Source organism: Melospiza georgiana, chromosome 5 (assembly GCF_028018845.1).
Source record: "Melospiza georgiana isolate bMelGeo1 chromosome 5, bMelGeo1.pri, whole genome shotgun sequence".
Classification (NCBI taxonomy): Eukaryota; Metazoa; Chordata; class Aves; order Passeriformes; family Passerellidae; genus Melospiza; species Melospiza georgiana.
In genome coordinates, this window is record NC_080434.1 from 6,877,463 (window position 1) to 7,021,641 (window position 144,179).

Consider the following 144,179-nt stretch of genomic DNA (forward strand, 5'->3'; position numbering starts at 1 on the left):
CAAATATCTTATATACCCTACTCTGAAAATGAACATTTCTCACTCGATTGTTTTGTAAAGTGAATGCCTGACATCTGCTGGTAAATATACAAACTGCATCTCGTTGAATTAAACTGTCTGTTTTTCAGACTAAGGAAGATGTTTTAGAATATGTAATTGATTAAAATAAATATTAAAATTATTACAATCATGACATAATGAGGCTCAAAACTGAACTGCATCAATATTGCTTTTACACATTAGACTTGAGAGAGGTTCTTAGATTTTCCTACAAAATTTCCTTGCAGGAATGATCAAATCCAGTCCTCAAAAAACCAACATGAAAACCAATCATTTTTCCTCAACACGATTTTTGTTTATGTTGTTTTTACTATACTAAATTATCAAAAGCAATTTTAGTGCAATTACACTGCCATTTTGTTTAGGTTGAACATTCTTCAAAAAGCTATTTCTACACTATTCTGTAATATTTCAGTCATGCTACCAAAAGTGTAATTGCTGGTTAAAACAACTGGAATGTCCATTAAAGCACTGACTTATAAAAGTCTAATCTGTGACAAAGGATACAAAACATTTTTTTTAAGACTTCTCAAGACCCAGGAAAGATATGGGAGAAAATAAAGGATATTTCTCTAGGAAAAGCAGCAGAGAGCACTGTCCCCAGAACTGATCAAATGAAGGCTTTCAATTTTTCTCCCTCTCATGTATTGCACAGTTCTTTTTCTAAAATCTGAGGAATTTTTAGCATGGATAATTAGGACTCAGTTTTTATGATGTACCTTTGTAACACAATGTCTTGCTGAAACACAATTCAGAAATTGATTTTGTGCACAAATGGGTCAGCATATCAGAATTAAAATAATCTTGCTGGATCACAGCAGAGATCAGGAAGGAATGAATATACCCAGGAAAATGAAAAACTAAAATATTGTATGAATTCTTTAATATGGAGTAATATGAAAGTGGTAAAAAGACTGAAGTACTTTTTGACAAAATTTAAAAGGGGAAAAGATTTCCAAAGTTAATGACAAACCTTTGCTTAAATTCTATATGGATATGAAAGAGCAGAACTCCTTTGTCAGCCAGAGAAACTGATCCTTCATTGAAAAAAAAAATTGTTTGACAAGAATTTCTTTTGTAAAGTAAAAAGCTATTGTCTTCATTCAATTTTGGTTATTCATTTTCCCTCTGTACCAACAAAAACAATCAAGTATAATTAAAACTTGGTACAGTTTCTATTGAGCCTCTATATCATAATGTGCATTTCTGGCGTTGAGCAATATAAACACTATACTTGGCTACAATACCACCAAAAAGAGAGCATAAAATAATTACTATAATTGCAAATATAGATCAGTTTTCTGAAAGCAAACCATCCACAATGCTCTTTGACAGAATAAATTAATAAAAAAGGAGAGAGAGCTAAAAATACAAAAATTAATTAAAATCCAAGCCATCAAAAACCTTCACTTTGGATCCAGCAAAAAAGTCATTTACGCCTCATATAGCTCCCTGGGAAAAGGGTTAAATTTGTGTTGCACCCTGTAGGAGTGGCCAGATAAATCTCAGTGTTTGATGCTGGTTCCTCTGAAATACAAGCAGCACTGAAATAAAAATTGCTGAAGTTCCCTGGTGCTGACCAGTTCTTGAAGGATTACACTAAACAACAGATACATATAGCATAAATATTTATTGGATCTCCCAATATAGAAAGGATAGCAGCTTGTTATGTAAAATACAAATGGAAGTTCCCCATTCTTTGTTTTCTTTAACAGTAAAAATTATGAATTTCAGAGTAATGGGAAATTGCCATCCTGGGACGAGGAGAGCATTAAAAGAGACATCACTACCAAACCCATGACATTACTATTATGTGAAGTATCCAGAAAAAAAGAAACAAACAAACCCAGACACCTCTTATCTGAAGACACCCACTGGCTTTGATGAATATTGATGGATTCTTACACAGGTTATCTCACTGTGAGAAGTGGCCTACTGTCCATGCTGAGGATGTCAGCATCTCCTTTACAAATTTCTGATTAATAACTTATTAAAGTGAGAGACAGGGAAAAAAAGATACTCATCTAGTAAAAGGCTCTACCTATACCCTATTAAGTAAAAAAAAAAAAGTTTTATTAACGAAAAAAACAAATCCTAAGGAGATACTCCTTTTTAGGAGAGACACTTGACAATACAGAGAGGTGACAACTAAGCAAAGTTCACTGCTCATGTGGATCAAACCTTGTGAAATGAGGCAGTCTTTACAGTGAGATCAGGAAACATTTTTAATGAGATATATATCATCAAAAGTAAATGCTATTTCATTACAGCATTAAACCATACAGAACATTTTACTTTTTAATTTTAAAATTTGATAATATAAAAATCCCCAAAAAACAGTCTTTAAAAAGAAGAATGTTAATGTTGGTTTTTGCCACATGTGCATTTAGAATGCAGGCATTAGTGCACTACTCTCTTTCTTCCTATACTAATTCCTAAAGCAAAATGCAAATGAACAAGTTATATTTAATGAGCAATGGGGACTAGAAAGGCAGGAAAGAAAAAGATACCCTTGCCTGCTCTTTCTTGCAGAACTAGGAGAGAGAAAGAAAGAAAACATGAAGAAATTTACCTTCTAGAAATAAAAGTAAAGTAAAAAAAACAAAAATCAACCAACCAAATAAACCAAAAAAACAGCAACACCACCAAACAACAAAATGCAAAACCCAGAAAGACTTCAGCAGCCACAATCTGATCACTGTTACTTCCAAATTACAGTTAAACTAGTTTTATCTCAATCTTCAGTTACAATGTCACACAAAACAGACCTCTGTCTACCACTCATAACTACATCTAACACCAACCATTCTTAAGCTTAAACATTTTTACACTTCAGCTCAGAAATCAGTGTTTTGGCTTATCTTCTTTCCCCATGTCATAACTTCTACCACCACACTCTGAAACCTCATCTGTGTATCAAATCCAACAAATTCCCTTCCGCATGAGCACATGGGGCCAGAGCAGTCTCTTGGAAAACCAAAGCAAACCCTGACAGAGCAAGAAGAAACACTGAGCAAGGAGGCAGACTGAATGAATAGCACTGTACCTGCTGTGCACGATTTAACACAGAAGCAAAACTCCACACACAGCATCCAAATCCCAGCTCTGCCAAAGGCCTGCCCAATTAAGAGTTCTCAATTATCCCTTCTGGTTACCAAACACCTGTGCAGCCAGCTGGTGGGACCTGTGGTGGGTTTATCACATGCCACACAGGCAATTCTAGTTATCCCAGGATACTGTTTTGAAGACAGTTGCTTGCAAAAGCACTTCCAGTATGGCTTTAGAATGCCAGGATCTGTCTGGAATTAAATGTGTATTTTTCTTGTAAAGCACTTGGAAATCATTGCATTACAAGTGCAAAGCACATGATGACTGCTGCTAACAAAGTTAGTGGTATAATACAAACATGTCTTCTAATTACAGAAATGCTTGCTCACTGTCATGGTCTTCTAGCACTGGAAATATGTATGCCCTCTAACCCATTTCTGCCAATTTCATAATTTTAAAACGTGCCAGCTATTTCTTCAGAATTTACTAGCAAGGAACAAAAGGGAATACAGCTGGGAAGCAGAAGAAAGTTTCAGATGAGTTTGCCCATGGTTAACCCACAGTTGTTCTTTTTCCACTTTATTTTCTAAATAGTTTATTCACAGAGGATTTAGAATTTCATTATTAGACCATTAATGATTGAAAAAAGCAGTTGTGTTGAAGCTTGGAGTAAACAGGCAGGGGTAGTGAGAAGGAGAGAAGGGTGAGAGGAGGGGAAGAGGAGAAAGTGGAGAGATGGAGAGAAAAATCCTGGCCATGCAGATGATTACAGGGATGGCTGAGAGAACTGGGCAGTTCAACCTGGAGAAAGTTCCAGGAACTTCTAATTGAGGCCTTCCAGCACTTGGGAGGGGCCCTAAAGAAAGATGGGCATTAACAGTTTAGCAGGGCTTGTTGAGAGAGGACAAGGGATAATGGTTTTATACTGAAGAAGGCTGGATTTATAGAAGGAAGACGTTTGAGGGTGGAGAAGCACTGAGCATGCTGCCCAGAGGGGTTAGCTGTCCCATCCCAGGAAACATTCAAGGTCAGGCTGCATGGGGCTCTGGGCAGCCTGATGTGGTTGGAGATGTCCCTGCTCATGCAGAGGGGTTGCATTAGATGGCCTTTAAATGTCCTTTCCAACCAAGCTGTTCTATGACCGTTGTTAATACTGAATACTCGTTTCCATCTGTGCATTTTCAGCTCATTATCTTCAATAACATTGAGAAAATGGTCTGAGGGAAGTGTTGGAGGGCACCAGAAAAAGATCCAGAAATGATTTGGCTTGTTCAAGCTAATTCTTGGATTTATTTTTTTTTTGTTTAATAAAAAGATGCCTGATGTAACTACTGCAATATGAACATTTACCCATGTGTGTAGAATGAGACTTTTCAGGCTAAACAATATCTGTCTGCTGCTTTTGAATGAACAGTTTAAAATTTTATAATTTTTAACTGTTTTAATGAAAAAAAAATTCCAAAATAAAGCAGCCAAATAAACCAGAAAAACTTTTTTTGAAGTCTTGACAGTTATTCTGTATGGATTTTCTAACACAAATTTGGAGCAAGATTGCTTCTCCAGTACCTGAGTTTTCAGCTTAAATAGCTTTCATTTTGCAGAACTGATCTGTAAAACCTACCATCTCGAAGCAATTTTCAGAACAACATTTTCAACAGTTGGAATCCAAAAATTATGCAGGAACTCTATTTAAATCTTGCCAGTAAACAATATAACAGCTAGGTTTAATGTCATTGTTCATAAGAAATATATAAAATAATTAACAACTGATAGAAATAATTTTTCCTAATGTCTATTTTCAATAACTGTAGAGCCACCCATAAATAAGACTGCCTGCTCAGGGGAGCAGAGCTCTAAACACAGATTTGTCAAAGCTATTTTGCCCCTCTGCATAGAGCTGTCAGTGTAGTGCTGCATGTTTTCGATGGCAAATGGAAATGCAGGCTACTTTAAAAATTTCCTTTTTCCAGTCCTTACACAAGAACTCCTGTCTCCAGAACTTCACTTAAAAATTACTATCTGAAATGTATCTTTAGCATTTCAGTTCAGCCTCTCTCCATTGAGTAAATCACTTGCCAAATACAAACCAACCCATCCAGAAAGTCAGCTTCACTCAAAAAACAATTTACACAGAGTTAATAATACCAGGAAATAAAACAACACACCATATACCACCAATGAATATAATAGTGAAGGAAAAAAAAAACCACTACATTTTTTTCTTTTTGTTTTTTAAACTAACTTCTTTTATTAGCTAGAACAAAAGCTTTTGCCAGGACTGTAACAACAACAACAACTTCTTTTTCTTCTTCTCCTTCTAAAATGTCCCTTCTCACTCCCAAATTCCTTTCAACTCCGGAGTTTACATCCAAGCAAAAAGCAAAATTCGTGCACTCGTGCGTTCGCTGCTCCTGTCAGATTCTCTGTTTCCCTCCACATCTTCTTACACTTTCAGTCCTCACGCTGTCCCGCCGTGATGAGTCTGACAGAAGAATTGGCACAAGTTAACAGAGCATTTCCCTCCCTCCCTCTGGTTTCCTCAGCGCATTTCAATCCATCCCAGGCCTGCAACGATGCATCCTCACCCCAAAGCTCACAGCAAGCATGCAGCAGCTCAGGCTCACTCGGCTCCAGGGCTCTGTGCCTTGGATAGCCAAGGAAACTTCTGATGAGCCTCCGTTCCAATAAACTGGAATGCAAACTCACCTCCATCTCTGAGCCTCAGTGACCTCACCCAGCCCCTTCATGACTTGCAGGCACAAGGATGCAAAGCAGGTTTTTGTCTTTTCTCTTGAGTGCCAACAGGTCAAATATGTAGGCTTTGACATAACTAATTACCCTCTCTTTGAACTCTCCCAAGGACACTTTTAAAGAAAAGACAGAAGATTGCTGGTACATCCATGTGGGATCAGGAGGAAAGCAGCAAGGATCCGAGGCCAGCGGCGCGGCCAGGCAGTGTCACGTCCCTGCCACCCTGTGACAAGGCACACGGCTGCAGAGCCCCAGAGCCTGTAGGCCCTGCAGCTGCCACACGGATGGACCTGGTTCCCTCCCCGGGTGCCCAGAGGGAAACCTGAGGGCAGGTGTCCACCCCGAGGGTGCACCTGGAGCCCCGGGCAGGGATGGAGTCACTGGCTGCTCTCTGGGGACGAGACCCTCCCTGCAGGTGACACTGCCTTGTCCTCTCCCTCCCTGTGGGACAGGGACCTCCAGGCTCTATGACCTTCCGTCAGCATCTAGGTGCTATGTCAGAGCCAGAGGGGTCGAGGCTTTCCAGAACCATAGCATCCTTTAGGTTGCAAAAGCCTTCTAAGGCCATCGAGCCCAGCTGTTGCCCCAGCACTGCCAAGCCCCCACCCAAATCAAGTCCCTAAACACCACATCTTGCCATGCTTTAAATGTCTCCAGCAATGGGGACTGCCCTGGGCAGCCCGCTCCTACGCCTGACCACCCTTTCAGTGAACAAATTGGTCCTCAAAGCCAATCTAAGCCTTCCCTGCTGCAACTTGAGGCCATTTTCTTTTGTCACGTCACTTCTTACTGGAGAGATCTCGGCACTTAAACCTTACCTGCTCCTTCCCTAGGAGGTCTCTGGCTTGCCTGGATGAGAGCAGAAACACTCCCACCACAGGAACGGCAGCTCAGCAGGTCCCACACCGAGGCAGGGGAGCAGCTGTCCTCACCAGAGCTCCCGTGTCAGCTCTCAGAGATCGGCTCTGCTCTGCCTCCCGGGCAGCTCTCTGCTCAGTGCTTCAGAATTGGCTGTCTGGAGGAGGGGGAAAAAACAGGTTAGCCAAGATTTTTATCCAGACTTATCTGATGTCTTTGCCTGCTTTGCCTCTTCCTGACTTCCTCCTGCTAAGAAAACAGCTGCCTTTGGACTTCTAGGGGGAACTGCCACGTAATGCTCGAAAAGGAACTACAGAAAAGTGCCTCATTTTTAAAGACTCAGCCAAGAAGACAGATAACTGCAGCTTCTCCATCCCCACTGCCTGCAGAGCTGCCAGGCACCAGGCCAGCTCTGCTGCTGCTTCAAGTTGTTCCCAACTCTGCTGCAAGAACTGAAGGCTGCTTTGGCGTGCCATTGCTCCGCTTCTCCCAAAAAAGATCTTTCAGTGCTGTTACCCCTCCACGGGAAGGGCCTTTCTGTCTCACACACTTGGTGACACGAGGCTGCGCGAAGCTGCAGCAGCCTCTGCTCCAGGTGGGAAGGGCTTTCTTCCTCCTCTGGCACCTGGCTGGCACAGGATGCTCACAGATGCTGGGGCTGCCCCATCCCTGGAAATGTTCGAAGGCCCACTGGTGCTCTGGGATCAGGCTCAGAGCAACCTGGTCCATGGAACCATGTCCCTGCCCACGGCAGCAGGCTTGGAACGAGGTGATCTTTAGAGCCCTTTCCAACCTGAATTATTCCATGATTCTATGAACTCAAAAAACTCGGGGAAGAAATCTGTAAAGGTCACTAAACACATAAAAGCATATCCCCCTCAGCATAATTTTGAATGAAAAGTATATCTACAAACAGGGAGAAATATCCTATGTATTTGCTCTTGCTACCTTTCAGGCATAATTTTAGCTATCGCTAATATACAGTCGCGCTTTACGGCCGTATTTACGACAGTCGCGCTTTACGGCACCTTTTACGACAGTCGCACTTTACGGCCGTATTTACGACAGTCACGCTTTACGGCCGTATTTACGACAGTCGCGCTTTACGACACCTTTTACGACAGTCGCGCTTTACGGCACCTTTTACGACAGTCACGCTTTACGGCCGTATTTACGACAGTCGCGCTTTACGGCACCTTTTACGACAGTCACGCTTTACGGCCGTATTTACGACAGTCGCGCTTTACGGCACCTTTTACGACAGTCGCACTTTACGGCCGTATTTACGACAGTCACGCTTTACGGCCGTATTTACGACAGTCGCGCTTTACGGCACCTTTTACGACAGTCACGCTTTACGGCCGTATTTACGACAGTCGCGCTTTACGGCATCTTTTACGACAGTCGCGCTTTACGGCCGTATTTACGACAGTCGCGCTTTACGGCACCTTTTACGACAGTCGCACTTTACGGTCGTCTTTACGACAGTCGCGCTTTACGGCCGTATTTACGACAGTCGCGCTTTACGGCATCTTTTACGACAGTCACGCTTTACGGCCGTATTTACGACAGTCGCGCTTTACGGCACCTTTTACGACAGTCACGCTTTACGGCACCTTTTACGACAGTCGCGCTTTACGGCCGTATTTACGACAGTCGCGCTTTACGGCACCTTTTACGACAGTCACGCTTTACGGCCGTATTTACGACAGTCGCGCTTTACGGCACCTTTTACGACAGTCGTGCTTTACGGCACCTTTTACGACAGTCGCACTTTACGGCCGTATTTACGACAGTCGCACTTTACGGCCGTATTTACGACAGTCGCGCTTTACGGCACCTTTTACGACAGTCGCGCTTTACGGCCGTCTTTACGACAGTCGCACTTTACGGCCGTATTTACGACAGTCGCGCTTTACGGCCGTATTTACGACAGTCGCGCTTTACGGCACCTTTTACGACAGTCGCGCTTTACGGCACCTTTTACGACAGTCGCACTTTACGGCCGTATTTACGACAGTCGCGCTTTACGGCACCTTTTACGACAGTCACGCTTTACGGCCGTATTTACGACAGTCGCGCTTTACGGCACCTTTTACGACAGTCGCACTTTACGGCCGTATTTACGACAGTCGCGCTTTACGGCACCTTTTACGACAGTCACGCTTTACGGCCGTATTTACGACAGTCGCGCTTTACGGCACCTTTTACGACAGTCGCACTCTACGGCCGTATTTACTACAGTCACGCTTTACGGCCGTATTTACGACAGTCGCGCTTTACGGCCGTCTTTACGACAGTCGCGCTTTACGGCACCTTTTACGACAGTCGCGCTTTACGGCACCTTTTACGACAGTTGCGCTTTACGGCACCTTTTACGACAGTCACACTTTACGGCCGTATTTACGACAGTCGCGCTTTACGGCACCTTTTACGACAGTCGCACTCTACGGCCGTATTTACGACAGTCACGCTTTACGGCCGTATTTACGACAGTCGCGCTTTACGGCACCTTTTACGACAGTCGCACTTTACGGCCGTATTTACGACAGTCACGCTTTACGGCCGTATTTACGACAGTCGCGCTTTACGGCACCTTTTACGACAGTCGCGCTTTACGGCACCTTTTACGACAGTTGCGCTTTACGGCCGTATTTACGACAGTTGCGCTTTACGGCACAATTTACGACAGTCGCGCTTTACATATTACTTCATAAAGCAGCAATATTTGGTCAGCAACACAGCTAAGAGCACACTCAGCTGCCAGCAGTACTAGTACCTCATGAGATGTGTGAGACAAGAGGAAGCCAATGCCATTAGTTCCCACAAAAGCACATTCTTTTTGTAAATGCTTTGAGAATTGTCACAACAAAATACAGTAGCCATTTGACTTTTGGAAAGGCTTTTTACTTTTTTCTAGAGATCAGTTGAGAACTTTGCCTCCTTAAACTCTGAACCAACACCCCGTCTCCGTGGCTCAGGAGCAAAAACCAAGCTATTACAGCATCAAGTGCTCATTTATGCTGGCCTTTTCATCAGGATAAAAACAAGTTCTTCTCTCCAAGAATTTGAACTCCATGATGGTTTCTTCTTCATCCCTCTAAAATGCTTACCTCAAACATAATTTCTGTTCACAGAGAAACACAAGTAAAGCATCAAACATCACATTTGAAAGCTACTGTTTCTGTGTTTTGAAATTCTGCTACTGTCTGCTGGGAGGAATATACCATTTTGTAGGACAGAAAGTAGCTTTCTCCCTGATGCTCTTTGACAGCAGATCCTTGTCTCTGTAGTTAAAGCTTCTCTTTAATAGGCAGACATTATATTCAATGGAAGAGTACTGCCAAAGGAATGCAGGGAAGCGGTTGAATGCCAAGCCACAAGAAATGCTTCAGTAAACAACTCAATAATATAATTTAAGAAAAAACCAACCACTTATTTGGCAATTAGCAAAACAAATCTACAACTCTGCCCAATTATCTCTAAAAATATTTTGTTTTCCTTCTCTATGACAGTTTTAAGTTCTCTGTAACAGTTTTTAGAGCCATATATACAGTTGATATCAAAGCACAGCAAAAATAATGTGTTTCAACGTGCTGATTATACTACTCTGTGGAAAACAGCACAACTTCAGAGAACTGAAATTCATGCAAATATGCTGGATACAAATGACAAATTCTCCTACAACATTTATGTAAAAATTTTTTTTTTTAGTTTTTTTCACTTAAAATTTTGTTTGTACAGACAAAGCACCTTTTGGGAATTTTTTTCAAGACTTTTTTTGATTAATATATCAACATGAAGAATGTATTCAATAGTCACTTAGGAAAAACTCACAAATATTAAAGATCCGTTTTTAAAAGCAAGTTAGTTCCTTCAAAATCTATCAGCTCTTAAATGAACTCAAAACAAAGGGAGATACTCTGCTCCGATCTTTTGCATCTCTTTTTTTATAAGGGTTTTCACAATGCAGTTCTCATCATTTTTCCTATTACTTTTTTTCTGATTTACAGCATTAAAACCTGAGTTTTAGTTTCCTCTTTTTCCAAGTGTCCAGTACATCTACAACATTCCCTGTCTGGCAATGAATTCCCTTTGTCATGCTTTGTGTGAAGATACACATGTAAATCAGGCATTGTGCCAGGAGGGTGACAGCAGAGAGAGGGGGTGCTCCATCTCCTGGCTGTCCCCTGGATGGCCTGAACGCACCAGGCAATCACTGCAAGCCACTGCTGTTGCCTAGAGGCATCCTGGTACCCTGCTCCTTCCCTCCTCCCAACCCCGACAGCACTGCCAGCTGTGGCTGAGGGGAGGAGCACACACAGGGTAATGTGCAGCCACAGGGAGGCTGCTTCTTCTGCAGAGGTTTTGCCTGAAGCTGCTGCATGCTGCTTGCTACCTTTCCTGGCTCATGCAACTCAGCAAGCCTTGCAGGTAGACCCACTGACAATCAGGCTGGGAAATCTGCCTCAATTACTCTATCTTACCATGGGGAAACCCTCTGCTTTGGAAAAGTTTGCCCAGACTGTTTAGGGAACATCTAGCCTATCCCTTGCTGTGGAAGATCCCCTCTGATATCAGTTGTCTCAGCCCCTTCTGGGACAAGCACGTTCATTCTTCCTTGATGAACAGATCCCAGTAAAAATCTAGAGATTCCATTTCAGAAAGCCTTTCTCTACCGAAAGCTTTTACTTTTCTTACTGACTTAGCCTTATGTCTTATGCTTAAAGAAATAAGACTCAGTATATACTGAGTAGATTTCTTTTTATTCTTCCAGTTTGCTGCATTGCAAGCAGTTATTAAAATGATTTGTAACACAGAACTGAATGTGGGCTTCATCAGTGGCACTCAAGACTTGAGGCTGACTGACAGATAATGAACTACTAGTTTTCCAAGTAGCTGCTGACAGTCCTAGAAAGGACCAAGTTTAGCCTACTGTAACATACTGCACATGGATTTAAAAAAATGCCCTAAAATGGAACAGCCATTTCCTTCAGGCACTTCCAGAAACCAACTCCAAAAAGTATATTTGAGTTCTACACAAAATAAATAAGAATCACAGTACTTAAAAAGCCCAAACACAGGAAGACTATCTTCTGGTTTAAAAATATTTATTTAAAAGAAAAGGAGATCTATACTTAAATGGCCAGGAAAAAAAAAATCCTCAGTTCTCCCCCTCAAAACCGTTACTCTGCAATTTAGCTTTCCCCTAAGTTTCAGCTTCAATGTTTTATTAAAAAAAAAAAAAAAACAAACCTGAATTTTCATTTTCTTTTCCTATGCTACTATCCTGAGGAAATTAAGCTCCATTCAGTGAAAAGTTGCATGGGATGCAAGAAGAAACTGCAATAAAATGTATCCACAATATACAAGTATAAAAATATTTTGCTTATGATTCAGTACTATAATTTAATAACTTTTTGTTGTTTCATAGGTATCTGGGAAAGGTACAGACACATGTCCTGATCCTGTTACAAGAGGTAGAATGCCAGCATTTGGTACAACATTCCAGGAGAGAGTCAAGGTGATATTCCTGTTTCCCCTGCAAAAGCAACAAAGACTATCAGCACAAACACTCAAGTTAAGTGATTTAATTAACAGTTACTAGTATTAAATAAATTAGGATACAGATTGTTTATCTGGTCAAGAAACAATAAGCTGTTTAATTTTAGGTAGTTACTGCCTACTTTTTTTTACTTGACTCCTTTGGAGTTAGGTGGATTACAAAACCAATTTTACACAGACTGAAGGCAGAAACCCAGAAGCCTGCTGCTCATAATAGCAGTGCATCTTCCAGTCTACAGAATACATAGGGTATCTGTACCCCAAGGCCATCTTCTACCAGTCAAAGGTGCAATAGAGATGACAGAGTATCACACAGAATACAGGCACCTTACTACACCAATGAACACATGTATTAAATGCAACGTATGTAAGTAAATCAAGATACCATGAATACTAGTAATAAAACAAACATTTACTTACTTGAGACCATTTCCATCATCAAAGAAAAAGTACTTCGACTTCATGTCTTTTAAGGACAGCCTTGGGTTATCTCCTCTCAACATGATCTTGTCCCAAAGGACCACCTGATTTAGGGCCTAAAATCACAATTGTAATTAAGTCAGCAAGGTATCTTACCAGATCACATTCAGACACTGGACCTTCATTGCACTATTCCTCTAAAAACCCCTTTTGCAAGTACATGCTTGCAATCCGTGGCTAATTTAACAAAGTAACACTTCACAGTGGGGTAATGTAATGCTACTACAGAAACAACAAGGAACATTTTAAAACACAAGAAAGACATTTAAAAAGAAGTCATATGCTTTAGAAGAATTACAAAGCATAAAGGGGTTTCCTTCTGAACTGCAAAGGTAAGTCACTTTCAAAGCAGAATTTACACTTTGTTTCAAATAAAGGACCTAAACTGAGTTAGCATGACTCTGCTTATGTCCATAACATTTTTCCAACTTTAATGGAAATCTCTATTTGAATTGCAAGCGTAATCCCAAAAAATTTACTAACAGATGAAAAAGTGAGATCCCAAGTTCTTACATTACAGGAATTTACACTCTGAAGTGTAAATTCTTTTCACTCTAAAGTGTAAAGCTGTCTCAAGTAGATGCTACACAGTCTTGTTTAATAATTTACAGAACACTTTAGAAAAATACATCTCAGTATTTGTGAGAAGTGTTGAGTTACATAAAAGAAAAATATAAAATATAGAACAATACAGTAAAATCACTGTACAATCTAGTACAAACATAATATCCACCATCTTGTTTAATATAACTAAGGTACTTAAAAAAAAAAAAAGTTAAAAAAGAAGGACAGTTTTGTACAGCAAGTTAAGAAAACCCCCAAGTTTCACCATATCCTTGCAATGTGACCACAGCAGCTTTAACTAGAATTCAGTGGTACTATGGCAGCATGCTGTTTCATGAAAGCAATTTTTTAAACAGCTGCTCCACATAGCTTCTATCAGATCAGTAAAAAGGGTTTTCAACTATCCCAAAGGGAAGGCTCAGTAGCAACCAATTTAAAGGAACGAGGCAAATTATTTTGAGAAGTATGACAAGGTAATGTAAATGAATTACGGGGCTACAGTAACTGGTAGGGCCAACTGTGATCCATGAACAAAACACACACCACATCAGGCCAGCCCAGAAGCCACTCCCTCCTGTTTCTAACAGCAGTCAACTGCAGACATTTAGGAAAAAAGTAAAATGGACAGAAAAGGTGAAAAAATTCATTTACAGTATACTATTGTAAGTATACTGCAACACAAGGCATGTGCCATTTTTCTCCCATTCTATTGGGCATATATCAAGTTAGGTTTTATGGAGGTGAGCTTCCCAGCCTATGGTTTAACTGTCAAGAAAATAATCATGAAGGCCAGTGCAGGCTAGTAGGAAATACTGATGGCCTTAACTCTTCTCAGCAGAACTAGAGAATGTTTAAAAATAGCTGCAGTACTAAAATGAGTAATTGCTTCAAACCTCTTTTTAATACTTACATTGTTTTTCGTTGAATATTCTGCAGACAAATATAGAAACAACTGTTTAACATTCCAATCAAATATACTCTGCAGATGTACGCAAGTTAAGAAAAATACCATACAGTACTTACATAACCTTGTTTTATTTTTACTAGATCTAAGTAGTCTATAATCATTACAGTGAGCTCTTACCTTTCAACATACCTCATCTTACTCATAAATCAGAGCACTGCCAGCAGTTTGAACACAAGTTTTAGTCATAATAAAGTGACAGGTTTTCAGGTGGGTATTTCTTTTTACTACTTATGAAATCTAGCAGCTATTTCTCCTCCAATAATTTAAGAGTTCTATAATTGACACTGCAAGCTAGTAACCACAATCCTCTGCTAGACAACCTATTATAAAACCTTAAACATAAAAGTCACAACAGAATTCTTCCACAAATATCCCCAAGGTAATTTTTATAGTATCAGATACAATAATGTTAAACAATATATAAATACAAAATTGGTGAAGACTAGGGAATTCAAAGAGCCTTTAATGCCCATGTTAGAGAAATTAGAATATGGGAAGTATTTCATATTGGAAGGGATCCCAAAAATTAGCAAATTTGATTCTCTACTGACAACAAAGAAAGCTCATTAGACTTGAACAAAAAACTCTGATCAGATTTTTAATCAGCAGTAAAGAACTGATGACTGCCATTTGAGACAGTATAATAATGCTGGGAATCTAAATAGTTGTCTGTTTATTAACAATAATGCGTGACTGCTAAGGAAAACACTTTTTAATTCACAATAGAGATTAGCTGTAATCTTTTATTTCCTAGTCCTCTTTTCTATTCTATTTGCCATTATCTCAAAAGAATAAATAGATTCCATAACCAGCCTCAAAATCTGTTTCTCCTTCTTCCACTCATCCCAAGACACACATGTTTTTCAGCTACTAATTGAAAGGGCAACAAAGGAAAGAATTAAATATTTAACTCCTGTCACTGCAAGAATAGGTAGAAATATTTTACTTGAGGATTTTTTTGTCAACTGGCTCAAAATATCAAACAAGATTTTGAAGATCTCCTTGACAGGATTTCTTATCACTTGCAAAAGTTAACAATGAATTAAATAAGCTTAAAGGAGATTGTCAAAATTCTATGCTCCCTTTCCTTTGCCTAGTTCCTTTTTCTAACTGCCATTTTATTTAACTTCTCCCAGGACTAACAACTTCTTTCTAGTAGTTAAGACAGTCCATGTGCCTGTACCTCTTCACAAATTTTGAACAAAAAACCCTACCAGACTTCAACAGCTCTACGTATTGCAAGCTTTGTTTATGCCATGCATGAGAGATTCAGTCAGAATATTTTTTTTTTTTTTTTAATTTTAGCAGTCATTCAAACATGGAATCCTTATGCTCACATATTGCAGACTAATCCTTTTATAAGAACATTTCTTTTAGCGGTCCTGTCCTGCTTTGCTCTGCTTCTCTCTATACACAATGTGTACAGGTCTGTGCATCTAATTTAGAATTCAGTCTCTGTTTTTAATATGTATAAGCTTTTCGGAGGTAAAACTCAGGAACTTACTTCTCCTGTTTCCAGTTGATAAAAAAAAAAAAAAAATCCTCTTATTCCTGTGCAAACAGGCCTGCAAAAATCTGATTAGCCTGTTTATCCAGCATTTGTATCAGGAGTTGTATTTTGTGTGGTCTGCTCACACAAGACAGTGTTCTTCAAAGGGCGAAACCAAAACACAGAGGTGATCAGTGCCTTGCCTAACAGACAAAAACCAGCAGACAGGGAAAAAATCCCAGGATTCTCAGACCAGCTGCAAAACATGGTTTAGTGTAACCACCTGAACATGCCACCTATTATTTGGTACTGACTTCTGAAGAAAAACTCTTTCAAGAGCCTAAATGCAGACTAGCAGGGAAGCAAAGAAATACAAAAAAAACCCCTGCAAAACTGCAACAGCAATTGAGAAAGAGACCAAAAAACAATGTGATACATCTTTCAGTAAATTGTATGCTTCCCAATGAATTTCATACTATTCAATGCTAAAGATTAGAGTGTTTAACATCTAAGCAAGTAAACTATTACAATGCCTTTTTTATTTTTAGAAAATGATGGGTACTTCGATGCAACTGTTATACAGTCAGGACTTAGAAATCCTCACAACAAATTGAAAGGTGCAGTTCCTACATCAGGTGTGACATTCAAAACAATATCCTATATAAACCCTACCATTAATCCACTCCTCAAACCACTGATACAAACTTCACTTAAAAGTAATAATGTCTAGATGTTAAACTGCATTCCTCATTATTAGATACAGTGCACTTAACAAAAGAGCCTGATTTCAAAAAAAGGCACTAAACAACTTGTCAACTACTAGAGACCAAAGAGCTGGTTTAAGTTCTATTTCACTGCCATAGCTATGCAAAATACTATTTTTAGCTGCTTTAAATTTTTATTTTTAGACAAATTGCTAGTTTTCCCCGTGTCCTGAATATCTGAAATTATAAGGTAACAAAAATAGCATCTAAGTGTTCTCATTCCAAAAAGTCTGCAAACCATATTTTCCATTAAGGATATCTGCAGTAATGTCAAATGTGACGAATCCCAGATCACTTCTTTCTCTAGGTCCAGTGAAATCTTCTACATTTTTTCTAGGAGAAAACAAAACACAAGATTATCCTCTCTCATTATTTATATCTTACACATTACAAAAATTATGGTTTTTATTAGATATTTCCCACATCCATTTTCTGTATTTTGCTTTATATACTTCTGGCTAAAATGCAATCAAAATTACAAACTAACACCCACCTTCCAGAAATTATGGTGTCCCAGTTTTAAATGTCAGGCCTTGACACCACAGTGTCTAAGACATATAAGTAGCCTATTGACATTTTCCTGTTAACAAAAATCTGTATATAAGCTGGACTACATTTCACTTTAGTAAAATATGTTTTAGCATCTCCATATAAGTAAAACTGATTAGGACACCATCAGCATAGCAGTCTGCTGGCAAGCACATTCAATATTATTTCTCAACTGTCCTTGAAGAAACAAAAAAAACCAAAGCCTCTCATGAGGCTTTGACCATTCCAACACAACAGTTTACATGCATAGTTCACACAAGTTTCAAGATTTATTCCTGTGATGTATTTAAGTAACAGCATGAAGAAAATAGTTATTTTCATCTACATTCTGGAAAATGGTATCATTTTGGAAGGCTTTATTATAAGCGTCCATTTGGAAAACTACCTCATGCTGGCACACTAAAACACAATAGAAAGAGTAACTGGAAAATAACAGACACACAGCAGATATTGCCATATGTATTCATAAAGCTTATCAGTTTACCAAACTTACCATCTACAAAGAGGAATACCACAGGCAATTAGCTTGGCCATCAACTATGAACCTCAACTCTTCATTGAACAATTTTTTTTATGTATTATGAACTTCATAGCTATATTTATTCCAGTTCAGAAATTCGTAAATTAAAATATTATTTCATTAAAACCAGGTTTAGTAATCTCAAATAAAAAAAAAAAGTTTACAAGTGAAGAAAACACTTTTGGAGATAGCAGATAAGAAAAACACCACTAAATCTTCACAACTTAAGCCTTGTTATGAATTTTCATCTCTTTGCAAAAAGCAGTATATTTTTAAGTAGAAAACCTTATCAAGCACTTGACTTCCTCTCTTAACCATTGTCAGTCAGATGGAGTAGCAGGCCTGAGCTTGGGGACTCCAGAACTTCTCAGACATTCAAGAGAAGCAGATTAGGTGTAGCACCTCCCAGTAACACCAGATCTGCGTGCATCACACAAGGGACTGGCAACACACATTTCACCCAAATCAGGCATTTGTATGCTGCCCTATATATGCCCTGAGCTCACCATAACAGTCGGGAAGACATGCTTTTATGTCAAGTTTGTGCTTTTGCAATCCTCAGTGTAGCATGAATACAGGTTCTTGGTTTTTTTCCTGTGGTATTAAACCAGTCTGAAAGGTGATGGCAGTCCCTTTATTTGCAATCATGTCTCCTTTCAAGTCCTGCTATTAGGCATCCACAGGTGACACAACTTGGGGTGGTTCCAAAGCTCCACAGAATCATCACCAAATCACAGAATGGCCTGGGTTGGAAGGGACCTTAAAGATCATCAATTTCCAACCTTCCTAACATGGACAGGGACACCTTTCACTAGTCCAAGTAGTGCAGAGCTCCATCCAACCTGGCACTAAACACTTCCAAAGTGTGCTGCTTTAGCTCCCTAATCTGAGCCAAAACCAACCTAACAAAAAAACATGAGCTGAGTTAAAGCAGGTCAGTTAAAATGTCCTATGAGCCAGATTCCCCAGTGTCCTCTGGTAAAGAACCACGTGGCAAAAACGGGAGCAAAGACCTCCACCCATAGGTGGCTGTAACAGCTGCTCAAACGCTTGTGGAACTACTGCCCTCCACATCACACATAAGTAACTAAATGGAAGTTCTCTGTGAGGAAGTCTCCTTTCAGAGAAAAAACCCCACCCCGAACTAACACCAAAACTGGGAAAAAAGGTTCCCCAGCACGAGTTTGCATCAGCCCATTTTATCTGTGTAGGCAATGCGTTTTGATGTGCTATTGTGTCCTACACTTGGTGCACTTCGCAGAAAAGAAGCCATCCCAATCACTTTGCTACCATAGGACAGAAAGTATGCTAGGTTATCAATGGAGGAACCCAAGAGAGCTACTAATCCAAAGCAAAAGGTACTACAATTGGATAAATGTTCACGGGATGAACTCCACGTTCCTGCAATCCCTGTCTCCCCCCAGCCGCGGGCAGGGCAGCAGCTGGCTCGGCTCCGCTCCGCTCCCGGGACCGAGGCGGCCGGGCCGCTCCCCGAGCGCCGCCCCGGCTCCCGCCCGGCCGCGCCGTCGTGGGGCTCCCCCATTGGCCCGCCCGGAGCGCAGGAGGCCGAGCCCGAGCGCCGCGCGAGCCGCCGGCCGCCCCTGCCGGCCGCAGCGTCCCCTCACCCGCCCCTGGCTCTCGGCTCCCGAGCCCTTCGCTCCCCAGCGGGCAGCGCCTGCCGCCCAGCCCGGCCGGGCCCGGCCCTGCCCCGCCGCTCCCTTCCTTCCCTCTCCGCGCCGCACTCACAGCGTGACCCGGGAGACGGCGATGCGGACGGGCACGCTGCGCTCCTTGAAGGCGGTGGTGATGAAGCAGCCGAAGGTGAGCGCCGCCATCACGCTCAGCGAGAAGGCGAAGAGCGAGTTGGCCCGGGACAGCACCGTGTTCATCTCCCCGCTGGGCCCGGCCGGGGCTGCGGCCGCTGCTCGGGCGGGGCGGGCGCGCGGACGCGGCAGGAAGCGGGAGGCGGCGGGCAGGGGGGCCGCGCGCGCGACCGCCGGGAGGGGGCGTGGCCTCGCGCCGGCTGGGCGGGCTCCAGGATGGCCACGCCCCCTCGGCAACCCCCGCCCCGTTCCGCCAGGAGATGGGCGGCGCCGGCGCCGGAGCGCGACATGGCGGCCGTGACATGGCGGCCGTGGTGGGGCGGGCAGGGGCGTGCTCTGTGGGTTCTCTGTCTGCCTCCCCCTCTGCTCCCAGGGCACTCCCTCTCACAGAGCATCTGTCGCTCTCCTGGAGTTTTGCATTCGTGTAGTAAAGCGTAAATGAGTTTTAGGCGGAGGCTTGTATTTTTACTTGATGTCTGTATCTTGCTTTCACTGGTGGTGCTATTTGCCATCTCCTCCCTTGCTTCCTATAGGATGTTCCTGTTCATTTGCCCTTTGTTACACGCGTGCTCAGTGTGTCAATGTTCTTGCCTAGACATTTCCTTTAGTAGCTGGGCGTGTTCCTGGATCTTCTTCTTTGGCGTGGTGATCCCACACCGTCGGCAGGGTGAGGCAGTCTTTCACCTTACCCCACCAATTTGGTTGAAGTTTCAATTTAAATTGGTACCAGCAAAGATCAGTTTGTGTAGTGAGGTGATTCCTTACTCCTCCTGGGGCCCCTCTTTGGTGCCCATTCCTGCTTCCCGGACCTGCAACGTTATCCATGTGAGAGCCCAGGGGAATCAGAACTTTTCAATGCTTTGGTGCCCTTCTTTTCGGTGTTCCCAACCGCTGTATTCGTGTATATTAACTAAACCAGAACGGATAAACCGGGATTTCCGGGGCTGCCAATAGGTGTCAGCAGTGATTCGGTTATGTTTGATTTCCCAGCCCTGAGGTTGCAGCGCTGCAGACACAGGGAGCAGGAGCAGGAGCTCCGAGCCAGGAGTCTGACAGGGTGGGAGCCTCATGGGGACTGAAGGGACAGGGAGAAGAAGGTGGGCACTGCCGGGCCTTTCTGAAATACCTCTGTTCTGTAATGATGGTGCTGTTTCTTTTCCTCCCTGTAGCCAAGAGCCAGGTCTATGAATCAGGGAAATAAACCTTTGCAGATAAAGGTAGGAAATAGAAAAGGAAAAAGATCATACTGAGGCTTTTTGTTTCCTCAGACTGAGTACCTGCAGCACATGTCTGTTTGGCCTCCAGGATGTGAAGGTACCTATGGAGACATTCCTTTGGGAGCCCTGTGTTCCGCTATCTGTGCATTTGCCACATTGAGATCAGTCACAATCCAGAAAAGAGCCTACCCTCTTTCGGATTGCATTTCCTAATTATTGGCCTTTTTGATATTTCATAAGAGTTTCAGCAGCACAGAGAGTTTCTTGTGTAAAGATTTTTGTTGGCTTGTTATTATTTTATGCTATTCAAAATATTAATTATTGTCATGGTGCATGGTCTGGAACTTGTTGTTGCTGAAGCCTTGGATTATTTTTACTGAAAAGTGGGTACTTTTCCCCAAAGTAGTTGAAGACTTAGAAGCATTAAGGAAGCTTTTACTGTAAGCTTCATTTCAGAAGTTATAAAATGTCTGCTGCTTTCAAAAGGATAGTTCAAAAGCGAATGCCGTTTTTTTTGTCATATCTATGAAGAACAGAAGGCTTAATCACCTTTGTTCTTGTTTTTAGTTCATGTAGTTGCTATTTCGAGTTTTTCATACTAAACAACTCTTTAATTAAAAATATGGCTCTTTGGCAGAATTTACAGGAATAAAGTAGTGAAATTTTGAAAGCAGTAGTTAGGTACCGGCAAAAGATCAAAATCAAAAGGCTTAGCCAAATTAATGTGTTTTTAAGGCAGTGCATAAATATGGCTATTGCTTGTGGAGGTTTGGATTTATTTTAGTAGAAACCTTAAATAAGTATCACTTAAAAGCACAGTAAACAGGAGAAGACAGATGGTGTAATTTATTCAAGGACTGATCTATTACTGTTTCAGAATAAAGAAACCTATAGCTTTTTAATGACTGAAATATTGCAAAATCAAAATAGGAAAGTATCTTGAAATAAGGCAGTTGTGGGAGAAAATTATTCACAATAGCTGTTTAGTCGTAAGTTCTAGATTGCTCTTTGAAAGGTATAAAATATGATCTTTTGTGAAGAATGGTGACATAATATTAATATCAAAAGTTGCTGACAGCTAAATAAGTTATGTTACTGGGAATTGAGCAAATACTATAATTATGGAAACAAATTTGAAGGAGCTTGGGGAAGCAGAAAACTTTGGGAGACCATTTCCAAGATGCAGTGGAATGGTATTCATTACACCCAAGCAGCATCCTTAAGCCCAGACCAGCAAAGCACAAGGCCTGTCAGTGTTCAGGCTGGCTGTTACTTAAGAAATGTCATGCTTTTCATTACAAACTCGTTGAAAAAAATGCAGAGATAGGATTGGCAGCAGGTCTGAAATGTAGAATTTGCCATCCTTCTCCAGTCCTCAGCCTAAAATTATCTGACTTTGCAAATGAGTTTTTGTACACTCTTTGATCTATTAAACGTGTTCTTTTTTTATAGTGCCGGCACTTCAGCAGGATTGATCCTTGTCAGCAGCTGATGATAAGTGGTCTTTTGAGAGAGAGTAGCTTGCTTTCTTTGGTTGATATGTTTCTACTCTGATGTTCAAGTTTCGGAGCAATTCCTTTCATCATCTGTAAACAAAATAGCAAGTGTTGACACTGACCATCAACAGAGATTGCTATGAGTTCTTTGTTTTCCCACTGAAGTCATATTGGTTCTAACACATAGATGGAAGCTTTGGGGTGTATGTTGTGAATTTCAGGTGAAAGGGAGGTGTTAACTTCAGCCCAGCACCTGTAGCCTTCTTGGGGCTTAAGTTTCTGAATAATTTTACAGCTGAAAATTTAGGTGCCTGTGGCATCTTTGGCACCTAGATAGATGAGGACCTTTTTTTTGATCTAGGTACATGTATGTATGTCTTGATCTTTTTACCATGAATGTCTAGATAGTTTCTTGTATTTGTCCTTTATTAATTGTTGAAATGTTAATTCTTTAAGAGACAGTAGCAGCACACAGCCTCTTAGACAGCTCTGGGTAGGAAGATAAAGATTAAAATAAATGTGATGCTGTCATGATCAGCTGTCTCTTGCAACAGCCCCCTTTCAGTTAACACCTCTTCTGGATGGCTCATTTTTACAGCTGGCGTGGAAAGGCTGTGACTAAGAGAAGAGGCTTTTTGGACTGCATTTGATTCTAATGTTCTCCTCACCTCCATTTTTTAAACTTTGGATCTACACAGTATGCAGAATAAGAAGATAAGCAAGAAGAAATTTTCACTTGTCTTTGTGGTATTACTGTGAATCCTTCAGCAAGAAAATCTCGGGGAATTTTTAATTTCTGATTTCAGAATGAAGTTGATATTTTACAACATTGTCTCATTTAGTGGCATAATATATGGTAAAATAAAAGCTGCATCACAGAGAGAATCAAATGTTCTTGGCTCCAAAGTCAATATGTTTTGGAGCCTAACATAGTTAAGTTTTGGCTCCTGTGAGGTTTGCCCATTTCATGGCCTATGAAGCCAGGTTAGTAAATTCATTTAAACATTGCTAATTTAGCTTAACCTTTCTGACTTCATTGTGCTTTCCTTTCTGGGCTAGAAACCCGAGTGCTACTGCTCCACCTCAACTGGGGTTTAACCTCATTCACTCAGCCACTTGCAAGACTTCATCACAAGGTATTTTTATGTCTCTTGTGAAAGCACCAAGCAGAGACTTGTCATGCCTCAGCTTGAAGAAAAAGATGTTTTACTGGCTCTGTCATGGTGATATCATTTAGCTGATACCAATTTTAGTGGATGGAAAAAGCCTTTCTGTTACGAGCAGTAACCATGGGAGTCAGCATATAATGACATAAGCTTGCAGAATAAACTTTTAACTCTCATCCCTACTATTGACTGTGTAATTTCCTTTTCTTAACAACATTCTTAGGCACCAAAATACACTTTACAGAGAAAGAAGAAAAATTAAACCACTTAACCGCTTTTACTTAGTCAAGAACAAAACCTGACAAAGTTTGAAGAAAGGGGGAATAAAAGTAAACAAATTATTTCACTGTTTTGAGAAACAAAAAATATTTTTGAAGAAAAATTTAAATGGTTAAAGAAAAATTTACAGACAGCCTGTAAGGAAGAACAAAATTAACAATTTTGAAAGGAATTCAAATTGATGACAAAAGATTCACAGCTTAAGAATTGTTTTTATTTAGAGGCATCTATTTAATAAGAACAGGTGACATTTTTGCTGTTAGTTGAAGAAAAGATTAAAAACTACAAAAATACCAGGTTTACTTAATGAATTTAGATTAATAAGGTGGTTGCCCTGCCTACTAAAGTTAGTTTGTCAATCTAGCTGAAACTAAAGTTAGTTTTTCAATCTAGTTGAAACACCAAAAGCATAGCTCCTGTGGTACCACAATCCTAAGAGGTTGAGTTAGTTGCCACAGAGGGAATCTCTGTTCTGTAGACATGGTTTGCAATGAAAGAAATTGCTTGGACCTGAGAAAGGAACTCTACAAAGGGAAAGAGGTGCAAAATGAGGAGATTCTTCCCAAGATTCACTGATACACCTGTGTCAGTACATAAGGCCATCAAAAATTATGCCTAAGTATCCTTAAGAGGAGGCAGTGCGTATGTGCATTTTGACATTACTCTCCCCTCATAATTTGCTACGAGTTTTTCCAGGGGGTCATTTGCCTTGTCACAGGATGGGTTGTAGGGGGTGGGTGTGAGTGGTTTTTTCATTGTAAAGTCCAACAAGATTGGTTTTAATTTATTACAAGTTGAAATTGCCAGATTTTGAACTGAGGAATGTACCAGCACACATTCCTTCCTGTTGATTTCCAGCAAGGGAGAGAGAGGGGCAGGAACCTTTAGCTGAGGAATGGAATGGGCAGCTGGAGGAGGTAACTTTAATTTAAACTTCTGGGGGGCAAGATTTGCTAGAGTTCGTCTGTCAGCAGGCTGCGTGTGCCTGCTGTCTGACACGTTTCAGGGGTTAGTAATGTCTCTAAGTACACACATGACTTATTTTGGAATCTTCTGTAATACTCTTAATAGTTGAGTTATGTTAGGTATCCAAAGAGGACTGCAACAAATACTGTAAATAAACTTACTATGTTTCTAGCAAAACTCAGATTGAATTTACTTGTAAGCTTGTTGGTCATACCTACTTCCCTTCTGGGTAGAACTTTGCTGTCAGTGATTAGATGGACTGGTTAAGCAGATCAGGCACGTTCATGTGATAATGTGACAGCACAATTGGCTGATGCCAGACTTGTAGCTGAAGGGGAATCTATCCCCATTATAAGAAGCAGCTGTCCAGTGGTGCATAACAAAGGGCTACGAACTTAACATTACTATGTTATTTTTTCAAGGACTGAGAAAGTTAGAAGACTAAAATTTCATGATCACTTAAGTATCTGAGTTACTTTTTATGCTTTTAAATACATGTTATATGGAGAATGTCTGCTGTGTGCAGAGATGCTGATTGATATTTAATCGCTGACCAGTAATCCCATTCTCTGGAAATCCAGACATACAAGTCTGTAGGCTAGAATTATTTTCTAAGATAGGAGTAGTATTTCCAACTACTAGAAAAGGCAAAAAACCTCAATGAAACCATTTTTAATTCATTAAGAGTTAGTAGAATAAACAGTCTTTTTATGATGTTAGAAATGAAATCATTAATGTACTCAAATAACTTGATTTGTATAGAGCCTAAACTGTGTCAGACCAACGATTTCAGTACACCGGACCAAAAAAGTACCACTGTACCACCCAAAAGGATGAATTTGAACTTCTACAGCAGTGCAAGAGCTGTGGAAATAATGTGCTACAGCAAAATATAAAGTATATACATAACAAACCTTTGTAAATTTTTGTGTATTACAGCTCTTTTAAAGGAACTGTTGTGCTTCATTGTTAGAGAAGGCAAATGGTGTCTAAATAAGTAACTGTTAAGTAGAATGGGTGTCAAAAGCCAGAGCTCAACTATGAGGAGAAGTGTTTTAAGACACTTTCATTTTTCCCTGTTGTGCCACTAAAGTTGTCATTGCATTGCATTTTGAAACAGACTTTTGGTTCTAGTCTTTGGTTGGGTTATCAGGCTATTAGCAGGGATTATGAGAACTACAGAAATTGGAATGAAACTAACTTTGGTTATGAGTTGTAACTTCATGTTGTATGGTGTGTGTAGATCCTGGATAGACATGGCATTCAGGAAGAAATCTGTAAATAGGAGAAATGGGTCTTTCATTTCTTTGGTTTACAGTGTTATATCTGTTGTAGTTGGCAACACAACTCTCAGGTTTTTGTGCTGATAGTATGGCTTTGTCATGATGCTCAAGTAATTTTGTAGAATTCTTAAGGATACCAATGAGGTGCAGTGAAAAAGCAGTTCAGATCTAAACCAAGTTTCTTCTTTTCTGGATGAAAAAGTTTGTGTTCTCTCATATTTTGTCTTTTCATTCCCCCAAAGCAGTAGAACACAGTCTGTACTTCAGCCACCTCTTCCCTTCATATTTTATGAAGAGTAGTATTTGTGTTGTACCAATGGGCCTGAGCTCCTGTTTAGAAAAGGACACAGCAGCTGCTTGATGTTTCCCAGTCACTCCAGCTTCTGAATTTCTTCAGGTAAATATGACTTGTTTGGGTTTATTTTCTGTGCCTAAGCATAAATGCACCATATCCTTAACTTAAGAATTATATTAATGAAAAGAACATTTAAGACTTTTTGAAGACTGATTTATGGTATGTATGCCTTTTTTTTGTCTCCAATAAGATGTCAAGGTAACATTTTGAATATTGAGGAAATAAATTTTAAAAAAGTTCCTTTGAGTCTAGATTTCTCCAGTTCAAATGCTTTGAATATAAAATGGTAGAAAAAAATGCTGAACATAGATTAAGAAGTAAATGATATAACATTCAGTAGCTTTAGATAAGTAGGTAAAATATTGAAGATTAGCATCTCATACACTCATTAAAATACAAGTCAGCTGGTCACTAAGCAGATAATTTTTGATGCTGAGTTAGACATTTCCTTTTCAGTAGCTCATGCTTCTCTTTTTTTGAGCCCTTCATGAAGCATTTTATGCTTATATCAGAAACTCAGTACTAAAATTTGATTTCTTACTCGTATTTTATTTTTAACTCTTTGTTTCAAGGGTATTACTTTAAAAATTTCTCCTGACTGGTTGCCTATAATATATAAAATAATAAATTCCTATAAGCACTTAAGAGTTTCTGTTTCTCTGCCTCTTATCCGAAAATCTTCTCTTATCCCTGTTATTGGACAGAAGTGTCAGAATCAGGATGTCTTGTGTATATCTAGATGTCTCTTATATGTGGAGGAAGATATGCTGGTGAAGTGTCATAGAAATAATTCCTTGTATTGTATTTCATCTTTATCTCATTTTTAAAATAAACATTTTCCCTTTCAGGGTTTTATATGCATCTCCAAAATAGAGAAGATAACTGTTAAGACTGACTGTAATGGAATCTGTGTTGTGAATATAATTACTCTTTTACATCTTCTATCATTTAGTTTAAATAGATTACTTTAAAAAAATATAAATAGAAAGAAGTATGTTTTCCAAACGTAACAACACGGCATGTGCTACAAAGAAATCGTATTTCTAAGGGTTTTGTAGTCTTTGATGTTAAAAAAAGTGCCTTCAAAGACTAAATATTCTGTTGGTTGTGTTAATTTTCTTTTGTATCTCAGCTTACTGAAAATTAGACACACCAGTCTTCTAAAGCATAGAAGAAAAATTGTGAGAATAAAATAGTTTATGAATGTGGTTATGCAATTAATCATAGATGATAGAGCACAGGTTTTGTGGTTTTCTTTTTTTTTTTCCCTTTGATTTTTTGTTTGTTTGGTTTGTTTGTTTGTTTGGTTTGTTTTTCTAAAAATTACTTTGTTTGGTTGAGGGTAAATTGTACACTAGATTTTGGACAGTTTGAATTAGCACAAACAGGTGCCAAATGCTGGATACTTTCTTTCTGCACTTGGCTGCTACACAGCAAAGCCTTAAAGGCCAGCGTACTTTGTCTGAGCTCTGGCATTTGAAATGAACCCCTTTATGGTCATTATAAACAGCAGGATTGCTATCTTGATTCTAGAGATTATGTTCTTGAGAAATGATAGCTGACCAAGCTACATTAAAAGGGAACTCTAGGGCCATAAATTCCAGCATTTGAAGTTTCTTAAGTGGCTTTAAAATTAAAATAGTTAATTGTCAGAAGTGGGGAAGAATATCAGAGGAATCATTACATTGTTCTTGTTTTATTTGCTGGAAATGTGCTAGTTTGTCAAGGTAAGGTATCCTCATCTGCCACAGTATTACTATCTTCTTAAACAAAATAAAAATACAAATATTGTTAATCTGCAATGTACCTTGTTGCCATTTTCTTGTGTGCCATGATAAAACCCTAAATGCTAAAATAATTTTACATCTCATCTCTTCTGTTGACATTAAGTGAATGACCCATCAAGATTTTTCATTTTATTTACGTTTGTAATCTGAATTTTGTATTAAAATAAAAGTTATTAAATACATGGTTAGTTATTCTTTTCACCAGGATACTTGAGTGGTTTTTTAACAGCGATGAAGTTATCTTCAGAATACTCCCCATTTTACTAGAGAGGAAATGAGGCCAAGAAATTTCATTCCCAAAAGTCAAAACTACATGGGAAATGCGAATATCCAGATTAAGCCACTGCTCTTTTTAAGTGTTTTGATATCATTATAGTGTTGTACATTTGTTACATATGGTACATTTCCATTTGGAACCTCTCAATATTCTGAAGTGCTGCAAGATACTGCCATGCAACAGAAAATGTGGAACACTTACATCTCACTTTTTTACAGTCCTTCATGTCATCTCATTGACTGCCAGATCCTTCATTTACTTACCTATGTTTCTGTTTTCTGATTTCCATTGCAACAGCTGTAGCTTTCTGTTTCTGGTTTTCCCAGTCTGCACGGGCTTCCTCTCAGCTATTCTGTGTTCAGATCTCGCAGTCGCATTGTTGGTTCTCCCAAAATGCTGTGTGGGCGTTAACTCCTAAGCAGTTGCTCAGTTTTCATGACTGGGTGCCTCATAGCATGGCTTTGCCAGCAAGCTGTAACAGTAATTTCTGTAGCTCTTTAGAACGCTTAGATTAGGATAGACTTGGTTCTGTGCAGCTGGGAGAGTTTCCAGCTAAGATGGCATGTAAGAGTTACAGAGCACTAAAAAAAGAGGAAATATTATAAGACTAATTTTGCCAGCTTCTGATGAGTTTGTGTGAACTGGAATTCTCAAAACTCATGATTTCATGTATATTTTCATCCTTATGTAGTTTATTACTGATGAGGGAAATTTTTGAAAGGACGCGAGGCAAGTTTTGATACAGGAATAACCTTCCTGTTCAATTTTCATCTTGTTCCTAAAAGTGGTTTTACAAATCCATGAGGTTGTTTGAAACATCACTTACAGAATACTAAATGCATATTAGCCTTATTATTGTAGTTTTAAATTTACTTTTTCTTGAACCTCGACAGAAAAAAATTACTTGAAAAAAACAACCTAACAATTGAGAAATTTATTTTGTGATTTATCTACTGCAGTTATAAGAAGCAGGAAACAGTATTGTATGGTGAAGATGAATTCTGAGCACTGTTAACTCCTGCTGTTATTTATGGTAATTGCTATTTGGAGTTTTGCCTCTAAAAAGAAAGATTATTTTGTTTGTTAACAAAATATGGGAGAAGTCCAGATGAGAAAGCAAATACTAGGTGGCATAACATGAAAAAAGGGAAAAGGGGTCAGGTAAAAGACTGTAAGGAAGAAAAAGCTTTCTGTAACATAATTATGACTTTTCCTTGTACTGCGTGGTAAATTTGTGAAACAGGTCCATAAGGTGGCTGGAAAATTCTGTGGATTGATCAAGTCAAGCTTAGTAATACTAGTACAAATATGGGAGAAGTAAGAAATTCCAGTATTGGGTGTGTTACTAAGGAAAATACCATTTCTATTAATGATTGAAACAGAGCTTGGCAGTGGTAGCTCAGATCATAATGCCTTTTATACTTGTGGAAAACATGACGCCTCAATGCAGTGTCGGATAACAATGTGCCAAATATAAAAAGGGATTTTCATTTGGCATTTTAAGTACTCATTCCCGCTTCTAAGAATGGTATGAGGAAAGCAGTTCCTATTCTGGCTGGATGAGAAAATGTCTATAAATGAAATTTGTTAAAAATTTGGGTATTTTTTTTACTAACTAATATAGTTTGCAAGGTAAACTCCTTTTTAATTTCCTTTTCATTTCCTTTTCATTTCCTTTTCATTTCCTTTTCTAGTTATTTTAAGTGGACTAAATGTTTTCAAACAAAAATACCTGTTGCCTCTTTCTCTCAAGATAAGCACAATTCACTTCCTGTCTGTCAAAAATTTTAATAATTTCCAAGAACATTTCCACTTATCATTGTCTTTTCTTCATTTGTATAGGTTTGTTTGCATTTAGTTTCCAGAAAACATTATAGCTTCTTACTCTAATAAATTACTCTGAGAGTCAGATGATAAGAGGTGCCTTATTGTTTCCACTTCCCTTCAGAAGTATGGTTTTGTATTATAGTGCTTTATATCTGCTATTCTGTTCATTGAAGTCAGGGTGATTTGTGGATGCAGTGACATTTGGATCATACCCTTTTATCCTGATGGACTGCTGCCAACATTCTAAAATATCTTTGTTTTTTTCTAATCATCAAATGAGAATCCAGGTTAGAATAGAAAGGTTTAGGATTACTTTGGTTAGAGCATTTTAAGTTATAATTCAAGTCACTGTTTTTTTAATTTAGAAGGAAGTATAAAAGTTTAGGTAGGACCCTTTCTTGTGCTGCCAGGAATTTTTCCTTTAGGATTATAGTTCACTTAGAAATCTGGTTCTGTCATGCAGCTCCTCAGTTTGTATCATGTTGCAACTCAGCAATTTACTGAGCAATTACTCACACTAATGGAACAACTTGTGAGTGACTGCTGATGACTGTGAGTAATAGCTTTATGGTATAAAGGCAAATTAATTCTTAAAAAATTGGAGGAATTTAGATTCCCCTCTCTAAATCTGGCCAACAGATAAAGCCTGTCGTGCCATATGATGCAGCACAATGAAATACATTTCATAACTATTAGAAATTTTCCATGTTGAAATGTTACCATTGCATTTTAATTAATTTAATTTTAGGTGCTCCAGGTCTTATGGATAAAAATATCTAGATGTTTGACTCGTATCACCTACTCTGAATACTGTTTTATGTATAGTGCTAAAGTCTAGATACTTTCATTCAGCCTGAGCAAAATAATGAGACTGTCAAAGCTGATATATATTAAATCTCTGTTTATTTATTAATGTGTACTTCAATTATTTACTGATACGATTCTAGTTTTTTAAGGAAAGAATATTAGTCTGACATAAAATGAAATATCAGAAAAGAGCAATTGTACTTAAGCAGCAGGAGAACATATTTTAGCAAAAACATGTTATCTGAGTTATGTGGTTTAGTACACAAATTTCAGGAGTTTATAATAACACTTTTGAAGATGTATTTTAAACATGTAAATAAATGAATTAGAAACACAGAATTTGTAACGCAACAGACCTTTTAAGTGGAACAAGTACAATCCAGGATCTTGGAACCTGCTGTCCCACATGGATATCACCGGGCTAGCAAGAGCGGTAGTGAACTCAGTACTATGTACAGTATAAATAATCGTCATATTTTGAGCAGCAGGCATCATGACCAGCTGATATTTTCTTTCCTCGGGACCAGTTGTTCCCAAGAGTGCATGGCTGGAGCCATCTGATCTTATCAACACATTTGAGAGCCCGACCCAAACACTGACAGAGGTTTTGCTGCAGCAATGACTGTCATAGAAGAAAGTCGCCCTTTTGCACAGCAGTTATCCAATGTCTACTTTACTATACTTTCACTTTTTTGTTTTAAACTTTTTGTGAAGATCAGCCTTGCTATACTTAGTCATTTCTACATTGTGAAAGGAAACCGTAAGGAAGCAGCAAGGATAGCTGCTGAATTTTATGGAGTTCCTCAAGGGCAAGGTATATTTGTATATACTCTGTTATCTCTACTGTTTGGGGATTTTGTTTTTCAGGTAATTACTTATCTGGTAGCCTCATTTGCATTCAGTTTTTCAAGTGATATGTGTGAGTGAGGTTTTTGTTCTGTACTTGTTGCTGTGTTTTTTATAAACAAAATTATCTGTAGGAGGGTTGTTAGATTATGTGAGCTTTTTTTTTTTTTTTTTTGGTTTTTTTTTTTTTGTTTGTTTGTTTGTTTGTTTTAATTATTTGAGAATAAAATTCAAATACCACAGCTAGTTTTCTGTTTGGAGAGAGGCCTAGATTTAAGATGCCTGTGTATAAATAAGGTTGCCAAATACTTCCCAATCTTGGACTATTTTCCCAGTTGCTCCTAATGTCCCCCAGATTACCATGCATAGTTGAAATTTTCCAAGTTTGGCATATGATTATTTTGCAACGCTCTAGTGAAACTAGTCAAAATATTTCTGAAAGCTATGTCTTGATTAGGGTAAAATTTTCATATAGTAATTTTTTGAGAGATATAGTCCTCATATACCTTGAATAAGTTGACTCTTGGCACAAAGCAGGAGCCTTAATAACAGTTTATGAGGGCCAACTTTTGGGCATGTGTGTGGAAATCCTTCAGATTTTACTGGATCGTAAAGCTCTTGTGAGAAAATTTCTTTTTCTGTTCCCACTAGCAGAACTTTGGCAGAACTGTTGCCCCAAGTTCATCAGTAGTGAGGTACCATTTTCATTCAGTTCTTCTGCATTACAGAGCACTCTTTCTTCTAAATTGTGGCATGCTGGCACATGACTGAGCCCTGATTTTGCTCAGCTTGGGATCCCTGCTACCTCACTTGTCTTCGTTATTTTTCCTTATATTCTGGGATGGCATCAAGCTGAGTTAGGCAATGGAAGAGAAAGACTTGTCTTTCCTTTTGCTGCCTTTATCACTCATCCCTAGGTACCACAAATGTGAAGACAAAGCCCAAGTTAAACATGAGGGAGAAACTATTGAAATGAGCCAGCAACAGTTTCAAACTCAAAAGATTTTTTCAATCTTCAATGTTGGGACTAAAGCTAGACATTTTGTGTAGGGGTGTTAAAATTTGCAATCCAGAAAGAAAGGCTTAAATCCTAAAGCAGGAATTAGCTTACTTTGCAGAAGATTTACTTGAGATGGATTTCATCGTGTGTTTTCTGCACAAGCTCTGAAACCCAGGGTTTTTACATCTGAGCCTGTTAATGGCACCACTTGAACTGCTGTGCATGTGCGTGTTTGTGTGTGAGTGTATGTGCAGATACAGGTGTGGGAGGGTGTGGGTGTGCATGTATATGTTCACTACAGTAGGGTAGGAAGGGCACAGGCAGGAATACTTGCAGAGAATGGCAAAGGCCTTACTTGAAGTCAAGAATTTTTTGCCAGAAGCTGCTCGCTAGCTCTAGGGCAGCTCTTTATAGGGAGACCAACACACGAGCTGGGCACAGAAGGACAGAGACTTGGGAGGAACTGGAGTGAAAGGAATAACATGCATCAGGCTGGAGAGTAAAATAGTGTTTATGGTGTTACCTGTTGCTGAACTCAGGAATCTGTAATTCAGGCATTTTTCAAAAGTCTCATACCTAAAGAAATTTTAAGCATTAAGTATTACTAAGCATTATAGTAGCTGGCCAATGCAAAAGGTGAAAATCTATCACTTTTGCAGATTATTGTTTTGGTCAGGTAGCAGAGGTTTTTATTGATTTTAGGGTCAAACATATGGTAGATTTTCTACTTTTCTGCTTGTTTTATTAAAAGAAAATAGGTAATGCAACTATTTTGTGCTTAAGTTGGACTTTTGACAGTTCAACATCAGTGTGCCACTGTCCAGCTTGCAGTGGTTGGTTCTGGATTTGTAACAGTTGTAAGCACATGCCCAGCTAGTGTTACAGAATCTGCTATTCATCCATTAGTTGGGACTAACAGCAGCAATCCTTGCTCTTTGGGATGCAAATAATTCTCCTCAGAATCGATATTTTATCTTTTCTGTATTTATTTCTATATCTGTGGAAAGAGGCATGCTAATGTCTGAAGTCACAATGTGTTGTGGGATTTGATTTTTTGGTGTTGGTGAAACAGAGAGATGCCTCAGTAGACTTCATGTAATACATGTAACAAAATATCCCGTTAAAAGTGGTATCTAAAAGATGCACAACAGGTAACATGAATCATGAAAGTGCTTGAAACATTACATTGTAAAATTAAATACTGAGTATCCTCCTAATTAATGATCCATTCTGTGTTTTTTTCTCAAGTAGCAGAGAAACCTTGGCAGAAAAAAACACAGCACAAAGAACCACCAAGACGGATAATTAGCCTAGCATCTGTCATTAGCTAATTGAAGTTTATAGTGTTTCGATAAGTAATTCAAATTAGAGGAAATGTTTCTTTTTATTTTCCAGTTTTAACCTGATTACATCCTCTCAAAATTCTGTTAGGAATGGTATTTTAGGTTTGCTGTTAATAACAAAAGATTACTTATTGCTGTTATAATGGCTTGTCTAGGATAGAGTGCTATAATTTTGAAGAAAAAAGAACCTTTGTAAATGTGCTACTAGGCACAGGCATTATTTCATATTTTCTAAATTGACCCCTTGAGTTAAAATAAGTCTTTCTTTTATGAAGTCTGTGTAATTGAGGGTGTTGCAGGTGCAGAGAGGTAGTTTTTGATGGAACTCCTTTTGTCAAACTGAAGGTATAGAGGTCAGTTCAGGAGCTGAGGCCCAGGGATCATGCATTTCAAGGCTGACTTGCTTTATTTTGTCACTTTTTCTTTATTAAATATAAAGAGACAGCTTTGCCTGTGTCATCTGCTTTGTGTGGTCTTGTTGCTAAATGGGTTGTACTTTGTTCCTTAATATTTCAGGAATATTTTCAGTTTCAGTAGTCAGCAATTTACACTCCATTTATCCTTTGGATCTCAGGTGTACATGAATGGCTGGATAATGTCACAGTCATTAATTAGAAATTATTATACTGTTTATGTGACATGGAAATAAAGGAACTAGATCAGTGTTCAGCATCAGCTAAGAACAAAAAAGTGTATGTAAAGGCTCTACTAATTATAGGACACTTTCATTTGTTTATGGAAATGATGTCCGAGTAAAACATTTCCTGTGTATAGCTCAAAGGTACCTTCAGAGGTAAATTGAGTGCTCTAGGATCAAATATACATGAGTTATCTGGTGAATGCTGGGCTAATCTGTTTTTAAAATGCTTAGTAATAGAGATTTCTGCAGCATCCTTATGCAACCAATATCAGGTTTTCTGTTCTCATCACTAAACTGCTTCCCACTTCCCCCAAGGGTGACCTAAATCTGTGTCTCTGCTAACTAAATTCATTAAATATGATTGTTTCTCCCTGTGTATGAGAAGTAATCAATTTAATGACTATTATAATGCATTTTCTTACTTCTGCTGGGTTTTTTTTTCTTTTCTAGAATAAAGTAAAAAGCATTTAATTTAGTCTGTCCTCCTAAGTCTTATTTTCTAGCACCTGGAGTTACTGCAGTTGCTCTCCCTTGGACTTGTGCCAGTTCATATATAGTTTACAGACATCTTTACTCATGTATAATTTCCCATATTAAACAGAGTGCTCCAGCTGAGACTTTATGAGTGTAACCAGGGAACTATTAGTTGTATACAAGTGGAACACTTATGTCATGTGCCATGTATATGGCACCCTGTGTAATGCCTCCTGGAATGGTGCTGCCCCTCAGCAGTAAATTATTATGGATAGAGGCTGTAGCCTGCAAGCCACATGTTAAAACAAAGTCACTGTATTGTGCATTTGCTTCTTCCTCTCTATGTACAGTACTTTGTACTGGCCTTCAACTAATTTCATGCTGTCTTGGTATCAGACAATTTCTCTGTTTTACTTTTCTGTTTTGAATTGCTTCTCTCTGAGCAGTTGTAGCATCTACAGTTCAGTGTCATCTAGTGCCTGCATAAAAATAAATACATTATTCTATCATTCACAATATTAAAAGCCTGAATAGCACCAAATGCAGGACAGAACTTCACAGTCTTTTTTACATTTGCTTAAAGTGAATTGAAGACCTGGGTCCTAATAAGCTATTAGAGTTGAATTATTTTTTTCAGTGAAGTCAGTGTTATTGGTACCATAAAAAATCAAATGAAAAAGGGATCCATTCTATTATAAAGGTGCCATTTGCTGAGTTATTTTTAACTCTGGCACTAATTTTGTAAACACTTACTCATATACACTTGCCCCACTGACTTGAAAGGGACTGATTAGTTGTTTGGAGCCAAGTGCTTTCCAATCGGGCACTAGAGCTGTGTTAGAAATAGCTTGTGGTGCCTAGTGTTTCTTTATTTATTGTGTTGAAGTGAACATTTATATATTCATTGCATTTGAAATTTTGCAAAAGTCAACATGTTATTGATTTCTTTCTTAATGGGTAAAGACGTAACAAGTGTATATGCTTGCTCCATTTTAAAATCCTGTGCCCTACAAACTGATGCACAAGAATAAACTAACCTGAAAATTAACTTGGGTATATTTAGCTCCTTAGCAGACTATGTGTAATGACAGTGACCTGCACATTAACATTTCTTCTTTCATGGTATTTCCAGATCTGTGAAGAGTTAATAAATCAGCCTTTTGTACAGCTGTTGCTGGATGAACACTGGAGGGTCAAAAGCAGCTTTTAGACTCTTCCTACTATAGCAACTAACAAGTCATATCATGACAGTGCTCTGTGTATAGGAGCACTGGGTTAGAGCTTCAGATGAGTTTTATAGTATAGTTGCTTTAAGATGTGGTAGTAGTGCTGTAGTATGAAGTGATTTCAAAGTTTGTGGATCAAATCTAAAGAATTAATAAATTATCAGATGTTTTGGGTCTGTAAGATATAAATTCTGCCAAAAAATACTGGTAAGATCTTGGTTTGTATGAAAGAGCCTATACTTTGTTACTAAAGATAACCTTACAGAAGGAGGCATAGTTCCCACTCATAAACATTTTTATAAGGCAGAAGGTGTCTATTTTATCAAAAGTAAACCTGATACTCAGTAATTGTCTAAATTATCTACAAGCAGAAAGTGATAGAGAGGAACCTTCTTACGAAGAAATATGCAGAGGTTAACATAGCATAAACAGCAAAGAGTCATGTACATATACAGATATCTGGGGTCTGATAGACAAGCTAAGTTGTTCTGAGAATGTAAAATGATTTCTCTTAAATATCATATTTTTTAATTATGTCACCTATCTTCACAAAAATTTGTATAAAATTTCACTTTATCCATAAGTGTGTGCGTTAAAGTTACTTGAAAGCAGAAATTGTGTTTCTGGTATGCTTCTTAAAATACATTTTGATTTTGCAGAACAGGAGAGGTGAATATGGCCTGGTTTCTTCTAAGGTTAAGAAAGGCTACTCTTGAGTGACTGTAGCAAATTCTAAGCTACCCAACTTTGCTGTATGTGTCTTGATCAGGCATGGTAGGAAAGCTCAGTACACTGGTTAGGCTAAATTAAGCCATCCACGGGATTGTGGTAGTTCAGTCTGCTGAGTCTCCATCTTCTCACAGAGACTGGTAAATACTATGAAGTTTTCTGTTTCCTTTTTTCTTGTACACTGAGAACTACTTGGGTAGTCCCAAGAATATGGTCCTTAAAGTACAGCTCATAAATGGACAATAATGTTGTGTTTCAGTGTCAGAGATCTACTGTTTGGATGGCTTGTAGTGAATGATTCGAGCAAAGTTTTCATATTTATTTTATCCTAACAAGTTGCAATTGATAATGCCACTCAGCAACAGTTGTTAGGTAGGGAAGATAGGCATGAGGCATTTTCTCAACTTGCATTCCACAGAGATCACAGTTCTATTAATAAAAGCCATGCAAGACCTCTCTTAGCTTCCTGGATACAATGGAGATTCATTCAGCAATGATAGGAATATTGTATGGCATACCTATTCACCATACCACTTGGTGTAAGCAACCACATTTAGCATTTGTTTTTCATTTGCAGCACGTAAGCTAATGGTGTAAAAATGCTTAAGATAGTGTGAATTTTCTTTTTTGAAATTTTAGAAGGGATTTTTTTTTGATGGAGCTCATCACTTTCTCTTGTATGCCAAATAACTTTGCCTACTATGACAAATGACTGCCAAAGAAGAGTCATACTGCAGAATAACACCAAAAAGGCACCTTCTTTGAAGGAAGGAAATGACACCACATATTAGACAAATACCAGAACATTCTTTCTTGAAGAACATATTCTGTCTTAAAGAGGTTTTGCTCAGAGTTATATGATGCAACTAAATTGACATGGCCTTAGCCCTGACTTATTTGCAGCAACAAAGAGCAAGAACATCTGTTGGCAAGCATGTTACTTTTAATTCAAATTTTTCATTTTTTACATCCCTCATCTGAAAGAAAATTTCTGCGGCCACAGAAAAATCTAGTGAATATGTATGCCTGTTTGCATGCTTGCCTCTTGAAAAGAAACTGATATAGCCTGTCATGTGGATTTGTTTGTGGGGTTTGTTTTTTACTCTTCTGTAAATGTGAGGACCTCCTTGAGGTCCGCCAGCTGCATTTTTTGGTTGGTTTCATTCAGGTGTGCCTCCTTGAAATGTATTTTTTTTCTGAATGTGGACCTTAACTTTTCACCAGCCTAGGTCCCATTGGCTTGCTTGGAGTGTACACTCTAAACTCACATGGAAATGCCCTTCATCAATAAATTTCTCTATTTTTCTGTGTGAAATGAAGAGTAAGCTTATGGAATAATAAAAGCACAAAGTGAACATTATGAACTCTGATGTATCTTAAAACCTGGGGTTTTAAAGGTGCATAGCAATAAGACTGAAAGGCAATCCTGGATCAATCTGTCTGCGAGGCTTTAAAGAGAACTGGTGTTAAAGAAAATAGGCAGAAAACTGCAGTATTGGCTTGGGGCAAGCTCAGCTGTACCATCTGCACTAGTCTTTCTTGCATTGGTGGGGCATAAGGCAACAGGGGAAGACCAAAATAGCAAAGCTCCCTGAAGGTGATGTTCCTTCCTCCAGCCACTGGATTTTTATGGGCAGGGTATTGCTATTCACATTCCTCTCTTGTAGGGGATGTTCTCAAACACTTGCAATGCAGGCAAACTGAGTGAACTTTTGCCAGTTAGAGGATGATGGCTTGGGGGGAATTGCACGGCATGCCTGAGTACTGAGCTCTGCTCAGGACTGCAGCAATCCTGGCTGGCCATAAATCCTTTGTGGCATGCTGCATCTGTTGCACCAGTGGATGTTACTCTCTGTGCCATGTCTGGAGCCTTCCTGGCAATAGATATGCTCTCTCTCTTTATGGCTGTTCTTTCACTGTTATTGACTCACGATTCTCTCTGGGGTGTCCTTTACCACTCCTATGCTGACTACAGGTTTCATGCCTGTGTCTGTCTTGCTGTCAATATCTGGAGCTCAGGCCTGCTTGGTAACTGATTTGCTTAGGTTCTGCCCCATGACTTCTGTAATTTAGTTTAGTTTACATATTAGCAATTTTTCTATGTTACTACATGAAAAGTCTGACAGGTACACATTGCAAACAAGCCAAAAAATATAATAAATGTGTCACTGTTCTGTATTGGACTTCTGGGAGACCTGAGACAAAGCCTTTATCGTATCAGAAGTTTAAATATTTTTTCAACCTTTAGTTATGATTCCAGCATCCAAGAACATAAGGTGTAACAACTGTAGAAATCTCAGGAGAAGAGGTAGGGAAATTATTGGCTAGACAGCCAGGCTGTTGCCATCATCATCATAATCTTCTTCTTCTACTACTACTACTACTGATTTGGATTTCCAGCTAAGAGACAGTGATGAAATTGTATTAAGAGTATGTTATAGATTTTTTTAGAGCTTATAACGGTGTAAAGAAATGTCATTTTATGCTTAAGTAACTAGTGACCATTAAAGCATTCTCTACCTATCTGCTGGTATTTGTTAAGAGGACTGGTTGGTGACCTGGATAATGCCTAAGCTTCTTGTTGCCTGCTAATGACTTTATGTCACCATCATACTTGCCATGAAGAATGGCTTGATGCAAGAATCTATTTAACAAACAAATAAAAAGTTGTTCAGGCCTTTCCCTGTTCCCCTCCTAGAGCTTTATCCCTGTACTTTCATGGCACATTTATGTTCCTTGGCATTGAGTTGGCACTGTAAAATGTAACAGTGGCACCACTGTGGCCTTGTAGGATGCTGTTTTTGTCAGAAACCACAGTTCCTCAATCTTTCCTAAAATTTGCTTCATCCTGGCATCTCCTACAGGGAGGAATGTTCAAGATTTCTTCTGGTTTGTTTTTGGCAATGTCAAATAGCAGGCCACTGCTGAGGTACTGGCACTGAGCCACAGGGAGCCTGTTTGTCATTTCAGCTTCTTGGTTGCAGGGTGTGGATCACATGAGCAGGAAGAATCAGTTTCTAGTCCTGTTCCAGAACTTAGTGTGGCACGTTCCATGCAGTCACTGTGACCCCATAGTAATCCTGGTCATGAAAACAGAGTAACCTGAAAGTTCAGAACAGTTTGGGAAGCAAAGTGGGTCATCAGTTTGCTGTTTTGAGATGGTTGCACACAAAATACTGATCTGTGACATTTGAAAATGGTGCAATTTTGTGCAATTTTTCCAAAGATAAATTACTGTTATAGGAGTTTGGACTGTATTGCATTGGACTGCATCATATTTTGAAAAGTCAAGGGGGTTTGGGGTATTGTTGGTTTTATCAACACATTTTTTGTGTGTTACCACAATTGCACCTCTGTTGCCTTAAAAATAGTCTTGAAAATAAAATGAGTTCCCTGCTGAAAGGGAGGAACAAAAATTTACTTCTATTTTCATTCCCACCTGTTAAGAACTGTTGCCCCTTTAAACTCAGAGCTATGTGCTGACATGGAAATGTTGAAACTTTACTCATATTTCCTTTTATAGAAACCTGGAATAAAAAGATTTTGAGAGTTTCCTTCAACACTTTTTCCTCTGCATTATGAATTTGAACAGAACTAATTATTAATGAAATTTAACATAGTGCTTTATTTAAAGCTTGTATGCTAATTTAGGCCAGAATTCCAAACCTATCAGTAAAGTCCTCTGGTTTCCTTACTGTCAGACTGTAGCATCTGTCCCTTCCCCTGGCTGCTTTTTTGAAGGTAACTGCATTGCTTCCACGAGTGACTGTAATCTAAATGCTGTGCCTAACTGCTTCTTTGCCAAGTCAGGAAAAACAATAGTCAGCTGTGTTTTTCACATGCTTGGACATCTCCTTAGACTTGTGTTAAAGGTTTTCTGGCAGATTTTGGAAGTGTTTGAATGTCTTCTACAGAGAAAAATCTGAAGAACGTAATCTCAGGACTAAGCCTAAGTGGTTTTGTGGTTTTGTAGTTTTGAATGTTAATAGTTTTATTGCCTAATGAAGTTGAAAGATACTGATTTTTATTTTGTAGCTGATGTAGTCCAGGGCATAAATGAGAACGAACACGTAGCAAATCCGTGTCAGAGGTGGAACTGAAGTAGCACAGTCTTCAGCCTTACTCCATGGTTTTAGCCATGTTTATTCCCTCACCTCAACTATATTTTTAAAATAATTTTGGATTATTTTTTATGCCATTTTAGCTTTTTCTTTTTTATTCTTGTATTTATGAACTGTTTTAATAAGACTTTTAAATGTTTTTTGCCTGGAGGTTGAATGGTTGGGCCTAGCAGAATTTAGTGAGAAGTTCCTTCTGCAGTCCTGAACTGGATAAGCTTTGCCTTTTTTAAAGCACAAAAATGCATATTGTTTTATTGTTCTCTAGAGTATTCAAAGTAACTCTATGATTGGCAAGCATCTATGGAATATCTCTGTGTATTGCAGATACTTTGCGTGCAAGCCATGCTTTGGAGGTGGAGGGTTTTGGGGGTGCTCTAAGTGCATGGGGAGCTCCTTGTTTGCTGGCAGCTGTCTGCACAGGAGGGCAGGTGATGCTGGCTCCTGTGGGGCTCTGCCTCGTTGAAGCCATGGCAGCTGCCTCTGTTCCTGCTGCGCTCCTGGCTCCTGCCAGCCACACCTCCCCGACAAGTCAGAGAGAGCAGAGGCTGGAATCAGTGTGGGAAGCGTCTGTATGAAGTGCTTCCAGGTTTGTACCACTCCTGTAGAAAGATGCAGATTCATTCTCAGCTGACAACCTCACCCACAAAACTCCTACAAAAAAATGTAGATTTTTTTCTTGCCAGACCGCTGTCAATTCCTGATCTGCAGTCCCAGATGCATTGCTTGATCCTGGTCCTCACCACATTCTCCTGAGTGTCCTGGAATTCCATTCCAAATGGAAATTTAAAACTGAGATGAGCCTCAGAGCCATGGCAAATACAAAAACTGTCAGTTTATTTCTCACAGGAGAATAATGCTGGTATCTTCCTGCACAGGCACATGCTACATGTCCCTAGTATGCTCTCCTGTTAATTGCCCTTCCAATACTTATTTACTTGGAAGAAAACATAATTCTAGTATTTAAGTGATATATTTATAATGTCCTGTTTATAATGAGCCATTTTGTGAAAGCTCTGTTTCAGATTTACATGCAGAGATTTGATATGTTGAAGTGTTTATTTCAGTCTGGGAGATATTCTGGTTTGTTCAGCTAGATAAAACCCAAGGAAAACAGTTGTCTGAAGGCAGCCCAATGTCTGTGAGAGTGCTGTTTTGTTCTGTCTTGTGAGAAGAGCAGTAGCCCACCTGCTTCTGTTCTGTAAAGGGTGTAGCACTATTCCAAGTGAGACAGTTCTCATGTGCTGCAATTTCAAGGTGAAATTTGCAGCTGCTCCTTCTTCTTCCCCTCGCCCTATCTACCTATAATCTTGCCTCTGATTTTCTCCTAAAGAAAACCAAGAGGGATATAGAAAATTTCATTAAATATCTGAGCATTATTTCAGAATTTTAGGGATTAAGTTTTGTCAGGTACCTGAAAAAATAGTATTAGTGAAACTCAGTAATGTTGAGTTGCTTGTTAAAAATTTACAAGTGTCTACTTTATATATCTGTAGAGGAGAATAATGAGGAAATACTACAAGGAAATGCTGGGGAGGTAAAGGCGACATTTTAACATATTTTTATTAGAGAGAAATCACTGTCTTTTACTCTGATGCAATTTCATCATGGATTGCTTCTCTTTGCAGATTTCTGTTGTATAAAATCAGTCTGATACATAGTAATGAACAAAAAATTCTAGCACTCTTTGGTTGGTTTTGTTGCTGTTTCTAAAAAATATTGATCTGTGCTTCTTCTGGGAAGACTACAGCCTTACTTTCACAATGGGATCAGACTTTCAAAATAATTTTTTTTTAGTCAAAACATGCCTTTATTCAGGATTTAGTTTCATTGACATTTGTAGGATAACTTGCCCCCTATTTAAAAAAAAAACAAAACCAAGAAACAAACCACAGAAAATCAGGACTGTTTCAAAATTTCATGGATTCTCCGGAATTCTAAAATCACTCTTCACTGCACATTACATATCAGTAAAACCTGATGCAGTAATAATTGTTGTTACTATTATTAAAAGATAAAATAATTTTGGGTTTCTGTTTTAGGCTGCTTAGTATTCAAGCAGCAAAACCTTTGAACACTTATGCTTTAGGAATCTGTTTCTTTTTTGTGTTAAATGATTAAAAAATTAACACCTTCTTTCCATTTAAATCATGTAAATAGTTAAGACTCATGCTGTAGCTAAGCTGATTCTTTCTCTGTTTTAAAAATAGAAAATGCTGGAGCAGTCCTTCCCTTCCCCCACTCTGTAGTCACTAGTCCAAGCTAGTAAATGTTACTGAATGGATTTCAGTGTTGTGGCCATTCTACAGTAAGTACAGCAAGATCCTTTGTGAGAAAGCGAAAGGAGGAAAAAAGGTGCTGGAGATCATTTGTGGATGTTCGTCAGAGCAGAGCACCTGCACCAATGACAGACAGGCTTTCCTGGAGAAGCAGATCATGACAACAAACCCTGCTGTGCAGAGGAGCCAGAATCTCCCCAAAAGACGCCTAGAAAGTGTAGGGGAGTGCCCTGCAAAACGGAAAGCTGGCTGGGGCATTCTGACCAGCCAAGGTTAGTACAGCAGCCATTTCACAAACCGGTACTGAAATATGCTCAGCTGACCCAGTTTATGATGGTCTAGCTATAAAACTGATTTTTTGGTTTTTTAGTTTTTTTTTTTTCTAGCTGTAATGTAAATGCATGCTTTTGTTAGTGGGACTTTATTGTCTTGCATGGGTTAACACGAGGGTACTGAGGCTATTTTCGTTCTTTCTGCTCTCTTATCAGCTGATCTAAAATACCATTTCTTGTTTATCTGCCCTATTTGTTTTATGCAAGTGTTTAAGGCTTGACTTACCCTGACTTTTGGTGTCCTGTCACAAGGTAACTGGATACTAAAGGTTAATTGTTTACTATAGGGAACCAGGGAATGAAAGGAGGGGGAGGAGTAAACTTTACATATAACTTTATGTGTAAGGAGTCTAAAGATATCTGAAATAGAAGGCAATAGAGGAACAGAGGTGACTGAATTATTGTCCTGTACTAAGATACTAAGGACAAAATATAATTGTAAGGCTTTCCATAGAGAAGTACTTAGGAGGTTTTTAAGTTGCTGAACACTGACATTTTCAACAATGAGGAATAAACTCTGTTAGAAGTGTTTAGGACTCCTATTGCCTGTGCCATATTTTCCTCTAATTTTTTTTCCATAGTCCAAGTGTGTAAAAGGGAGCTTTGAATAATTGCAAGAGTGTTAAGAGGAATTTTTTTTGAAAGAGTGATCATAATTCCATGATTTAATGTTGATGATATCGTAAGGTTTAGAGTGAAACAAAATAAGAAATTAAGGAAGTCAACCTTGAAATTCATGATCATATGATATAAAATAAAAAGATGGAAATGTTAAAATAGTCAATGAAAGTAGTAGACAGGAGTGAGTTCATATGTTTTACATAAAGGAACTGTGAATTTACCATGTAAAATATGGTTTAGCTGTATGTTAGCTAGATTCTTAAAATATATTCTTATTCTTAAAATAGCTTTGATGATTTCCAGTATTGACAGTTTTAGAATGAAGCAATATTCAAGAATTTAAGCATGTTTCCTTATCTTCCAAGTAACCATTTGAATGCAATGATACTGTATGATTGCATTTATTCATCAGTTTTAAGATGCAGAGCACCTTTTACCCTCATGTTTTTCACTGTTTGGGCTAAGATTTCCTGACCTAAAGAAACTTTTATTTATGGTCATTTTAGCTCGTTAGGTCAGTATTTTCAAAAAAAACTTGGACAATATCCCTCAGCTGAAAAGAAATATCACAAGAGTTTATCAGTGTTAGTACTAGCCACTCCATTGTATGGTTGAAGGTTAGGCTCTCTTGTTACTCTTACAAAGAAATAGCCACAATTACTCTAGTTTTGAAATTCTCAGAATCTAAGTAAAATATGGAAACTAAAATTTTCTGTAGAATCCATCTTAACAGGGTCTAGCTACTTAGACCCTCTTTTTAGTTGCCATGCTGGGAATATACATTTCTTGGTAGGCATCCTGAAGTACTGAGAGACCTCTGTTGCATTTAAAGCTTCTGATTGTTGCAGTGCACTTGAATAGCAAATATATCTTTTATAAACGCTGAAGGATGCTTTTTTTCCTTCCTCTCTATTTCATCCATGCAGGTATCCAAACCTGACTTGGCTCTACAGGCACCCTTGCAGAGCAAAGGGAGAGAAAGTCATACTGCAATGCAGTCTGTAATTAAATAGGCAGATTGGAAAATGGACTGCAAGTGATGCAGAGGGTGGAATATATCATAAGATTGGATAGAAGGGTGAAAGGATAGAGTCAAAATGGGAAAAGGCCTTCAGCCTGCTGGCTTGAGGGGCTACAACTCCAGAATCTCATGGATGTGACAAAAATTACACACGGCACAGATTTGCTGCACAAATGCTTTCTGTTTATAAGGTTTAGGATTAGGCCCTGGGCTGCATTCACACTCAGGCAGGCTGGGAAAATGCAGAGAATTCTCAGCAGTTTGGGGAAAATTGTTTGTACTCTCGATTAAGACTGGGACTGTGTTTGAGGAGCAAAATTATTCCAGACTTTAATCTTCAGAGTCTGAACTCAGTTCAGAATGTCCATAGGCCTTTTCTGTCACCTTCTAGTTGGGAAGGGGACTGAAAAACCCTTACTTTGTTTTAGTGACTTGTCCAAGGAAATAATAACAGCCAAAGAATATTACCAGCTGCTCCTCCTACTCAAGTCATATCTGATGAGGATCTAATAGATTACTGAATTTGGAGATTTATGTGATTTTACATCTTGGCATTCTAGCTAGGGCATACAGACTTTGCAAGCTACTTTAGGTTAGAAAAACATCCAGACAGTTGTTGATGCTTCAAGAAGATGGAAACACAACCTGTGCATGAGCAGTGGATGTGGAGCTGTGGCTGTGCTTTCATGTGACACGAGAAGGGGCCTGACACACTCCTTCCCACACATGCAAGGCTGAGCACAGCCAGCAGTGACTGCTGCTGCTCTCACCATTGCCATTGCCATCATCTTCACATGGCTTAATGTTAATTCTGTTGGGAACCAAGCCAGCTGTGTTTGGAAATTGCTGTTGTGTCATTCTAGGCTTTTTTGTAGAGTTCAGTGGCTTGTGTTTCTGTGGGAAAAGTATGGAAAAGTGCAATGCCAAACACTCAAAATGTTACCTGTGCCACCCTGATTTGACCATTCAGTGCATTATAGCCCAGTACTTGACAGCCCAGTCACATGCTGTACTCTTCCACAAAGCCCCAGCCTCCTTAGCTGTGCTCCTCCTCCAACATGAATGATGTTCTGAAAATGCATTAGTTTTATACTCAGAAAAACCATGCCCTATGTTCTGCTGTTTGATGCAAAGGTGAGAATCATGCGGTGAATGGTAGGGAGAAAGGGTTAGTGTTTTAATGCCCTTAAAAGTAAATTCCATTCTTGTCTTTGGAACCTATGTGTTTTAAGACCAGTCACCTAATGTAAAAGCTTTTTGGCTGATCATGGTTATTATTATCTAAAACTGAAATTTCAGATGCTCAGAGCTCTCATAACCATAATTAAACTGTGCTTTTAGTGTGTAATGTAATGTTTAAGAACTCAAAAAAAAAAAAAAAAAAGCTGTTAGAATGGTTTTATAATTGAAGCATCAAAACTCTGTCTTTTAGTTCTTTAGTTATAAAATAGTATGAATGGATGATCTGATATAGCTTCAGCAGAGGAGTTAAAGTATTCTTTTATCATTGGGACAATACCATGAAAAAGGCAGTAGAAAATCAAGAACGTTACAGTGAGTTTGTAGTTTGGATGACATGTCTTAAAGAGATCCTGCTAGACATGGAGATAAAAAAAAAATTTGAATACCAACTCATTCACTGAATGCAACACTGGAATGGCAAAACTAATGTGTCACGTGGTGCAGGTGCTGTTAGACAGATAACTGTGTGAGAAAGCTTTGTATGGCTTTTAGGAGTAGGCAATTGCTAGCATTTACCTTTGGAATGAAGCCCCCAGTTTGTAGATTTAAAGTCTACATTATGATAAACAATAGAAAGTTTATCATAATGTTGTATACTGGTTTGAATCAATCAAGTTTTCATTGTTTGTATACATATATGCAAATATATATATATATGTACACTGTTATATAGTTATATTGTTAGAGAATTTTCCTATTACTTGAAACATTGAAATGACATATGTAAATACCACTTTAATGACATCTTCTCTTTCATACATATTTTAATGCTCTCTAGCCTAAATTCTAATTCTCTTGGAGTTCTTCATTGTTGACTATTTAAACTTCATTTATTAAAAAAAAAGTGACTTTTGTTTTTCTGGTCATATCTAATCATGATAGTTAAGCATCATAGATATATTTCTTAAAGTTTAAATCCTTCACTGAAGATTTTTTAAAATAGTTTTCACCATAAAATATCACTTGAGTAGTTGACATGCTTCTTTATCCTACAAGGGATTTAGACAAATGAGTAATTTTATAGTTCCACAATAAAAATCTTTTCTAACCTAATTAGATATACAAAATATCAGACACTTTCAACAACTGGAGTGAAGTGATTCTGTTGATCTTGGGACTCTGACGTTCCAGGTTTTTCTCTTTAGTTATTGATCCTGTATGTTGCTTCAGTTGCCAGAAGCTGAAGCACTCAGAATGCATCTTAAAAAATAAAAGGTAACAGTGCTTGTGTAAATACATAGCTTTTGTTGGTTTTGCAGAAATAAATATTAGCTACAATGTTTTCCAAATACTCTGTGTTTTTCATCTCCCTGTAATGAGCTGTGTCAGGCTTCTATTTTCAGTTCTTCTTTGATGATAGTGCTTCTTCTGATGACTGGTACTCCATCTGTTTAGCCATAGACCAGTAATTTTTTTAAGTGCTGAGCCCTGGTATAAATACTCTCCCAAAAAGAACTTATTCATTACAGTTCTCCTTTTGAAAATCTAACCTTTAATTTACTTTTTATACTGAGTTGGGGGTTGTTGTTTTGTTCGTTTTTTGGTTGGTTTTTTTTGAGACTTCACAAATTTTTAGAAATGAATACAAAAGGAATTATATGACTGGAGGTAAAGACTGTTGTGAAAATATTTTTACTTATTATTTTACTACTATAATTATAATTTCAGGAATGACTTATAGATAATTGCAGGTAAAGGATGTAAAGGAGTGAAGTCTGTAGGGAAATGTGAGGAAAAGAACATTAATGACTTAGAAATGAATCAAAGTCAAGAACTGCAAACCCCCTATTTTTGGATGTTTTCACTGCTGAGAATAGCTATCAATGCCCCAGTTCAAAAACCAAAGAATATTTTAGAACATAATTGAAGGAATAGCGAACTACTAAAAGAAAAACACAGTTCAGGTACAGCTCAAACAGCTTTTGAAACATGTTCAGAATATCTTTGCTTTTCTTTCTAGATGTATTATGAGTAAGTAGTAAAATAACATAGGGACATTTGGCAGTGCTTCCCTTAAAATCTATGTACTGTTACTGATTTTTGAGGACACAAAACTATGTCTTTGCACGAGGTTAAAATAGAAGGAGTTTTTCCTGCAGTTTATTCATGTCAAGGTTTTCTTGATTTCACTGTGAGTTTCTCTTGTGCTGAAATTCCGGTTAATCTGTCTTGGAAAGCCAATGCAGATACTGGCACTTTGCGAAGTTGATATGTTAAAGAAAGAAATGTAAAAAAGTGACAAAAAAGGGCAGCAGTCCTTTGCCATAAGAAACTGACAGCTTGTACGCGCTCACATATTCAAAGCTGTGTTTACTGAAGGCTGGAAGTTCATATTACAGGGAGCTGCTGATCTTCCAAACATAGCCAGGGTGTTTTAGGAACAGGTCCAACTAGCAAGAGCAGGGTTTTTTTATTATTATTTTAATTTTTTTTTATTTTCCAGATTGAAAGAAATGAGTAGGATTTATAATTGCAATTGGCTGGAAGTGCCATGGGGAGATGGAGATTTAGGTATTGTATAATAATTTGCAATTTTTTTTAACTTCACCTGTTAATGCAGTGAATCTATTTCTTCTTTCTTGTTAATGCTTACAAAGCAATGATGCTTTGTAATAGTTTGCCTTTCTGGTAAACTATACATCAGAGAAATTGAAACTAATGTGGCTTCTGTATATAGTTAAAGAGACTTTGTATTCAGCATTGTCAGGGGCCATAGGGAATTAATGCATTATCAATTTTGGAATAGATTATTTTTGCTATTACTGCTATTACAAACACAATGAATGAAAGTGTTTATGTTTCTGCTAATGACTTCTAAGTGAGAGACACTGTAATTTATAGATTAGCAGAAGGCAGTAATCTAGGCAAAGAGTTCAAGAACACCTTTGATGTTTATTTATGGTAAATATTTATGTTGAACATATTCTTGTCCCTGTGGTATTTAATGATGAATTACTATGTATATCAACAAGTCATTTGGAATGTGAATTTTATTTTTCCAGACTTGGTTGGCACAAAATTGTTTTGCAACTTTTTGCTTTTAGATTTTATTTGTAGTAGAGATGATACAAGCACTTTGCTTGTATCCATCATTTTATGGATTTATCAGAAACAGCTGGCTGCTGAATATCTCTGCCTGAAAATAGGGATATAAGGTGGGTCTAGGTGCAAACCAGAGCTTATAACAGGATCTGGCATAATTTGATTATCAAATGTCATTGGAGTAATTAAGAGGCATTCTTCTGATCAATCCAAGATGGAAGGAGTTGAAGGAAATAAAAGCAGAAAATTGTTGCTTTCAGATCCTACCTGCATCTTTGTTGTGTTTATACATGGCTAAAAGAATGTCTGAAATGTAAGTGTATTGAATGAGCATAAAAGCCTCATAACTCTTATGATTTTATAAGATGTTTTTCCATAGAATCAGTTCTTTTTTTTTTTCTTTCCATTGAGCAGGATAAACTGAGAAAGAGATGTTCTCATCTATAGAGACAGAAGGCCAAAATTACCAAAAGCAACCTCTAAATACAGATTTAAATTTGAGGAATTTTTTGCAGCAGCCAGCAGGATAACTTAATGGATCTAATTTATTTGAATTAGAACAACTTGAATGCTCCTTCAGATACTACTTCAGAAGAAGAAAAATACTGATCGAAATACTCATAGTGATTACACACATCCAAACCACAGTACAATAAATCTATCTGAGCTTGTTGGTATGACAAATAAAATACTGATGATTTGTCAAAATTGGGTCACTTGAAGGTTTCTGAGCTCAAGGGTTTTTTAATGTATAATAGCCCTTAAAATCCCAATCACTTTGTGTGTGTGGGGGGGTTAAGTTTGTTTCTTTTTGGTGGTGGTTTTTTTTTGTTTTATTTGTTTGTTTTGTTTTGTGGGTTTAGCTTGTTTTAATCTTTTTCTTTTTTTGGTTTGATTTTTTTTTTTGACTATCAATAAGAATTTCAAAACTTTACATTAAATAAACCTGAAGTAAAAAGTACAGGGAGTAATGTGTGTGCATGTATATGTACATGCACACACAGATGACCAGAGCTTAGTGCAAATAATTCTGACCGAGGATTGGAAACTGGATCTTGCCAATAGTCCATCTACTGCCACAGATGAAAGAGTTCAAGGAGCTTCACACATATAGGATACTCTGACATGATAGAAATCTCACTGCGTTTTTAAAATCAGGTTTATAAAACCTTACTGTCATATTTTAAAATTTCTGCAATCAGCTCTGTGTAGTCTTATGATAATTTAAATAATCATCTGTGCTTTTGTTTTGCCAAGTTTTTGATCTCAGTAGTATTCAGTAGTGCTGAGTCACAAAGTGCACCATGTTCTCCAAGATGCAGTCATACTTCTGTGTAGGTTTTAGTCTCATTCACTAACACCAGTAGGAAAATGGAGGTTTTATCTACGGTTTCCTATTGAGCACTATTCCATATGATTTAACTAGGCCCTGATTTCTTTTCATGTTGAATAGCCTTAAACTTTCTGTCATTCTTGATGTGATTTGAGGGGGTTGTTTATAGTAAACAAAAGTGTACTTTCTGAAACAGGCTAGTGGACAGGAGTCCAATAGGAAACAGAAACAGGGTCTATTTCTGGGGTGTAGTTATCTTAGAGCTTAGGCTGGTGACTGCCAGTGATTGAGCAACAGCCTTTGCATTTCAGACTCATTGCTTTGCCAGTAAATGCAGTGGCTGGCTCTGTAGGCAGTCCCTGCCCATGGCAGAGTCAAACCTGCGTGCTTGGAAAAGTCACCTGCCAGTGTTAGCAATTCATCATGCCAGGCTGATTCTCTCTGCGTTTCTTCAGGAATTTTGGGCAGCTTGATATAACTCACACAAGTTATTGTATTGGTATTTTACAGTTCTAGTGATTTTGTTCTTAGAGGAACAAATACTGATAATTCATAGTACATTTTGAAGATGTTTTTTTCCTTGCACAGCCTCTCAAAACTGAATTTTCGTAATTCCTGCCATAAATCGGTTTCAGCTCTGGCTGCAGCCTTGGCTGGCTAGAAGGGAGCTGTGAGTGTGCAGTCTTGCAGAGGAAAGGGCAGGTCCTTCAGCAGGAGCTTCAGGATTGCTCTGGAAGCTGGGCTGGGAGTTACGGAGGGTTATGTGTGTGAATGCAGGATTGTTGTTGGGTTACTATTCTTTTTTACCTTTCTCTTTTGAGGATGATAAATAAATGAAAATTAAGGCCAAAACTTTACAGTAGACATATCTAATTATTTTTAAGCCTAATAGTTAATGGAATGAGAACTTAGACTTTATATCTTCTTTGTACTTTTGTAATTTTTTTACTGTGATTCTCACTGTATTGCTCTCCTTGCACTTATGAGCAGCTTCAGATTAATCTGACCATACATAAAGATTCCCACATTGCTTTTCATATAAACCAACTTCTTTGTGACTTCTTCAGGCAGCTTTATGTCTGGTTTAAGTTCAAATAATGCCTGTATTCCAGCTACAAAGTTTTATTATGTGTATTAAAAATGAACAATGCAAAAATAGAAGTGGAATATGGTAATTTATTACATTTATTAAATATATTGAATAGATGACTGGTATCAATATCGCCATATTTTGTTCTGTGGACTGCATAATAATTTATTAGAGATGTGTTACAATTAATAATAGAGCACTATTTCACTGCTTAGAAACTGATGATTTGAGTCTCTAAAGAGGAAAAATTAATTTCATAAGACATTTGACTTCATTCTGTGTATCATATTTTCTGCTTTGCTCTGTGCATTCCAAACCCTTTCTAATTCATATGGCTTATTCAATAAGTGTTGTTGTTATACAGGTTCTTGGGCAGATCGCTCACCTCTGCATGAGGCAGCCAGCCAAGGACGTCTTCTTTCTCTGAAGACTTTATTGTCACAGGTGAAGGCTCTGTTTTTACAATTGCTTTCATTTTTAATGTCATTTAATTTCTCAGCATAGATTATTAATGCAGATTTAGTATGCTTTGTTATGCTTTTTTCACTTGAATTTTTCAGAGCAATACATATTTAGGAATTTTTCATATGATAAGATTTAAGCTAGTATTTAAAATATTTCCTCTGTATGTTTCAACTCCCATCCACCCCTGCCCCCCCCCCCAAAAAAAAATCCCAAACCAAAATTGTGTCTAAATTTATGTCAGTCATCCCCTCTTGCCTGGTATAAATCAATATAAAGCAGTTTCACTGCTTTAAGCCTTTGGGTAAATAGAGCAAGTCAGGAAAATACTAGTTAACAGGAAGAATCACTGAAAGATTCTGGGTTTTGCATTGTTGTCATTTAAAAAAATTGCTAATATCAAAGGGAGAGACTGTAAAGGCTAAATTTTAATATTAAAATATTGTCCTATTAGCTATTTTCAATATTAAAAATTTTCAATATTGAAAAATTGTACTATAGAACACATTTGATGAAAGCAGGTAGACAAAATTGTTAGTTCTTAAGAATCAAACAACATCTACTGCAAAAAATGAGAAGGCTTGGTGATTTTACCAATTCAATAAATGTTTTCTTTGCTAAAAATTCATAGCTTTGGATATTTCACCTGTTAAGTCACAGGTTGGAAGAGTCATAGGAGAGTGTAGACTCAGGACTTTGTGGGGTTTTAAAGATTAACAAGAGTGGAGATGCACCACCCTTCCTCTCATCTGTTTCAGGGTTTCACTGCCCCCCAGTTAAATTTTTTTCCACATAGCTACTTGGAATTTGCCATGTTCTGACTTGGGTCTGTTGCCTTTTGCCCTGTCACTGTTGATCTAAACAGTCTGCATATTTTATGCCTATTTCTGATCAAAAATAAATGCTCACTGAGGATTAATTTATTGCGAGTTGAATTTTAAGCCTATTTGGAGTATTGTAAACTATTCATTTGAACAGTAGTGTGAGGAAATTATTCTTAATAGGTTTTGTATGATCTTTAAATACCATTCACATCTATTTTAGGGGTACAATGTAGACACACTAACAATTGACCAAGTAACTCCACTCCATGAAGCCTGCCTGGGAGACCATGTAGGATGTGCAAGAATCCTCCTTGAAGCGGGAGCAAACGTAAGGCTTTGGTTTTGTTTTCTTTTATATGAAGTCCAATTCTAACCTTTGCTTAACTAAGAAGGAGATATTGCTTGATTTTAATGTAACTGGTCTCTACTTACCCTGTTCATCTCATGTAATTACAGCTGCCATCTGAATGCTAGCAAATGAGTGATGGGCAGCCACTGAGGCAGTACTGAGTGGGAGTGAGTCTGTCAGCAGTCTTCATTATGATATTTCACTTCAAAAATATGAAATGGATTCCTCTACTGGGTTCCTCTTGTTTGAGGTGGCTTTCAGGAAGCTTTTCTTTTAATCTTCCGAATGTCTGCTGTCACACTGCACCTCTGTGCTCTTAAAATTCTTTGGTATGAGTAGAAAAAAGCACAGTCTCTTTTCTGTGCTCCTGGCATAGGTGGTCTTATCTTTTATCCCAAAATGAAAATGGGACTTCATGGAACACTTTCAGTGCAATGTCTGCTGACATCAGAGTTCAAGTGCATAGCTTCCTAGGTCTCTGATCTTTGTAATGGAAATATTTACTGTTCTTAAAATTCAGTTTGCAGAATCATGTGGAAAATGTCTGTGTTATTATAGAAAAATAAAAAAGATACATAGATATTTCCAAAGCAAATTTCTCCCTACTTCATCTAGCGCAAGGAGTCTAAAGATACAAAACTATAAGGAAAAAAAAATTCCCACCTGGTTTATTTTTAGTGTTTGTAATTGTTTTGGTGGGTTTAGGGGGTACATGGAAGAAGATGGGCCAGAGTCCTGGAAGAAGCCTTCTCCTCATACCTGTTTTCCTTCCTTTGGTATTATTAGGCCTCACAAACTTGTCTTCTTTGTCTCCTTTCTTTCTCACACTGGAAATATTCAGTTTAAGAGTGAGGTTGGTATTAAAGCAGTGAGCCTGTGCTATTAGTTTTGTCTCCATGCTGAGAAATATCACTTGAATCTGGAGACTAAAACTACAGAAGAAAATGGCAAATAATCCTCAATTCCTGCCAGAGCTGTGGAGAGAAGATCCCTTTATCCCATTAGTATGCAAAGTGTAAATTTTCTGTATCATTGAAACAAGCTCAGTGAAATGACTTTTGAAAATTATTTACTGCCCAGATGTCAATATATGCTCTTTAGTATTCCAGGTGTTTTTATCCAACATACTTTAACAAGAATAACAGTAAACTAATTCCAACTGAGAAGCATCGTAAGAGAAAGACAGTTTCACAGAGACTGGTCATTTAACTTGTTATTTTAATGAGTACTTTTTTTTCTTTTTGTATTTTATGCAATTTCTAACTATTTCCTGTTTAAAAATATACCTTTCTTTTAATTCTTTTTGTAAATAGATTTTATATATTCTAGGTAAATGCTACAACAATTGATGGAGTGACACCTTTATTTAATGCCTGTTCGAGAGGCAGTGCAGCATGTGCCGAGCTCCTGTTACAGTACGGTGCCAAAGCTCAGTGGGAGTCCTGTCTGCCATCACCAACACATGAAGCAGCCAGCAGAGGTAAGAAATTAGCTCCTCAATAAACATGGAGCAGCTGAGCAATGTCTCAGTAAGAGGGTTAAGAAATGTGTGTGGTTTTGTCCATGAGGCAGCATACTGAAGTCCAGCAAACTGTCGTGCTTTGTACTGACAGGTCACAGTGAATGTCTGGAGGTACTCATATCCTGGGGTATAGATGTTGACCAAGATCTTCCTCATTTAGGAACACCTCTGTATGTAGCTTGTGTTTCACAGCAGATCCATTGCATTCGAAAGCTTCTTTATGCAGGTATGTAATGATTTAAATAAAGTATTACTGGTCTGCAAAATAAGCATATTGTACTCACCTTTCAACTCAGCTGTGCTCAGCCAATTGAACTGGAACCCTTGCTTGCAGGGTTCTACTTCAAAGTTTATGCTGAATAATATTTTCTTATAATTTACTTTTTTGTTTTTTGGTGTCACAGTAAGCTTAAAACAAAAAAAGGAAGCAAAACTAGTAAGAATTGAATGTTCAAAATTTCAGCACATAGTGCAGCTTTGTAGATATTAATTTTCTGTAGGAAAAAGAAGGGTAAAAAATGAGCTTTGAGAAATTTCATATAGTAATCATTGAGATTTCAGTCAAACTACTTTAGCAATGAAGTCCTCCTTGCTTTCATTCTTCAGCAAGTTCTGACTGATCTTTGCACAAGGCATAGAGGCTGAGTTGCAGAGGGAAGGGGTGAGGTAAAAGGCATCTGATCCTAAATTTCAGATTATTTTTTTAATCAATGGATTAGAGATGTTGAAGGCTGTCTCTGTTTCAGCACAAGGCCAGGGACACAACTGGCATAGCTGAAAGACAGTTTGGTGCATTTCACGTATTTACATACAGGGCTTTTACATCCTGCAGAACAAGGAATTAAAATGCATATATGAATAATTCAGTCTTGCTATCATTGCACCAGAATAGTTTTTCTAGTTGATTGCATGCTATATTTAGAACTTAAACAAGCAGTTAAAGTGTTTCTCATTGAGTCCATCTTCTCGGATGATTAATTATTCTATGTCATGATTTTTTATGTTTAAGAACAGCAAAAGTATAATTAGCATACTTTGGGATTCAAATACTACTATACAGAAAAAACAGTAACAGAAGGGCATATTCTGCATTTGTTGGTGCCCTGAAGTAGAAAAGGGTATGTAAATGGAGAATTTAAGTAACTACTTATGTAAATTAAATTTTTTCATGTTTTATCAGTTTGTGACAATGTACTAGAAGTTGAAAAGCAGGTAGACTATGAAATAAGCAAGAGAAGGCAGAAGCATGCTCCAGTTGTTAATATAAGAACAGGGAATTATTCAGATTTCAGATCCAATTACTATAGACCTGTGACATTAGTATTTTACTCAAATGGACATTTAAAATGCAAAAAGTGTTGAATCAGGGAGTAAAGTTGGTACAGAAGGCAATTATTGGTCTCACAAAGTCAGTAAGAAGTCTGAAGAAGGCTGGGTTTTAGATGAACCAACAGCTTCCATGTGTAAGGGAGATTCTTCCATACTAGCTAGTTTAGTTTAACTCTTGTATGGGTTTTTTTTCTTGAATATGAATGCATTATAGCAAATTAATTTAGTCCATTTTAATTTAAAACATGTTAAAAATTACATATTAATATAAAATTGTACTAATTAGAACCCATGGATTAGAGAATTATTGGTTTGGGATTTTTTTTCCTATTAGCTTTCTTGACCATGTATCTCACCTTAACTAAAATTAAAACTAATTTATAGATTAATAAATAAAGGTTGGATGGGATGGGAGTTTATTTCAAACCCACTGCCAGCTTCAACATGTGAAAAATTATAAGGTATTCAAGATTCTTTCTTGAGTTGGTGTATTCACAAAAATATACATACAAAACTTCAGTTTAGTGATATTTTTTTAAGACTTAAATAAGGAAAATATGTTTTTTATGTAGTGCAAATTTTCTTAAATATGAACAAAAAGTGCAAAAATATACATACAAAACTTCAGTTTAGTGATATTTTTTTAAGACTTAAATAAGGAAAATATGTTTTTTATGTAGTGCAAATTTTCTTAAATATGAACAAAAAGTGCTTTTTATGATTAGGCAACGGTGATGCTTCTGTTATCTGATTGGTACCTGATGCTTTTTTAGCTGGTTGTACTTGGATAATAAAACCTAGGCTAAAAAACTAAAACCCAAACAAAACACTGATGTGATTAGTTATAGTTCTATGCAATAAAATAATAATAAAGTGGCTAAATGCACTATGGCATTCCAGACCAGTGGTGGTTTTTATTTGCTTTGTAGCCTCATCTTTCTTACTCAATGGCAAATTTAATTAATCTCTTCTTACGTCTCTTTATGTGCATCTGCCCACCAGGTGCCAACGTGCAGAAGGGAAAGCATTTGCAAACCCCACTCCATGCTGCTGCCCAGCATTCTAGTACAGAGATTGTAAACTTACTCCTTGAATTTGGGGCAGACATAAATGCCAAAAATTCAGATTTTGAGAGGCCTGTTGATTTAGCTGCCCCAAGCAGTTTAGTGGAGAGACTGCTGCTCTTCCACGAAGGTAAGTTTTAGATGTTTATATTTGAAACTGCAACTTGTGTTATCAAAATAACCAAACCTACCTAGAAAAAACCCCAATTTAACAGTCAAAAAAACCCATGTTATAGAAGGTAACACTAGGCTGTATGAAATGATTATATGAGCATTCAGGTAATTTCCTTTCTAATTATAAACATACTCAGCAATATTGAGCCTCAGGCCAGAGCCCATTGACCAAGCAGCATCAGAATTTATACAAGCTGAAAAAGTATCGTCATATATTTATTGGGTGTTTACTTAAGTAGATATTTAAGCTACATTTTTATTGGTTTTTACAGACCTTTTTGAAAAGAAACAGAGTATTTAAATTTCAGGTTAAAAATATATTTCATTTTGTTCAGCTCTCATAATATTTTAAATATGTATTTTATGAGCATATAAAGCAAATTATTTTGATTATGGGCAAAAAAAAAAAGAGTAAGAATTTTAATTTTCTAAATTTTCTTTACAAAATTTTCAAAACCTGAGAAACAGAAGACTAAAGTGTCTATAGTTCCTCAAACCTCTTAAAGGTCTATCTGCCTTGTCAAGAGAGAATATTGCAAAGGGAACTGGACTTGTTTAGACTGAACTATGTGTAATGTAAAAATAAGCCACAAGAGAATGCAACTATTTCAATAACCATGGGCGTCTCTTTAGAGGTGAACTGACAAGTAACACTGATTCATGTTTACCTCCAAAAAAAACCACCCTGTAGTCTGAATGCTGCTAACAAAACCCCTCTAAAAACTGTATGTTTTCACAAATTTACCAAGACTAGTAATGTTTTTAAAAGTTAGAGCAAAGAATAATATTACATTGCATGAAGCATATCCAGGTTTATTGTCCAGAGAAAATAGCATTTTTAAGGAACGGGGGGCAGAATGATAAAGACATTACGATTAAGTAATAAGACCACTAAATATGGTGCAGGATCTTGGGGTATTTTTCCTGCTTATTCTTGTTGCAGTGATGCATTGGTAGTGCATCTGGTAGTGCTGTAGCAGGTATGGAAGCTGTGCTGTGAATTAAAAAAACCAAAACAACAAGTCTGCAGTTTTTAAAAGTTATTGACATCAGATATTTTCTGGGAATTGGTTTTTAATTTTAAAAAAACTGACCTTGTCTTGCTTTCTTTAGTATTTCCCTAACTGTTTATTAAGGTTTAAGCAGCCCCAGTCTTTGTCTTTGAGGGGAGAAAGACAGTGAAGGAAACGGAATGAAGAAAAAGGTCAAATTTTCAAAATATGAATTTTTTTTCTTTTTTTAGAAATCTATTATTGTGTGAGGCAGTTGTAAAACAAAGTGCTGGCTTTTATAATTGTACAATTAAACTTCTTTCTTTATTTGCAGCCACACCATCTTCTCTTTGTCAGCTCTGCCGACTATGTATCCGAAATTACATAGGAAGAGCTAGACTGCATCTTGTTCCACAACTCCAGTTGCCAACAATACTTAAGAATTTCTTACAGTACAGATAACATAGTAATTAATTGTTAGAAACTTAAATATAGCAAGTACATTTTTTTTCTGTTTATTGTACATTTTATCTAAAGAACTGCTGGGCGGAAAAAAAAAGCCTTTTGCATATTGCTTAAAAAAATGGTATCTTTGACACCTGGTGTTGGAAATGTAATAGTAATTGGGAGCCATTCAGCAACTAGTGCCAAGGTGCTAATCCAGCTGAATTGAATAAGTGTGCTGATACTCTGGGACATGATTGTATAACTTTACCTTAACCCTTTATAGCTTTAGTGCTGTTAACTTCAATTGTGTTTATGTTTTTAAAATCTGTTTGACACACCTCAACCACAAGGAGTTTCTTCATTATTATTTGTTAAGTTTGTCCATTTAGAGTCAATATTTTATGTATTTTCAAATCTCTGTTGTTTGTGTACCTAAAAATACTTGGTCATGGGTGCACTATATGAATTGATAAAAATAAAACAATTAAACATCAATTCTTTTTCTTTTTCTAGACAGTTCATTAATCACAGTGAGAAACTTCCTTTACTCTTCCTCACTGCCTGTGCTGTGGATTGTAATTAAACTGATGTTAACATAACTTCAGTTTTTTATAGAATTCTGTTTACTGGTACAATTAGGAACTTACTTCTCAAAATCCTTAACATGGAGATACTTTTGGTATCCTCTTATAAAAAAGAATTTTATGGGCACTTCTGTTATCTTTTCATAACAGTGCTGTATCACAAGAATTTAATGGGCATATTAAATAATTACTTGCCTCAGAGAAAGATATATTTTAATATGTAGTGTCTGTGAGATTTCTGAAGGCATATAGTGGAGATGTGGATACTGAATCTTCAAGCTCAAATTCAGGAGGTGAATACAAGGTTTCAAAAATGTCAGTTTTCTGTATTAAGATGGGTACAGCTCATGAAAGGACATTACTTCTCTTACTACATGTTTTGTAAACATTTACCCAGCTCCAAAAATCCTATTGCAAATTCCCAGAATACTCCAGCAGGCATTTCTGTGAAAAGGTATTGTTCAACTCTAGCCAGAGATAGAATGGTGACACCCCCAAGGGACATTAGAAAACCCTGAGGCTTTGCTTATGCCCTTGAATTTTTGATGATTGTGATCTGAATAGATTAAGATGCAGGAGTCCTCCTTTCCCTCTTCTCATTTGCTGTTCTTTTGAGAACAGATTACTTTCTCAGTGACTGATGCTCAGTTCCTGCAAACCAAAGCACGGGACATCTGAAAACTTGCCATTTGCCCTTGGTGATTCACCCTCTTCCATTCCTTTTCAGTGACTCCTTTCAGTATTTATGTTTCTACTGGAAAGATGATAAGTGAGGAACTAACTATAGAGGAAGCTTTCACAAAGAGGAATGCTTACTCAGTTGCTAAATAATATGCTCCTAATAAAAAATGTAGCTGTCTTGACACTGTTTAATAACCTTAATTTGCTTCTGTTTATTGCAAAAGCTCTAGTTAGGGGGCTTTTCTGGAGTCCTTGGAAAGTCAAATGCAGATATGAGGAGCTGCTTAGGAGTCCATCATATCCTGAGTCTGTACTGGGGTGTGTGTAGTGGTTTTTATTTTCACCCAGAAAGTAGCAATTTGTGGTTTTAGGTACAACACCATTAGTGTGTATTACTCCCACAAACAAGCCAACTTTGAAGTGCCAAGCCAACCACAGCACTGCTGAACTTCTCCACATAGAATGAGCTCATTTAGAACCTCACCTTCAGGTGTACATACATTGCTTTTCAAGTTTCATTCAGACAAAGTGGCAAAAAAAGCTCTCATGTTCTAGACACCTGTATCAGATTGGAGCAAACACAGCTATTCTGCAAAACACCTATTTGGAACACAACTAGATAAGGTTAAAAGTTCTGCTGAGTGTCACACCAGAGTCCAGGCCATCTCACTGCAAATAGGTGTGTTCACGCTCTTGTGGCATTTACAAAATTTATTCCCACTATTCTCCATGATCCCTGCCACCATCCAAAGAGTGAACAAAGACCATCTTGGTAGTTTACAGGTATTTGGTAGTATTTTTGTGTGTAATTATACAGAATAGGGCACTAATCAGAATAAACTGGCTTGTGGTAATACCATTACTTTGATGTCAGGCAAGAGGCACTTTTCAACATAAACTTCCATCTTTTGCTAAGAGATAATTGTGTGAAAATTGAGTTCATTTTGTCAAGCTGAGCTGAGTTGGATTGGGCATTGCTTCTGTTACTATGTGACAGGGACAAACAAATGAGGGAATGGATGTTGTTGGCCTGGCAGGACTATGCACTGGGACATGTCTCTGGCAGATCAGAGCCCTGTGCTACTGTCACATACCAAAACCACAGGGCAATAAAATACTTGGTGTTAGTGCTTGGTAAAATCCCTTCCAAAAATGATCCCTTGTTTAGCCAGAAATTAGAGATTTGTTGCTGTTCTCATGTTGTCAGGGCCCTATTCAATGTGGCTTGGATGGGTTGAATTCTTAGTATGAAATAAATGTTATGTATTAAAATGTTAGAATCTGAAGCGAAGAGTGACCCAGGTCAGAGCACTGTTTTAGTGCCCTATTACAATAAAGCTCTTACTTAAAGAGTTAAAAAGTGTTCTAAGGCATTTTCAGAGGAAAAGAAAAAAAAAGTATTCCAGAGACCCACAGGAGGGTGAGAAAGCACGTGGAATACAAGGTTACAAGGCTCTCCCTGTGCTTCTCCTGGGCCTGCCCTGGGGCTGGGGGCTGCTTGGCTCCAGCCATGGCCAGGGCAGCATCACTGCCCAGCCTGAGCAGGGTGGAACAGACAGGGCATCATTCCACACATCATGGCTTTAAAGTGCCAAATCTCCCATCTCAGACTGCAGCTGCCAGTGAAGCTGTCTCTGAAGATAATAAACGTGTCAGTACTGTTGGGACAGATTATTTCCAAAAAAAACAATGGATTTGGTTTTGCACGGATGTTGAACATAACAGAGATTTAATAGTAATTGGAAAGCACTAGCTGTGTAGCTTCGTATGTTTTTTCATTTAAATGGAAATAAGACTTTTACAGAGGAGTCAAACAGTCTTTTGAAGACAAAGTATTCTTTAATATTAAGGGGGAGATATCTGTATTTGACTTGCTATACTAGACAGTGAAGCTACACATTAGCAAACAATCTGAAATTATTTTTGAAACTGATGAAGCAGTTGACAGTTGCAACCACAGCTGTAACAGCAGACACAAATACAACCTTTTCTGCATATTGCCCTCACTCACCACTGTACAAACAACTTCAAGGAAAATACAACCTCGTGTTATTCACAAAGACTGTTACCTGATGGATCCCCAATATAAAAAATGCCCTTTGACTTAATTTTTGTATTTTAGCAAGGAATGAATCCCTAACCCTCACTCTGTAATTTAGAGGGAGTAGATTTGCCCAATATTCCATGTTAAGTCATAATTTATGTGCAACACATTGATGCAGTTATTCTACATATTCAATATATTTCAACTGTGAAATATTAATAAAAATTTTTATGATACAACAAAAGATTTTAAATATAGTAGAATAGCAGTTGAGTTAATACTTCAGATCCCAATCCTCAGTCATGGGGCTTCATGATCAGTTCTTTTTTTGCTCTCCACCTCTGTACCAAGAACTTTTACATACAAGGTTGTAAGATTTATGTGCTAAAAGACAGATAGTCTTTCATTTGACAGAAGCAAGATCAGATACTGACTGATGGAAAATTCTTTCAAAAACTATGAATTTTAACTTCTGAAACTGAATTCTTCTTCTGCAAGTACCATGGAGTAAACAAAGGAAAAATATTTTCAGAGAATACTTGCAGGAAGTAAAAGATTTGTTTCCAGCACCCATGTATAAAAATGGGGGTTTTAGGGTACAAAACAGCTGTGTTCCTCACCCAATATATTCTTACACCAGAAACCCTGTAATAATACTCTAGAACATTGACAGAGGATTTTAAAGAGGGAGGGCAAAAATCCAACCCAGGATTTTCTTTTATTTCTAATCTCCATCCCAACATTCCAGCATGGTGGCATTGTTATTTCTATAGTTAAATAAGGGCAAGGCTTGCCTCTAAATTGAGGCTTTTTTGATAGGATCTACTAAATAGAGACCCAATACTATTTCCAGTTTTAGAACAGTTGCTTTAGAAATAATTCTGCCATTTTTTGATTGTAACCTCTTTATATTTAATGTAACTATCAGGAATTTAAATAAATTTCAAAATTTATTTTAAAGTAGCAGCAAAAAAACCCAGATGAAATAGATTTCTGCTTATGTACTAAGCTAACAAATGCTTAGCTTATTAAGCTAACAAAAAGTATTGCAACCAAGGCATCTTTTCTAAAAGTGAGCAATTCTGCTTATAAGAATTATTAATAAGAATAATGAGTATAATATTTGCCTTATAATAAATTCCATACTATACACAGCTTTTAATATTTTTAGTATTCTATTGCCATGACTGCTTTTCCATTTGAGTGCAGATGTAGTAAATAAAAATATAAATGCACAAGTACTTACTTCTGGTCTGTCATATTATATGCATGTTTATAACTAATACAAAATGTAAAGAGAAAACAAGCTTTTTAAATGTACATAGCATAGTTAAATAACTTCAATAAATATGCTGCTTTTTCTATACAAAGCCTTTGTTAAAAAAAACCAAGAAAATTTATAAAGAGTTTTAGCCTCCAGTGAAAGCATAACGGAGAATGTTGCCAAATATGATCCTATTAGAAAATACAATTTTGTAATCGAGATAATCTAAATAAATAAATAAAAAATAGATAATCTAAAGAAAACATAGATAATCTACACAAAACATAAGTGACCTTCTATTTGTACTGCTATTAAAGCACAATAACAGGTGGATGAAAAAAAAACCTACTCTTGAAATTTTACTTTTTCTATGGAACCCTGTGTTTAAAAATTAGTTCAAATTAAAAAGGGGGACAGTGTGAAACAGCCAAAATATTCCAGTCATTCTAAAAAAGTTTGGAGTTGCTGTGAATAAAGTAGTTATTTCTATGATTATATATTTGGAAGGGTGTTTATGGGTTTCACAGTTTATTATCAATATTTTGGTAATATGTAGATAGTTACTTACTTTACAAAGCATCTATTCACACAAAGTTGACAAAAATAATTGTCTGATGACAATATTCTTACAAAAAAAATGACATGGCTATATATGAAATTAGGACTTTTTCTTTGGATTATCAAATAACTCTTTTCTTTGGATTCTCAACAAACATTTGTATAGAAATCCTTTTGTTCTCATGTTAAAATTTTCAAAGTTCAAGTAATTGACCTGCAGGAGGAATCAACTACCACCTCTCTGTCCTTTGACAATCAAGGTTAAATCAGCATTAACTCCCAGAGTGTTATTTTAAGCACTATAAAGTACAGAGGAAACACCTCATCAAAATGGGTTAAGTCGTATTCCTGTTCCTAATGGTGAAAAAGGATTCACTTTGGCCCACATCAAAGCATCATTCAGTGAAATAGTAGATTTTCCATCTTCGAGGAAGAACACAGGACCCTGTGAAGCAAAAATGTTTGGGAAGGAAGAGAAAATGAAATTATATACAGATTGTGTAAAGGCCACAACAAAAAGCATATTTTCTCTCAGAAGAACATAAATGCCTTGTTTAGACCTATCCACTATGTTCATACAGGTATTTTTCCCCACTCACTTAAAACTCTGGTAACAGTGACACGTTATGAATTGAGGGCACTTATGTTCCCAAATCTGTGTCAACCCAACCTTTCACAATATTGAAATTTTTAGTTTGATGTGTTTTATTGTTATTTTATATATGCTTGTCAATTATTCCAGAGTTAAATTTAGCTTGAATTAGAAACTGAGGTAACAAGCATTTTTCTTCAGAATACTGTCCCTATTTCATCATGGATATGATTATTGTTTCTGCTGATCCTTGCTTTTCCTATCCACAAAAATCCTCTTGATATAATGTCTCCATGAATTGTTTGAAAAGAGAGTCTATATGCAGTCTACAGAATAATTTGAATTATTCACTATGAAAAGGACAAAGTACTCATTCATGTGATGGAAAAAGAGCTATTTGCTAATTTATTGATTTGACAAAATGTGCTCTGAAAGCTGCATTTCAATTTCAGTGCTTTCTTAAAGAATTATGCTCTCCAAACTTGCTACATAAAACTTGTAAACCCACACAAGTAGGCTGCCCTGCTTTAGTATTAACTGATTTTGATTGTTGAGCCGATCTGCATGCCCAAAGACACCACTCCTAATGTATGCTAATCCAGAAATACGGATCCTGTCGATGAGAAGCTGGGGACACCATATTTGCTATTCTTGTTGAATGGACTGTAACATTGGCAGCTTTACATGTCTGTTAGAAAATGTTGAGAGTACAGCCACGGACAGAGACTACTCATCTATTCTGGAAGTGTTGAGAGCAAGTTATTTTAGATTGAAGGTGAGTAGTTGAGAATTTTTTTACCTCAAAAATCCCACTAGCATTTTGTAAACTCTAATTTTCATCAGAAAACTATCCATCCCTCTTAGTCTTTAAACCACCCTGTTACTCTTTGGGCTGACATTTTACACGGGACAAAGGAAACAGATTCAGTATCACCTAGGAAAGTAAATTCATACTGAGGCATTTTCTGGAGTCAGGAGTAGTGTTTTCAAAATCTTTCAATTTTCTCTTTATTAAAATAACAAGATATGCTAAATAGGTGTTATAAGGACTAATATGTATTAATCATAAAACTCAATGTGAGTGATGAATAAATATATTTGAATATTTAGTCTTCTAATGTCTGGATTTAATTAGTCATGAATTCCAAGTTTTATAGTATGCATTTCCACAGAGATAAAAACCAAAACGAGAAAAATATTAGTATGTGGTTGAAGACAAATAATCTCCTGGTTTTTATTCTAGCTGTGGTGAGGGATTAGCCAAAAGATACATGCACTTTAGATACAATGTTTGGCAAAGGAAATCTTTCATGTGTAAATTAAAAGGTTTTGGATTTTGGAAATGACAATTATTTGACTGGAGAATTCTTTATAAAGTCTTTCTTATATAGCAGATGTCACTTCCTGCCAATTTAAGTCTGCTTCTGTGATAATAGGGTAAACCTTTTTCCAGCCAAATGGTGGGAGAGACCTTTGATTTATGGCAACCTCACAAGTAGTCATTGCTATCAGCAAGAAAGAGCACTTCAGCTCTCTGAAAGCGTACCTGGATCTTTAGCCCTGTCAAACAGGAGGTGTGAACATCTGAATGACTGGGAAGGTTTGATCCAGTGACACAGTCTGGCCCAACCATTCCTTTCAGAGGCTCCCCCTGAATTCGTGAGACAAGTACTGAGTACAGAGCTCTCTGTGATTCAGAGGGCGGGGAGCATGGCAACTCATCCGTGGGCCTAGGAACATAAAAGAAATTTGGTTTTCAACTTGGCTTCCTAATTTGTGTGAGAAGTTAAGATCTGCAAAGCAGTTACATTCAGACTTTACAAAGGGAATATATTTGCAGCTAAACAGTTAAATACTACTAGTCTCACTCATGGTAATTTTATACTTTTCCACCTACTTGTTTGATTGTGTGCAAGCTCTCCATGCATCTAATTCCTCAGAAAGCTGTTCAATTTTCAAAGGTACAGAAACTTCCCGTCTTTTTAAAAGCTGACTGAAAAGGAATGCAAGTAATTAAAGTCCTAATTAATCCTAATAATGACAATTTTCTTAGAAACAAGACATGATAGACAGTAGTAAAATAAAACTATTTCCGATTGGATATGGAATAACTATGGAAATAAATTGATCCTTCACACTATACACTATATTAAGCTTCAGTAATACTCATACAAGTTATAGAAGTATAGCTTTATATTTAAATTTTATTTTAATTATCCCTATTTACACTTTATTTCATTTGCTGTATTTTTTTAACTTGAGGCCACTCTATATTTCAAGGCTATATGTGGTTTTATTTCTTAATATTGTCAACTTTACTAAAATTAAGGATCCATTTTGCCTGCATGTATCATATATGATAAAAATGCAATTAGAGAAACATGGTTCAACACATACATTGGGACAGCCTTGTTTCACTTGCACAAAGCAGTTTCAAAGCCCTTGCAGTGGGTGCATTTTTTTATTTATCAAAATATAATATAGGTGGCAGTTACTACCTGACCTAACTCTGTCATCTTTCATTTGTTTTAGGATCCCTTAAAAACGTCCTGCTTAAGCATATAAATTGTCTACCTTAAGCAGGTAAGTGTCCAGTTTAAGATGGGCCAGAACTAAAAACCAGTGAGTCTTGAAGATATTGGGCAATCCAAGAACAAAGCTTTGAGCGGTGTTGTTTTGTGGTTCTTTACATAATAAATAATTGAAAGCTTTACAGCCGTAAGTAAAAGTGTCACAAACTGAGTCTCAAAGACTGCTTTTTACTAGTCTAATAATATCCATATCAGAATAGCCCTTCTGTAAAAGCTTGTATTTGATCTTGTTATTTCTTTAGGTTCAGAAAAGAAAAAACCAAACCAACAATAAACAAATGCTCCTTTTCCTTTTCTCCAATCCTCTCACCAAGTTTCAGACATGAGGATAGCTAAGAGGAAAGACATGTTTTCATTTTTTTGGGATGTGATGTAAAGAAGTGGGATGTATGGCATATGTCATAATAAAGACTGAGATTGCCCAGAGTTAATGAAAACACAGTATTACCTTGTATACTCATATAGTGCAGGTACAATGCTGTTGTACTCTCTTCTGATAGCAAGTAAAGCACCAATGTAACCACACAAAATCAGTAACTCATTCCGAAACCTATAAATGAACAAGTCTCAATCATGCAAAAAAACAAGCATTTGGAAAAACATTAAACAAACTCATATTCCATCCACCTTTTGTGGAGAATATATGTTCACTGATTATGCTTACTTTCTGTGTCATGGACTCGTTTAAACAGACTGCATCTGCTTCATATTCATTTCCATCATTAAATTTTAAATGACATTTATAAGACAATTTTTAAGCACAATTAAATAGAGTTACAAAAACAACATCACTCAGACCTTTTAATGTGATAGAATGTAAATGTAAATAAATGTCAATAAAACTGCCCCAAATATTAGTGTAGATTTCAGTTTCACCAAGTTTCCCCAACTTTTTCTCCTTTTTGTTCTTCACACATATACTCGTGTAGGCACCTAGGCCTAGCTGCAACCATCCATCATAAAGGTGAACCAGTGCTATCCATCTATTTTAGAGTTAATTCTGAGTTAATTCTGACAGCTCAACGTTCCTTAATGCTTTGACATAAAAGCCCACATGATTTGTGATATCACTTCAGCAAACTGAAACCAGAGCTGATCAAGGTGAAGCTCCTCACATAAGACCAATATTGATTCACAGATTGTAAATGCTCCACAGAGAAAGCAGCAATAAAATATCTTTTTTTTTTCTTGCTAAACCTTCATAGTTTGGGAGAGTCCATATTCTGTTCTCCAGACTGGAAAAAAGCATGCTTGCTGGATTTTTTTTTTGTGTCCCTCCTCTGTTAAACAAAAAAATGATACTAACAGTGTGCACCTATATATATACAATCTGAAAGATTCCTTAAAGGATCTTTAAGGAATCTTTCAGTCCCACTTTTCTAAGTCAGGGAAAATATACTCACTCACTACACTTAGGCAACATTAACTGCTCAGTCCGTATGTAACTTAAAAGATCAAGATATGGAAAGACTGAATCTAAAGTCCAATCTGAGCCACAGAGTTGTTCTGTTGAAAAATAAAAAGAAAAATATCTCATAAGGAAAGTTATACAGACAACTTTTGCTTCAAAATTGTTCTTCATCCAACTACGTACCTTTCACATACTGAATGCCAACAGGGAGAGCCTTTTCAGGTTCTGTGCTTAACAGATAGAACTTCATTGTTTCAAATACATCCCCATCCACCTGAATTGTCTCTGCCACTCGCATACATTCTTCCACATCAGGAAGATTACACTGGAAAACAAACATTTTGCCAGAAAATTACTGAAATGTTCAAACGCTTTTCTAAGATGCAGAGAAATACTGATGTTTGCACACAACAAGAAAAAATTCTCTCTGAAGGAGTCATTGAAAGACATACCTGCATATATTGCGCATTAAGAAAGTCATCTACATCAAAGCAGCAATGGAAAAGGCTCTGTAACTTTAATTTAAGCAGTACCAGTTTTCATTGCTAATGTTTTTGTGAAGCTTTTACTACTGTTTAATAAATATGCAGTCTGAGTCACACCCTAAGGGAGAGCAACCAAAGCAGACCCTTCTGCTGCTGAAGAGGAAAGGGGACATTTATGGACATAACAGGCGTAAAATATAAAACAATTCAGACTACAGAAAGTTGATCTGTCGAAACATGATTAGGCTGCACATCTAGTAGGTTATAAATTGTACTGACAGGTAATTCTGAAGATCATAAGCTACTTCAGAAAGTAACGTGTCAGGGAAAGAGTGCACTAAAGGATAGAAATTAAGAACTAAATTTATTGTACAGTACTGAAGATAAAGTCAACAAAGATTAATAGAGGAGAAAAGACTATGTTACATATAAGATGTGAAAGTCAAATTCATCCTGTGGTTTTATATGGCCTTATGTTTTTTGAAATTAGTAAATGAATCAATACAAAACCTTATTAGATTCAGGTAAATTCTTTTACATTGTACCTTTTCATGCAGGTCATTTATTTCTGCTGTGCATCCAGGATAAAAAGCACATAGTTTCACTAACTGCAGTTTATTATCAGGAATCATCATAAGAAGATCAACTGCTAAATCCCTGCACAAACAAAAGATGACATATAGTTACTCTTGATGGTTTTTAATAGAGGGAAGCTATTTTCCCTTTACATTCCTAATAAAAGAAGAGATTGCTGGAAAAATACTATTTCCAGAGAAGTGCAGAAGCAAGCTCAGTATCTAAGAATATTTTTGTTCAATAAATGAGGCTTAATTATTCATCTTACTGGGAAGGTCATTCATTAATGTTCTGTTGCTTTAGTTGGTTGAATTAAATAGTTGTGCAATTCTTAAGCCTCAGAACCATCTCAAAGTGAAATGGAAGAATTTGTGAGCAGGGATGGGAAAGGAGAATAGGAACACTCCAATGTGAGATAAGAAAAGATGATAATGTGGTTCCGTGTCATGAAGCCATCCTCAAAATTCCAGGCTTCTAAAGCTTCATGACATCAACACAGGACATCTCTCAGTCATCCAGAATGGCCTGGTGCTCATGCGACACAGAAATAGAGAGATTATACGGGAAAAAATGTGATACCTAATTTTATCCTTCTCAAAGGAATACTGTTTGAGCAAACTGACATTTCTTACGTTTTCCTAAACTTTTTACCATTTGTTACCCTATCCTTCACACAACAAATAGATGAAGGGAATGTATAATATTAGGAAATTATTTGGAAATTGTTCTGTTTAAGTTTTAAGAACTGCTTATTCTCTGACTCTTCTATTCAAGCAGACATCATTTCTCCTGTGAACCTCAAGACTGACTTGCCCCTTTGTAAGGCAAAAAGTGCCACTGATCACCTCTGGACTTTCAGAATGTGGTCCTTAGCTTAAAAATGTTCAAGTAAGCTATTATCCAATATTTGCAACTGCTTTCTATCTCACTTTCAAGTGTTAATAGCAATTAAAAATTAGGACACTTAGAGAAATTTGAAAAGCTTGTGACTTTATTAAGGGAAAAAAATAAGCTTAAACTTTCTCCAAAAAGGTGAAATACCTGTATCCAAGTGATGGGAAGCTAAAAGGAAGACATTGAAACAGTATTGAAAAAAATTTTGCAATAATTTACAGAGAAAATATCTGATAGAAAATAATTAAACTGCAGCAGCAAATCTATGGGTCAGGGCAACTGACTTCAACAGCAACAACAAAAAAAACAGCTTTCTATTTTATGCCTTTTGACAACATAAAGAAACTCATGCCAAAAGGTCTTTAGAAAATCTGTCATAGTATTACTGTGCAACAGCTACTTTTCCAAGTTACAGAAGCATTCTTCCAGAATCTAGGATATTTCACAAGTTCTTAAGCTATATTCAGGATCACTTACTTATACGTACTAATCTTCATAAGCAATTTAAACATTTTTTAAGTTATTAGAAATTTTCTTGTCAAAAAACTGAAATCAAATATTCATTTGTAAAAAAGTACTTCAAAGAAGATAATGGCCTACAAGTTGTGCTACCTGGAATGATTTTTAAGAACCTAGAGATTCTAAGAAACTGGAATGATTTTTAAGAATTAAACTGAAAATACTGTTGGTATAAAGATCAAAACAAGGTGGCTAAGTTTGCATATGCAGAATTCAGTATCTCAGGTAAAATATGACTAGCTTTTTGAATAGTAGAAAGTTGCTTTTGACAATATTTAGGTGTTAAATACAAACAAAAATGTGTCCTTAGACATTCACTCATTTTCTTAAGGCTTTAGATTTGGGAAAGTGCATGAATGTTTAGGGGGGTTTAGTTTGTTTTTTTTTTTTGTTTTTTTTTTTTTTGCTTGATTTTATATTTTAGAGCATTTCTAAAAACAACCAACCAAAACCCAAGAAACATTCCACCATTCAGTAACTGATTTCTTTATTAATTCATCAGGATCCTTCTGGTATTCCTTTTGCTGTCTACAATAAAGTGCTTCACTACAGTGAAATGTTTCCAACTGATATATCCCTAAGCATAACTACCAGTAAATTTAAGAAGGGAGCCCTTCAAATATCCAAAAATCCAAGGAGACCCTTGAATTCCACCTTCCCTATACATGATCTTATGAGTGCAGTTAACTAAAGGGATTATGCTGTGTGAAAATCCCTTTATTACAAAACAAAGAGATTCATGAATCTCTGATCTTTTCCTACAGAATATAAAAAATATGCTGCAAGGCTGAAAATCAGAATCCACGATTGCAGTGTTCAGCACAGTGTGTGAAACCCATTGAAAAGTCCAGATATATACTTGGGCAATATGCAGTACATCACTTTAAAATTTTATCACGTACAGACTTTATCACCATGTAGACTTCAGTGTACACATGCTATAAGCTTACAGCACCTTTATGGACATAAACATAGATGCCATACCATTATAAGCAGTAATTACAGCCCTGAGATGAGAACAAGCTTTTGTTATGGAACTGGAAAAAATATGCACTGTTTCTTTAACTCCAGTACTTCCTATTGGAGGCTACATAAAAATCACCCTTAACAATCAAAGAGCTTCAGAAACCTTAAAAGCTGCAGATGGAGTTGCCAAAACAACCCTATTAAGACTGGTGCAATGCAGACATGCTAAACCACTGCAAAATGAAAGCAGCAAGTCACTAGTTTCTTATTTTATCTTTTTCTACAATGCTTCATTGTCTAATGAAAGCTAAATATTCTAATGTTCTAATCTTCTCTCTAATGTAGAGGAGTTCCACTATGTTTCTCTCAGACTACCTCTAAATACATTAGCAAATACTAACTGTAGAGGAAAAACTGATCTTAAACAGTTTAAGTACATACTTTTTGTGAAATGTTAATTACAAGCCAGTTATACAGCTGCCAAATACACCTCAGAAAGGTTTTCTGCTTTTTCATTGTTAGACAGAAAAACAAGAAGCTGATTTTTTCAAAGTAAAACCTCTACAATGAGGAAAAGAAAATTTGCCACAGAAGGCTTCCCCTATATGCAAGAGAGAAGTTACTCCTGCGGAACTAAATAACAATCTTGTTTCATCCTTAAATCATTGCATGAGTCTTGTGTTCCTAATACCAACAGAAGATAATTCCTCAGACTAATAGTTTTATATTTTTATATAATATAAAAAAACATATTCTTATATAATATTTATATTATATATATAAATATAATTTATAATATATAATTTATATTATATATAATATAAAATTATTTATTTTTATATAATATAATAAAACCTAATAGTTTTATTTATTTATATAATCAAGTACTTAAAAATCACTTCACATATCCTACTTGAGCTGTTCCTTTTGACTTTTTAACTCAGTTCCAGCCTTACTTTTTTTGAAGCAGTTCTTTTTACTTAGTAAAAACTAGGACTTCATAAGCTACCTATTGCCCAAGTATCAAGGGTGTTTTTTTCAGTGGGTTTCATACTTTGACAATGACTCCTTTCTCATTTACAATGCATACAGAATATATTTTGAGAATATTTGCATGCCCTGTACTTCAAAGGTCTAATACAGCAATCCTTATTCAAGCATCAATTTTTATTCTCCCTTCCCATTGTGGTTTGATCTCTACAAAAGTTTCACAACGACGCAACTTGATTGCTTTGTCAGGCAGAAAATTTTAAAAAATCTTGTTTGGATTAAGAAATTCTTACCATGTTATTACTGCCATACATTTTCTTGCTAGTAATTCTAGGGCATAATGTGTTGCTGGTGCTGCACTTTCTCCCAGCACAGTACCCACACTGATTGCCAGCTCCAGTTCATTTCCACGAATCAGGTTTGCCATTGCAAGCTTGCTCAATGAAAAAATTATATCATTAAAGGACAGAAGCAGTTTTGGCCATTCATCATGCTGAGCATACGACATTCACCTATGACACTTTTTACAGACAGACAAAATATGCAATAGTTAAACCCAATTTTATATATTTTGGGTCTCTCGAATGAGTAAATAATTGTGCACCATTTGTTAATGTGCTTTTAAACAACCAAATAGATTTCCTTTAGCAGTATCTTCCTTTATTCAGCTGAAGAGATCACATAAATACAATACCTAAAATGCATGCTAGGAATTCGATCTAAACTTAAGGACACTAGCATTCAGAGATGATATTTCCCCCTCTCTTTCAATGAAAGGAGACTCAAAACCCCCAGAAAACAGGAAGGATTGCTCTTACTCTCTCTGAGCACAGTTACTGACAGGCATAGCAGAATGTCAAACCCTATGAGACTACACAATAACTTCAAATATGCCTGTTTAGAAATATAAGAATTTACTGATTCTCAATTTCTCTTTGGGAAGAAATTATATTTTTTGGGGGGGATAGAGGAGGAAAAACATGTTAAGCTAACAACAACAAAATTCAGCTAAAATGAGGAAAAGAAACCATTTGTAAAACTACAAGCAAATAAAAAACATAATAAAATGTTTCCTACATGTCAGTTCTATTTTTTGTACTGAGGCGTGGGGTTTTCTTTTCCTATTTACTTCTTCATTTAGACTGCAAATTCTTCAAGGTGGATTATTGCATCTTCTTTAGCACAATAACTTCTAGTTTTGAATGGGTATTTTGGGTCACCATAAACAGTAACACTTAGATGTATATATCCAGGGTAGTTAAGTATCTTACCTTGTCTAATATAACAGGATATTGTAAATAAAATTCAGCAGCAACATGCTACCTTCTGTGCATGAGAGAGACCTTGAATTTAACAGAATCAAGGGAGTTCTGCTACTAACTTTAATACTATAACTACCTAACTTTGCATAAGTATAGAAAAATCAAATGCCAAATACCATTTTAGAATATGATACATACATTTTAAAACGTGTAGAGATGTAAAAAGGAAGTAAATATTGGCTTTTTCATTTTTAAAGAAAAAAAAATTACCTCTATATTTTCGACAGCCAAATGACAACACGCTGCAAGCACTGCACGACCATCCTGGAAATACCAATCTGCCAGTTCTTTACTGACCTTCTGCAGGAGACTGCAAGAACAAAAAAGAAATTCTACAAGGTCACTTTAAAGTTGGAGTGCCTTGGGTCTTAATTTATGTAATTCACCACATTTGCTTCTGTACCCTAAAAGTTGCTATATTTGGCTCACAGATAATGACACTACTAGCTTGAAAAATGCAATCTGTTTGAGGTTCATCCACTGCTTATGTTGGTACATACTAAGGTGGGTCAGTTTCCCAAAGTTTATATCAGTAGGAAATTTCTCTTCAGATTGACAGAAGGAAAATCAAATACCTGGATATCCAATCTGTACCTGTAAACTCTGCACTAGTACTTCTCTAATTGCTCAAAAACTGCTTATGTAAATGAAGTAACTACACAGCCTCCAAACTGTTTTTCTTTAACTACAACTATAACTTGATAATGTAATTCAGGTTTTTGAGTGCTGTTCTAGACAATGCAAGGTGCATATTTGGTTTTTTTTATGGACATGGACAATGAGAATCATGAAATTGCTCGTGTTGGAAGGAACCTTAAAGATCATTCTGTTCCAAGCCCCCTGCGATGGGCAGGGATGTCTTCCCCTAGACTGGCTTACTCAGGGCCTCATCCAACCTGATCTTGAACACTTCCAGAGATGGGGCAGCCACAGCTTCTCTGGGCAACCTGCTGCAGTGCCTCAGAGTAAAGAATTTTTTCCTAATATCTAATCTAAACCTACTCTCTCAGTTTGTTTTTTATTTTACATTATCAAAACCTTCACTTATGACAAAGAGCAAAGCTTCAGGAGGAGGTTGTGTGTAATAACAAGGGATCACAGATACTTGTTAATGCTAAATCTTACTCACCAGAAGTTCTCAGTTAATATGCTATATATTTTAGTGCACAGGAATGCAACTTACATATTGAGCAAGAGAAAAGGACATTTATAATTATAATGCACACATATGAAAAATCCATTTTGTGCCAGGAGGCACAATAGGGAAATAAGTGTAGCATCAGGTAGTTAGTAACTCCACTAACTAAGTACTACAAGATGCAATATTTTGTTGAACACTATATTGCTGATGCCAAATTAAACCACTCTGCTTTATCACTGTTAATGACTTTACACTCTGCAGTAAAATGAGTTTTATAGTTATAAACTAGAACAACTTACTCATTATAATCATCTGTATTGTTTCCAGCAGAATTTGAAGTTCCACTTGTTGTGGAGAGCGTCAACATCTGTATATTTCCTTCACAAGCTGCCTGGAAGTGAATGAAATATAGATTAATTAATGCAGAATTCAAACCGAAGATGAAATGAAATTTTTCAATAACAATAAAAATAATTTAAGATATATAAAAATCATTCTAAAGCCCAGTTATATAAAAGAAAATATTTTAATGTATAAACTAATTAACTTATTCATAGCTAAATCTTAGTCTAGTTTTATCTAGCCATACAAGAATTCTACTGAAGCAAGAGACTTCTTCCTTCCTATGCATTGGTGCAGGATTCTTCAGCATTTGGATATAATGGATGGTGAAGGCTACAATTGATTTTTACACCCCAAGTAGCAAGCAGTTCTGAGGGAAGGATGAAGTCCATAGATACTGCTCAGCAGGTAAACCAGCAAATCTGGAAAGATTTGGCATATAGTGGCTTAAGGTGAACTTTTCTTTGTATCTTACAAAAATTTATTTCTAACATTAAATACAAAGAGATCAGTGTGGGTTAAAATGAAATCAGTTGACAAAGTGGTGGTTGGTAAAGGGATGGACTCAGTGATCTCAGAGATCTTTTGCAACCTAATTGATTCTGTGAATTTTTTAAAATTCTTTCACATGCTTGAAGATGTAGCTGGGATAACAGCATTAAACCTCAAGGCTCAGTTACAAAGGAAGGTAAATCCTGGCATTTTGTTACTCATTATTATCTTATTAAACCTTTCAGACAGACTATTCTATGAATTGTAGTAGCTCTGCAATACCTCTCTTCCAAGAAAAATTAAGATCTTTCTGAAACTTTAACTTGCTTTAAAGTTCAAACACTATAGTTTGAACTATAGTTCAAAACAATCTAAGCATGTGTCAAGTTACATTCTGTACATTATTTAGCTAAAACCTACAGATGATTTCTCAGTAGAAATTAATGAGAAAGCAAATCCTACATGAATTTGATGTTAAGGACAATACCAGCTGTTGAAAATCAGCTTCCATTTAAATTGAAATTGAACACATTGGTTTACATTATGGTCATTTGTTTCAGTTTAGAAGAATCAGGCTTTAAATCTGTAAATGTGAGGTACCTCCTTCTTGTGATTTCTGTATAAAAACTGGTCAATACCATATGGAACTAAAGACTAGGGCATCATTATTCAGCTATTTTGCCTTTTAAATGTGCATGTCACATTCTGACTTAAAAGCTAAGAGCTAAATACATCTCCCACACTGGTATATATGTATAGTAATACCTGTGCAACAAGTAGAGCCTCTTTAAGCTGACCTCTTGAAGTAAAGAATGAAACCAGTTTCTTCACATCTCCAATAGCTATACAGTATGGGATGACATCATCATTTTCTTCCTGAATTAACTGATCAGCTCTCCTAATTAAACAAATGAATAAATAAAAAAGAAGGAACCATATATGAGCAATCACCAAAGTCAACTACATGGTGTAGGTGTTAGATGAAGCCAAATAAAGTTCACTGAAACCCATCTGCCTTTCCAGACTTACAAAGTGTGAATACTGCACTTAAAGAGTTTGTAAAGTTGCAATTTATTTTCAACCCTTTGATTCTTGTACACAAAGTTATTGTTGAAATGCTCCACAGTTCTATCCCAAAGCTTACTGAACAAAAAGTAACATCACTAGAATGCTGTAACAAAAGACAAGTGTATCTAGTAATAGTACCCATCCTTCCTACTTGTCTGTGTCCTTTTATGAACTGAAGCTACAATCTGCCATCCTATTTTAGTTAACTTACCTTTGCATTAACTTCCTCCAATATTTCATTGATACACCAGGTGCAACTGAGAGAGCTTTGTCCCACTAGAAGAAAGCAATAATACATTTAATGTGGTAATTTCCATTTGAGAAGCAGCCATATTTTAAACTAGTGTAACTTTTCTTCCATTAAAAATATATTTGTCAAAGTGAAATAAGGAATGAGTTATGCTTTAGACTGCATATGTTAAAAATAAGTGGAACAAGATTATTGTTTTGGGGACTTGTGACCCATTCATTGCTTCCCCATCTTTGCTAGGGTAGCTGGTTTTCAGAAACTTCAATAAGTTTTATTCTTCAATAGTGTTCTGATATTTTACCTCTCCAAGTTCTACCATTAGCTCACAATATCGCTGAATTTGTCCTAATCTTAAATGTATTTCTGCAGCTTCTTTGAGTCTTTCCTCTTTGCTGGGTGCACCAATACCACCTCCAAATTTAGACATCTTTACTGTTGTCAGTTCTTGTGCCTTGGACTGAGGGAAAAAAAAAAAAGATTTAGAAGTTTTCTGTGATGAAAAAAAGTTTCCTTAAGAATGAACTATTGGTAAATATTACAGCAGAATATAATGGTTATAATTTATGAAAAACATTAGAAAAAAGGCTAATTAAAAGAGATTTCAATGAGATTACAGTAAACTATATTTATGTTGTTAAAGTAAATGTGTTAGTGTTTTATTATGCATATACATTTTCATTTATTATCTTCCTATAATAGCTTATTTTTTATTCTCATATATAATGGTAATTCATCCAGATGTCTCTCATAAAAGTCTTGATATTTTGAAACTTAAAAAAAAAACTATTTGTGTACATAAAGCATAGAGAGCTGAAAATTGTACGTATTACCATTATAATGATGTCCACACAAAGAAATAACAAAGACAGTAGGCTTAACTGGTAGACAACAAGTTCTGTGATCTGATCTGTCATGCCCCATTAACCTTATAGCCAAGAAATTATTTATATTCCCAACTTCTGCAATTTTTATATTAGTTGCGAAGACAAGGCTTAATTTCTTCATCTGGCAGAGCCTGAGAAACAAGCTGCAACAGAATTATATGTACAGGGAAAAAACAAAACAAAACAAAGGGAGATTCCCATTTCAAGAATTCTCAGTTGAATTCTATCTTCAATGCACAATGATGGCATTGGGCTATTCATGACTTTGCAGAACTGTATATGGAAGATGGAGAATGAATTTTGAACATTCTTCCTCAAACTAAACTGCCACAAAGACCAATGGCAGCTCCCAAGAATCTGGCTTTTTTAAAAAAACATACTACATTTTTTTATCTCAGCACCTCTATATATTTTATTATTTCCATGCTAAAGTCATCAATGCATCCTCTCTGTTTACTAAGACCAGAAAAACCAGAGCTGCTATACATCCTTACTTCATCCTGAAATGTATAGGTGCTGCAGTGCCATTATTTAGTTTCCTAAGGAAAAGAGAATATTAGCAGTCCTTAATAAGCAGGCAGCATTACCCTACCCCATACTTTCTCTTAAAGATTTCAAACACCGATTTTGAGTCAGCAAGAAGGGGAAAAATGCTTTTAATTAATGTGAACACTTAATTCAGGTCCACAGAATGACCAGCAATTACTGTAGTTACTCTAGGTCACTGGAGTTATAAATGCATGAAATAATTTTGCAGGGGTAAACAGACTGCCGGCACTGCACAAGTCAAGATTTAATGTCTTCTCAGGCCAACTGGCTGAGAAAATTGGTTTTTTGGACACATGGACACACAAACAGAGCTTCATAGGATTTGCAGAGCAGCTGCTATTATTACAGTTAACAACACTACTAAACTTAATCACTTGAGAGTCTCAAGGAACATAGGACACTAAAAAAGCCTGTGATCTTACAGCAAACAACAGGTGATACCTGGCAAGTATTAGCCCTGAGGATGGCAAGCGCATTTCCTCATCCATATCAGCAGATCATCTTTCCTCTATTTACAATCCAGTCATTGGAGTATGGGATTCTTTAGTACTCATCCAAGTCACTCTTAAGCTGTGTATCTGTATTAAGGACAGTCTCTTGCCATTCCTTCTTACAGAGAGCTACAGAACACATTTCTGATGACTCTCCCCCATTTTCAGACATGAATTCCCCTGTCTTTACATCTGAACATAGCTACACACTTCATGTTTATACAAATAAGGAATTTGACTTTACTGAACATAAAAGTACAGTGTATATAATAATAGGCAAGACAAATCACTTCATAGCTGAAACTGTAGTGATGATTGTTTGCAATTGATTTTGTTTTGAAATTGCTTTTCTAGTTAATAACTGTAACCTAGCATTTTAACACTTAGTATGCATGAAGTCACACAGACTCAGCTAGATGCTATTGTAACAGACAAGTATTGCAGTGAAGAACCAATATTGCACAAATATCTTTGGATATGAAGTTGTGACTCTTTGTAAAGCACTGAGTGTTATTTTTAAATAGTGAAACACTACATGGACTAACAACCATTTTCACATACTGTTTGTGCTTCACTTACCAGTCTAAATCTAATGAGGTGTTTCATATGCATAATTCCTTTGCAGTAGTTTTGTGGAAGCAAACTGTCATCCTGTCCCTTTATTACAGCAACCAAATCCCATAAATTTTTGCTGCCTCCTGGAGGCTAAAATTGTTAGGGAAGAAGAGTTTTATTACAGTTATGTTCATGAGAGAAACTTGAACTTATAAAGATATTGGAAAACATTTGTCAGTCAACTCCAAGAAATACAATTTCAGACAATTCCAATATTAGAACCTTTATTATGAAAACATGAGTTAGTTCAAGAGACTACAAGTCCTTCGGTCTTCTTGAAGGCTGTAAAGATACAGTGAGATCCATGAACCTATTTGGTTATGTGTGGACATAGCTGAGGGCTCACCATTAGTTTTCCCTTTTGCTCTCAAATAAATGCAAGCTATCTTGTGTCTACTGCTGGCACAAACCAACAGTCAGCTGCTGCCATGCAGGAGCTGACCCAGGACTTCCTTACTACTTTCTGTAAAGCAAAGGCATGGGCCAGGTAGAAAAGAATTTCAAGGCTTGACTGTCACAACCTGGTTTACTATCCTAATATTAAATCTTAAAATAGACACGTGTAGTATAACGGTATATGCACAAAATATTGTTTTAAAATAAATTTTAAGCATTTCTATTGGTCTAGCCTTTGAATCAATCCTTCTCTAGAAACAGGACACAATCCTTCTCTAGAAACAGGACAACAGTTTAACACTGAATGAAGTCTGGAAGAGAGTGAGTATTCAAAAGCTTAAAAAAGTCATTAAACCTTTGACCTAAAGAAGCTTTTCTAAGAATAACAGGATCACAAGTTTAGAAGTCAAATTATTTCTGAGCTGGTAAAAAGTATAAAATCCTACTAGGGAAACCTCACCCATCCAACCTCCCTCCCCGCTTCCCCCCCTGCCCCCCCCACCAAAAAAAATAATAAAAGAGTCTACTCTCTCTTTTTTCTCTCCCCTAAAACTCTTATCAGATTCCTCATAGTTTAGCACAATACCTCCTTTTCTGGAGTCAAAACCACTGCCCATACCTGATCAAAACAGCTTTTGTTCTTGGAAAATTCTAGTATTCTTAAAACAGTTTTACTGTCAAATCAACAAGGGAAATCAAAATTTATAACTTATATAAAACTAAGAATTCCATAAATATATTTTTAACAAAAGAGAAAATGTCCCATTTTGAAATTGAGAAAGATTGTTTCATCATTTATCTGTTATCCACTTCAATTTAGGTAGAACTCAAACCAAATACTTTGGATGAACTAGGTCTTTTTAGAACAGTGTTATGACTTAAATTACAACAGTATTGGACACAAGTTTCAGTAGTAGTAGAACCTGTAGTTCCAAGTAATTTTGTCTTTACTGTACCTCAAGTACAGCTTCTATTCAGGTAAGTACTCAAAGGAACCCATATTTTTTAACTCATTTGCACTGAGAAGCTGCAGCAATTTATAAAAAATATTACTATGCAATGAAGAAAAGGCAGTAGATGGATACTGAGGCACAGGTCATCTGAATCTTTAGTTCCTAAAACATAAAAAGCAGTTTGGGCACAGACACAGGGCAGTTAAAAACTTGTCAGTAATGAAGGTGTTCTTTTAATAAAAACTCTAATGCAGCTTGATTAAGCACATAATTTCATTTTCTTCAATAGCAAATTGCTGTCAAATTAACCTTTCCTATAGAAAATTATATTATTTCACTAATTTAACTTTGCAAAAACCTGATTTGTTTTTTGCAAAGCTAAATTAGTGAAATTTGTTTTTCACAACTGACAAACAATGAAATCATGGACACTTTTATATGCTGACCTGGTTAGAAATAAACTTATTTCTGTCTATTTTCTAAGCTCCCTTCAAGAAAGAGAGAAAAAAAATGGTAGAGAAAAAAGAAATCTCAATTTTAGATTCTGACTTCAGAAAAGAAAGTCATGTGCATTAACAACATCCCTAATTTGGCAGAATACTTACTGAAAAAAATTCTGAAAACCACCTTAGTTTTTTTCCTTGAAGACTTCCAGACAATTTTTCCAATTCTTGTTTAATATCCCTGGAAACTTTACCACACAGCAAAGGAGGAGCTCCAGACTCCACAGCGCGATCTAACACACACAAAGATTTATATATGAAATTAAAATACAAAACAACCAAAGGAATAGGAATATTAACATAAAGAAAATTAAAACAATGGCTTATACAATTTGCTTACCTGTATTGCCGATAATATCATCCCAACATCTGTCTGTTATGATATTTATTTGTAGAGGGTTTATAAGAGGTGTCAATGACCAGAGTCTCACAGTGGAATCACGAGAGCAAGATGCCATCGTAAATGGACGACTAGGATGACACGTTAATCCTAGCAGAGGGAATATTTTAAAATGTAGTGAAATAAGTTTATGTAATAACCTGTTTGATTAAATTACTTTATAAATTTCAAACCCTATTAGAATGCATTTCAATACAGAAATAAAACAAAATTTAAAAGATATTACCATACACATCTGCACCATGATCATAAACTGTGTCCAAACATGTTCCATCTCTTGTGTCCCAGACTCGAATTGTATAGTCCCAACTGCCAGATATTAGAAGGTAAGGAATTTCAGGATTCCACATCAGTCCCCGTACTGGAGCTGTATGTCCACTAAGAACATTTATACAAGCATCTTGTGTATAATCCCATATCCGAACGGTACTGAAACAGGATAAAAGAGAACAATTTACATCAGATCACCTAATGAAATATAATTATCTCTCTACTAAATCAATATTTTAAACTTCAAATTTATCAGAATATTTATTTGCATGACAACAAGGCTCAAAGAGTTGTAGTGAAAGGGGCTACATCTGGCTGGCAACTGGTCAGCAGCAATGCTCATCATGGTTCGATTCTAGGGCCGGTCCTCTTCAATGTATTTTATTGTCAAGAAATTTGCTATCAGGTTGTCTTTTGTCATGAATCATTGCACTATGAACTAATACATTTTGCTTCAAACATAAACCTGTAATGAATGATAATGGGAAAGCAATAGAAGCCAACACTCCAAACTTTACAAAAATATCTTGTATATTCTGCAGGGAAGTGGCTTAAAATCATAGAAAAATGCTTCCTTCTGCTTACCATGGACTGATGTGCCCTCCCTCAAAAGCAATGGCATCAAACAAAAAACCAGAAAGATACAATACTCATTAAAATTCTCTGCAGATTCTACTCAAGTACACTTTTGAAAAATATCAAATAAGGGCAGGTCTTGCACCTGTTTCTTTAGATGTAATGTAAGCATGTGGCATCCTCCTTGTGCCATTCCTCACACTAACAGTATCAAGCACTGAGCCTACTTTTGGGAAAGCATATGGAAACTTGCACTACTGCAGCAGTTGTGACTATTTTAGATAATGATCCTGCAGTCCAAATACTACATAAAGCTAAGAGCAGAGCTAAAACCTGTATCTGAACAAGACAGAGATTTCGATTATTAAGTATTGACAACACCATTACAAGCAAAGATGTAAGTTTCTCCAATAGTCCTGCTTGAGTTTTAAGTTTTCTAACCATTCAGAAATACTCACCCATCATCAGAGCCACTGCAGAGGATTCCTTCTCTGAGAGGAGACCACCGTACATGAAACACCTTTGCAGTATGCCCAGTAAAAACTTTCAATGGTTGATCAGAGCTGGTTGCCAAGTAGTAAACACGAACATTTTTATCCTCACAACCAGTAGCTATCATATCTCTGCAAAATAAAAACAGCAAAATCCTTGGTCACAGAGATGATAAATGCTTCTTTAAATTTAAACAAAATAGATGTGCAATTTGCAATTATTTTTTTTAAATAGCAATTTTTTGCTTCTCCTTCATCTCTTCAAGATGTAACTATTGATAATCTGATTAAAAAAACTAAATCAGAATAAGCCTGATAAAGATCCTTTAGTTGCAATGGGGAATATATTTCCACTCGCCTCTGACTATGCACACAATACACAACTATTGATTAAATCAAATTACTAGAATTTTTTTTGCAAAAAGTTCTCATTCATTATTAGGAATTATCTACAAAATTTACATGTAATCACAAAAGTCTAGAGGTGTAGATTGGTGTCCTTGAAATGACTGCTACATTTTCACCTTAGCAGTCATTTCAAGGACAACAATCTACACCTCTAGACCTCTCTTTCCTGGTATTGAATGTCTTCCCCCCATTATATATTCAGCTAGATAATTTTTTTTCTCATCAATATGAAATGATCCTCCTTTGAAAGTTAAGAAAGTTCATGGTAGTCAATGAAATATACTACTGGGAAGAGAGAGCTGCAATAGGCATAACCTACTTTGGAATAGATATTTTCAGTGTTTAACTATCACAGTGAATATCACATTCTACATAAATTTGTGTTACTTTACTGGTAATCAATTTAAATAGTAAATGTTGTCAATTCTTTGGGTTAATTTTTACTTACTTGTTGTTTTGACTCCAATCACAGCCAAACACTGCAGCTGGATGTTTGTACTTGTGAAGAACATTGCCATCAATGGTTCGAATAATACTGAAAACAATTACAATGTGATATTATAAGGAAAAATACATTCTGGGTAGGCTATCAAAAATTAGGTTTTATTCTGTGCAAATAAACCAGAGAGCAAAAATGTGTACACAAAGAATCGGAGAAACAGTCACAAACAATATCAGCCCCTCAATCACAACATTTAACTGGATGTTGATTCTACAACATCTAACTTCACTTCAGTTATCTATGTTTCTTCAGAGGGGCTTTAAAGATGTTCACTGTGGTACATATTTCTTGAAAGGATCTCATAGCCCAGAATCAAAGCTGTAGTCATGGCTTTAAGGTACAAATAGATCTTTATGAATTAAAAAGAAAGTTAATTATTTTCTAAAATTTCTGCCCATTATGTTCAAGCTGGAATGACACAGGTAGCAGAGGAAACAAATGAAGAAAGATTTTTAAGATGTACTGAAAACAATATTTGCAAAATTGGTTTCAATGGACATTCATGCATTTTTAGAAAGAGGGTATTATACTCCTGTGATAGTGCACTTGTGGTTATTTAATTCTAAAATAAAACTTTTTAGTCCTTGAAACAACAAACTAGATAAAATTTTAAAATTAAGACAAGTAAAGTTGGATATCTTTTGAAAAGTGTCCTCTACAGATAAGAAACCTAGAAGGATATTCTTGTCCAAATAAAAATCTCTATTTAATTTCACTATCAGTGTGTCTTAGACACTATTCCTATTGAAAACATTTCCTTTATTTTTTTTTAAATCATGAAAAATGTACCCTAACAAGTACAGAAGAGTAATATAATTTAAGTTTTGTCCAGTAAGAAAAGTTTTTAAATTAATTGAGAGCATTGTCAAAATTTATGGACTTGAGAAGTGCATTTAGCCATTTGTTTTCTTCCAATAACACTCACCAAAATCCATCACTGCTGCAGGTTGCTATTCTTTTGGAATCTTTATGACTCCAGGCAATGCAGAAGATTCCATTCTTTCCATGCTTCAAAAAATGCAAAATACCTATCAATAAGAAATAATTCACCCCTTTTTCTCTCATCTACTGACTCATCTTTTTTACTTTATTCTCCTATGGTCTTCAGTCCTTTTCTCCCAGTATAGTACACTGTACAAAACCACATGATAATGAGCACCCAATATAAGCTGGATGTTTGAGAATCCAAGTCCAAAACATTGGGACTATGGAGATATGTAGTAAAACCATTATAGCCTCCAGGATCTAAGAGACAATACCGGGTCAAGATGAAGAATGAGCAATCGGTAACTATATAAACCTGAAAGTTAAACAAACAACATTGTGGACAATCAAGAGAGGCCTTTGGGCCTTGAGGCAACAACTTGAGGGATGTGAAGCACAAGTTGTGTTCTCTTCTGTCCTGCCAGTTGCAGGGAATGACGTGGCAAGAAACAGGGAGATCATGCAGATGAACAACTGGACTTGATGCCGGTGTTACCAGCATGGTTTTGGGGGTTTTGATCATAGGTCAGTTTATACAATACCAAGCCTGGTGGCAACAAATGGGGTTCAGCTGTCTCCAAAGACAAAAAGGATCTTAGTTCAGGAGTTCACAGGGCTCACTGCAAGAGCTTTAAACTAGTTTGGAAAGAGACCAAGGTCAGGCTCGCCAGAGAGAATGTGTAGGGAAGGAGAGAACCATAGAAACCACTCTAGTAGCATTAGGAGGCTTAAGAGACAGTACCTGGAGCAAGCACAAGCAGCCAAAGAAGTAATCATTAGACAGAACTACAGGGAATCCCTTTGCACCTCCACTGGGATATGGACAGAATCAAATACTTCTGTTAGATGCCTGTACCCCAACAGATGCAGTATGGGGAACAAACTGGATGAACTAGATATCTGTGTGCAGTCACAAGCCTTTGACTGCACTGTGATTACAGAGACACAGTGGGATACCTTGCATGACTTGAATGTTGCCACAAAAGGCTACATAATGTTTAGGAAAGACAGGCCAGAAAGTCACATTGGTGGAATTTTCCCCTGTGTGAGGCAACACTTAGGATGTATCAAGCTCTGTCTTGGACTGGATAATGGGCAAGTTGACAGCTTATGGTTTGGATAAAAGACACTGTTGTGGGTGTTTGCTATAGGCTGCTTTATAGGTAAAAAGAAGTGGATGAAGCCATCTACAGCCAGCTAGAAGCAGCCCCAAAGTCACAGTCACTAGTCATTGTGGGGCACTTTAACTACCCTCACATCTGCTGGAGAAGCAGCACAGTGAAGTAGAGAGTCCAAGAGGTTCCTGGAAAGTGTTAATAACAACTTCCTGTCATAGGTAGTGTAAGATCCCACAAGGAATCTTGTGCTGCTTGAATCTCATACTAACAAACAGGGAAAGCCTTGTGAGAGATATAAAGGTTGGGGGAAACCTTGGCTGTAATGACTATTGAGACTGTGGAGTTCGGTATCAAGCAAGGTGGAAGCAGGGCAGTAAGTAAGACAGTCATGGACTTGAGCAGAGCTACCTTTAGTCTCTTCAGGGATTTTCTTTGAACAGTTCCATGGAAACACACCTTGCAGGGAAAAAGGTCCAAGAGAACCAGATGATATTCAAGGATCGTTTCCTCCAGGCTCAAAACAATGCACCCCGATGAGCAAGAAATTGGAGAAAGGGGGCAAGAGATCTTCATGGATGATCAAAGAACTTCAGTCATTAAGCACATGTAGGAAATGCACAGGAGATAGAAGCAGGGTCAGGCCCCTTGGAATTAATACAGAGAGGCTGGCAGAATAAATAGAAAGGAGATAAGGAACACAAAGGCTCATCTGGAATTAAGTCTGGCCAAGGATGTAAAGGAGAAGAAGTAGTCCTTCTTCAGCTCTATTAATAACAAAAGGAAAACCAAGGATAATGTAGGCCCATTACTAAATGGAGGGGGGACTCTGGTAGCAGAGGATGAAGAAAAGGCAGAGTTATTGAACAATTTCTTTACAACAGTCTACACTGACTGAACCAGCTCTCAAGAGTCTCTGACTCAAGGGACCACCATAGAAGAATGCTGGAAGCAAGACTTTCCCTTGATCAAGATAAACTGGGTTAGAGAACACACAGAAAAACTTGATATCCAAGGTCCATGGGCCCTGACAGGATGCATCCAAAAATGCTGAAAGAGTATCACCACAGCGAGGCTGCTCATGGCCATCTTTGAAAGGAAGGCTGTGGCAATCTGGAGAGGTGTCTGAGGTGAGAACTGTAGAAAGCAAATGTCACTCCAGTCTCCAAAAAGAAAGAGGAAGACCCAGGGAACTACTAACCAATTAGCCTCACCTCAAGGGATGATGAGGGGAGAGCAGTGTGTATTGCTCACCTTGACTTCATCAAGAATTTCAATACTGTCTCTGACAAAGTCCTCATAGTCAAACTCAGAAAGTGTGGAGCGGATGAGTGGACAGTGAGGTGGATGGAGAACTGGCTGAACAGCAGATCCCAGGGGGTCGTAATCAGTGGCACAGGCTCTAGTTGGAAGCCTATCACTAGCGATGGCCCCCAAAATTCAATACCAGTCCCAGAATTGTATAGGTTGCTCATCAATGACTTGATAAAGGGGCAGATGCATCCTCAGCAAGCTGACTGACAACAGAAAGCTGGGAGGAGTGGCCAATACCCCAGGGTACTGTGCAGCCCTCCAGAAGGACCTTGGCAGGTTGGAGAGGTGGGCAGAGAGGAACCAGCTGAAATTCAGCAAAGGCAACTGCAGGGTCCTGTACCTGGGGAAAAATAAACTCATGTACCAGCACAGGCGGGGCTGATCCACTGGAAAGCAGCTCTGTGGAGAAGGAGGGTGGAGTGGGAGTTCTGGTGGACACCAAGCTGTCCATGAGCAGCAGTGTGACCTTGTGGCCAAGGGGCCAATGGTGTCCTGGGGCGCATTAGGAAGAGCATTCCAGCAGGGCAACAGAGGTGATCCTGCTCTTCTATTCTGCCCTGGTGAGGACAGAATTGTGCCCAGTTTTGTCCTCAGTTAAAGAGAGATAAGGAACTTGTGGAGAGGGTTCAATAGGGGTCAACAAAAATTATTTTTCTCAGAAGAAAAGGTTGAGAGAGCTGGGCCTATTCAGTCTTGAGAAGTCACAACTGAGAGTTGATCATCAATGTCTGTCAGTATCTGATGGGAGTGCGCCAAGAGGATGGAGCCAGGCTCTGCTTAGTAGTGCCAATCAAGGGGCAATGGGCAGAAACTGATGCACAGGAAGTTCCAATTGAACATGAGGAAGAACTTCTCTATTGTGTAAGTGACCAAGCACTGGAACAAACTGTCCTGAGAGGTTGGGGAGTCTCCCTCTCGGGAGATATTCCAGAACCATCTGGATGCAATCCTGTTCAAAGTATTCTAGGATGACCCTGCTTGAGCAGGGAGGTTGGACCAAATGACTCCCTGTTGTCCCTTCCAATGTTAATCATCCAGTGATTCTGAATAAAGGTTAGTTACTTGTTGGAATAATGAAGTATATGGGCATGAAAAATTGTGGTATACGAAAACTTAATTGGGATGTGTATCAGGACCAGTATTACAGAAAAGATATTTATTAGCACAAATGCCAATATCAGTATTAGAATGCCAGAACTCCTGAAGGTAGGTATATTTGTTTTCTGCTCGTGCCTCTCCTCACTCCCCCACCTCTCTTCTTAAAGAGCATCCCTTGTACATTGATGTGGATCCTATACTTAAATGATGATGTCTGTATAATCTGAAGATCACAGCTATATACCAGGAATACACAAAATAGTGTAAAATACAACAGCATAATATTACACAACTCCTTCTGCCAATAAACATTATGCTACTATTTCAGGACTTAAAAATGCCTGGATAAATTTCAGGTAATACAAGGCAAGCCACTGAATGAGTCATATTGCTTAGTGTGCTGCAAAATGGAGCTTTACTGATCTAGGCTTCAGGTAATTCAAGTTTTTTCTGGCCCTTATGTTTAAAAATATTGATGCTGAGTCTGTATGTCCATATATGTTTACACAGTTAAGGAATTAGCAATGCTTTTGCCATGTATCCCTACAAGACCAATTTTAAGATAATGGAGTCCATCTGGTGCTTCACCACTCTCATATTACTCTCACATTTTACTTCTGAGGAAATAAAAATACTTCTGCCACACATGTAAACTGGCACCTAGATAACTCCATAGACTTTTATTCTATAGCACCTTTTAAAAATATATGTACTTTGGCCATCTCTACTTATGGACACTAGAGGGAATGACTCACTTGCATTTCATATAGACAAAAAAAGTAGCAATCCCATCTTACCTCACTGAATCTGGTTATTATTTTGCCTTTTCGAATATCCCAGATAAAGGCACCATTTCTGGATGTTCCACCTGCTATGCAGTTCAGATTTCCTTTAAAAAGAGATGTTTATAAAATATTACAATAAGTATAAAATCACAAGATTGTTTAACAATGGTTTTGCTTTAAATTGAATAAATGTAATATGAACATAAGCCATTAATGGTACATGAACGTGAGGCTAGCATTTGCTACTAAGTCACAAACATCAATTTCAGTGAAAGCCTGACCTGTTTTTCTACATTCCTGTTTTGAGGAATGGTCAAATAAAAATTGTATTCCTGTAAAAAGTGTCTTAATGCCTGCTAAAAGTCTTGCATGTAAGAAATTAATGATCATGATGCATATGACTAAACCTGAAAGAGAGGCAACCTCAATGTTTCAAGCCTAAAGTTGTAGCAACTAGAGCATTTCCCTTTAAAGTTCACTACATATAAAGACAAATCCTAAAAATGAGACAGAACACTTAACAGTATTTTGTTTCCTTAATCTTGCACCACTGCTGCACCTAAGACCATCAAGAATGTACCTGAATCTGTAACCACACTCTACAGGATGGAAAATCTGAGTACAAAATTCCACAGTGAGAACTGGAAAATTCATTTCAGGTCTAACCCAAAAACCACCAAAGTCTCCTCACTACAGTGACTCTCTATCCCCATATAGCTACACTTTTCATTAAATAACAGATTTATAGGAAACTTTTGACTGTTATTTTATTGCAAGCTTCAGAGGCAGAAAAGACAATCTATGCAGGAGGAGTCTAGCAAGGTAAATATACAAAATGGGAGTAAACTCAGGTAGGAGAATGATGGGGAGAAAAAAGAAAAAAGGAGTAATCACTTTTTTCAAAGGTCTGAGACCAAACAAATTGGGGCATGCATTAGATTACACATTAGGAACAAAGTACAAGGCGGGAACTGTCTGGGAGTAAGCACCAAAAGTTCTGGCTGGGAGGGACAGGAGCTTCTGGACAGGATACTAAGGAACAAAATTGGAGCATGTACTTCCAATTTATCTAAAAAAACAAACAAAAAAAACCAAACAAAAAACAAAAGAAAAAAACAAACAAACAAACAAAAAAAAACACAAGAAAAAAACAAAAACCAAAAACAAAAGCAACAAACCTACACCCCTCCTGCAGCAAATAAACTATTGAATCAATGTGAGATACAACTAAACACTGAATTTAAACTTCAAAATTAAATAGCCAAGAACAAGCACTGTATTTCATATTGCCATGATTTCCATATAGCAAGAAAAATTATTTGTGAAGATATATATATATACAGTGCAAGAGACTCTCTGAAATGAAAAAGTGCAAATTTATTTAACATATGCAGACTATATTAAGCTTCCCACCACAATATTTTTCTTCTGTCAGTTGTTATTTTTTAAGAGTTTGAAAGTGCAGGTGAGTAGAGAAAGGTGAATTATTTAGATTTAAAAAAATACATCTGCTATCCAAAGAAATAAAACATGACAGGGAAGTCAACTTATTGTAAACTATTGACAACTATCAGATGTGTATTTTTATGTATACCAAAGGGGGTTACAGAATAGCTTTGAAAACAAAATTTCCTAGTGAGTCCAGTGATTTGTCTAAGAAAAAGTAGATGCTTTCCCCAAAAGACACTTCCTATTCTAATAAGGTCAAAGCAGAGTTATTCAGTGATTAGACTCGTACACAAAGAAGGAAGAAAAAGAGCTAAATACATATCTTCCACTATTTCAGCAAAAATATAATCTGAATTCCTTTAAGTAGCTGCTTCTTGTGCAAAGCAGGACAGTTTGTCATCTGCATAATGCCATGTTAGAAGTGTTCCAGAGATTTTCATCCCTCCATTCTGAGTATGAAATACTGTGAGCATTACTCAGAAGGGGAAGTTTCAGCAAGGTCTGAAGAATTGAATTCTACTGGTTTCACAGGTAATTAAGTTTTGTTTAAACCTTAGAAGATGCCTTTCTATTTAAAACTAATACTTTTATATGACAAACTCTGCAGTTAATGCTAATTGAAAGAACACTTAGACATACAGCAAAATATTCTTACCTGGAGCCCAAGAAATGGAATAAATAACCCCCTCATTACCAGGAGATGTATAAACCGCTGATAAAGTATTTATGTCCCAAACTTTTATTGTGCCATCAAATGAAGCTGTAGCAAGAAGATCAGGGTTATCAGGTTTGAATTTGCAATCAAAGATGGTCTCAACATGTCCCTTAAATGAAACAAATATTTAATCCATTTTTATTACATTTGATTTTCTTCATAAGTCCAACTCTAGATCAACCTCTAAAATACATTGCATTTAATTTAATTGTCAGGTCAATTAAGAGTTCCAAAACCCTTTTATATTTAGGCTTATCAGTCAAAATAAAAGGCATAAAATAACTTAGACTACAACATGCTCTTTCATAGGTTATAATTAAAACCAGAAAAAATTCTTTCCTGAAACCATAGAGTAATGCAATGCCAGGAACTTGTTAGCATTTTCTGTTGAAAATATGTTGCTAAAATATTGAATTAAAAAATTAAGCAAAACAAAAAAATTAATTTTTTAAAACAGGAACAGTTTTTCCCTTTTGGTTAAAAGTACCTGATTGGGAAAATAAAGTTCTGTATGATGAACATGTTCTACAAGTTGTCTAGTGCCCCACTGAATATTCTGTGTTTCTATATACAGTCTATGCTCTATTGCAGCTTAAACTTCAATCCATCAGAGTTTTAATGTATCAATTGGTTGTTTACCAAGACATGCCTTTGTAGAATTTAAGTTTATAAATATATGAAACACAAGTATTTTGTAAGAATTTTTTTAAGCCTCAGTTGCTTTACAGGATGAAATCCAATAAAAATGGAAAGAGAAAACCAACCAGCAGCCTCTATTCAAATGCATATGGGAATACAGCTGAAAATTGTTTGGGGTTTTTTTGAGTGAAAAGGGAACTTGGAAAGAGGAAAAGAGACATATCCTCAAGAACCTCAGTAACTAAAAGCCTGGTGAAGAAAAGGGTCATCTAATATATGTTAAACCTGTTTCTGAATTTCAGGTTCAAAGTAAATTTAATAATTCTTTGTAATGTTAAACTGAGTGCATTCACCATATAACTCTCTGATTTGACTCAAACTTTTATTCTGAATTATAGAAAACCCATTAGAGAAAATTTCTGAGAACTAAAATTTCAAACTAAAATTTCAGTTAAAAATAAACAAACGAAAAACAAGTCTGTAATTCTTTATTTCTGTTTTTAAAAAAGTTGTCAGAATACTTCCAACAGAATTCAGTAACTTCCAATTAAAAATTACTTTTAACTTCAGAACTGTGACTTTATTTCCTAGAAATTTGGGCTCTTTTTAACAATAGAAACTGCTTTACAGTACTGCAAAGCCTTCATTCTCCATTTTCTTGCTGTTAGAAAAAAGTGCATAAGCCAAATAAACTCTCTATTCAAAAACAGAGATGAACCATACCAAATCTCTAAGGAAATCCCACTTTTTGGCTCCCATGTCATAAAGCCCCACTCCACCATCCATGAAGCAACAGACGGTATGACCAGGAGGAAGAGAAAATGCTTGGTTTTGGGTTAAAGTTGGAGGAGGAACAGCCTCACTTGTTGAAGATGTATGGTGATTTTTAGGAGGATACTGTGACGAACATGCTTAACAATATAAAGCAAAAGACAAAGGGAGAAGATTATTTCTTATTACAATAATAAGCGAAATTATAAAGAGTAAAATGCTTGTATTCTAATAAGATTTAAAACAAAAGAAATGGAGAATTCCTGTATGAAGCCTGGTCTACTAAAGAAGGACCTTATAAAGTACTTGTCATTTATGCATTTGTCTAACCCACTAGCAGCAGAAGATACTTTAATTAAGAACTAAATAGCTGACCAACACTACAGAGATCTATCTGGACTCATAAATAAGATTTTCTTAATTTGCAACCATTTAACTAATAACAACCAAAATCACACTTACACTTTTGTTTTGGAGGAGAACTTAGAACATGCAAGCCATGGAAACCAGTTTGCTTCAATTTAAAATTCTCTATAGGTGTTGTACGTGAAACATTCCAAACACGTAACACACCAACCTGAGAATCTGAGGTTTAAAAAAACAAAACAAAACACAGAGGTATGTGGTTTGAGGACTGATTTATACAAAAATACAGCAGTGAATTAAACTTCAAGTCCTAAGAATAATTTTATAAGCAGGCACTGTCAACTCCATAGAATCATAGAATAGTTAGGGCTGGAGGGAACCTCTGGAGATCATCTAGTGTAACATCCATGGCATCCTACTTGTTCTCCATTCACCGCAATGAACATATCACTATTAACAACAATCATTATTAATATTGGCTATTTAAACACAGATAAATTCTTCCTCTATTTTTATAAAATATTCTGCCAGTCTTAATTTCTTTATTCATTAGTTCAACCTGAGCCATAATGTCTATGGTGTAGAAAAGAGGCAGGAAATAGATTACTTTCTTCTTTTAATCTTTTAAATCTCTGAAGTGGCATCAATTACTACAATGCATTTCTATTCCTATTCCCAAAGGAATTAATATATTTTTTTCTAAAGGGTGCATGAGGAAAATATTATTTAGCAAATTGTAGAAAGTCACATTATTTATGTAGCTAAAACTTTTAAAACACGAAAAAACCGCTCAGTGTAGTTCTATTATTTTCTGGTTTTGTGTTATGGTCTTTTTTATGTACAATTCATGTATGCTTCTACTTTTAAAAATATTATGAAACATAAAAATCAAACTTGGAGTATCAATTTTTGAAGACTCAGTCCTGTATTTGTTATCTTTGTATAAATCAGGAAATAAAAGCCTTACCTCCAGTTATAAACATTCCAGGTGCACTAGAAACCCAGGCTAAACACTGAACAGATGCTGCTGCACTGGGAAAACTAAAAGTTGTGATACAGGACAGAGATTCAGAATCAACTAGTCGAATACCATTATGTAAATTAGCAACAAGAAGGTAATCAGTTGACAAAGGGTCCCACTCCAGAGCAGTAACTGGATCCTCTTCATCTGTTCCTTCAAGAGACTCTGGTCTTAAGACATGTTTCTGATTTTTAGAACCTTTAAAGTGCACAAGAAAACAGGTTATTTAAAAATTAAATCAAATACATACTTTCAATAGTTACAAGATTGGCAAACATAATTTTTTCCTCTCTCCCTGAAATTTTCACTAGCCTGCTCTCTTGTCTGCAGCAGTGAAATTATGAAGCTTTCTTGGCAATATTTGACTTAAGAGTATTACTTTTTCTATTAGATTTGACTTTATGTTTAATACAGCAGAAAACAGAAACAGCTATCAGATTTATAAACATAATTTTATAGGAAACGAAAGTATGTTAAATCACATACATTGTTCTAAGAATTTCTGTGAGTACAGCTCTGCAGCACAGCATAAAATACAAGCCATTTGAATGCAAATAAATCTTCACACCACAGCATATACAGGCAAAATAAAGGCAGTAAGAACCAGAAAAACACTGTGGCAGTAAAGGCTTATTCTGAAGAAATGCCTTTAGACTTTTTTTCTTCTTAAAAACTGTGTGTGCAACTATGAAGTGCTTATAGATTCTGTAGCCAAAACAGACCATTCATATCTAGTCGGACACCCACAAAAAAGATTATATGTTTCACTTGATGATCCATATTATTGAAACCCACATTTTTAATATTATATTTATCTCCCACTTTTTTATTTTTTCAGAGAGATTAATCTTAGTTGTATAAGACAGAGTACAGTCCAAATGAAATAGATCTGTATTTTTGAAGTTGTGATCTTATAACAAAAAAAATTACTGCTTTTCTAGAAATAAGGAATTGACACCTTCCATTATTCATAGATAGACTTCATGAAAAGTATCAGTCTGATAAATACTTAGATGTTATCATATTAAAATTGATTTCCTTTTCCCAGTGCCAGTGCTAACTCAGTCAGCACTACAGAAGCAAGGGCATCTATTATCTGTGACATCCTGTGTGACAACTTAGTAGAGTGAACTGAAAGAAAATAAATTTTGCATGGTGTCACAGACATCTTTTCATAAAAATCCTTTCTTTAGGACTTTTCCCCTTTCTGAGAAGCTGTGGCCTCAGCAATAAAATGTAAACAATGGTTATCTGCTGCTGTGGAATGCAACAGGTGGATCCGTGATTGCTCTTGGGTGAATGTTTGGATTTACTGACCACTCACAGGAGAGCTGTTCTTGCTTTCTGCCAGGACACAGAACTTTGTTGATTCATTCCTTTTCTATTCTTAGCTTAGCAAGCTTCTGAGAATTTTTCTCTCTATTCCTATTAGCATAGTAATAATGTAATATATAGCATAAAATAATAAATCAAGCCTTCTGAACATGAGGTCAAGATTCTCGTCTCTCTCTTCACCCTGAAAAACCCTTACAAGCTCTGTAACAGCATGGCTGTTGGAGAATAATTCTATGTAAAATTAACACATTATTAAAGAACAGTTTTTCTCACAAAGTTGAAAATCAATTTTTATACAAGGAAGAAGCAGTCGGGAAAAAATTCAAATAGTCAACCTAATACAGATTTCTGCCTTTGAAGGAAGCTATGAAAACAAGTGGAATTTTACCTTGAAATGAGCATATCAACGTGACACCTTCTTAGGAGAGAGCTAGATTATTTCTAAAGTATGCACAAATGTGTGTGGTGGATTTCAGACAAAAAGAGATAAATATTTTCCCATCTATCCTTTGACAGAACAGAACCATGAAGACAATATTAAGTATGAGGTGAGATTCTACCAATAAAATTGCAGAGGATTCTAGAATATGAAACAGATGACTCCAGAAAAAATGCAAAAATAGGAAAGTAAACAAAAGATTCAAGTCCTTCCATTTAGAAAAATAAAATTGCAGAAAAATATAGTTCAGTAGAAGATCATGGCTGTTATCATTTGCAAAAAAAAAGTTTACTGCAGTTGTGAAAAAAATGCAGTCTTATCTTGGTCTCAAAAGGCAGGAGACATAAAGAAAATGCTCTGAATTCTGTATCTAAGAAAGAATATTTTTGTGATATGGAAGGAATAGGAATATTGTGAATCAAGAAAAATGTTGTGTATGTACCTGCATTATAGAATCTAATTTTAAAAAGTGAAGAATTACATATGGAGAAACAAGAGATACATATATAAAACTAAATATTTTGTCATATGAGTTTTTTACCTGATTGAAAAATAGAGAGGCTTCCATCAGTATGTCCAAATACCACCTTTCCTTTTTTCTTTGGATGCCATCTAAACAGACTGATATCTGACAAGAAACTATGTGCCTCTCTATGCACAGTTACCCCGCTGTCAGGTCCTGAGATAGTCCAAATGTACAGTGGACCTCTGTGCGACACAAATGCAACTGCGTCGCCTGCATTCCAGCACCAGCCAAGGGATGCAGGAATTCCTGAAACATACAGGTACACCTTATAAGAACCAGGACACAAAATTCAGGTAGTACTCCTCGACCCAGTATCAGCAATGGCCGTGAAAAACAGTAGAAATAATTTTTCTACATAGAAACTGCTAGACTGAAATTTAGAGAAGTGTGTGAATATCTTACAGTGTAAAAGTAAGCTAGACTTCCAGAGGCAGGAAGTAAAATAATTTCCCAAATTATGTTTATGCTACTTTGATGGGCTGTATTTCATGATATCTACACTTCATCAGTGCCAAAGACAATCACACATTTGAAAGAAGATAAGCCTGATCCTGCAAACAATACTTTCAGAATTTCATTCACTACTTTGCTTTGCTCTAAGTTATTTACCACTAAGATAGTAAAATACCAAGAATTTCAAAATGCCTGTTTTAGCAAAATACAATGAAATTTAGAGAGAAATCTAACTGAAGCAGATATTTTTGACAAGATCAGATATTTTAGTTCTGTAATAAAAGGGAACTCTTGATAGCTTTCTTCTGGATACATGACAGTTTTAATTCCGTTGTCCAATACCTAACTGTAGGCAGTCCTATTTAAGAATTTTGTTCTTAATGTCTCCAACCCTCATAATCCTCATAACTTAATAATATGTGCCTGAAGGAATAAATGACAGTAAGACAAATTTCTGAAGCTGAAAAATTAAAACTGTATTTAGACACTTTTATGTGGCAGTGTAAAAGGGACTAAAAGAGAAAGCCATAAAAGGTTTAAACATATTATCTTAATTCTAAAAATATTAAAATAGTAATAACACTTCATCATGTGTAGTCATTGGCTTAAGTAGATTTTTAAACAAGCCATGTATTGAAAAAAAGTACCAGCAATTATATTTATGCATATTATTCTTTTGGAATAGATTAAATCACTGTGGAATTTTCTTTCGCATTATATGGAAGACATAAAAGATTTCCAGAGGTATCCCTAAATTCTCTGGAGAAAAATAGAAAAATTTTGGGAGTCCCAAAATAGCTTATTAGATCCTGAGATTCTAACTGTTCTTGGTTTGCACCCACTTTCCGACAATGAAAATGTAGGAGTCAAGGACACCTGATGAGACTGACTGTAAGAATCAATCTCAATTTGAAATACAGGTACTGGTATTGAAATACAGGTACAGATTTTGACTGGCATAAATCAGCACTGGACATGGAAATGTAACTGTAACAGATGCCTGACCCCCCTAGACTTGTAATACAAGCTCCAGCAGTTTCAAGGCCTGAAAGTTTCAAGGCCGAGACAAGATTCAGGTGGACAAGCATTAGGGTATTTAAACAAAAGCTGTTGTTCAAATTCACTGATGATTTATACTTCAATCTGTTCAGGCCAGCTTTTGTTTGCTTTCACTTAGCTAAGTCATTGTGAAATATTTTATTTTAAAATTTAATTGTTTATCCTTTATACAGTGATGAAAATAATGTTGGTTTTGGGATTTTTTTTCTCCCCTACTCAACAAGAAATCACTAGCAAAGTTAATTCTTGAACTGGTTAAGTTCTTTAGAGAAAAAGAATAATGTCTTTCTTTACCAAATGCAAGATGGTTGAAGGCAATTTACTCACACTACCATTATTTTCTAGAATGAACTGCAACAAATCTGACAAGAATATTGTAAGATTGTGTTAGGCAATTGTTACTGTGCCAGGCAATTGTTAAATCTCCACCCTAACACCTATAGAGTTTACACTATATCAAGTATTTTTTATACCCATGGATAAAACAGATCTCCATGTTTAAAATACCTTTTGTATTGTCCAGCTTGGCCACAACTTTCTGTTCATTCACATTCCATATGATCACTAAACTATCTGCACTGGCACTTGCAAACACGTCAGGGTTGTGGGGACACCAAGATATGGCTGTGATTGTCTTCTTGTGCTCAGACATAATTGCATGGAGCTTGAATTCATTGTATCGGTGATCCAGCTAGACAAATAGTAAAATTCATTTTAGAAACACATTTTTTGCAAACTTGCTTTAAATCCCTCTGTGTTGGAGAATACTTCATATAACAGTATTAGACTTATGGATGAATTTATAGTGCATTGAACTATTGCCAGTACCTCACATCTCAATAAAATAAATTCGCATATATTTAACTTGGAAAGAAAGGTTGCCTGATATACAACTATGCAAAAAACAGTTTTATACCTATCTTCCTGTCACTTAAAAATTATTATATTTCATTTAGAAGTGTACTCAAACAATCCTAAAATGTTTTATTTATAGGCATGGTAGCAATAATTTAGTAATCTCCAAGGGGGTAAACAGGAAAGAATATAAAAAATGAGTTTGAAATCCTTCTCACTTTATAAATTACTTAGTACAGTTAAAAATACATATTAAAATAAAGCCCAAATATTACACAGTAAATTTTGTTCATTTTAATCCTACAACCTGTATAACTCTTAAAATTAAAGTACATCCTTTATTTCCTCACATATTTCTCAATCTGAAAATTCTATGTCACAGCATTTCTGGTTTTTTAGTTAGATGTTAATATACAACAACTGCAAACTTCAGAAGACTACAGTGCTGAGCTGTTTGGCTCCAAATTAAATAAAGGTAGGTCACTGAATCCTCAACTTTGGACCATGAAACCCCTATGCAAAAGACTATTTTATACTACAGCTTCAAATGGAATTGTGGAATTACTTCATTTCTCCCTCAGAACCCAGTCTTCTATCACTGAGTTTCACACATCTCAAATGTTTGCTGCACTGTAAGCATGTCTTCTAAAAATAACTCTTGACACACACAACTTCAAGGGTATCCTGAATGTAATATTGAGCTTTGCAAAAGATTTTGTTGAAAGGGTTCAAATTGAGATCAACAACAATATAAAAGCGTAACTAATCAGATAAACAAGAATAATCTTACCTGATAAATATAAACAGCAAGGGTAGCACAGTAGGCAAATCTGTCACCACTAGCGGCACATATATCCTTATTCCATGGCTGACATCCAGCAGCTAAAAGTCCCACTTGTTTCACATGTGACATTTTTGCCTTTAAAAGAGAAATTCATTAGACCCCAAGATGACAGAATATTAAAGATTAAAATAATGCATTTTTGTTCCCATAAATAATTTAAAAATGTATACTTTAAAAATACAACTTTCCTAAGATACAAATGAATGTATCTGAAATAAAGACAAGCAGATGTTCAGAGGCTTCAGTGCTACACAAGAAAGGGTGCCTAACACCATTCACAAAAAATTCAGTTGGAAGAAAAGGAGGGTGCAGGGGATCCCGCCCCTAAAAACTTGAATACTTCTTGATTTGTACTAGCTGCAACTGTTCATCATGTCCATTTTCTTCTGTAGTTCAATACTTTCTCTATTACAGTTTACTGCCTTCCTCTGCTCTCCCATTCATCTCCCACTGACAGCCAGACAAAATAAACCATATACTAATAGTTTCAAGGAAAACCAACACGTAGAAAGGTCTTCAAATCACTTGCATAGAACAGCTCTTTATCACATTATCCTCATTATCATCCTTTCCATTTAGAAGCTTTCTAAATTTTCTTCATAATTACTGCCTAACAAAAAACTTTGAAGTGAGCTGTGAAAAATCAAAGGCAAAGCTTAGGGTAACATTATTGTACAGCAAACTATGCTTTCTCTGTCCAAAACAAGTCTCACAGTACCAGCTGTGCTCAGAGTGATAAAAATGAATTCAACATAAAAATGCAAGAAATGCTTTGCTGGGCCAGACCAATTATTTACCTAGCCCCCATTTCATTCACGATAACGTCAACATGTTACCTAGTAACAGAATGTCTCAGGGTCACATTTATGCTGTGGACAGATTAATGGACTGAGGGACATCAGGTGGAAAAATATTACATGGAATATGGAGGATGACATCTTTAGGTCAAAGAGCTAAGACTATAATCCTGAAAGAGCAGGACAGCCACGTTAAATTTATCAAGTGTTAGGTACCGTATCAAGTTTCACAAAGAAAAGGGAATTAATGAGAAATGAGACTTCAAATGCAATAAAGCATTTTGAGGGAGCAACTGTTGATGAAGTACAAGGGTTGGTTCCTCAATGCACTGCTGTGTAACAGTTTAGCACAGATATGTTGCTGTAGATCAGTCTTGACCTACCTGATGTAGAGGGGAATGTATAGAGGGGGAAATATTTTTCTGGATGACAGTAGTATTAAGACACTTACAGAACAAACTTTATACAGGTGTTGCAGTAGTGATCTACAGTACCCAAAGAAACCAATTGGTCACTATCAACTAAAAATTGGTTGTCTAAATATTATCAAAATTTTATTTTAATGCATTTATACTAGGGATAAAAATAAACTTGAATTATTAATTTTATTTTTAATTTTTCTCCTCTGCTTGGTATATCTGCTTAGCAGGTAAACAGTAATTAATAATTATAGGGAACAAATTTCATATGTTTCTCTCACTTTGGAAAGTGAAAAAAAAAAATTGAGAGTGACTTATTTTGGGGGCTTCTTTAGCAGAAGATCAGGATCAGCTGAATATTTGAGATTGATATCTCTCAAAGATATCACTGACGCTAGTTACAGTGCTTAAACATTCTGAGTGAGTACCAAATGACTGAAGGAAATGAAATGCTCACATGTAACCTTTGAAAATCTGGTGAAAGAGACTGCAACAGCAGAACAGAAATATACAGAAAATCAAGTTACAAGATATAGCTTTGTTCCAGACTAGGGCTTTGGCTATTAGACTTCCTTTCTATCTGTCAATAATTTTTATTCTTCCGACCTTTGCAGTAAATTAGAGATTCCAGAGAAAACATTTCTATAAATTGCATAATCTTGTAACTTCTTTGCAATCCATCTCATGTTCTAAATGGTGAGTTCTAAATGACATGAGAGAGAAATTCATCTAATTATTTAAAGAATCAACATCATCAAGTGGCAAAAATAGCCTCCAAACTTCTTATTTTTCCATTTAATGCTCTTTTACTGCTTAGTAAAATTACAAATTCCAGAGGTCCCTTCTATGCAATTAAAATGTAAATCACATATGCAGAGAAATAATTTGATTTGGGGCATTCAAAACAGACTTCTAGTTCCCACGAAAAAAAAATAACTGGCACCATTAGCAACCACTTTTACTGAAATTACCGTCCCCCAGCTGATCCTCCAGCTGATTAGATAATTATTTTAGGAAAGCACAGAATACCTGGAACTAGAAATTTTGGGTTCTGCTCTTGATTCCAGGGAAAACAATGGTTAAAACTGTAGGTGTGTCAGCAAATTGATAAGGGACGTTAAAAAAAGACATGGTGAAGTAGGAGAGAATGAGCTGTAAAATATTAGATTATCATAGGTTTAGTTTGCAGGTTTACTGCCTGAAAACCATCAATGTAAGACTGATAAAAAGTTGACAACTATATAGAACCAAAGACTACACAAGCCTTTACTTCATAATAATAAAAGATTTTTCTCACTTTGTACAGATACTCTTTTTTACCTTCTCATATGGGAGCTAAGAATTCTTGATTTGATGAAGTTTTAATCTGTAAGAAAAAATGGTTTAAGACTTGTTTAATTTGCAGTTTGATTCCATGTAAAATTAATTGCAAAGTCAAGATCTCTTACAGATGCTAAAACAGAATTCTACAGATTTTTCTTTTAGAGTAACAACAGATTTGTCTTGTAGGATTCTGCAGTAATCTCTTTAAAAATACTGCTAATAGGTGAAATTTTTCAATTTTAGATGAAAAATGTTGGTCTGTAATATAGTGTTATTTCACTGAGTTAAGAATTCATGCTTAATAAGTATTCTTAAACTTTGATTAGATTTTCCCCATTTAAATATATGTAAAAAAGTTATATATATAAAATATTCTAAACTTTATTACAGAAAAGAATTTGCATTTAAATAACTAATATTTATTGTTTAAAACTTGTTCTTATTTCCTCCTCTTTGTAATGATATACAACTTGACAAGAGGAAGCATTTGCCTTGAAATTCAAAATGACAGTATCTAGAAGAAGAAATGACAGTTGCGTGTGGAATACTGACTTGCTCTCTCGTAGGTGTCATGCCTTAAAGCAATTTCCTGCACATCTTTTCAAAAATTATAGATTTCTGTTAAGCATAATTAACCGAATAAGCAGATATAAAAGAGAAAGATGTATTCATCAAAACAGCCTGAGCAAAAGGACAAAAACGTAGGAATGCAGCATAACTGAACATATGTATGATTTCACACTTGGTGCATTTTCATACAATGGAGATGTTTTATACTTTGTAAAGAAGTACTTTATTTTTAAGTAATTATATTTGACTCTTAAGTATACAATGAAAAAACCTCTGTGTGTGTAAAAAAAGCATACCACATTGGGAAAGCTAGCAGTGTGTGCTCACAGTTTCCAAGGAGATGAAGGAAAGAGGGAGGACAACAAAACCCTTTATTTTCAATTGGCAGAAACAGCAACATTCTAGGTCCTTCCTTGTTGCTTAATATAGAAAAAACCCCAACAACCAACCACATTAAACAGAAAATTGGTATATCATAAGTATTATTTAAAAATAGCAACTGAATTGACTAGATACATATCATGGCTTTATATCAATAACTTAAAGATAAATGCCTAATAATCCCTACCTTAGCATAGGTATCAATTTTTGGAAAGCATTTTAGAATTTCCATGTTCATTCCAATACCTTGCTGGTCCCAAAAATGGAAAATATTGTTCTCATTGTAGAATGAAATCACTTTACTTGACAGATGGAGGAACTAAATCTTGATGTTCCCGAATAATGCAGTTACTACAGGATGCAGGAGAAAAGACTGAGTGTTGTGTCACACCACACACAAAACTGCAGTGCCAGTAGCCTGGCAACTGCAGCTCTTTAACAGGCACCATTTTAATTTTAATCTAACTCCTTTTTCTCTGCTTCAGCTACTCAGTGTATTTCATTGCTCATTGTATTTCCCGATTGCACTATGATAACACTTGTAGAATAACAATAGCTCTTTAAACCCATCACTTAACACTTTCATTATCAATACGGTGCAGGCATGTCATCAGTATCCATAAATATCTAACCATCAAGCACAAGCCACAACAGATGCTCACATGTGCTTTGATTGTGGTCCATGTGCTGTAAAACCTATCCAAATATGCAATATGGCATGCATACAAAAGTGGATATAGAGTAGCCTTATGTTAATCAATATGCTTCTGTGTATACAAAGTGTAGTTTCTTAACAGCTACAAGCAGTAAAGTGCTAGTGTCCTCTGCTTCTGTTCACTCTATTGTCATTATTTTCCATCAGGTTTGTCTCTTTTCTTATGTGGAAAGCTTGCTGTCACTCCTGTATGTCAGACATATAAAACTCTCATATATCTCATCCACACTACTGTCCCAAGGCACCAATATTTTTGTCAGCAAATCAATGATAACATAATAATTAGTAAGATCTTTAGTGATATTATAATATTATATCATGTTATTTCTCCTTGAAAACATCGGGTGTATTTACCCATCCTTGGAGATGAAAATGTCACCTGTGAACCAGTTTCAAATTCATTACCCTATCCAGTGGGACCAGTTAGAAGCACTGGATAGTGGACAATCATTTTATCTTGCTAAAAGCATGAAGGTGTTCAAACTTATGAAGAAATGTTGGCATGTGTGCAAGACAGAGCAGAAAATGACTTCTGACTGAATGTCTGCCTCAACAGCACCGAGATGCATGGAAAAACACAAACATAATTAGCACTGGTGTTCTTCCATTGGAACTGGGAAACACCAAGCACATTGTAGCCATGTTAGGAAATTAAAATCTCAGTAATTCTTCCTGACCCATGAAATGAGAGTAATTGGAAATACTCTGGTATATATGGAAATATTCTGGTATACATACAGCTTAAAAGACAATAGATAACTTACAATATGAAAACTTTGACAAAACAAACAAAAGTTCTTCCTGCTTTGGAATACTGCAAAATGCTAACCAATCTGTAGTCTTGACGTGGTTTAACAAACTGCAGTTACTACTGCAGGTGTCTGAATAGTCTGAGGCAATGAACACTACTCAAGCAACTCCTCTGGGCAGTGATAACCAAGCCAATATCTGCAGAGTATTGCTTAATCATAGTTTGCAGATAATGTGTGCAATACACAGAGATATGTACACAACCATGTCTGATCACATAATGAAGCATCTAAGAGTCTGCATAAGATTCTGTTCTCAACTTCCAACACAGAGTTACAACAATCACCAGAAGACTGCTTTTCTGCTGGCAAATTGCCAAGACTGCTCTGATTTCAGATAAAGTTACCTCTTGACACATCTCACACCCGAATCCCTGATGACAGCTGTTAAAAGGTAATTCTACATCTGAAGCACCCATATCATGAGTGACATGTAAAACGAGAACAGTGGAACAGTATTAATATCTGCCAGTTTTTTTATACTTATGAGCATATAGCTGGCATTATCAAGTAATACACATTAATCCAATGAAAGCAGCTGTTTTCATTAGCATCTCCTGCATTCTAATTAGCTGACTATATACTCTGAAAACAGAAAAAGAAATCACAGAAATGTAAGGTACCATAAAAGAGCTTAATACAGTGAGAGAAATGTGACTTATATCCATTTCCCACCATAAATCTATGAAAGCAGCTGTAGACATGCAGCTAATACATACTAAAAATAAATCCAAGTAATCCTGCAAATGTTGCTATAGTAACAACTCCTCCTCAGAAAAATGGTAATAAAAACATAAAGCTATCCAAGATACAACTTGGAAATGACCCTTTGTGAATTTAATCTCTCCCAGATATTTGTGGTTTACCCTATTACTGACTATAATTATTTCATTTTACTCCATGCATGGTATATTAATTCCTTCTAATACAACAAAGTGTAATGTTTGCTTTTCATCTCATTGCATATTAAAAAAATTACTACTTGTTAAATTATGCAACCTAAAAGATGCAAGTAGGTGGCTGTCATACTTTCAGTACCTTTTATGCAGCTAGCAACATTAATTTTCAAAAAAGTCATTTTGTCTCAAACCACGACAACTACTTTTGATATAATCAATATAATAATAAAGAGCAGCTTAAAGAAGAAAAATATAAAAATAGTAAAAGAGAAAATATCACTTTAAGCAATTCTTACTCTTTGTTGTCCTTCATACCAATCATCTTCATCAAACCAGTGGGAAATATAAGTCATCCAAGCCATGAAAGAAGGCACAGTTGAAATAAAAAATACAGAACCTGAAGACATATAAGTACAATAAATCCTGTGCTAAAATTTATTCAACAGTATAATAAGCTATTCAAAGATCAGATCTGAAGTCTGTGATATGATTTGAGATTAATAAGTTTTAAACTAGTAAATATGTAATCTGAAATACTTTTAACAGCAATTTAAATGTTCTACCTATTTGATTTTCTAATGGAAATCGGAATTCAATACTACAGCAATTATTAGATTATATATTCCAGTATTTAAAATTGAAGCAGGTTAGTGCTTCAAGATTGATTTTGCCGTGCTTCTGAGCTCCAAAAATGAGGTGCTGTTTGAGTCAATCTTATCTGTCTTCTAAAAAATTATTTTCATTTTTTAAAAATGTACTATCTACAAAATGTAGTTCAGTGCACAAAAGCTTGTACTGAAATGTAAAATATGCTCAGAATCATGGGGAATGATTTGTTTTGGTTTTGTAGGGAGTGGTTTCAATTGGCACAGTAGGAGGGGCCAAAATTATCGCAAATACCAAGCGTCGTTTTAACTTTTTTTTTTTTTGTAAGAGGAAAAAGAAAAACCTGCAAGTCCATTGTTCACAGCCAGCAGAGCCTAAAGGGCTCAGCTGCAGCCACCAGCGTTGGCTGAAAAATGTAAAAAGCCTAATTTAACCAATTCATCAGAATGGATCTGCTTCTTTTCTCTTCCTTAGAAGAGTTTCACATATCTGACAACATTTATGCCTTACACAGGTAGTATCCTTTTCTGGTATGCCTCCAAGTTTCACATTAGGTTTCACAGTGCATTATGTCAGTGAAAATGAAGGGTAAAAATGAATAAAAGCTGTACTACCACATTTCCATGCTGCAGCAATATACTTCTTCAGCTGTGCTATGTAGGAGACATTATCATACAAATCTTCCTGACTGCATGGTTACAGCAGCTCAAATCCTCAATAGACATTGTGCAGACCTAAAAAAAACCAGTTTCTTAAGAAACCTAGGATCCAGATATGCTCTGCCTTTCTACGCTGACTTAACAAGCTGTTCCTCAGTTTGTAATATAATAAATGTAAAAACTAAACAGAGAATTCTATTGCTTAATCAAGAAAAAAACAAAGCAAAGTCAGAAAAGTAGCTGGAAGTACCAGCTCCTAACTGGTTGACATTACATGCCAATTCCACAGAGCAATTCTGTGTTATTACCTGTCCTACCCCAGAATGTGTAGTTTCCATTAAGGGTACTGTATAGGCAGGTGACATTCTCCAGGGGAATAAAGAAAAACAGCAATATTTTTGGTTCAAATCTCTTATTCAGAAATTCTGACAACCAAGGTGAAAAAAAGAAAACAAACCCAAAACAAACCACACACGCAAAACCATAAATATTTAAGTCAAGGCACCCAGTAATAGGAAGTAGCATTCCAAGATTATCAGATTTTTTGTAGTTATATAGTCATCCATGTAAATGGATACAGACACAAGAATATACAGAACTTCCTACAATACTGCTGAAATTTTTCAAATTAATTGCCCTTTGAGATTTCAGCTCAAACATAAGCATAAGCATAGTGCACAGAATTGCATGGTCTCATAAACTATATGAGAAACATAGCACCAATTCAGTCACCTCAAATGACAGCACTGAAGACACTCCTGACCATAACCATGGTCTATGAGCAATCAAGAAAAACATTACTGATGTACCGCTTCCATGAACAAAATTTTAAAAATCGTGAAAACGTATCCACATTATTACTGCTTGTTACACATGAAAATCATGGTTTCAATTCAATAAATACTTGCCCATTATGGAAAGTCTTTGCTTTCAGGGTGTTGTGTCTTTCTTATAAGGGCACATAGTATCACTGAGAATCTTGATCAAACAATGACAAGTAGTTCAGTAGTATCAAACTTGTTTCTCTTTTATGCCTGTAGCAGTTCCACCATCTCTGAAAACGTGTTTCTTTTGTATGCCTATGTATTGGTTTTGCACCCTCTGGCTTTTGGTAGTTAGGGAAGCCACAGAGGCGGCTCCTGTGAGAAGTTGCTGGAAGCTTCCACCATGCCTGGCAGAGCCAACTCCTGGTGGCTCCTGAAGATGGACATGCTGCTGGCCAAAGCTGGGCCAATGAGAGATATCAGAGAGATCTCTCTGATAACATATTTTAATAAGGAAATCAAAACAAAGTGCAGGTGGTTTTTTTTGTCAGACAAGAGGAGGAGGTGAGAACATGCGAGGGAAACAACAGAAGCACCCAGATCAGTGGAGAAGGAGGGGAGGAGCTGTTCCAGGTGCCACAGCCACGATTCCTCTGCAGGCCGTGGTGAGACCAAGGTGAAGCAGCTGTGCCCCTCAGCCCTTGGGGATCCACGGGGAATGCAGAGATCCACCCACAGCCCACGGGGAGGTGTTCATGCTGGAGAGGGTGGATGCCTGGAGGAGGCTGTGATCCAGTGGGAGCCCTGGTGGAGAGAGACAGGGCCCTGCTTCCCGGCTGGAGCCGCCTGCCCTTGGAGCACTGCGCCCCGTGAAGAGGGACCCACACCACAGCAGCTCCAGGAGGACTCTGTGCCCGTGGAAGGGGCTCACACTGCAGCACTTTGGGGAGGACTCCTGCTGGTAAGAGTGCACCCACTCTGGAGAGGTTCGTGGAGAACTGTTTCCTGTGGGAGGGACCCCATGGTGTAGCAGGGGGAGGACTCCTCTCCCTGTGCAGGGGAAGAATGCCTGGGGTGATGAACTGAGCAAACCTCCATGCCCTGTCTCCCCGCACTGTCGGTGGGAAGGAGAAAGGGGTTGGGGAAAAAAAGGTGTTTTTAAGGGCTTATGTTACTTATTATCTTTCTCTAATTTAGTTAGCAATAAATTCACTTTGTACCTTTAAGTTGAGCCTGTTTTGCCCTTGGACTTTTTTTTCTCTCAATCCTTACCTCAACTCATGAACACTTCATTAATTTTTCTCCCCTCGGCCCAGCTGTAGCAGGGGAGGGTGAGCAAGTGGCTTCTGTGGGCGCCTGAAGTTTGGCCACTGTCAAACCACAACAGCCTGTACCTGCTCCACCATCTATGTGATCTGAGTTTTCCAGTCTCAATACCAACCTGTCAGAAGAATGAGTCTCTCAAGACAGACAAACACTGTGACTCACATTTAGTTTCAGCATCATCAGGGAAGCATGGGCTAAAATGGATATGGATACTGTATTATCCTTTCAATAAATTGGTAAATATCTTCAACTGAAAAGTACAGATATAATTAAAATCATCTCAGGATAGCAGATGGGAACTTAAACTGCTTAAAAATATCTGTTACAATTACCTGTGAATAAATTAAGAAGTTTGGTGCTAAATTATACGTGAAAAATTAAAGACAAGAAAGACTGCAAATGCATTATAAGGCAATTATATGTTTTTGCCTACTTCATCATTCATCTCCAGGTGCTGGGAAAACTATTATATTATAGTGTGCTGGTTTTGGCTAGGGTAGAGTTATCTTTCTTCCCAGTGGCTGGTATGGGGATGTGTTTGGGTTTGTGCTGAACAGAACTGACAACACAGAGAATATAATTCATAGAGATTACAAAGAGCCAAGGCATTTTCTGGGAGTGCATATGAAGCTGTAAGGAAATTCAGGCTGGGACAGTTGACCCCAATTGACCAAAGCAATATTCCAGACTATGCTACATCATGCCAAGTACATAAAGTGAGGGGAAGAAGGAGCAAGGGGAGACATTCAGAGTGATGGTGTTTGTTTTCCCAAGTAACCACTGATGGGGCCCAGCTCTCCTGGAGATGGCAGAGCACCTACCTGCCCATGCGAAGCAGTGAAAGATTCCTTGTTTAGCTTTGCTTGTGTGCTTGGGTTTTGATTTCCTCCTTAAACTGTCTTTATCTCAACCCACAAGTTCTCTGGCTTTTACCTTGCAGTTTCTCTCCCTGATCCTGCTGGTGGGGGAGTGAGAGAGTAGGTGAGTGGGTGAGTGGGGCTTGGCTGCTGGTTGGGGTTAAACCATGACATTCAGGTATAACAAAACTTATGTGTAGGATGAATAAAACTATGTGTACTAAATAGTGTAATAAAAATATAAAAAACCTCAAAATGTTCAATCCTTTAAATTGTTGTAATTAATCTTATTAAATGTTTTATAAGTAACTTTGTATGCTCTTAACCTAAAGTCCAGCTGGTACCTCCAGTTAAGTGTTCATTGATCTCAATTTAAGGACAACAAAATGTACTATAATAGATCAGACCAAAAGAGACATCTTCAAGGCATATACAGTCTTGTATATAATATATTGCCCAATAAATTTGTTTTAAATATTCTAGAAGGAATAAAACCAGACAAAACATCCTATTGATTTGATGCAGAAACAATTGTTTAATTCTTGAGCTGACACAAGAAAATGGCATGAAACTGTGTCAGGACATGTTCAGGTTAGACATTATGAAAAGATTCTTCACTGAGAGGGTGGTCAGTCACTGGGACAGATTCCTCCTGAAGCTTTCATGACATCAAACCATTCAGATTTCACTGAGCATCTGGACAATGCTCTTAGTCATGTGGTTTAGCGAGGAGCAGGATGTCGGACTCAATGAGCCTTAAAGACCCTTTCAAACTCATAATTCTATGATCAAACTTGTGCTGCAGACATTTCACAGTCCTCCCTTTGGAACAAGGTACTCTTATTTTAGCTCATTTCAGATTGAGTAGGCCGAAATACAAAAAACTTATAACTGTCAGAAGGAAAAAGTGGAAGGGATGTTGAAAATAATAATGATTTACCATATAAACATCACAATGTGTTTTTAAAGTTCAGAACTACAATGGTCAAGAATTACAAGAAACCAAATGCAACCAACCACCCCACCTCCCAAAGGAAACTCATTAAAAAAAAAAACCAAAACAAAAACCCCACTCGTGGTTATCTTCTCTTTGTATTTCATACCAAAGCTGATCTTCTGGACATTCCAGTGCAGATATCTGTTTAGCATGAGAGCAAGCTGCTACCTTACAAAAGACATGACCTTAACAATCTGGAAGAATATGCTGGAGAGTATAGTGGCCTCAATCTCTACCCACTGAAAAAAACTGTACCTAAATATAACATACATGTATAATTTGCCTAGAAAACAGACGATGAAAGATTACATCTGAAAATAATATCCTATATTGCATCAGAATGAGCAAACTGATGCTACTCTCCCATGTTTTCTGGCAATACAGAAATCAGCAATGCACTTTAGTTATGAATACAGATTTTTCAGAAATGGATGATGAGAGGTAAGAAACCTCTATTTTGATCTTCCACGTACACCATGAAATTTGCTCTTATTAAATAATTTGAAGTTGATATACTGTGACAAATCAACCATGTACTTTTTCTCAAATACATCTTTAACCACTGTTTCTGTTTCTGCTTAACTATTATGTACAGAAATATTTAGACATTTTCTGTTAAACCTCTATAAAAAGTTATGTTGGATATATTCTTGTCATAAATTAGTAGCATTATATGTTTTTCAAAATTAAGAATTATTTTAAATTAATCCAATTTTTACCTCAGACGTTTTTATTTTTGCTATACTTGGTTCTCTGAGAAAGCTTCCTGCCAATCTATATAGACATAATTTCATACTATGTCCCACCAAAACTCTAAAAATTATCTGTCTTAACTACTGAATTACTAAAGATTAATACGCTGTGACTTTGCACTGAAGACACAAAACTCATTAGAAGAATGTCTTAATAACAAAAACGCACAACAAATAACCCAAGAACAAAATACTTTAAAATTTCCTTAAATTAAAAAAGCCTAGAATTACTTTCATAATTTATATGCCATTATGCAAATTCATTACACCAACATATACAGTACAGAAGTCAGTTAAATCCTCAAGTTTTATTTATTAACAAGCACTTTAAGAATCTTTACACTGAGAACACAAAGCATGTAATAATGCCAAGTATCCTAAAATAAATCCTAAAATACAATGTTTAGGGTAAAGCTGTGCAAGAATCAATCATATAACGACACAGCAAACTTACACCTCAGCAATCTTATGCCATACAAGGTCAGGCAACAATTAGATTTCCCTAGACTTCCCCAACTCCTATCAAGCTACTAATGGCTCAAACATAGCATGGCTCTAGATAGGTGTCCTTTTTATTTTTTTCTCTCACTTGCTCTTTCCCAGCAAGCTATATGGATTTATCAGGACAAGATGACACACAGAACAATCAGGCCACCTCACAGTGATTGGAATAAGCTTTCAGTAACAGATGTACAACACTATCATCACCACCAGACCTACACTGGGCTGAGACTTTCACACAACCTTCTCACAAGCTACTTTTAAGATTGAGCTTTATCAGGAGATTAAGCTTTAGCTACCAACAATAGCAGTGGATTGGACTTGATCATGTATCTTCTTAAGGATGTTCTATAACTGGATTTTAAAAATAAATTCGATGAAGCTTTATAGTCTTTTTCCAAGAAAATAAATTACCATCTCTTCAGAAAAAAATTATAAGTTTATATATATTTATAATACCACTTTTACTATGGCTTAGCAGATACCATTCTAATGCTGTGAAGAATACATATAAAAAAATGACAATTTTAAATATCTCCAATTGTGTCCTTGGTCAAAAAAGACAAAAAGGAATATATTTACAGAGAAAAATTACAACCTCGTTCATAAAACCATGTGTATATTGAAATATTTGTATCAGTTCCGTAATCACTACTGGTATAAAATTTGAATGCAGCCAACATTAAAGTACCCCAGTTATGATTTAACCAGGCAGGTAGCTAACTGCCCATGGCCACTTGGCGATTTTTTGGTCTGTCAGCAAACAGTTCACATGCCAAGAAACACTGCATGTATTTTTTGATATTATGATCACAAGATTTTATTTATGTCGAGTTAAGTCATTCCATTGTAACATATTCTTCAGAGACAGATTCTAATAAATTTAGACTATAATAGTGCAAATCCCTGTCTGCAGTTATAATTCACACATTCATTATAAAGTAAATATTTTAATTACATCAACTTTTTATACTATAGTTGGCTGATTCGGATGTTAAGATAAATATAAATTAAATAATTACTATAAAGTACATTTCTAAGGCAGACATAAGAAACAACATAAGCACTCTCTCATGTACCAAAAACTTATCTATCAAGAAAAAAAAAGTCAGCATCTGCAGGACAAAAAAGACCACAAAGAAAATAAAATGAAAGTAGGAAAATAATTTAATGAAATAAAACAAATTCTTTCTAGCTGTGAAACTCAAAGTAAGATTTAAAATCAACTGTATTTGTTAATGGATTTGCTGAGATAAGAAAGGTTGAACAGTCAAAGTGGGGATGACATGCAGTTGTATATCAACTTACTAATTTTCCAAATTTGAATTGGTAGTTAAAGCTGGACATGGGCAAGAAAAACTTGTTTTTATTAGAAAAAGAGGTCAACTCTTGAAAAGTTTACCTCCAATACAATGTTCTAAAACATGAGATTTTCTGCCCTAGGAATTTTTACAGAGCAGTCAGTTTAACAGGTTTTTTCAGACACTTCAGAGCCACTTGTGCCCAAACATCCATAAAGGCAAAAGAAACCTCAAAATATCCATAAAGGCAAAAGAAACCTCAAAAAGCAAACATCATAATAAACCCCAAAATAAGAAACCCTTTAACTGCAAAAAGATTGCCCTTGATTCTCTGGGAAACCAGTATGGGATACAACTACATAACCTGATGACAGCCAGCAGTTAGCAGTAAAAGATGTGCTTAGGTTAGCAACAAATGATTAGTGTTGAGAAGAGCTCTTCTCAACACTAACCTCACACTTGACAAGAACACAGAGAATGTTGGAACTGAGGAAGAAGCCTGTAGATATCTTATCAAGGAGAATAATTAATAAATGAAAAAAAAAACAGTAAGTAAAACAATAGCCCCATGATATTTTTAAAATTTTGCATTATCTGTATTCTTCCATGCATACTCCATATTACCTCTCTAAGTTCTTTATACCACCATGTCTCCATGTGGGTTACAACAATTTGTTGAAGATGACTACAGTCTTAACTGAAGCTTTTGAACAGTTTTCAAATACAAAATATAAAAATGATATCACTAAGTCATCTAGCCTGATTCACGCAAGGCACTTATTCTCAAACAGAAACCTTGAAATGTATCAGTATCTTACACAGTTGTGCCTGTAATTAGGAAAGAAACACCACAACAGAAGTGTATTTTCTCTATTTTAGGACTACAAAAAAACTAGGAAGTGCAAGGATTAGAACCTTGAACTTATTTTATTATTTTTATTTTACTTTACTATTATTTATTTTACTTTATTATTTTAAAACAGTGGGAAACATGTCCTTCCAGAAATAACTTAAAGCAAAATAACTGTACTAAAGTTTGAAGAACATCTTACTGTTACGTGTTTCTTACCAGAATTCTTCCCCTGTTCTTATGAATAGCAGTAGCTGCATATTGTCAGGGCAAAAATTTTTAAACAAGGTACAAAACCACAAGGCTCAACACTCCTATAAAAACCCTCTAAAATTAGTTAGAAAGAGAGGCAATGATCTTCCTAGCCCATTGAAATTTTGAAAGACTAAGTGCATAGCAATCAGAAAGAGGCTCTTGAACCAATAGGGTTTAGCCCTCAAAATGGACATTTCCAAGTATTTATTTTCTATATCATTCCATGGTTAAGTCCATTATTAAGAACAGTATGGTCTTTGTCAAGTCTAAAATCCAGGATTATGTTCTTCACTGCAGCATTACCAGTAATTAAAGATCTTGCTCAACAGTAGCAAGATGAGCAAGCTTCCAACGCAGTTTCTCAAACTGTTGAATGACAATGTCTATGTAAAGCAACATCTTTAAGATACTAGAAGAATTTACTGTACAGAAAAAAAACCCTTAAACTTATTTCTTCATTTACAGAGTCTGCTGTCTTAAATTCACTCTCATAAGCTTTTCTTGTAGTTTGCTTTTGTACTTGAATGATTTTTTTTAACTCTCTAAGCTTGATTTTGCTTCCCCCTCCCACCCTCGTCCCAGCTGGGAAAAGCATTTATAGTATAAACAAGCGCAAAGCTCTCCCTCCCTGCGGAGGGCAAGCGTTCGCTTGCTTCTTTTAGAGATTGCTGCCCCCGCCTTTACTCGATCTTAAGTTCGCGTTTCCGCACAAGCACGTTTGTAAAGAGACGCACACAGAGTAGGACAGTCCCCAGAACAGTGTAAAATCCCGACAGTACCGTCAGACGGCTCCTGGATGCTTCAGACACCGCCCGCAGCCCCAAGCGCTCCCAGGGGCCGCTCCGTCCCCGGAGCGCAGGTGGGCGCAGGGCGGCGCGGCCGAGCCCCGCGCAACCTCCCGGGCCGTGCCGCACCCCGAGGGGCAAGAAACGCGCGGCAAGAACGCAGGGCAAGAAACGCAGGGCAAGAAACGCCGCACCCGCCCTGGCCTGCCGGGCCGAGCTCCGGCCGCTCGCGGGGGCGGCCGCCGGCGCCGCTCCCTCACCTGCCGGCCCGCAGCGCCCACAGCGCGGCCGCGGCAGCGCCGTCTCCGGGCAACCCGCGCGCCCGCCCCCGCCGCGTTGCCGGGCAACGCGCGCGCGCCCCGAGCGCGGCCCCGGCACCGCCGCTGGGAGCGGGGCGCGCGGGCCGTGAGGGGACAGCGGCCCCGGCCCGGCTCCGCTGACACCCGTGTCCGGCTGCGCCGTGCGGACCGTGGGTTAGCGGCTACGTGGCCTCGAAGGTCTCTTCCGACCTTAGTGATGCTGTCATTGTGTGACTGTTCCGTGCGGCCCCGGCTGGGGCGGCGGCTGGGAAGGGCAGGTTTCAGGGCCCTCAAGCCGCATTCCCCGTTACTGGGAGGGCACCCGAAACCAGCGCCAGGCGGGAAGGGCGGATTTTGCGCTCCCCGAAGATCTCCGGGGGTGCTGGTCCGTCCCCAGACGCCCCGGTTGTCAAGCCAAGCACTTGGAAAGTGACATGAAATTGACTCGGTTTGATAAAGTGACATGAATATTGACTCATTTAGCTGTAGCTGCCCTTCGTTCGCAGGGACCGTGGTTACATGCTGAAGGGCTGAAGGGAACTGCAGCTAACGCACTAATCCCATGAAACAGGAGTCACAAAATGCATCCCACCAGATCCCACTCCGCCTAGAGTTATCATGTACATATGTGGGTTTATGATTCACAGACACTTATTGGGCAACATCCACCTGTTTTTCTCTTCTACTTTTTCCCTCCTCCAACTGTTTGTGCAGCTGGGTGGTGGCTTGCAGTGTGGAACGTGTTTAGTGAAAAGTATTTTGCCTTGAATTATATTTCAGATAGAAGAATTTCCTGGTCCAACTCAGTTTATCACCATTGCTGTGTTTGTGTCAAAGTGATGCAAACAGTGGGAAAGTACCCAATAGAGTGTGAAACTACAGTCCCAAAGACAGTTCTTGATTTCTTTCAATAAAGCTGACACAATCCACTGTACCTGACATGTATGCAAATAAGAAAAAATGTCTTGTTACCCTGTTCTCTGCAATAAAGCAATGTGTTGTTTGAGAAGATTTGTTGTACTGTGTAATTCCTGACAAATTCTTCTTTAGGAGAAGGAACTGAGAAGAGGTGGATAAAGAATCACCTTGTCTAAGATTTACTGGGCAGAAAATATACAATATACATCAACTGTCAGTGAAACATTTCTTTAATTTGCTTCCTTCCTTAGAAGACTATGCTATGTTTCAGCCTAAAGGATCTTGAAGATCATAGCACCCATACTTGGTCATAGTCTCAAGCACTATCTATTTTCCAAATCCAACAAGAAGTTGGATAGTACAAGAAGTCAGTACAAGAAGTGGGAGCAGACAGAGAATGGAACAAAAGGCCCTTAAGCACTATACTTCAAGAAAGGCTTCTGGCAGAGGTAAATGCAAAAAATTGAAGGAAAAATAAATGTATTCTTTCACTCTTAATATTTTATGTTTTGGCAAAAATAAACTATGAGATTTTTATACTAAATGTTGCATTTGAGGTCATGGTTATGTACCCTGTACATTTGTCCGTCATCCTAGACTTTTGATCTCCAAAACATCCCACAACACTGAACACTATTTTTAAAGTCAGCATTGGCATTTGTTATTTTTAAAACATCCATCTGGAAATCCATGTGGTCCCTTTTTAATAATAGACAGCGAATAATTTTCTGTTCAGTTTTTGTCTGGTCATGCTTCCCTAGCTCTTTTCAGCCAAACCTTCCACCAGCTGAAGAGATCCAGCCAACTTTCACTCTTAGACAAGATCTAACTGATAAGTGCAAATTACCACATACGTTGCCTTTATCTTTTCTAGTTAAATTGGATGGCCTAGGGTGACTGGAACTGCCTTGAGCTTATTCCTAGAAAAGTGTCGGTCTGTGGATCAAAGGACTGATTCACAGGACCATAATATAGTAAAAGAGGATGACTCAGATTAGAGGGACCTTCTGAGACAAGCTAGTCAAAGCTCCTGTTCAAAGCAGGGTGAGCTACGAGGACAGGACAGATCGCTCGTGGTTTTATTTTGGCAGTCCTCCACTGAACCTACTCCCTTTTGTTGATGCCTTTCTTGTGTTGGGGGCCCAAAACTGGAAGCAGGTGAAAAGATGTGGCCTAAGGAGTGCTTAGGAGAGGGAAATAATCTTTTAACACTTTCTCTTTTACATGCTAAGGATAGAAATATTTTCTTTAAATAGAACTAATCACATTTAAGTGCATAAAGTAATTTTCTCTGTATTCTGAGATTATATTTAGCACTGCAATCTTTGCTATGCTGTGTTTTATTTTAGTTACTTAGAAAAGAAATATAATTTTTACTATTAGGAGTCTTGATTAACATAGGCATACCTAGTAAATGCAAGGTGTCTAACTCTACCACACTACTAAGAATAAATCCTACTTTTTCTAGCTTCTCTGTGACTCTCAGCTCAAGAAGTAAAGGTATCAAGGTGAAATGCAGTCGTTTATTGTCATCCATATCCACCATACACTGTCTTATCTACACCATTAGTTATCGTTACTAGAGCCTTAAGTTTTTGCAGAAGTTTTTCTTGTTTTTCCTCAGTCACTAAAAGTTAAGCAGTTTATTCAGCTAGTTGTTTCTTATTCTTACCAGAGCTCTGTATTTTCTCCTGCACTCCTGTTATTAAAGAAGGATACATTTATCCCAATAATGAACATTCAATAAAATCAGTAGAAATAGAAATTTAAAGATATTGAAAATGCAATTTCAATTTCCATCATATTTCGAATCAACAAGTACTTAGAATTTTGGTTACTTTCATTTTATTCCTATGATATGAGTGACCTCTGGTGGGAATATGTAAATATTGTTTTAATTTCTCACTAAGAATATTTTTTCCCACTAATGATCCTATTCACTTGCTGTCTGGCTGGAAACATATGCCTTTCTACCTCATGTTAACTGAGGTAGAAATTATATCCAGCAAATGATTTCATGGGGGACTCAGGCTGGTGGTTATCTTCTCCCATTTTTTCTAAGAAGTCCTTAATGAAAGGTGTCAAAATGAGAAAATACTTGAAAGAAGCCTAATTAATTGCGTTCATGCAGTTTTTTTATTAGGTGCATATCCTCTCTGCTGTGACTAAAATCAGTAACATTTTATAAACTATTTTAAGCAGAGGAATTACCACCTTGGTGCTGGTGTTGATGTTTGTTGGTACTTACAGCATTGGGATTGCCTAGAATTCATTCCAGGAAATGAAATGCAGTGAGTCCAACATTTGCAAATGAGATCAGGCCAAATCAGAAAGTCCCACTTGTCCTTAGTGACTTGCACAATGTAGACTTTGAACAGCCACTGCAGGGCGTGAGGAAGAAGAAGGTGACAGACCCTTCCTGGCTGATGATTAGCGATAGTTTTCAAAAAGCAGTAACCAGGGATAATCACTACTCTGAACAGGCTCTGGTTAACAAGCTCTTAGCAACAGTACATACAAACGTTTTTGTTAAAGGCAGTGCCTGCTAATGTAGTGCTCAGGCCCTACAGCAGTAACTCATGTCTGTGTATGGGTCTCTACAACCAAGATTTATGATTAAACCATCAAGATTCTATTTGAAATCATTATTTCCTTGTTACAATGTGTTCTGTAGCAGCCCACTATAACATTTTCATAGAATAACAGAATCATCAGGGTGGGAAGACACCTTCAAGATCATCAAGTCCAACCATCAATTTTGCATCATTAAATATCGAATGCATAAACCTAAAATTATAAACCCAAGAATTAACATTTTAGCTCTGCTGGATATTATAGGATGTGCTCAATGGACCCTTTGAGGTAGAAGTACAGTGTGTTCTCCCTCTCGATTGCTTCCTTCTTCTACTGCATATCCTTCTTCAGAGATAAGAAAGAAAGGGAGAGAGTAGGATGGGTATAAATTGTTTACTCATTCCACCCCACCAACAACACCTCTTATTTCACGGGCAGCAATCATATTTTGTCTCAAATATTTTATTTAATGCACTTCTCATTAAACTTTCCCATCTCACATTTAGCCTGTGAGCACATCTCGTATTAAATCCTGGGAACTAGGTTCCTTTCTTTTTCTTCTGAATATCTTGACATTATTTTGAACTAAGAGATTACATATGAGAAGCTATGTGTTATCAATTCTGTTTTATAGCAACTAGGCAGTCATTTTTTTTTTAGGTTTAGATAATTGCAAAATCTGGGGTAATATCGGGTCTTTAATGATGGACAACTTTTCTACTCATTATTAGTAAGTCTTCTGGTAGAAAAGAAGAAGCTGTGCAACTGTTTCAGTAGCAACAATAATTCAAAAGCAACAATAGATGCCAGCTGTACCAATTTGTGTTGTTTTAAATCTGTTGTTACTCATGCTGCAAGCTCTTAACACTTCCAATGAACTTTGATATTGTGGAACTGCTAAGGCCCAGATCTGTCAGCAGAAGAAACAGATCTATCATCAGGCACAAAGACTGAAATCACTCTTTGGCTAGGAAAGTCTGTCATGCTCAAACAGCAGCGTCTGGATGGAGACGAGATGGGATTAGGTGATTTCAAAGACAGTGCTGTGTCCAGTGCCAGCAGGTGTGTGGGCCATGGAGCTCCCTGGGGCGCACCGCAAAACAGGGATATGTGGTAGAGCTGTGTGCTCTGGGCAGGGGCCGTGCAATGTTGCTGTAGGATGACACTACAAAGCACCTGGCAAGCATGGGCCAGACATCACATCTTCAGGAGGTGGACACTGGAAATTGGTTGAAGTCAGGGTTTTCTGGTTTTGCTGAAACTTCTTCATTGTCAGCACATTAAATTGTATAAATACAATCTGATCTCTTCCCTCATGGGTTTATGAAATAATTTCTTTAGAGTTCTTACCATATCCTCCGCCTTCTGTTCTGCCTGCTTCTTACTTCCTTCAGTCCCTCATCATTAATCCTTGAGAAGCCTTTCAATGACCAGGTACCTAGTTAGTTTTCTTCTTAGCCCTCTTCTTACTGTGCTTTTCAGAGTGTTTAAATCTACCTCAATGTAGCCTCCCCTTACAGGAGTTCTCTCTGCTTTTCTTTTATCTTCTTCTACCATTATCTCATGATTATAAGTAAAATCTGACAGCTTAAATAACGGATGGTAATATAGTCAATGTATAGTAAAATTATGTCAGACTATGACAGTTCTGCTGAAGAATTAAAAAGTTAGAGTTCACACAGTCTTTTTTTTTCTGTAGAAAGAAATGATGAACATTAATCCTTCATATGCAAAAAATGGAAGATTAAAGAACAATTCTACTTATTTAGGTTTTCTTTTGATCTTTTTTCCTAGTCCTTCCCTCCTGCTTGCTCCCTGATGCCATTCAAACTCTTCAGTTTCCATTCAATAAAGTAGGATATTATGTTTCTTGTCAAGTGCTTTCAGGCAAATATAATTTCTTAATGCTTTCTTATTCATCTCTGGAGGCTAAATCAGTCATTTGCAAGAAAGCAACACAGCAGATGTAACGGGAACAGGACTAAGTTCCAGAACTGAGATCTTGTTGCTTTCAAATTTGGAGCATCATGGCATCTACATAAAATAAGGCTAATACTATAGCTGCTTTTATAGAACCAATGCAGTTTTTTAGAGAACTTTATAGTAGTAAGATCCAAGAGTAATGAATCTCACCTTTCATTGTATCAGACAAAAGTTTTGTCCCTTACAACAGAGGCAAGGTTGTGCTTGGACATGCTAGAAACAGAACGATAAGGTCTGTTTTCAGCTCATTTTCAACATGATAGAATTTTCTAAAACATCAAACATAGCATTAGGAAAGTACAGCAGAATTACTATAGCAGATTAATGTGTTGTATGATTCATAAAATATAATGCAACACTGAAAAAGGGTCAAACCCAATATTTTTTGTAGTCTGCCACACTTGTTAAGTAATGGCAAATATGTGCTTGACTTGCCTAAATGAACTAAACATAAGAGTAACGTACCCTTCAACAAAATAGCTAATTTTTTCCTTTCATAATGCTGAACATTTCATAATCCAGTGTCAGTGGATACACCAGTACATTCAGTAGAGGCAAAATCTAGTACTTATTCTGTACCAGATGATTTACAAACTTATGATTGTAATAACTTTTAATGTCCCCTTTTGCTGCATAACTGAAGCTTAAAAGCAGGTACAGCATTATAATTTTCCCTTTTATCTTGAAGTAGTTAAGGATATTTTTCAATTCCCTGCTGTTTTACTCTTCCCCCCTACCCACTCTCTTTTTTCACTTTTTTCTTTATGTTCTTATTCTGTGCTATTTTTACCTGTAGATCTGGAAAAAAAATAAGTGTTTCCTCTCTGACTGCAACTTTCAGAGCACTTTTCTCCCATAAGCATCTCAATGCTTTTGCCTTGTTGCTGAGAAACCCCATCTCCTGACCCTGCAAGCTCTGCTTGAGGAACTTGACTGTTTCATTCAACACTGCTGAGAAATGCAGCAAATAGCAAGGTTGGCTTTGTGGATGGTGGAGGTGTGCTTTTTCAGGAGTTTGTGTATTTGACTGGGGGATCTGGAAGAGTAATGTTATCCTCTTTGGAGAGGAATCAACCCACCACAGAGAGTGGTGGGCTGCTTTTTAGGGTTTTGTTTGTTCATTTTCTGCGCTTTTTTTGTTGTTGTTTGGCTATGTTTGGTTTTGGCCTCGGGTTTTTCTTTTTATAGTGGGGGGAAGGATGTTCTATAAATTGCTCATGTTACCTGCACGGCAGGATGTTGTGCTTTTTTCTGAGCAACCGTGCTTGGCCCTGTAAACAGGGGAGTGGCAATAATGCTGCCTGCCTCACCAGCTCTGCACCTCACTTAGGCTTGTTTATTTATTGCACAACAGAAAGGTACATTTGGTTTGCAGCGTATGCCAGTGACATCACCGATTTGGCTCTGCTGAATAGCCTGAGCCGGTGTCTGTCCAGTGCGACGCGTTTCTTTAAGGCTTCCTTTACAATCCGGTCACGTTCCGACACCAAAAATTTTCAGACCAGCTATTTAAAAGACGTACCAAAAAAAGAAAAGAGAGGAAAGAAAAGGAAAAAAATAAACCGGAGCAAGAGCAGGGTGAAAACCTGCGGCAACATTTGCCCGCGGTGCCGGCGGGTGGCGGGCGGAGCGCAGCCGCTGCAGCGGTGACGTCATGCGGAGGGCGCTGGTGCGGAGCGCGGCCGGCAGGGGGCGCCGCTCTGGGCCCGCCGGCGGCGAGCGCGGTCCCCGCCGTGCCGGGCGTGTGGGGAGCGGGGCTCGGCTGGAACCGGGGCTCGGCTGGAACCGGGCCTCGGCTGGAACCGGGGTTCGGCTGGAACCGGGGCTCGGCGGGCACCGGCCCTCGGCTGGAACCGGGCCTCGGCGGGCACCGGGCCTCTCGGCGGGCACCGGGGCTCGGCTGGATCCGGGCCTCGGCGGGCACCGGGAGCTGCTCTCAAACCGCGTGCTCATCATCTCTGCTCCATGCAAAAACAAAACAAAACAGCGCCCCACCTCCCCCCCCCCCCCCGCGCCCACCCCCTCCTCCCAAAAAAAAAAAAAAAAAAAGGGAAAAGCAGGGATTACGTCATTTGTTTTTAAAGCAAGTGGAAATCCTTTTTCCTTGAGGAGTGAAGGGAGACTGTTTTTCCCGCAGCCTCCTGCAGGTGGAGAGCTGGAGGATTATTTCAGGTTTGATGCGGACGCAGAAGACAACGCAGTTACTAATCTCAGACAGGAATTTCTTGTAGTCAGAATGGTCGATCTTGATTCAAGTCGCCGCCCCATCATAAAAACAACCTTTTTTTTTTTTTTTTCTTTTCCTGATTGATTAGAGCTGTTTCGGTTCACAGAGGAATACAGTTCGAATGAAAAACAGTGCTTCCATTGGACAAAGCCGAAGCTTCCATGAGCTTCTCAGAGAAGTCTCCCTGTAGTCCCCATCCCCTGTTACAAAACCTCTCCGCATAACCCCAATACAGCTGCCAAAACACATAGTCCTGGAAGGTGATTGCTTCTGTCTTCATAAGCACGTGAAACAGTCCAGTGTTTGCTTCAGAGCTGGGTAGACAGTGGCTCCACAAAGTTCCAGTAATCAGTTTTCTGCCAAAGAAAATAAAATATACAGGCAGTAAGGAGGGTGAACGGAGCATGTTGAAGAAGGCTTATTCCAAATTGTTGCTTGTGAAATATGCACTATTTCGGTGATCTTTGAAAAGAAGAATGCTCTCCACTGTGAAAAAAACCCCCAAACCCTCTTTGTAATCTCATCCTGAGTAATTTTGTGTTCTGTGAGAATCCTGTTGCTGGTAGTGAAACCGTTTAGAGTATTGTCAGATGCACTTTGATACTGTATGAGAAAGCTAGTGCAATCATTGAAATTATTAGCATGGGAAAAAAGAGGATGATAGTAGCATAAATGAATGAAGGGACTGGAATAGGAAAAAATACTGATAATACTGAAAACACTTTGCTGATGACTTGTGTTGAGAACTCCTGGCTTTTATTAACAAAACAGATAAAATATTAGAGGTATCCTAGGTAGACATTATTTCTTTATCCTGAATACTAATTCGTTTTACTGAAGCCTTTTTGATTTGTTCTTCTCCCCCAAATCACTTAGATTCATTGACAGAATCCCAGTATTCTGAGAGGAAAAATTTTCCAGCTGACTTTAAAAACTATAATTATTTCAATAACATGGTAAAGATAGTAATTAGAGATTTTCCTCATCTTTCAGTGTAAAAGTTGTATAGGTCATGGGACATGGCTAGTCAGAATATTTTTGTAGGCATAGACTTTTGCATTCTCTTCTCTTCCAGCTGTGAAAATACAGTTGCAAAACTAAATCCAGTTTATGTTGGTAACCTTTTTTTTGCAAAGTTCCAAAGAAATTATTACCTCTCTGATGAAGGTCTCTACTGAGGAAGGTGTGATTTCAAATGCAGCAAAAATTGGTGAATATAGGCACCATGCAGGACTCAGATGTTAAATTTAAAGATGATTATAATGACAGTTTTTATCACCCAAGTGATGCTAGTATGATGAGTGTTGATGAGATCCTGTTGCTATTCTTCCTTTAGAAGATGTTGGAGCCTATGCAGTAGAGGAAATAAAATAGTTGGAAGCACATTTTGAAGCAAAAACTCCAGGCAGAAGTAGCAGGGGAAAAAAGGTCTCTGTCCTTCAAAGTGTTGCTCTTCATATTTTGTTACGTGAATATTTGTGCTGGTGTTGAGAAGCAGCAGAAGGAGTAGGCCAGGAAAACACTTAACTGAGAATGATGAAACTGAACTTATTAGATCAAGTGTTTTCTTGAAAAGAGAGTTAGAAGTGTAAGATTTATCTGCTTTTGTGTTATTTGGGCAATGGGGAGAAAAGGTTTCCGTTTGATCTATAGTAGTTTTCCATTTCAAAGCATGATTCTGATCAACGATTAAGTACTTTGTGACCAAGTCAATGTCAGGTTTTACATACGAGGAAACTGTTTAATAAATCTGTCTGAAAGTACTGATATTAAGCATGATATCTGTAATGTTTATTCATCCTTTGCCATAGCCCAGAGAATGGCTTGGACCAGATGCCCTTCCGCAGTCATCTTCTGAGAAAAGTTACTTTTTGAACAGTTCTCTTACAATATTGGCCCAATAATATACCAAATATTGACACTGAGTTCATAAATTGTGCCTGTCTGAAGGCAGGTGCAGTTTGCTCATCTGTAATATAGCTAATACACTGACTGTTTTTCCATTTTAAGATTTGAAAATCTTAAGGTGATATCTTTGGGCCTCTGGTCACTAGCCTCCCAGACCTCTGTGCCTCCTGGGAAAGTCTGGGGGGCAGGAATGCTGACTATGTGAGAGGAAGACTGAGTTAAGTGTTCATATTAGCAGACTGAGACTGCAGGATGTGCATCCAATATTGCTATTTCTTGTCTTTCTTTAAAGATTGTGGTGATTATGAGAGGTCTTCAGTAACTGGAGAAAGCTAATTAATAGCTTTCAAAAGGGAAAGGAAAGATATTTAAAGAGCTGTACACAGCACAGTCTCATCTCAGTTCCTGGGAAGATTATGAAAGAAATCTTTCTGGAAGCCATTATTAGGCACAGCAAGGTAAATGATGTGATTCATAAAGCCATCCTAGCTTTACTGAGGACAAACCATGTCTGACTAACCTGATTACATTCTGTAATGAGGCACCTGTCTCTAGACAAGAGTACAAGAGATAAACAATGTTGTTTACCTTGACTAAACCAGGTATTTCGACATGGTTTCTTAAAGCATTAGGGACTAGTGGCCAGAACACAGGTGAGAAAGCAGCTCCACTGTATGTCTCAAAGGACAGAGGTGTACAGCATGATGTCTAAGGAGTGGCTGCACTTTAGAGGCTGATACTGGTGCAAACATTACATAACAATTTCATCATTGGCCTGGATGATGGCAGGGAAAGTGCCCTTTTCTTTGTGAATGACAGCAAAATGGGTGGCAGAGCGAGTCAGCCTGTACACTGGGCTATACACAGGGATAGCATTCAAAGGGACCTCAGCTAATCTGATTATAAGGTACCTGGTGGAATTTGTTAAGAACAGACTTACCTGGGCTGGCATAGCCCCATGCAACAGCATTGGCTGGTGAGTGACTTGCCAGGAATCAGCTCTTTCAGAAAAGGCCTGAGGCTGAGTGAGGATTTAAACATGAGTCAGCACTGTGTCACAAAGGCTGTCTGCCTGCTTGGTGGCCACAGTATGTGCAGCCTGCATAGCAAGGGAAGTGATTCTTCCCCCTCAGTCAGTACTCAGATTGCATCAGGTGAGTACAGGAGATGCATCCATCCTTCCCCCACACCCGTCAGGAGGCTGCTAAACTGGAACATGCTCAGAGGATGGCTATCAGAACAGCTAAGGGGATAGGGCACCATGGAGATTTTCAGCTGTTGAAAACATGGAGTTCTCATTTCAATAAAGGATAAATAGATACAATTATTTAATACAGAATGGTTCTTTAAAAATGGTGTGCTTTTAACACCTAAGACTGTGTGGGTAGAGAAGTTCTGGAGTGAAAAAATCTAATACTTAGGAAGTAGTTTGGAAAGAATACTGTTCTTTCCAAACATACAAAGGTTAAAAAAGAGTAAGAAAGTAGTATTGACCCTTAGTATTCCACTTTGCACTATGAGAAAGATTAAAAATAAACAGATTAAAGGAGTTTTATGATTGGCTTCTTTGCTATTCTCCTTTTACACTTATTCTAGTCTGCTTTGGTTTCCATAGCTACTAGTTTAATCATGATGCACACAGCTATTTCTAATTACAGTATATGCCAGCATAAAATTAATTCTTTGAGTATCTCAAGCAAAAAAAAAAAAAAACAAAAAAAAAAAAAAACAGCCTGCAGCTTGTTCTTTGACATTTTATTATTGCAAATCCTGAAGTAGCACACTAGCAGATCATATTCAGTCTGTTCAATTTTATTTTAAAAAAAAGAAGCTTTAAATATATACCTGCTTAGATCTGTGTCAAGGGAGACAGGTTACAAAAGGACTGTATTATACCCAAGTCTGATGCATTAATTTCAAATTATATAGCACTCCTAAATGATCAGTGGCTATTACAGAAAAAACTTGTCATACTGAACATCCAATGTCATCTATTTCTATTCTCTGTCTTTTATCAATGTGAAGTTTCTGTGACATCTTTAAATTCCTCTTAGGCAAATATATGTTTTTTCCTTCCAGAACAAAGCCAGTGAATTAGATGTATCTTCTGTCTTGAAGAACTTGCAAGGACTCCGGTTCTACAACAGAGTACAGGTGAACCAGACATGTAGTTCAGTGAGAAGTTATTCAAGTGCCTTGATTGCAGGCTAGGTCAAATATTAATCTTCCTTCTAATTCAGTAAAAGTCTTTCTGTGAGTAAAGAATGTGAATTCAGATCTGAATAAATTTATAAATAAGACCTAGAATTTTAAACTTCTAAAATGATACACTGCCTCTGCTTGATTGATGAGTTTTAACAATGTTTAATTAGTTGGAAAAGCTTATGCGCATATTTCCCTTCAACAGAATTTGGATCATGTGTCTCCCATTTGCTTCTTCCATAAACATCCTTGCTATATTGTATAGTGAACTCTGTGTTTTTATATAATGTACATCATATATTTCTATTTCTTAAAAAACTTTGCCAACTTTGCCAACTTTATTGATTCAATCACTTTAGATGAGTTTTCACGTGTACATCAAAAGATGCTGCACTCATTGTAAGATAATCATTTGTGTCTCATTGCTTGAAAAATTATCTATAGACTGAGGGTTTTAATTAGTTTTTTTATGTTAAATCCATCTTGCCTCATCTTTACCCTTCATCCCCAAACTTTCTAAGTTTTTTTTATGTAGAATTTTACCTGTATGATATGGCTGGTCTACTAGACTTTAAAGGTATCTTTTATCTTTATTTATGTATATGCTTTTTTCAGGTACCTTAATTCTGGACTTGCATTGTACCAAATTAGAATATGATTTTACTGAAAAATGTGTGACTATGTCACTTTGTCATCTGTAAAGTTTTTTTTTTGAGGGTAAATATTAGTGTAGTTAAAATACCCTTCTGTGAGCACTTTGTAAAAACTTGTCTGTTCCTCCAGTACTGGTAGAGCTACCAATTTAAATTGACCTGGCAAAAAATAAAAAAAAATTTAAAAAACTAAACCAACCAGCCAACCAGAGAAACCTAATAAATAATAAAAGTAGACTTGCTAAGTTTGATGCAGAATGCTTGGAATGTTTCTTTTTATGCTCTCTTAGCAATTGGGCCTTCTCATCCTGTTGTGATAAAAAAGTGCTGTCTGAGTAATTTAGAAAGAGTAATCAATAGAAATTGGCCTATAGAACAGCACACTCAAACAAAATCCAATCTAAAAACTCTCAGAATTCATTATATTCTTATATATTCCCATAAACACTGCTTTAAAGTTGATAGGTATATATTTGTTTCAGAAACTATGGGGCTGTACTGATATACAAAATGGAATTAACTGTGAAATTCCTTGTAGAGTTTCCATAAGGCAAATGCTGGCTTCAAAATCTATTGACATACTCAAGTATATTGGTATGTTATTTGAGCAGAATGATTGGCCATCATTTATTATTGGCAGATGGAATTGATAGCTCTGTGTTACAGATTACAATCAATTCAAACCTGGTTCTGTCCTGATTCTTCAAGCCTAATAGATACAGCATAGGGTAGGGCTTACATCCATCAGTTTTAAATGTCTTGAAAATTCACTTTGTTATTTCCCTTTTTGAATGGTCTTATAGCTCTCCTATTGTGTTTAAATAACCAAATAATTGCTAAATATTTCTCTGGTAAACTGATGAGGGAGAAAAATAACATGGAAGATATACAAGAACAAATGGATCATATGATCATCTAATTTCATTTTTCCTCATATTAAGTGGTAGAGGAAGTATGAATTGATCCCACAAAATTAAAGAAGTTAGTGTTAGCCAGTTCAGAGTTAAAATAATATGGCTTGTTTTGATGGTGGCTGAATCCAGTGAACCTTGGTAGATGCAAGGTGGCAGCTTCTCTGTGTTTGCAGGCAGTCTCGAGCCAGGCCACTTCCCAGTGGGCACACACGTACACAGCCCCAGCCACACGTACTGCAGGGACAGCCAGCCATGCAGACACCTGCAAAAACACACAGAGCATTCATCAGCATGAACAAGATGAGCCAGAAAAACCTAATGACCAGTAGCTTGTCTACATGTGTCAGGTCTCTCTTATTTCCTGACTTCTCTCCATTTTGCTGGTCTTATTTCTTGTTGATTCATCTTGATCCCCCCTCATCTCCATCCTTGTCTTCCCGAAATAAACAATTTTTATGGAATTACTTCTACCCAATGGGTCACCATTGTACCTAGACACCACTGGCTTTGCAATCTCTACTTGGTAAAATCAGACAATTTTTTTCAACTAACTGAGCAAGCGATTCATATTGCTTTGTCTAAAATGATGTGTGAGGTTGTTATTGTTGCTAGTTGGAGGAAATAGGGCATTGCCTTAACAATGGAAACAAACTTGGGTAACAACAGGATTGTTCATGTTATAGTTAAGTTTTATCAGCCCTTTAAGTGAAAGATTGGTTAAAAAACTTATTCTAAAAGGCTTTAAAAATATTCTGCATGACTCATTTAGAGTTTGGGGCTTTGTTCTCAATTTACACTGCAGTAGTGTGATTTTTGTTTTTAATATATAATGGCTTTGAAATACAGTGTATTCTTTATAAGCAAAAAAATTTACTGTTTAAAAAGCATGAAATGCAGATGTTTAAAATTATGCAAAGTGCTTATTTTGACTCAATGAGTGTTCCAATGAATGATGATGCACACATTTAAATTTCATAAATGGTTGCTTTTCAGAATCACTGTTAGTGGAACTGAAAAAATATCAGGATCTCTCTATTTTAGCCTTGAGCAGTACACAAGGTCTAGTTTGAGATGCAGTTAGGAAAAGGGTTCTATGAGGAGTTATATATATGTTAATAGTAACACATTTACATTCAAAATCTTTGTAGAAATAATCCACCCATTCAGTTTAGTAGTGGTTATGTAGGGATTAAATTTTTTAAAGTGGGAATTAGAAGGGCCCAATAAATAGATAATATGCTTGTATATAACAGGGAACTTTTTAGAATGTGAATAGAAATAAGTTGAGCATTCCTAAGCAAGTTCCTGTCGAAAGTAAAAGGATAGTATTTTTGAAAGTGAAAAGTCTAAACACATGAAATAGGAAAAGCTCAGACAGAATATTGCAGTAATATGTTTGATTAAAATGAAAAGAGTTTGAGGCTTACAATGTGCACAATGTCCCCCCTCTCCTCCAAGTTGTTTAAGTCATATAGATGACTCCAGGAGGGAACTTGGAGATCACTGAGGTGTAAAATTTGAACTCAACAAAAATGGAGCTTATAGTTGGCAATGGCACTTGAGAGTCTCTAGGTAAGAATTAAGGGACAGACAAGTAATGCAGATGTCATTGATGGGGGTCAGTTATAGAACACCTAGTCAGGATGATGACACCAAGGAGTTTCTCTTCAAGGAACTAAGAGACACCTCCAAATCAAGTGCCCTTATCCTTATGGAAGACTTCAACTTGCCAGAAATTAACTGGGAGCATCACACAGCTAGCATAAAAAGGTCTGGAATATTCCTAAGGCATTTGGATGATAACTTCATGGTCCAGGTACCAAGGGAGCAAACTAGGAACAATGCCCTCATTGATTTGTTGATGTTAACAGAGTGGGTCTGATGAGTGAAATGGAGATTGGTGGCTGTCTTGTCCACAGTCACCACAAAGCAATCAAATTTAAAAGCTTTGTTGACAGAAGGAAAAGTTTCAGTGCCTACAAAACTTCAACGCTGAGTATGAGAGCAGACTTGAGGCTTCTCAGGGTACTAGGGAGTGAGGTTCCCTGGGAAGGTGCTTCTGAAGATGCTTGGGATCCATCAGTGCTGGTCAGTTTTTCAGCACCGCCTTCTGAAGGCATGGGACCTGGCAATTCCAAATTGTCGGGAGTCAAGCAGGTGAGGTGCAGAAGGCCAGTTTGGCTGACCAGGAATCTTATTTTGGAGATAAGGCAAAAAAGGAAAGAATATGGCCAGTTGAAGCAAATGCAGGTAACATGCAAGGGACACAAAGATCCTGCTTGACAGTCTAGGGAGAAAATTTGTGTGGCCACAGCTCAACTGGAGTTGAAGCTGACAAGAACTATGGGGGACAATAAAAGAGTTTTTAAAATATATTAATGTCAAAAGGCAGTGCAGAAATTACACCAAACGATCACAGCCAGGGACATTGACGAGGCAGATGTGTTTAATGCTCTCTTTTCCTCTGTCTTCAACATCATTCCTGGGCTATGGGGATCCCAGCATCCTGAGCAGGAGGATCATACCTGTGAGATTAATAAACTCCCAGTTGACCCTGAACTTGTGTGGGATTTTCTGCTCCAGCCGGATCTCTGTAAATCTATGGGGCCTGATAGGATTCATCTGAGAATACTCAAAGAGCTTGCTGTCATTACAAGGCCTCTCTGGATGATTTTTGAATGATCTTGGGAATCTGGAGAAGTCCCAGTTCACTGGAAACTTAAAACAGATGTCCCAGTTTTCAAGAAGGGCAAGAAAAATCACCCTGGAAATTTCAGGCCTGTCAGTCTCATTTCAGTGACTGGTAAAATTACAGAGAAGATTATTCTGGAGGATATTGGAAATCACCTAAAAGACAACAGTCGTTGGTCACAGCCAATATGGCTTCATTAAAGTCCTGTTTTTCAGACCTGACTTCCTTTAATGAAAATGTAACCCATGCAGCTGACCAGAGGAAGCCAGCAGATGTGATCTTTTGGCATTCCACTAAAGCCTTCGTACTGGCATTCCACTAAAGCCTGTACTGTCTCTCATACTATTCCTCTGAACAAAATTATTCAGCTGGGTAAACACATCATGTGATGGGTGAGCAGCTGGCTCATGGGTTGGGCACAAAGGGGGTTACTGTGATGTGATAACATCAGGTCAGTGACCGGTTGCTGCAGGACTCCACTGTAGGGCCAGTGCTCTTCAGCATCTTCAGAAACAATTTGGATGCAGGACTTGAAGGAATGCTAAGTAAGTTTGCAGATGATAGCAAATTTGGAGGAATTGTTGACTCCCTTGAAGGCAGGGAGGCCCTGAAGAGGACCTGGATAAAACAGAGGGCTGGAAAATCACCAATTGTATGAAGTTTAACAAGGTCAAGTGGTGGATTCTGCACCTGAGAAGGGGCAACCCTGGGTGTACAGATAGACTTGAGAACAAGAGGCTGGAGAGCAGCACTGCAGAAAGAGATCTGGGGGTCCTGATCAATGGCAAGTTGAGTCTCTGCCCTGGCTGCCAGGTGGGCCACCCATGTCCTGGGGAACATCAGACATGGCATGGCCAACCAGGCAAGGGAGGGAGCTGTCCTGCTGTGTCCTGCACTCTCCTGCACGAGGGGTGGCCTCGTCTTGAGTCCTGAGTGCCATTTTGGGCACCACAACATAAGAAAGATATTAAGCTATTAGAGAGTGTCCAGAGGAGGGCAACAAAAATGATGAAAGGTCTTGGGGGAAAAAAAAAGAGGAGCAGCTGAGATCACTTGGTCTGTTCAGCCTGGAGAGAAGACGACTGAGGAGGAGACCTCATCATCATCTATAGGTTTCTCACAATAGGAAACTAAAGGCAGATTCTCATCTCTTCTTCCTGGTGATAAGCGACCCTAGGGAATGGTATGAAGATGTGTCAGGGAAGGTTTACACTGGCTATTAAGAAAAGTTTTTTCCCCCAGAGGATGGTCAGGCACTGGAATAGGCTCCATGGGGAAGTGGTCACAGCACCAAATGTGACAGAGTTTGAGAAGTGTTTAGACATTATCCGGCACATAGTGGTGTTTTTAGGGCTCTGCAGGGTCAGGACTAGACTTGGATGATCCTTGTGGGTCTCTTGTAGCTCAGGATATTTTATGATATAATAAGACACAGCCATAACACACAGAGCTAAAACGTTGTGGTCATTGCTAACTCCATTGTTCCTTAATCTACAGGAGCAAGATTCCACTCAGTGAGGAACAAACCTAAAGCATTGCGTCAAATAACATCTAATAAGTCTTTAATAGTGAAGATAGTAACCAACTGTGACAATCACAGAACTAGTCTGACACTGCTGGAACCTGAAATTGTTTAACTGGTAACGATTTGTTAAAACAATTGCTTAACTGGTAACTGTTCAATCAACAATTGAAGCCAGCCTTCATGGTACTAGGTAAGTGGCAGATATCAAAGGAGTGTTTGGGTTTTTTTTCCTTAAAAGGGGGCTCCCAGAAATTTTTTAGAGTGCTACAGATTAAATTTGTTTGAAAACTCAGGCTATAGTGAGGTATATTCCTCATTTTACTTCTAGAGGAGTCTATTAATGAACTCTTTTTTGAAAGGTGAGTATTGGGCTATTAAGATGTCTTCATTTGATACACTAAGAATATATTGAGTGGGTTTGTGGTTTATTATCTTGATTGAATTTTGATTAAACTTTTCTGTTTAATGGTTGAAAGGTATTTTATTGATTGAAAGAGCCTATAAAATTTAGACTAACAAGGATATGTCTAATTTTCCATAAAATGTGTCATCCACTAACATCTAATGAATTAATATTTTGCATAGTTCTCAACATGTGTATCTTTATAGTCTTTTAGGAAGTTCCTTATAGCCTGTATATTGAGCTTAGTAGCAGTTGTGAAAGAATTTAAAAATCTGTAAGGAAGAAAAGTTTAGGTTCTTAAATACTTGAAGTAGCAAAAGGAGATTGAGGTTCCAAACTGTCACTTTACTATCCACTGGATTGTAAGAAAAATGTAAAAAAACCCCTTTGGATTAACTTGGCCATGGGAAGTGTAAGAGAGGATCATTGAGTTCAGGTTGTCTGAAAGCATAGCAGCTGAGACAATGATCTTCTTGGGGAAAAGTCAGAAGACAGAGATCAAAATACAGTCTGAATAGTTGATAGGGTTTGGGATGTGGGTGGGGTATCTGTTTTTTTCTGAGCATCAGCTGGGAGGAATGAGGAATGTCCCACCCAGAGAATGCTACAATTTGGTAGTGGGAATGCATCATTAAAACAGTATTTAAATTGCCTCAAGCAGAAAAGGAAAATGAATTAGCATCTTCCATTTCACAGGTGAGTGTTCTTGGATTGTACTGTGGTCTAAAATATGTTTTCTTTTTTCTCCATCTGCATTTTATCTCTGAATTATTGAAAGAGAAGCAGTTGGCATTTACCCTCCTTCTGATGCCTATTTTACTGAAGGTATGCCAGAAAAGGGATAGATTTTTTTATCTATTCTTCATTTCTTAGCCTCCCTCTTGGTTAATCCTAGACATTCCTCTGATTGATGAACGTTATATTATTTATATCCTTTAAAATATAAAGCTTTGTTTCTGGAGTCTTCTCATAGGATCCTAACTTTCAGACTTGTGACCAAACAGATAAAATTAAGATAACTTGTAAATGCCTAAATATTTTTTATATCTAATTCTTATCAAAGTATTGAAGAGATCTGAAAGCATATATGAAAATTTAACTGCACTCTGATATCAAATCAGCAAGAAGCAGGAGACATGGGAGTTACTTGTGTAAATAGTTTTTTCTTATTCTAGTGCTGTTCTCTGGGAAAGTATTCAAGCCTCAAAGAAAGAACTATTTAATAAGAATCCTTGCTATTGCCAGGGAGCACACACACTTCCATGAATTAACTGACTAACTAGGCCAATTTCTCCTTTTCTTGTTATTTTTTTTAATACATTGTTTTCATCAGATTTTTTTTTAGGTATTATAATATGGTGTTATAATATGATATTGATCTATCATCACCTATTACTCTATTACATGCATCAGTTCTAGATGGATGTATTGAGCCTCGCCCAAATGCTAGTGATTTTAATTACTTGTTGTGTCCCTTGCTGGGATTGACAAATGTGTAACTTGCTTCTGAGTCATTTCTGCACAGAGCATGCAGGGACCGTCCTGCTGAACACATCCCCAGTCATGTGACTGAAAAGTCGGATGCATGATTTATCTTGAATCATACCCTGTATTTTTCTGGAGCAAACAAGATATATTTGCAACCGCCGGGAGCATAGCAAACCTCACTGGTTTTCTAAACAGACATTGCAGTAAGCTCTTTAAAAGAGTAGAATAGTTAAAGCTTATCCAAGCTTGTGCCAAGAGATTTAGACTGCATTCCCAGTTCTCTTTTCTGTCTTTTTACTTTATGTGCAGGGACAACTTAGCCTCCTTGATTGTTTCACACACATTTTCTTTGCCAGGTATGACTGTGGTTTTGACTGCATAATCCAGATATTGCTTATGTATTAGGTAATCTGTGAATTTGAGCCACAGAAGACACAAAATACAGTTTTATGGTGCAAAGCCTGCCTTGAGTTTCTGAGGAGTTTTTTATTTCCCAGACCCATGGGAAAAAGCAGGCCCTCATATCCACTGTTTCTGTAGGCAAGTTCTGGATTGTTACCTGATTCTGACATGCTTTAGGAAAGGAATTTAGGTATTTAAATGGGAGAATATTCTGTAGCTATTACTATAACTATGTAGCATTAAAACAAAGTCTGCAGCAACAGCTCTCAGGTGACTTTAGAAATCTTTTTGTATGGATGCTTTCTGGTTTTTTTCGTTTTATTTAAAGGCTAACAAATTTGTAGAATCTTAAATGCTTTGTTCTTTAAATAGAGGTTTTTGAAAATTAATATTCCTGTCACTAGAGCAGTACTGCAAACAGAAAGCAGTCATACTGCCAAGTGACAGTGAATGCAACAGTTGCTTTTGGAACTGAATAGAGTTCTTTTGATGTGGTTTGTACTGTGAAACATCCAAAAATGTTATGTACTTTTCCAAACTATATAAGTAGTAGTAAGAGTATGTCAAAATATATAGCTTTAACATAAGTAGGGTGTTTACTTGCCGATTTTACTTTGTCTGCCCCAGAGTGTAAAGATTACTTTTTTCACTAGTGAAATTCAGTAAATTTTGGGTTTGAACATTTATTTCAGAAACTACTTGGCTCAAAAGATTAGGCATGTTAATTTTAACTAGTCACAGTCAGCTAAGTTTATTCCTAAAGTAAATTTTTTTTTTGTTTATTACTGTACTATTTGCTGCCTTCTAGGCAAACTAAAATAATTTTGTTCCTTCCAGTTTTGAATTACCACTACCATTGCATTCTGAATCCTAAGAAAATCTACAGAGATTTACTCTAAGATTGATTCATCCACTATTTGAAAATACTGATACATATTTTTTGCTATTTTAAGAAAGGATGATGAAATGGCTTTAGCATGTGGTAATTCATACTATGGTATCTGTATATATGTATGCTATGGCTTTGCCTGTATTGAATTGTATTTGATTGGAAATATGCAACAGCTTATTTTCTTTTTAATTATATAGCTGGAAAAATTCTTTGAAGCAGGGAGGCTGACATGGATACTAGCAAATGTTTATTTTTTTTTGTGTATGTGCAAACTGCAAGATCGTTATGGTTGACATTTCTATCTGATCCACGCTGGCAAAATATTTTATTTAAATGTTAATTCTTTTACAGCATTTCTTTTAATTTCTGCATTGCCTATAGAACTGTTAGCAGCAGAATGCTGCATGTTCAGATATTTCTATTTCACTCTCCAATGGATATCTGAAATTAAAAAGTATTCCAACAGCAGTCATATATTCAATATCAGTCCTGTTTAACACTTTTATCAGTGATCTGGACAAAGGGGGTGAAGTGCATCCTCAGTAGGTTTGCAGGTTGGATCGATGGGTTGAGGTCAGTGGTACAAGGTTCGACAGGGCCAGGTGCTGGGTCCCGCACTTGGGTTACAACAACCCCCTGCAGCACTACAGGCTTGGGAAGGAGTGGCTGGAAAGCTGTCTGGCAGAAAAGGACCTGGAAGTGTTGGTCAACGAGAGCAGAATTTATTGGCCTAGTATGTGGACACCTGGAATTTCCTTTGGCCTCCAATAGAGCAATAATACATAAGGGTTTTTCTTTTATCTTTATAAGGTAGTCTAAGTTTCAGTTATTTGTATGTTCTGGTCAGTTGTTTGTGCTCATGATATTTTTTTCAGATATAGCACCTACTTAGAACTATAAATTCAATTCTTACTTACTAATCTTAGTTCTATATTAATACTTTGGATTTTCTTGTGGATCATCTGAGAATTGGATGGTTTTGTCAGGAGTCCAAGTGGACATGAGTGTCAAATGCCCACATTTCAAAATTTGGTGGCATATACTGGCCTGAGAGTCTGCTGTCAGAAGGTGCAACTTTCAGGCCCTGTTCTCTTGTCATTACTGCCTCTATGTGATAAAGACAGCTTAAAATAGGCACTATTTGAATGTAATCCTATGTTACCTTGATGCAAGAGTCTTATGGAGAAGGTACGGTGTGCTGCCAGGCAGTCAGTAGGGAGCAGGTAAAGGGGAGCAGGCAAAGTATCACAATCTGCTGGTAATTCTCAGCAGGCATTCTCATTAATTGTTTTGACATGAGTGAGAATTGGTCTCCTGAATGAGTTCTGACAATACTTGCATATCAATCTCATTAATTTTCTCATCATTCCAAGTGCAAAGAGCTACCAGAGAAAAAGAGTGAAATCATATTTTTCTTTAAATATATTCTATATATAAATATTGATTAAAAATCATAAGCAAAACCCAGATCATCTCCTAAGAGAAACTCCTTTTTAACATATGGCAGGCTAATGTTTTGTCTTCATTGCTTGACTAGAGTTCTAGCATCTGTATCTCTGGCCTGAAGGCCTTATTCTTTCCAGGAATGGTCTTCAGCCTATACCTGCTTTTATGTAGCTGGACTAAGATGAAACAGATGGCTGGTTGCAAAAGAGAATATAAAACTGCATAGAAATATTCTAAAAGCTCTACTGCTTTTCATCTTGTTTTACACAAGGTCATTTTGTGATTTTTTTCCTGTCTAAGTCCTTCCTGAAGATGAAAATGTGCTGTGGGTTGTAAAACTATTAATTCCCCACCCTTAATGGCCTGATGAAAGATTGAATAATCCTCATGCAAGTTAGAACATTAACATGAAGTCCACAGAGGCAGAAGGAAACCAGGAAAGCCTAAAAAAGAAAGATCAACAGCTTCTGATTAAACAACATGTTATTTTAATTCTGTCTTGATTTAGTGGATGAGTTAAAATCGGTGGATTTTGAATAAAATCTGCACAGTAGATGTAGCGTATGTCTGATGCAAGTTGATATTCAGACTAGAGGTTTATAATCCTGGGAAGCTGTTTACTAGTTTGGGGTGACCCAGCTTTTTTGATCCTTAAGGGATAGAGTTCTTACTTTTAATGAGCTTGAAGATCTTTGTGCTTAATTGATTAGTTAGATTTTTAAAGCAGTAGTGCATGAATTTCTTAGCTTGAAAAATTATTTCTGCCAGTGTTTTCCAGTTTAACCATGGTGGATGCAGAGCTTTGTAGTCTGGTAGTGTTTTCCCTTTCTCACTTTTTCTCTGATTATCACCCTTTAACCCTGGGTATCCTGATCTGGTTTTGGTTTAAAATATTATTCAGATGGAATATTTTCATGCTAGATTATCAATTGAAAAGAGGAGTCAGTGGAAGACTGATGAGTCCACTGCTGCACTGAATAGAGTAAAACATGTCTACTACATAATAATACTTATTCCTGTTTATCAAGTAGTGTGCTTGGCATCTCATCTTCCAGGGCCTGTGCATCTCCTGATGTACTTACCTGAGAATAATTTGAAGTCTGCATTGAAGTTTCACATTTTTGGTATTTTGTTTTGAAGACTGTGCTAGTTTCATCAGCAGTTTTTGTTAGACAGTTAGCAGTTTTTGTTAGACTCTTCCATGGGAAATGTAAAATATGGCAAAATAAAGAACTTTCATTGTGGCTGATTTTACCTTGTTTTGGGGTTTAACTGGGTCTCAGATTTGACTTCTATATTTGAAATTGAAGACAGTGAATACTGATCTTTTGCTCTGTGGTTCAGGGAATAAAGTAAAATGGTTGGGGATTATCTGACTTGCTCCAAATCAATCATGACTAGCCCTACTGAAATCAATGTGGATAGGGCAGTGTAAAATCAGTGTTGAGTGTGTATCAAATTAGAGTTAATAGTTTCTAGAAGTGAGCACAATCGATGTAATTTCTAAAGCCTGGTATTTTATTTTATCTTTTACTATCACAGGGAACACCACTGCAGTCTCCACAAAGACTTCCATAGGACCTCTATGCCAGCCTAAATTCTAACTAAATCATTTTGAGAAGGAGTTGACAGAAGACCTTGTTTATAAGCCCTATTTACCTACTAAAAACAATAGCTATAAATAACCCACCTGCTCTCTGTCTGCCTGCTGGCATATTTGCTGACTTTGCCTTTCTTTTTCTTAACTGGCATAATTTCTTGTGATATATGTGAACAATGAAGGCTTTTTTAAAACTGGTTTTTGATAGCTAGCATTTTAACTGTTTCGGACTTCCATGACAGTGCAAATTTGATAAAATTTCTCTCAAACAGCAAGTGGTAGTGCTGCTTCAAAATAAATAGTTTTGCTTAGAAATAAGACAAGAAGTCTCATCTAACTGCTATATTTCCAGAAAGACCATCTCAAAGTGGACTAAAACTCTCTCGAGACAAGTTCAAGATCCAGTTTTAATACTATCTTTATTTATTTTTTTGTGATCTTAAAAATTACAATGAAAAGTTTGCAAAAAAAGTTAATTGAGGGTCTGGATTGGTAGATTAAATTCCAACCTTTCAAGGAGCTCAAGTAACAGATGAATGAATGTCTTTTGCAATTGTGAGAATGATTTTATAGCTTCGTTGATCTAACACTTCTCTAGAATATAATTCTCCTATTTAGCAGAGAGAAAGTAGTCACTTTTTCAGAGCCTATTGCCAGATTCCTAGCTGTAAAATATTTATGCTACTTGAAGATCTGCTAGATGTTCTGGAGAAGGTAGTTTGAATATTTTAAATGTTAAAAGAACTAAGTATTAATTGGAATTTAAGTTTTGGAAATGTGGCAAGAGTTTTGTGGCTTTCAGAGAGAACAGTAAAGGTCAACCCATCCTGACTCCATTTATGTGTAGTAGCTGATATTTTGGTACATGGGTACTATTCAGAAAAATTAAAAATTAACTAAAGAAACGTGTTTTTTCCAGCATCTCTTGTAACCTATAGGCTTAGTATGTGTGCCCTTGCTTTTCACTTTCATAAATCCTTCATTTCTCCATGTATTATATCTAAATACTAATTAATGACAATATCTTAAAGCATTGAAGAAGTATAATGAAGGGAGATTAATTATTTCAGTTTGATGACAAGATTATTCTTAAAGACAAGAAAAAAATTCTGAATTTTCAAACATCACTTTTTCTGTCACAATATTTTCATGATGTAAATATATATTAGATGTTCTGCGAAAAAGCAATGGTTCTAAGGACCTTGGAAAATATATCCAGGTCTTTAATTTTTAATATTGTGACCAAGTAGCTGTTTTTATTTCCAAATTAATTTGATGATTGTGTTTTAAATAATGAGGTAGCCTCTGGTGAGGCAGAGCTAGTGATGCCTGTAAATACCAGGAAAGCTCCTGGGATGTAAGGAGACAGGGACTGTAATCCCCCCAAATGGATGGACAAGAGGATTTTATAGCAGTACTAAATGGAAGCTCCTGCCCAAAGATGTGTTAAATTGCAATATACACTTTGGAGATGGGAGTGCTTGCTGCTATATAATTCTTTCATATCTGTATATTCAGTTGCTATAGGAACAAGACTTTAGATAGAGTAAAGAGTAGAGAATAAACTGAGAACTTAATGTACAGCTCTTTCTGATGAAAGAGATGTCCTTTAATCCTCACATCTTGATGCCATCTGGACTATAGTTCAATATTATTTTACTATGCCATCTAAGTTTCTTCTAAAATATACTTCTGATCATGCCTTGGCAATAAATGCTGAGTACAGTAAACTACTTGAGTGAAGGAGCTGTTGTTCTGCAGTGGGTAATTCACAACTATAAGTAGAAGGCTTAATGACAGATCTCAATTTCCTTTTACGTATGTTGCATACATGCCTGTAAAATCCCTGCATACATGAAATTTGTGTAAAACTTCAAATAACAATTCTGGAAATAACTGTACCAAATTCTGTTTAGTCTTCTGGTGGAAGGTGGTGCCTGTCCAGTGTCTGTTTTCAATGTTAATGAATCTTTCCTTTGGTTATATTGACTGAGTAGAAAATGGCATCAATGACTCAAGTTCTTTGTGTTCAAATAAAAGGGCTGATACTGAGAAATGTGAGAGTTGTCATGAAGAGGAAGATTTCAGATTACATATTTAGATGTTTAAAATAGAGGAAAAATAGTCAAATTTGAACATTATACCAGTGGAAGCTGTATGGTGAGGATAATGATAGATTTAATGAACTGAGAATTAGACAGGCTTTAGAAAAGCATGGTGAAAACAGAATTGAAATGCACCAAAATATTTGGTTTTTTGTCACAAAGAAAAAATTTCTGGGCAATATAGACTGCTACAAAAGCTTTAGATGCTTCTAAATACTAGTTTCCCTGTTCTCAGTCATGGATGTCCAACAGTGACTTGAAACTCAGTAGCTTCAAGAAAGATTCTGTGCTCTCTGCTGGATCCCCATTGCCTCATTGCAGCTTTCTTCATTTTTATCTTTTCTTTTCCATTTTTTTTTTAAATCATAGACAACCCTGTCTACAGTTCTTTGAATAATTTTCTTTTATCTTTTGTGGGAAGAAAACTTGCATCATAAGTGCATGTATAAGAACTGAGAATTTTATTACCTGACATTTTCAATATGAATTATTAACAGTCAGATTTATTTCTGTGTGGCAGTGTCTCTTCAGGTATGATTGAATATCTGCTACTGATGGAGCACTCATAAATTTTCAAAAAGTCAGTTTCTTGTTTAAGAATGTATTTCAGATCTTACCTATAATACTTGCTTAATATTATGTTGATGTGTTATTATGATAACTTACATTGAATATACTAATGCAATAGAAATTATTATTCTGTACTGGGTCCCAGAGAAGTAAAGTTGTGGAGTTTTGGTGCTTTCGTTTTTTGTTTGGTTGGTTAGTTTTTTCTCTTTTGAATGATCCACAAAATCCAGGATTTATAAGAATGAAATTAGAATTATTACGTTATTAAATATAGAAAACTCAAAAAGGTTATGTCAGGGAGAACAGAAATAAAAGACGATTGGAAAATTCTGCCCACAGTGGTCTAGCATGTGGGTCTTACTAAAGTTAGTTCAGTGGCTTTCTGCTCTACAGGAATGTCTGTGGACTCGTGCCTGGTACGTGGGGTGTTTGTTCTCTGAGACTTGCTTGCCTGCTTCGCACGCTGCTCTGCACTAATCTGATTCTCTTTGCTTGAAATGCAGCTTGAAGCTCTTCGGTGCTGCTCTTACTTCCTTCTTTGTGTGCTGCCTACTTCAAAGCATCTCCACCATAAGCATGCTCAGCTTCCCCTTGGGAAAAGAGCAGCCTTCCCCTGCCACCCATTCATTTTTGAAGTTGTTTTTTTTTTTTTTTTTCCTAAGAGGTCTTACCTTAGGTAGTCTACTAAAGTCATATAGCATAAAAGAAGAACAACCAATAAAGCATATTATTTTAATTTCAGTATTTTTAAGACCAATGTATCATTCATATCAGTAAACAGAATTACAACCTTTTGCTTCAGTTCCTTAGGGACTTTACTGTAGCATAATAAAACAAGT

General features: G+C 37.0%; 3 protein-coding genes across 12 annotated transcripts; 1 reads left to right on the plus strand and 2 right to left on the minus strand.

Moving 5' to 3' along the window:
* Positions 1 to 9,602: 9,602 nt before the first annotated feature.
* On the minus strand, positions 9,603 to 19,571 carry SPCS3 (signal peptidase complex subunit 3). The gene is made up of 5 exons (XM_058024207.1): positions 19,362 to 19,571; positions 16,804 to 16,879; positions 14,237 to 14,311; positions 12,703 to 12,818; positions 9,603 to 12,259 (listed from the first exon to the last, which is right to left on the minus strand). Exons 1-5 carry the CDS (start codon positions 19,502 to 19,504, stop codon positions 12,127 to 12,129), a joined length of 543 nt encoding a protein of 180 aa, XP_057880190.1. The 5' UTR covers positions 19,505 to 19,571; the 3' UTR covers positions 9,603 to 12,126.
* Positions 19,572 to 31,516: 11,945 nt separating this feature from the next.
* Positions 31,517 to 59,892, plus strand: ASB5 (ankyrin repeat and SOCS box containing 5). Of its 3 annotated transcripts, XM_058024206.1 has the most exons (8): positions 43,745 to 43,825; positions 49,213 to 49,280; positions 52,599 to 52,678; positions 53,741 to 53,848; positions 55,199 to 55,349; positions 55,483 to 55,617; positions 57,723 to 57,914; positions 59,285 to 59,892. In XM_058024206.1, exons 2-8 carry the CDS (start codon positions 49,223 to 49,225, stop codon positions 59,410 to 59,412), a joined length of 852 nt encoding a protein of 283 aa, XP_057880189.1. In that variant the 5' UTR covers positions 43,745 to 43,825; positions 49,213 to 49,222; the 3' UTR covers positions 59,413 to 59,892. The 3 variants fall into 3 exon arrangements, with proteins under 3 accessions (XP_057880187.1, XP_057880188.1, XP_057880189.1); XM_058024204.1 differs by lacking the exons at positions 43,745 to 43,825; positions 49,213 to 49,280 and adding an exon at positions 31,517 to 31,712; XM_058024205.1 differs by lacking the exon at positions 49,213 to 49,280 and having other exon boundaries at positions 43,523 to 43,825.
* A 2,589-nt stretch (positions 59,893 to 62,481) lies between these two features.
* Positions 62,482 to 116,842, minus strand: WDR17 (WD repeat domain 17). Of its 8 annotated transcripts, none has more exons than XM_058024198.1 (31): positions 108,110 to 108,165; positions 107,183 to 107,283; positions 100,920 to 101,048; positions 99,782 to 99,965; positions 97,778 to 98,008; positions 95,409 to 95,660; positions 94,538 to 94,660; positions 94,028 to 94,215; positions 92,606 to 92,774; positions 90,514 to 90,605; positions 86,131 to 86,213; positions 85,152 to 85,238; positions 84,263 to 84,427; positions 83,185 to 83,387; positions 82,899 to 83,048; positions 82,661 to 82,791; positions 80,671 to 80,796; positions 78,469 to 78,624; positions 78,129 to 78,193; positions 77,615 to 77,747; positions 76,315 to 76,406; positions 75,085 to 75,184; positions 73,846 to 73,985; positions 71,225 to 71,245; positions 70,153 to 70,264; positions 69,306 to 69,447; positions 69,115 to 69,217; positions 68,160 to 68,261; positions 67,018 to 67,113; positions 66,667 to 66,850; positions 62,482 to 64,973 (listed from the first exon to the last, which is right to left on the minus strand). In XM_058024198.1, exons 2-31 carry the CDS (start codon positions 107,246 to 107,248, stop codon positions 64,854 to 64,856), a joined length of 3,945 nt encoding a protein of 1,314 aa, XP_057880181.1. In that variant the 5' UTR covers positions 107,249 to 107,283; positions 108,110 to 108,165; the 3' UTR covers positions 62,482 to 64,853. The 8 variants fall into 8 exon arrangements, with proteins under 8 accessions (XP_057880181.1, XP_057880180.1, XP_057880183.1 ...); XM_058024197.1 differs by lacking the exon at positions 108,110 to 108,165 and adding an exon at positions 107,450 to 107,694; XM_058024200.1 differs by lacking the exons at positions 107,183 to 107,283; positions 108,110 to 108,165 and adding an exon at positions 116,800 to 116,842.
* Between the last annotated feature and the right edge of the window lie 27,337 nt (positions 116,843 to 144,179).

Bases quoted from the DNA above. Each gene is read 5' to 3' on its own strand.
- WDR17 (XM_058024195.1), bottom strand. From the start codon at position 107,293: ATGTCTTCAGGTTCTGTATTTTTTATTTCAACTGTGCCTTCTTTCATG. The intron at 101,049-107,182 runs GTAAGAATTGCT...TCTCTTTTAAAG, and splicing joins GGTATGAAGGACAACAAAGA to GCAAAAATGTCACATGTGAA. The intron at 94,216-94,537 runs GTAAGTGTGATT...TATATTGTTAAG, and splicing joins TTCTCCTCCAAAACAAAAGT to CATGTTCGTCACAGTATCCT.
- ASB5 (XM_058024204.1), top strand. From the start codon at position 31,517: ATGACTGTCATAGAAGAAAGTCGCCCTTTTGCACAGCAGTTATCCAAT. The intron at 53,849-55,198 runs GTAAGGCTTTGG...TATATATTCTAG, and splicing joins TCCTTGAAGCGGGAGCAAAC to GTAAATGCTACAACAATTGA. The intron at 55,618-57,722 runs GTATGTAATGAT...TCTGCCCACCAG, and splicing joins TCGAAAGCTTCTTTATGCAG to GTGCCAACGTGCAGAAGGGA.
- SPCS3 (XM_058024207.1), bottom strand. From the start codon at position 19,504: ATGAACACGGTGCTGTCCCGGGCCAACTCGCTCTTCGCCTTCTCGCTG. The intron at 14,312-16,803 runs ATCCTTAATGGA...ACTTGCGTACAT, and splicing joins CATTTGACATTACTGCAGAT to CTGCAGAGTATATTTGATTG. The intron at 12,819-14,236 runs GTAAGTATTAAA...TTGTGATTTTAG, and splicing joins AATATTCAACGAAAAACAAT to GCCCTAAATCAGGTGGTCCT.